The sequence below is a fragment of the Podarcis raffonei genome, chromosome 13 (genome assembly GCF_027172205.1).
Source record: "Podarcis raffonei isolate rPodRaf1 chromosome 13, rPodRaf1.pri, whole genome shotgun sequence".
NCBI classification, from domain to species: Eukaryota; Metazoa; Chordata; class Lepidosauria; order Squamata; family Lacertidae; genus Podarcis; species Podarcis raffonei.
Window position 1 is genome coordinate 16,705,457 of NC_070614.1, and position 119,278 is coordinate 16,824,734.

Sequence of the window (119,278 nt, forward strand, 5' to 3'; positions counted from 1 at the left end):
TTAATACCCCATCCTTGGAAATACACTTGAGCAATGCATTTGTTTGGTTCCCGTCACACGTTTCGGGATTCCTTAATACAGAATTCAGCTTCCTCGATTTGGCAAGAGAACACACAAAAATCCAATGGGGGGGGGCAGGTTGTGCGCCTGGAAGCAGCAGAAGGCCTGAGTCAATGGCACGGCTCCTGCTCACGACAATTTTGTTGCAGATGGGATGCCTGAGGAAATAGAAGGGATTCAGTAAATGGTGTGGTGTGTGGTGGTTGTCTGGAAAGGCAATCGTTGCAAGCGCTAACTCCCTGATTTTGGTATGTCGAAACAGGATCTCAGTTAAATAGTTCTCAAAAAAGGGGAGAGGGAAAAAAAGATCAAAGGTACAAAATGTGGAACAAAATAGGTTTGCATCTGTAGGTTCAGTCTCTTTAACTCAGGAAAGGGAGTTAGTGAGCTTCTGGCCCCACAAAGTAGGGGAAGAGGCACCAAACTGGAGTGCTTTTTTAAAAACAACAACAACGAAGCCCAATCCCAGAGTCCTTTCTCTTTTAAAGTTCCTCATGTTTAACTTGATCCTCGTCTGATTTCAGCTTCAGTTCCTCTGCTGTGATCTTCCCATCCTTATTCCGGTCTTGGTTTTGGAACATGTCGTTGACCACTTTTTCTGGGTCAGGGCCTGGCATGAGACGACCTTTGCCTTCAGCGATCTGAGCTTTGATGAACTCTGAGAACTGCAGGGGGAGAGAAAGCAGGGAAAAGGATAAGCCATTTCCACTGGGAAGGGTGTGTGTGGCATATGCATTCAACAACATGGGAAACAGCATTTCAAGACATCCAGCTCCTATGTCTCGCTTCCTTTATATCAGTCTCTTAACTTTCCTTTGCCTACTGCTTGCCATTTTTCAAGGTTGAGCAAGATGCCGGACTGATGGGGAAAAAAATGAATTGCTAAAGGTGCATTAACTTGAGTGGCTCTAGATGATAACGCAAGAGACGGACAAGACAACTGGAAAAGGGCTGCAGCCTTCACAGGCTGTGCCCTCTGCAGCAAGACGAAGGAAAACCAGGTCCTTAATTGTGTTGGGAGTTTCCATGAGTATAAAAGGCTCTCTACTGCAAAAGTTACATGGGAACACGAAGGAACCACCAGATGATGGGGCTTAAATGCATGACCCTACAACCCTTTTCTACCCAAGTTGCTCCTTCACATCTGTAACACCTTAAAAGGGCCCACATCTCACTGCAAGTTATAACCAAAATATTTATCATCTGCTACACATAGCTGTAGCAACCCAATGCTTCCTCTTCCTCTTGCTTCCTCTAGCAACCCAATAATGTACAGATTGTTTTTGGGTGTGTGATGTAACGTTGCATTTTTTATTTCACCATCACTGCAGAAGGGAAAGGACTTCTATAGATGATTTGTTAATTGTTTTATATGATTTAAGCTGTATTTGTGATGTTCTGTTATGTTTTATTACGTTATTGTTATTTATTGTTTGTAAGCCACTTTGAGGTTCATATGAATGAAAAGCAACATAGAAATACAAAAAATCAAATCAAAACAAACAAATAGTCACTGGGAAGTAGGGCTACAATGTTAAATCAATTGGTCAGTTAGTTTTTTTAAAATAAAATTTAAAAAGCTTTTCAGCTGAATGATACGGTGCTCCTGGTTAACCAGCCAACCAATTTTCTAAAAAGAAAAATATTTTCCATGCAATGCTTATACAAACTGTAAATGGTGAGCACCATCATATAGGCAGGGATGTCTCTTCCAAGACAATGCCTCCAAGACAACACACACGTGCATCTTCTTAAAATAAAAAGTTTGCTCTTTGCTCCAAGCTATTGTTTTTACCCGTATACAAATGGAATAAATTTTTCCCTATTAATTTACTAAAACTCGAACAACTAATTATAGGGTAGATGCTCTTACTCTGGTGGAATGAACAGTTAGTACAAATGGATCCAGCCGTGGATCCTGTCACACCCCCCCCCCCGCCTCCAGTTCAGATTCTTCAGTACCAGCTGCACCCTTTCTAATACAGAATGCAAAATCTCACCTCCTCAGGTGGGACTTCACCATCCTTGTTGAGATCCATGGCTTCAAACAGGTTTTCTGGTAGGTCGCTGTGCCAGACAAACAGGTATCCTTCTGGAACTCCAGGCTCCCGGTGTAGCAGCTCTAACTCAAAGTAGAGAACGGCACTGCCAGGTACACCCCGGGCTGAAAAAGCAAGGTGCACATATCAACAGGGCGAGGTCATCCACAGAGGCACTGGCTAGGCAGCAGTGACCCGGAGTCAAAGCTAGGAGAAACCTATTGACAGGAAGTGACCTCGCTTCTTGAGAGGAAGTGGTATCAGAGGGTTTAGCTACTATTTCTCCTCCTCCTCACTGATTAATGCCATCACAAGGCCATATAAGGAGCCGCATTGCCACTGCCTACTGGCTATAACGTTATTACTCCTAAATTATAATCATGAATTCAATTCATATAGCCTAGTTTCTCACAAGAACGTCTATAAAACCTGGACCTCAAAATATTTTTGTCCTGAAGCACAGCTCCTGTGATAAACTGACAATGCCCATGTCAAGTTTGAACTACTCTTTCTTAGCATTTGGGCTCTGTAAATATTGGCTACTAATCATGCCTAGTGATGAATAGCAAAAAAGTTTCTATGTTCTGTGCTAAAAAATAATTGTAAAACTCTACAAAACGCGATGCAAATTATGCTAAGTTGCGTGCTGCCTTGCGTCATTTATTTTCCTGCTAGTCATAGGGAAGACCACTCCGTCCTACTCTGGCTTCTGAGATTTTACCAGGCAATGCATGCACAGACTTCCAACTGTATTTCCGCAGCCTTAGGAGCTAGAAAGTCACTTTAGGGGAAAAGAAAAAAATAAAAAAAAGAAGGGACTGTCCGGTTGCTGAACCCTGAGTCCAGTATCCATTTCTTCTGCCGGCCCTGTGATGTGGACTCTGAAAACAGATGCCAGAGGCATTGCCCACAACCTTACCTCCACTTTCGCCATGACCCAAATGGGGAGGAACGATGACGGAACGTTTTTCTCCCACGCACATGTTGAGCAGGCCATTGTTCAGGCCTTCAATTATCTTGTTGGTCCCCAGCGTGGCTTCTTGAGGGCTTTCATAGTCATGGCTGTCAAGCAGGAAAACAGGGAGACCATTGGAATCCTTGGAAATATTTTCTGCAGGAATCTCAGAAGTGTGTCTGGGGACCTCTTCCCCAGAATTCTGCTCTTAAGAAAATCACACACACACACACACACACACACACACACACACACACACACAATGGTACCTCGGGTTACATACGCTTCAGGTTACATATGCTTCAGGTTACACACTCCGCTAACCTAGAAATAATGCTTTAGGTTAAGAATTTTGCTTCAGGATAAGAACAGAAATCGTGCTCCAGCAGCAGTGCGACGCCCCATTAGCTAAAGTGGTGCTTCAGGTTAAGAACAGACCTCTGGAACGAATTAAGTACTTAACCCGAGGTACCACTGTGTATATATATATATGCACACTGATTGGCATATATATTTATTTTGCATAATTTACTTTGCTACTCCCAGTGATGGAAAGGGGGAAAAGAGCTGTGGAAGATGCAGGAAATGTGCTTTCAGGTTTCAGTGAATTCTGATCCTCCCTGCTCTCACGGCAGACAGCCAAGGAAGTAGACAAGGAAGCTCTTACAGAGTCTTTATTCAATACTGACAGAGAGAGGCCTCTGTACGCTGCCTCTTAGGTCAATTGCGTTGCTCCAACTGAACTCCTCCCCGCTCCCTTCCCCTTACGCTGGTTGCCAGGGGCTAATTGTCTCTGAGTCTTTTGCCCTTCCACTTTCAATGCACGCCAGGTTCTGGGAGGTCGGAAATGCTCTCCAGTGATAACGTGTCAGCTGGCTGCTCTGGCCCTGTCTTCCCCTTCTCTTCTCCCAACACCTCCCAACTCTTCTGTTCACCTGTCTCTGAGCTGTGACCTTCCTCAAACCACTGCTGGAAGCCACATGACCTGGAAGCTGTACGCCGGCTCCCTCAGCCAATAAGCGAGATGAGCACTGCAACCCCAAAGTCGGCCACGACTGGACCTAATGGTCAGGGGTCCCTTTACCTTTACAACTCTGTGAGGCACTGACTTAGCCCCAAGGTCACCCAGTGAGCTTCATGGCTGAGTGGGGATTTGAACTCTGGTCTCTCAGGTCCTAGTCTGACACTTGTAACCAATATACCACACTGGGAAGCAACAGTGAAATGGCCCAGGTGAGTGCTGCTGCCCCATCAGGCCGTCCACTACTTCCCTTTAGGTTACTTTGTGATAAGGCAATGTAGGTATTTGTTGACATTTAAATTCCTGCATTGCAGGGGGTTGGGAGCAGATGATCCTTGAGGTCCCACCCAACTCTACAATTCTATGAGATAAGAAGAAGAAGAGTTTGGATTTGATATCCCGCCTTTCACTCCCTTTAAGGAGTCTCAAAGCGGCTAACATTCTCCTTTCCCTTCCTCCCCCACAACAAACACTCTGTGAGGTGAGTGGGGCTGAGAGACTTCAGAGAAGTGTGACTGGCCCAAGGTCACCCAGCAGCTGCATGTGGAGGAGCGGAGACATGAACCCGGTTCCCCAGATTACGAGACTACCGCTCTTAACCACTACACCACACTGGCTCTAAACTTTAAGCAAAAGACTCACGAGGAGAAGAGTTTGGTGCCATCCAGGAGGGAGCAGTTGTAATGGTAGCGGACAAAGTCTCTGTCTTGGGTGGTGACGTTGCAGTCCGCAGGCCGGTGGATAGTCTGTATTTCCACAGGGTCTGCGGGATTGTGGAAATCGATGACATGGACGTCGAAGATGAGCACTGCCGAGCCAGGGATTTTGTTCCCTAGAGGACAAGAAGGACAGAGACTGGGGGTTTTTTGCGTGTAAAGAGTGAGGATGCATACACACAAAAGTCCTCCAAGGGTCACAGCTGATTCGAGGCAATTTGCAACCTCTAGTTGCAGAACCCAGAGTATGTCTCTGGGATCTCTTGCCAATGTCCCAGCATACATTCGGGGGCCATTATTTCCATTTCTTTATGTTTCATTGTTTGCCCCAGTGGTTTTCAGCCTTTACACCTTCTGGGAGCCTTCCCCAAATCAACCTTTGTTTTCTTCGCATATGACAGCCAAAGCAACATTGGTGGATTTGTGTGGCCACTCAAACCCAGCAGAGATTTCAAAGCTGGGGGGCTGGTTTGTAGATATAAGCCTTCAAAGGGTTCCGCTGAGGGGCTCCCCACCCATCTCAAGCTGTTCGCTCTACTTACCTGCTCCAGTTTCTCCATAGGCCAAGTGGGGTGGGATAATGACTCTTCTCCTTTCACCAATACAGACTCCCTGAAGCCCTTGGTCCATTCCTGGAATAATGTAGCCTTTCCCAATGTAAGTGTCGTAGGTGTGGTTTCGTGAATAACTGGAATTGGAGAGAGAGAATCCGTGGGGAAGAAGTGTCTTACAAACTGATGTTACAGCAGAGCCTGAAGTTTTCCCCTCCAGATTTCTTAAATTGTGGCTGAGCCCACCCAGAGATAGTCTGAAAGAGCAGGGCGAGACATGAGCTCTGTGGCTCTGATAGGCTGGAAAGTGAGAAGATGTCATCTTCCCACTCTGGCAAAAAATTATTGGGCAAGGTTCAGGCCACTGATGTTTTTTTTTTTTTTATAAAATTTTTTATTGGTTTTTCCACATATAATATAAGACAATACAAAAGACAGACACAAACAAACACACATATAAACATGTAAAATTTCATAGATTTTTTCATATACCCAGTTTCAGCGACTTCCCCATGCCCCCCTTTTCTGCATCTCTATTTTAAACTTTTTTTTCCAGCAACCCCTGGTCCAAATTATTATTAATTCCTATCTTTAACTCTTATCCAATCATTTATCGCTGCAAATCTGTTATGCTTTACCCATGACATTTTAACACTCAATAATTTTGCAAGTATTTTTAAGATAAAGTTTAAATTTCTTCCAATCTTCTTCCGCCGTCTCTTTCCCTTGGTCACGGATTCTGCTCGTCATCTCTGCTAGTCCCATGTAATCGATCACCTTCGTCTGCCACTCTTCCAGTGTGGGTAGTTCTTGTGTCTTCCAATACTTTGCTAGTAAAACTCTCGCTGCTGTTGTAGCATACATAAAAAACATCCTATCTTTCTTTGACACCAATTGGCCTACCATGCCCAGGAGAAAAGCCTCTGGTTTTTTATGAAAGGTACACTTAAGCACCTTCTTAATTTCATTATAGATCATTTCCCAGAAGGCCTTAATCCTTGGGCACGTCCACCAAAGGTGGTAGAAAGTACCTTCAGTTTCCTTGCATTTCCAACATTTATTATTGGGCAAATGGTAAATTTTTGCAAGCTTGACTGGGGTCATGTACCACCTATAAATCATTTTCATAATGTTCTCTCTTAAGGCATTACATGCCGTAAATTTTATACCGGTGGTCCATAACTGTTCCCAGTCAGCAAACATAATGTCATGACCAATGTCCTGTGCCCATTTAATCATAGCTGATTTAACCATTTCATCCTGTGTATTCCATTTCAGCAGCAAGTTGTACATTCTAGACAGATTCTTCGTATTGGGTTCTAACAATTCTGTTTCTAATTTTGACTTCTCCACCTGGAAGCCGATTTTCCTGTCCTGTTTAAAAACTTCATTTATCTGATAATAATGTAGCCAATCTCTTACTTTAAACTTCAATTTCTCATAACTCTGTAATTTCACATTTCCACCTTCTTGTTCTACAATTTCCCAATATTTTGGCCATTTAGATTCCATATTAAGTTTTTTAACTTCCTTGGCCTCCATTGGTGACAGCCACCTAGGGGTTTTATTTTCCAATAAGTCTTTATACCTACTCCAAACATTATATAATGCTTTCCTTACAATATGGTTTTTGAAGCTTTTATGGATTTTTACCTTGTCATACCATATATATGCATGCCAACCAAATCTATTATTGAACCCTTCTAAATCCAAAATGTCTGTGTTCTCAAGAAGTAGCCAATCTTTCAGCCAGCAAAAAGCTGCTGCTTCATAGTAAAGCTTTAAGTCCGGCAGGGCAAACCCCCCTCTTTCTTTTGCATCAGTTAATATTTTAAATTTTATTCTGGGCTTTTTGCCCTGCCAGACAAATTTCGATATATCTTTCTGCCACTACTTGAAACAATCCATTCTGTCCACAATCTGCAATGTTTGAAACAAAAACAGCATTCTTGGCAAAACATTCATCTTAATAACAGCAATTCGGCCTAACAAGGAAAGTCTCAAATTTGACCATATTTCCAAATCTTTCTTAATTTCTGTCCAGCATTTCTCATAATTGTCTTTAAATAGATTCACATTCTTAGTTGTTAAATTAACCCCTAGATATTTCACCTTATTTGCTACCATTAATCCAGTTTCACTCTGAAACTTCTCTCTTTCCTCCACTGTTAGGTTCTTTCCCAATACCTTTGTTTTTTGTTTATTTAACTTAAAACCTGCCACTCGACCAAAGGCTTGTATTGTCTCCAAAACTTTTTTTGTACTAGTGTCTGGCTCTTGCAAAGTTAAAACTAGATCATCTGCGAACGCTTTCAACTTGTATTGTTTGGCTCCGACCTGAATCCCTTTAACCAGCTGGTCACCCCTGATCATATTTAGTAAAACCTCCAGAACAGTTATAAAAAGTAGTGGGGATATTGGGCACCCCTGTCGTGTCCCTTTTTCAATAGCAATTTGTTCAGTAACCACGTTATTTACAATTAGTTTTGCTTTTTGTTCAGAATAAATTGCACCTATACCATTCTCAAAACCTTGACCCACCCCCATTCCTTTGAGATTCTTTTTCATAAAGCTCCAAGAGATATTGTCAAAGGCTTTCTCAGCATCCACAAATATTAATACTGCCTTAGTGTTAATGTTATTCTCAAGTAGTTCCATAATGTCTATTATATTCCTCACATTGTCAGATAAGTGTCTTCCTGGGAGAAAGCCAGCCTGGTCCTTATGAATCTCACCCACCAAAACCCTCTTCAATCTTTTTGCCAAAATGTCTGCAAAAATTTTGTAATCCACGTTAAGCAATGATATAGGGCGGTAGTTCTTAATCTGATTCTTTTCCTTCTCAGATTTTGGTATAAGTGTAATATAAGCTTCTTTCCACGATTCAGGTGCCTTCTTCCCCTCTAAGATTTCATTGCAGACTTCCTTAAACGGTTGAATCAACCAGTCTTTCAAAACTTTGTAATATCTGGAAGTCAGGCCATCTGGTCCTGGAGATTTTCCCAATTTCATGTTTTGAATGGCTCCCTCTATTTCTTGCTCAGTTATTTTCTGGTTCAAAATCATTCTACTTTGATCAGATATTTTTTGTAGTCCATACTTTTTAAGAAATTCTTCCATCTCTTTTTCCTCCACCAGCCCTTGTGCATAAAGTTTCCTGAAATAACTCTGAAAACAATTTCTAATCTCATTTGGCCTAGAAATGTTCTTTCCTTCAACCTCTAGGCTTGTAACCGTGTTTAACTTTTATCTCTTCTTCAGTTGCCATGCCAGAAGTTTCCCACATTTATCTGCCGATTCAAATGTCTTTTGTCTCATTTGCTTTATTTTCCATTCTATCTCCTGGTTCATCAATTCCATATACTGTCTCTGGTAAAACTTTATTTCTCTTAAAATTTCATGAGACTTTGGCTTTGATCTCAATTTCTTTTCACCTTCTTTTATTTTTTCCAAAATTTTGTTTTTCTTTTCATTCTGTCTCTTCTTTTTCAGGGTATTCTGCTGTATCAAAAATCCTCTCATAACCGCTTTACTTGCGTCCCAAATTGTTCTTTTTTCCACCTCTGTTTTCAGATTTATCTCAAAGTAGTCCTTAATAGATTTCTGGGCCTTTCTGCACACCTCTTCATCTCTAAATAGGGAGTCATTCATCCTCCATCTGAAGGAGCCAGCCGTTGTTGTGTTCATTTCCATCTTTACGGCGTTATGGTCGGAGCAAGTTTTTGGGCAGATTTCCACTTTCTTTATCTTAGGTGCCATTCCACTAGTTACCCAGATTTGATCGATTCTGGTCCAGGTCAATTTTGCTTCGGAGAAAAAAGTTCCCTCTCTCTCCAGAGGGTTTCTTATTCTCCAAATGTCAATCAAGTCCATGTTATCTGTCATTTCAAAAAAAGTCTTAGGTAGCCTCCCATCCTTGGAAACCACCTGTCTTAGTGCTTTATCCATATTTGTAGAGACCACTCCATTCATATCTCCCATCATGATTATATTATAATCCAAATAGTCCATTAATGTCTCATGTAGTTTCTTAAAGAACTCTGACTTCCCTTCGTTCGGAGCATAAATCCCAATTATCAATAATTTTTCTCCTTGGACTTGTATTTCTATTGCCAAATATCTTCCTTGTTCATCTTTAAACATCAGCTTCGGGGCCAATTTTTCCTTAGCATAAATCACCACTCCTCTTTTTTTCACCTTATCTGATGAAATGAATTCCTGTCCCAGTCTTTTATTAACAAGTAATTTTCTATGTGTTCTGGTCACGTGGGTTTCTTGCAAACAAATCAAATCCAATTGTTCCTTTTTTAAAATATGGAAAACCTCACGTCTTTTTCTGGGAAGGTTCAAACCGTTACAATTCCAGCTTAAAAATTGTAGAGCCATGTTGTTACTTACTTTGTTGCTCCTCCAACTGCCCCCAACAATTGTTCTTCCTTTGTTGGGGTCTGAAGTCCAAATGTCAAGTTCGATATGTCCGCTAAGTCCTTAGCCTCAGTAGTCAGGTCCACCACTCCCTTCACCAGGTCTTCTTGATTTTTTTCCAGAAACTGTTCTTTATCTTGCACTGTTCTTATTTTGATTTTTTTCCCTTTATAATTAAAAGACAGGCCTTGAGGGTACTCCCATCTGTATATTATGTTGTTCTTCATCAACAAGGTGGTCAAATCCCTGTAGTAGGTTCTTACTTCCAAAATATATTTAGGAATATCCTTATAAATCTGAACAAAGGAGTCTTCAATCTCCAGAGATCTTTGATATTGTAAATTCAATATTTTGTCTCTCTCCTCCTTAGATCTCAAAGTTATCAGGCAATCCCTTGGCTTCTTTTTATTCTGTCTTCTCCCCAGTCTAAAGGCCGTAACTATCTTAAATTCCTCCTCTTTCAAATTAACTTGCCAAAAATCCGAGAATTCTTTGGTGAGGTACTCTGCCAAACTGTCCTGCTCACTTTCTGGCACGGCTCTCAGTCTCAAGTTCCTCTCCTTTCTCTGAAGATCTATTAAGGACAGGGCAGCCTCATGTTCCTCTAGCTTTTTGCAAACAGGTTCTAATTTAACTTGCGTTGATTCGGCTATAGTTTTTGCCTCTTCAGCAGTCTTACGAATTGCAACATTTTCTTCAATTAATTTATTTATAGTCTCTGTATTAGATGCAACACTTTTAGTGTTCAAATCAAGCTTCTCCGATAGCTCTGTTAATTGTTTAGAATTTTCTGTACCTTGTTTGGTCAATGCCTCTAATGATTCATTAATTTTTATTAATGCTTGTGTCACTGTATCCATCCCTCTTTCCTGCCCTTCTACACCTGCAAGGGCAAGGCCTGATATGGAGCCTCTTCTCCTTTGTGCAATTTTTGTTTTTGCTCTTGTTTTTATCTCATCCTCTTGGCCTCTCATGTCCCAAGGTCGTTCCCACAAGAATTGTTTCCAAATGGAAAACTCCACTAACTTTTTCCTTGCGCTGTTAAATTTTCCCTCAGCCCTCTAGAGGGAGCAATTCACATCAAAGTACAGGGAAACAAAGAAAAAGAAAGCGAAAAATGGCCACAACTTTTCAAGTAATTTTCCAGTTAGAAAGCTGTTACTTTGTATCCTCAGCCGCCAACAGTAGCAGATAAGGTCTCAACTTTGTATCCAACTTGCAATACACCAACTTTGTATCCAATCTCAAATGACAGTATCCAATCCCGGTGAATTAGTCCTTTTTAAAGCAGTCCTTTCCCAAGGGTTTAAAACAGCGGATAATTTTCCCTTTCATCTCTTTCCAGCAGGTAATGCTAGTTCAGGTTCATCCCCCCCGCTCCTGCTGCTAGGGGGGAAGGTTCAGATTCAATGTCTAGGTTAAGTATAAATAGAGCAATCTTCCGTCAAATTGCAGCTTGTTTATCGTTGCTTTAACTGTCATGCAGTCCGGGAAAGGCAGACTTCCTTATTTTAACTCTTTCCCGTTTTCAGCCAAATTTTCAAACCGTTTTGCTTTAAATCCCGGAGATTTCCCAATCTTACTCACGGGTAATTGTAAATCCAAATCCGAATGCCAGGAAGGAATCGGCGCTCTCCGTTATGGCGACGCGGCTTCGCTCCGCGAGCTGGGTTGCGACTCTCAGCACCGCGCTCTCACCCGATGCCGCTCCGGAGCCTTTAAAAAGGCTCCTTCGCAGTAAGGGGGGGCGCTTCAGGTGCCCACCGAGTCTCCTTGTTCACAGGCTTCCGCGCCTGTGATTTTAGGGGTCCCCGCTTCGCCGTAGCGGTCAGACCCGAACTCACGGAGCAGCCTCCCTGAGCGGAGCTCAGCAGGAGACCGCCATTAAACGCTGGCGCCGACCGGAAGTCTCGGTTCAGGCCACTGATGGGCAAGGTTCAGGCCTAGGTAATAGAAGGACTTCCAGGTCTCGCTGCTCAGCCTGCACTTTGAGCTGACTCTGTTCACACTCCCCCCCCTCTCTCTCTATTAATAATTTTTATTGGAATTTTATTTACAACATAACATAACCCCGCCCCCCCAAATACACAATCCACCCTCATTAAACGTGAACATAACATACAGTGAGCATAACATACAACAATACAAACAATGAAATAAAAGACTTCCTTTATCCTGTATCTGGCCTCCTTATTTACTTCTTATAAACTGTTTCCTTTATGAATAATTATTAAGATTTTCCTAATTATTAAGATTTTTCTAATTATAACTTAAATATCCACAAAGTCTCCTGCAGACATTAATCGAAACAAGTCCAGGTATGTATTTTAGGGCACTGTTTTGTGAAGTATTCTCTATATTTCCCCCATGCTTTTTGAAACTCTTGTCTAGTGTGATCTCTAATTGCCTCTGTTAATCTAGACTCTGTTAGTCTTGCCATTCCTTTTTTGTTGGCAGTTTCTTTTTTCCAGTTTTTAGCAATTAGGATCGTTCCGCTCCTATGGCATAGAGGAGTATTTCACGATCTTCTCTTGCTATACCTGTGTCCATTATCCCTAGTAGAAAAGCTTCTGTATTTTTAAGAAAGTTATACTTAAACATTTTTTTAAGCTCGTCATATACTGTGTTCCAGAAGCTTTTGATTTTTTCACAGGTCCACCAAACATGTATAAGTGTCCCCTCTGCACACTTCCTCTATATTTTGATCCTCTTCTCACCTTCCCCTGTCCTGTTCTGCCTTGGATAGACTCCTTCTGGGCTAGGGATATAAAGGGCGTTGCTTTCTGTTCTGCCTTGCATCTGTCACACACCCTGCCTGGGATAGCTCAGTTGGTAGAGAATGAGACTCTTAATCTCAGGGTTGTGGGTTCAAGCCCCACATTAGGCAAAAGATTCCTGCAATGTGGGGGGGTTAGACTAGATGACCCTCGTGGTCCCTTCCAACTCTACAATTCTATGATTTCTGTTCCACTGCAGTTAAAGTTCCATGAAAACGACATTATTCAGCTCGCTGTCCACTGTGTCCAAATATAACAATGTAATTAACATTATTATTGCATAATTTCAAGAGGGAGGAGGAGATAATAAATAACATAATAAAAAAATGATTATAGAAAATTGGAGACTGGGGAATGGCAGCTGTGAATACTGATCATAATCACCTGTCTGATTTCTATTTCTGTTTACAGGTGGCTATGCAAATCGACTCAATTTCAGGTAGAGCTTCCCATTTTGACGGAATTTCCCAACAACCCTATTCCAGAAAAAACCAAACTTCTGGTTACGTTAACCTAGCCATACAAAGAATACCGAGGAATGACAGCTTGGTGGAGAAGGGAAGAGGGTAGCGCTTTTTTATCAATGACAGCTGCATTTCAGTCCCCGTTACCTGGAATCAAAGAGGGTCCCATCCATCAAGGTGCCATTATAATGGTACCGCACAAAATCTCCGGTCACAGCCTTGCGCTTGCAAGAGGCTGGCACTTCCAAGTGCTCCAGGGAGATGCCATCTTTTGGGTTGTGCAGGTCCACCAGGAGAACATCAAAAACCAGGGAGGCTTGAGGGGGGATGACAGTGCCTGAGAAAAGGAAAGGAGGACCAACTCAGCTCAGGTGGCCACAGGGACCCAGGTCATGGGGAGGAACACTTTAAACCACCCCATTTTTTTAGCGGGGACGCCAGCTAATCTGCTTTTGAAATACCATCCCTTTCTTCAAGAGCACTGTATGGCAAAGTGTGCTAAGGTTGCGGTTTCTGCCATTTGTGATAAATCCACAATTGAATGTAGCTGACTTCAGCCCACAAAAGTTGTGGCTTTGAGGCTTTTAGTTCTGGGGTCCCCAACACGGTGCCAGTGAACATCATGGCACCCTCAGACACGCCTCTCGGTGCCCACCACAGCCCCCTCCCAGTACATTCTTTTTTATATTTTTTCGGTTTCGTTTGGCTTTGTGAATAAGAGTTTGGATTTGATATCCCGCTTTATCACTACCCGAAGGAGTCTCAAAGCGGCTAACATTCTCCTTTCCCTTCCTCCCCCACAACAAACACTCTGTGAGGTGAGTGGGGCTGAGAGACTTCAGAGAAGTGTGACTAGCCCAAGGTCACCCAGAAGCTGCATGTGGAGGAGCGGAGACGCGAACCCGGTTCCCCAGATTACGAGTCTACCGCTCTTAACCACTACACCACACTGGCTTGTGAGCTGTTGTATGGTTGGGAGGGGTTTGTCTGTGTTTTGGAGGTGTTCACTTGTGTGTGTGTGCTTTGCAAGGAGGGGGGCTGGTGCACGCGCCCACCCTTGCATTTCCAAATGTGCCCCCCAGGCCTTGAAAGATGGAGGACCCCAGTCTTAAACATTAGTGCATAGCCCCTTGGCAGACACCATAGAATCATAGAATCCTAGAGTTGGAAGAGACCACAAGGGCCATTGAGTCCAACCCCCTGCCAAGCAGGGAACACCATCAGAGCACTCCTGACATATGGTTGTCAAGCCTCTGCTTAAAGACCTCCAAAGAAGGAGACTCCACCACACTCCTTGGCAGCAAATTCCACTGTCGAACAGCTCTTACTGTCAGGAAGTTCTTCCTAATGTTTAGGTGGAATCTTCTTTCCTGCAGTTTGGATCCATTGCTCCGTGTCCGCTTCTCTGGAGCAGCAGAAAACAACCTTTCTCCCTCCTCTATGTGACATCCTTTTATATATTTGAACACGGCTATCATATCACCCCTTAACCTCCTTTTCTCCAGGCTAAACATGCCCAGCTTCCTTAGCCGTTCCTCATAAGGCATCGTTTCCAGGCCTTTGACCATTTTGCTTGCCCTCCTCTGGACACGTTCCAGTTTGTCAGTGTCCTTCTTGAACTGTGGTGCCCAGAACTGGACACAGTACTCCAGGTGAGGTCTGACCAGAGCAGAATACAGTGGCACTATTACTTCCCTTGATCTAGATGCTATACTCCTATTGATGCAGCCCAGAATTGCATTGGCTTTTTTAGCTGCCGCGTCACACTGTTGGCTCATGTCAAGTTTGTGGTCAACCAAGACTCCTAGATCCTTTTCACATGTACTGCTCTCAAGCCAGGTGTCACCCATCTTGTATTTGTGCCTCTCATTTTTTTTGCCCAAGTGCAATACTTTACATTTCTCCCTGTTAAAATTCATCTTGTTTGTTTTGGCCCAGTTCTCCAATCTGTCAAGGTCGTTTTGAAGTGTGACCCTGTCCTCTGGGGTGTTAGCCACCCCTAACCCCTAACCATGTTTTTAAAGACATCTCTGTGTGTGGATGTTTTAGCTGAGATCCCTGCATCACAGGGAGTTGGACTAGATGACCCTCAGGGTCCCTTCCTACTCTACAATTCTACAAATTCTTGTCCCTCATCACCAAGTTTTTGTACAAGAGCTCCTTGTATGTATGCAAAAACGTACATACATTCCTATGTAAGCGGGACCCTTGAGATCTGCTAGCAGGTACAATCCTATTCCCCCCCCAAAAAAGATATTTATTTATTTCTAAGTACAATAAAGTCTTATTGTCCTTTTTTTTTTTTGAAAGAAACAAAGAAAGAATTGATTTGTGGATTTCTTTGACACAGAATCTGAGGTGATTTCTTGCATACTTTCAGAATAATGTTTAAATTTAAATAATATAATAAATTTAAATTCTTCTGCAGATATGTAATAATAATATAATAATTTATTATTTATACCCCGCCCATCTGGCTGGGTTTCCCCAGCCACTCTGCGGCTCCCAACAGAATATTAAAAATGCCTTAAAATATAACACATTAAAAACTTCCCTAAACAGGGCTTCCTTCAGATGTCTTCTAAAAGTCAGATAGTTGTTTATTTCCTTGATATCTGGTGGGGGGCATTCCACTGGGCGGGTGCCACTACCGAGAAGGGCCTCTGCCTGGTTCCCTCACTTCTCGCAGTGAGGGAACCGCCAGAAGGCCCTCAAAGGTGGACCTCAGTGTCTGGGCTGAATGATGTGGGTAGAGATGCTCCTTCAGGTATACTGGGTCACGGCCATTTAGGGCTTTTAAGGTCAGCACCAACACTTTGAATTGTGCTCAGAAACGTACTGAATGAATTCTGTTCACCTTATGGTTCAGATTCACAATTTTTTGACCACCTTACCGTAGCCTTTCTCTCCGTAGGCCAGGAACGGGGGGATCACTATTTGCCGTTTCTCTCCAGCACACATGCCTAGCAGGCCCTCGTCCATCCCTTTGATCAGCCAACCTGAACCCACGTAGGTGTCATAAGTACTGTCTTTTCCATAGCTGGGAGACAGGTGAGGATGGAGAAAGGTAAAGAGACATCAGGCAAGGAAGCGGTTTGGCGAAAAGAACGCCACCTTTGCAGCACAGCACTGGTCAAAAACAGCCACCCACTAAAAGGTAAAAAAACAAAAAGGTAAAGGACCCCTGTGAGGTTAAAACCAGTCAAAGGTGGCTATGGGGTTGTGGTGCTCATCTCGCATTCAGGCCGAGGGAGTTGGCATTTGTTCACAGACAGCTTTCCGGGTCATGTGGCCAGCATAACTAAACCGCTTCTGGCACAACGGAACACTGTGATGGAAATCAGAGTGCATGGAAACGTCATTTACCTTCCCGCCACAGTGGTACCTATTTATCTACTTGAACTAGTGTGCTTTCGAATGGCTAGGTTGGCAGGAGCTGGGACAGAGCAACGGGAGCTCACCACCATCACGCAGATTCGAACTGCTAACCTTCTGATCAGCAGCCCAAGAGGCCCAGTGGTTTAGACCACAGCGCCACCCGCTCCTCATCTTATTCTTATTCTACATCAGGCTTCCTCAAACCCGGCCCTCTAGATGTTTTGAGACTACAATTCCCATCATCCCTGACCACCGGTCTTGCTAGCTAGGGATCATGGGAGTTGTAGGCCAAAAACATCTGGAGGGCCGAGTTTGAGGAAGCCTGTTCTACATTGTTCTTAATCACTGCATTTAACTGCAATTAACACCACTACCAGAGATCCAGCATCTTTGACCGGACAGCTGCTCTACCTATTATACAGAACGAGAGTCAACATAAAAACATAATGCTAAATGCATCTTTGAATCCTGTGGCTGGAATCCTCCTTCTGTTTTTTAAACCACCAGCAGCCTTGGAAGGGTAGGGGTCAATCCACTTCGGGACTGTAGCCAAGGGACTGCTATAATTGCAACTGCAATAACATTATTTTGTTGTCTTTCACTCTCTGTACCAAACCTCTGAGCCAAAACACGCCATCTCCCCTTCAGCACATCCTACCTGGAGTCGAAGGGGGTGCCGTCGAGAAGTGTGCCGTTGTAGTGGTAGCGCACGAAGTCGGAGTTCTCCACTGTGCGGTTGCAGCGCTGCGGCTTGGAGACGGTGGTGATCTGCAGCTTGTCTTCTTTGTTCCAAATGTCAAGCAGGATGACATCAAAGTAGAGGGTGGTGTCCGGGGGAATCAGGCCAGCTATGGGGTTGAAAGCGAGGAGCGACCATGGAGACCAAAACGACAATTTTCAGGGGGACTGGGAGGACACCACAACCACTGCCCCTTCGCCAATGGCACCAGGCCATTCAATACAGTGGTACCTCGGGTTACATACGCTTCAGGTTACATATGTTTCAGGTTACAGACTCCTCTAACCCAGAAATATTACCTCGGGTTAAGAACTTTGCTTCAGAATGAGAACAGAAATCGTGCCGCGGCAATGGGAGGCCCCATTAGCTAAAGTGGTACCTCAGGTTAAGAACAGTTTCAGGTTAAGAACGGACCTCCAGAACAAATTAAGTACGTAACCCGAGGTACTACTGTATTACTATTTATCTATTTCTATACTGCCATCCATCTGTGTGGCACTTTACCGAGTACAGGAAATGCATAAAAGGGAGGAGAAAAGAGTGGTGGATGGGGAAAGCCGTGTAAAGCGAAACAGGTGGAACCGGAAATGACAAGAAGCAGGGAAACTCAAGCGTGTTTGGAGGCGGGAAACAACTTCTCAGTATAGAGACCTGCTCTTATTATCTCAGGGCCTTCCAAAACCCCAAAATGTATTTTTTATATAATTGACTTTTTATTTCTATTCTTTGTATATCGCATTGTTGTTTTATTGCGAAGAAGAAGAAGAAGAGTTTGGATATGATATCCCGCTTTATCACTACCTGAAGGAGTCTCAAAGCGGCTAACATTCTCCTTTCCCTTCCTCCCCCACAACAAACACTCTGTGAGGTGAGTGGGGCTGAGAGACTTCAGAGAAGTGTGACTGGCCCAAGGTCACCCAGCAGCTGCATGTGGAGGAGTGGAAACTCGAACCCGGTTCCCCAGATTACGAGTCTACCGCTCTTGACCACTACACCATGCAAGATTCATTCATTCATTCTCAGGGCCTTGCAATGCAGTACAGTCCTATCCTTGCTATGGCTAGCTCAGTGGGTTAGAGCATGGTGCTGACAATGCCAAGGTTGCAGGTTCAATCCCCGTAAGCGACAGCTGCTTATTCCTGCATTGCAGGGGGTTGGACTAGATGACCCTCAGGGTCCCTTTGAACTGTTATGATTCTCTTACCCCCATGCTAGGATCTAGTCCCTGGCATTTTTGTTTTTTAATGCGCCCTTAAAGGCACAGATATGCAGCTAACATATTGTCAGGCTCGGGCCATGCCTGTCAACCCTGGACTCTCTTGCCACTCACCCACGCCGATGCTGCCGTAGCCAAGATGAGGGGGCACAATGAGGTGCCTTCTCTCGTTCACACACATCCCCTGCAGGCCTCTGTCCATGCCGGTGATCAGCCGCCCCACGCCTGCCACGCCGGCCACTGTGGCACCCCGATCATAGCTGGAAGGGGAAGAAGGCATTGATGGAAGGGATGAGCAGAAACAAACAAACAAACAAAAAATGGAGCAAAGAGAACTCTAAAATGGACGGTTAACAGAAAAGATGATGTGTGGTCATGGCCACTGGCTTAGATTGCTTTAAAGGGGACTGGACCGATTCACAGAGGATGAGGTGATCAATGTCTATTAGCTATGGCTACAGGCAAGCTCCAGGTTCTCAGGAGGCATATGTGCGAATGCCATTTGCTGGGGAACAACACCACATAAAGGTATGGTAAAAGGTAAAGGATCCCTGGATGGTTAAGTCCAGTCAAAGGCAACTATGGGGTTGTGGTGCTCATCTCGCTTTCAGGCCGAGGGAGCTGGTGTTTGTCCACAGATAGCTTTCCCGGTCATGTGGCCAGCAGGACTAAACTGCTTCTGGCGCAACGGAACACCATGATGGAAACCAGAGCGCACGGAAACGCTGTTTACCTTCCCGCCACAGAGGTACCTGTTTATCTACTTGCACTGGTGTGCTTTTGAACTGCTAGGTTGGCAGGAGCTGGAACAAAGCAACAGGAGCTCACTCCGTCGCGGGGAATCGAACCACCGACCTTCTGATCGGCAAGCCGATCAGATTTAGACCACAGTGCCACCCACATCCCCTGGAACACCAGGTGAGGGCTGTGGCTCTCATATCCTGGCTACAGGCTTCTCCCATCCGTGTGGTTGGCTGGCAACTGTGAGGAAACAGGATGTTGGACTAGCTAGGCCAGCCTTGGCCAACTACCAGATGTTTGGCACTACAATTCCCATCAGGTCCAGCAACAATTCTGGCCAATTCAGAGGCAAAGGAAGTTTGTGTGGCGTGGTGGAAGCGGAAACACGTCTCCCTGAGTTCACTTTGGGGCCTGGCCTGTCCATTCCCTCCTCAGTGTGGACCTCGTGGAAAACTATTTGAGTACCAGAGCTTAAGGCTGAAAAGCACCATTGTACTATCAAAACCCCCACAAACTCTTCCTGTAACTGTTGTGGGAGCAAAAAGGAAAAGAAATCTTGCTGGCTTCAAGATGCGTTTGGATACATTTACGAAAACTATTTTAGGACCAATTCAATTATTTACCCAAATTGCACCGCAACAGCAGAAACCACCTTTTAAAACAAAACTATGCCCTGAAGCAAGGAATGTGGGTGTATGCCTGTTTTAGTAAGGCAGAGATTCTGTAAAGTTTTGCTGGGAGGAAAAAAACCCCAAAACCTCCCAAACTATTCCTGCTAGCAGGGAGAGGAGCAAATGAAACCTGATCTCCAACTTCCTTTCAGTCAGAAAAGGAGGAGCAGAATAGCCTGATCCTGCACTCTGAATTCGCCAAGAGGATCAGCCTGCATGTCATGATATGGGGGAGGAAAGGCAGTTAGCACTGAGGTTTCAAATCAAGACCAAGTTTTCTTCCAGATCTCTAGAAAACTGGATCCAGGCATTTTATAGGACTGCTGCTTCCAGTGTGTGCATTTTGGACGGGAAAAGGAGTCACCGTCCTAAGTTGCAAAATCCAGCCTTTTAAAATGCATAAGCAGCTGCAGCCTCATGCGGATGACACGTCTACAGCCCAAACGGCAGATCCCATCATGGACGCCATCTCCTCCCACAGCCTATAGCAGCTCACTGCCTGGCCCCTTCCTTCCGACACACCGCTATCTTGCTTCGTAGCTCAACCTGGCTGTGTGGGCAGTGAAGTTTGATGCTCGAGACACGATTTCAAGATGCCTTAATAGTTTTGTTATGGTTCACTCTAATATACCTTAGGATGTGCCAGCTAAATTACACATAAGATTCAGCGATGCTGAACCGAGGGATAATGTAATAGCAAAGGACAGGGGTTGTTGCACTCATTCTCAGTCAAACAATTTGTCTTTTGACGCAAGGGAACTACCAGGAAAGTGAGTGAGTGTTCTTTATTTATTAAGAGAGTTCGGACGCATCACAGGTTTAACTAAAAGTTCCACATCTTTATTTTTTCAGTTTTAAAACGAAGCCTGCAGAAGTTCAGATCTAAAATATCCTTACGTGAAAACGTACTGCTCTAGATGTGTTTCTTCTCCCTCTTAAAATTTATTTTATCAATTCTGTCCTTATTCGAATTTCGCTTTACTATATCTTGAAGGCCCCCCCCCAATGCACCCTCAAATTCTGATGCAGAGGGTTGGGAGAAGATTTTGGGGGCATGGTGGGGGGAGAAGAGAAGAGAAGGGAAGTCCAATTGCTTGAATGCAAATCCATGCATGCAACACTGGCTACAATTCTGTGTTCAGAAATTCCACATAGTGCACCGCGGTAGTATGCTTGCAACCATAGAAAAAGAGCCCGTCCTTTAAAAAACAACCACCAGCCATTCAGCAATGATAATCTTTCCTTTCCTTCTCTTTCCTTCTCTTTCCCTTGATACCCGTTTACCTGGGGGAAAGTCCCACTGAACTTTATGGGACTTATTTCCAAGGACTGCACGGATGGAGAAGGGAGTGTCAAGGAGAGGTGCAAACTGAAGGTTTATTATCCTTTGATGTGATCTGATTTTATCATCTGTGGACTTGAGGAATGTGGGTTGCTCTGAGTTTTCACAGGAGCAGCCTACAGCAAAAACAGGCCAGACCTAATAGAACGACATCCATTTTGTCTTATTTCAAACGCTTCGCCCTCCCCAAAACACTCTTTGCACCTTCTTACCCCCCACAATAATAACTGTTGTTTTTTAACAAGTTCCTGGGACTAAATCTCATTCGGTGTGGTCAGATTCCACAATGATATAACCTAAATTTAGCCGATGGGAAGAAATTATCTAAAGTATGTTTGCTAAGGCAAGGGTTTGTGGCCTGAGTTGCCCTCGCTTTCTCAGAGATTTTTAATGTCCCTTTCCTGAATATCCAGCTTTTCTGAATGGAAATCTCTAACTCAGATAAAAAGAAAAACATGTCAACAGTATTCTATCCAGTTCCCCCCAAAATAAACAAACCTCTTTCCAATGCTCTAGACACAGTCATGACCAATATGTACTTTTAAATATATGCTTTTAATTAAATTATTTTAATTTGAAGCATTACAAGCATTTCGTCCACCCTCACCCTTGCTTTGCTCCTCACCAGCGCCCCCACAAAATTTATTGCACCCCTGCCCACGTTTCTTCCAGGGTGGACCCCTTCTTTTTTCCAGACCTGGCTCTTTGCAAAGTCCACCCTGCACCCTTCTAGCCAGAAGCTGGCTTGGCAGCTGCAAACCGCTGTGCAAAAGCATCTGAAGTTATGCGAGGGATCAGCGGCTCCATATTTCTCTTTCCCCCGAGGCCCCAAAGAGGCAGAAGATAGAAGGCACATACCGCTAGAGGCATGCAATTCCTCTTGCAAGGGAGAGAGAGGGAAGGAAGGTTTCTCGTTGCTGGCGGGCTGTTGTTGTTTTATTTTTAAAAAGGAAGGGCTGTTTTTCTACGGTTGCATGCATGGCTATTTCAAAAGCGCAAAGATGAAACATTAAAACTTGGGTCTCCCATCTCTTAACTTATGGGGTAATCTCCTAAGGGGAAGGGCAGGGGCAGTGTTAGAAACTGAAATATGAAATCTAGGCACAATGGTAGGTTATGGACGCAACAACAGAATGTCTAGGCACACTTTTTGATAACAAGAATACAAAGCTGAAAATGAATGAACTGCAGCTAAAATATTATGTTCTTCCCCTGCCCACCCCCTTAATATTCTTAAGAGGGTCTCTTCTCCAGTCCTCAGAGAATAGCTGGAAGTAGGGGAGGCGGAAAGATGTCCTTTTCCTTCCACTCTGCAGTTTTAATCTGAAATCTTGCACCCCGAACTCAGAAACCGCTTTTGCTCATGAAATGATTCCCTGTCGCAAAATGCGCCTAGAACAATGGGAGTTTCGAACACGGGGCGGGGAAGATATTTTGCCACTCCTTAATTCCAATTTGCCAGGGACTGCAGGTGAGCCACCACCTTAACCCTTTGTCTCTGGATCAAAGGACACAGTCCTGCCCTGGACGGGCGCTGCTGCGCATTTCTCAGCGAGGGAAACGAGAAGGGGGGAAAGTACCTGGAGTCGAACTTGGTGCCGTCCTGAAAAGTGCCATTGTAATGGTACCGGACGAAGTCGCCCATCTGGACTTCTCGCAGGCAGACTTTGGGGATGTAGTATCTGTCGATGACGACGTCCTCCAACGGGCCGGGGTCTCCCAAGCCGCGGACCCCGAGCAGGCTCAGCGCCAAGACGAGACACAGCAAACTCATGGTGATGATCTTCGACGGTGCGCCCTCGGGCAGGAAAAGGAAGGCTCGGCAGCTGCGCCTGGCGCTGGAAGCAGCCGAAGGGGGAGCGGACGGGGGTGGGTGGGAGGGAGAGAAGAGCAGAGGAGGCGCTTTCCTAAAAAAAGAAGAGGAAAAAAAAAACCAGAAACGGAGGCCTGGAGGATTGCAAGCCAGCCGCTCCGATTTCTGTAGACGTGTAAAAAAGCGGCCTGCGGTTGGCTTGCAAAAAAGGGATCGTGGCGGGATCCGATCGCTCTCAGCAGGCAGGGATTGCTTTGCAACCGATTTGGGAATGTGCGCGTGTCCCGCCCCCCTTGCGTTTAGGCTTTTGCAGCAAAAACTATTTCAAAGCGTGTCCGGGCAGCCAGAAAAGCCCTGAGAAGAGAGAGCTTGCGTTAAAAAAGTTTTTTTTGTTTTTTGGTTCGCCAGGTCGTAGTGCTTGTTGGCTACCCGACTGGAGAGTTAGGGAAAAGTCATGCTTACGTGGTCCCCGAGGGGGCGGTGGGGCAGGACCTGAGCTTTACTGTGCAACATCCCATGGAGAACCCTCCCCCGGGACCGGTTTTTTTGCACAAACTTTTGGAATGCGCTGCCTCAGTATGAACTGATGGCTTTGAAAGGGGTTTAAATAACTTTTTAGTGGGCATTGGGTTTGAAAGCTAAATGGACAGTGTTTAGAGAATCAGCATATCAGATGCTGTTAGAAATAGTCTGGAGGCGTGGGTCTTTATAGTTGCTTGGCCTGGTTTTTATTTTTTATTTTTTCCAGACTGCAGAGTTAACTGCATTTTTCAAACCTATAATCTGAAAAGTGCCACGGACTGGATTTGTGCGCATTTTTGCCTAATGATTTGCCCGTGCAAATAAACTTATGTGAGCTAGAACAGACATTTGATTTTAAATCGGCTCCCTTTTTATCCGTTATAAACCGTTTTAACAAAGCTGTATAAGCGGGGGGGGGGGGGAGAGCGACTCCAAGCTGCTTTTCTAAAGCTTTCTAAACTACATTGTGCATTCTTGATTTTTGTTTTGTTGCTTCTCACAGTGCCTTAGAAATACTCTAAACCAAACCCATGTTCAAAAATGCACTGTAGAAAATAAAACCGGCATAAAACCAACACAACGACACTCCTTTTATATATTTTTTATTCAAAATTATAACAAGACATATTATCCAAAAACATATCATCCTTGTCGTCCCCCCCATTTTTCCTCCCTCCCCCCCAACTCCCCCCCCGGACTTCCCTCAGTTCCAGTCTTTGGTTTCTCTAAAAATGCTGTTTTCTGCATGTTACAAAGTTGTATAGATCCTCAAACTATTTAGCTGATTATTATCAATAAAAGGTTTGTGAATGTTTATTCAAAACCTGCCAAGGAGTCCAGTTCGCTTTGTTGCATCTTCAGATACTTTGTATAGGGTTCCCATTCATCCTTAAAGTCACAGTTATCCTTGTCCCGTAGCTTATATGCCAATTTTGCCAATTCTGCATAGTCCATCATTTTTTGTTGCCATGATTCAACACAACAACATTCCAATCCAGCAAGTCATCCTCAGCTATGACCCGCCATTCATGAACATAGACAGGATTTATGTTGGGGGGGCATAACCTCAGTTAGATAAGTATTTTTTATTGATTTTTATTGATTTAGGGGGGCACCTGCTTCTCCCTGCCCCCCCCGGCTATGTCCATGCCACCATTGAAAGCCAGCATAAAGTGGTAAAGTTGTAACGGTCCTTTTAAAAAATCCAAGAGCCATCCTAATTTCTGTGAGAAATCGGGTCCCACCGTATTGCGGTGAGACCTGGAAACTGACACCCTGTGTTGTGGGTGGGTACGATTGGTCAGCCACAACACCCAATTGGTAGGTCCCTCGTAGCTGGGTGCAATCTGGCCAATGGGACGCAGTCCAAATGGCTCGAGGGATCTATTTATGCCCATGCATGTGACCCAGAGTTTCCTCTTTCGGCGCATGCATTTGGAAGACCCGCCCACCTCTCCCTACTTTTAGGGCTTTGCGCTTGACCTTGCTATGCCGTCTTGTGTCGTCTGTCGTTGGGACAGGGGCACAGCAGGAATTTTCCGCACTTGGCTGATTGGCTGTTGCCATTTGGGTTTTGCCTGCCGCTTAGCAAATCGTCATAACTTGTAAGGTTGCGGATAGGCTCTGGTTCAGGTGATAGGGATGGGGGAACGCTCTTGCTCTTGCTCTCGCCATCTGTTATGTACTGAGTTGAATAGGATCCGAAATGCAGCAGTCTGATTGGTCCTAAAACAATAGGATTCAGAATGCAGCAGTCTGATTGGTCCTAGAACAATGCAGCAGTATGATTGGTCCGCAGGAGCCACCCAATCCAGCTCCAGGTGGAAGTGAATCCACAACCTGATTGGCCTACAGGAGAATCCTGGAATTAGCCAATCACGTGCAGCCCATTGTGTAAATAATGTATATAAAGCAGATATTGTGGGAGAACTTCCATTCCTCCTCACCACTATGAGCTGAATAAAGAGCATGAAATCCACTCTCGACTCTGAGTATATTTCACCATCCCTATGTGAAGGGTATTCCGTTAGAGGAATCCAGGGACTTGATGGTTTGGTCAACCCCTGAGAGGGGGTTGTGCCCGTGCCTGAGTCCAGGGGGACATTTGGGTGGCGGAGTTAGCCCGTTCCCGGCTTTCCGCTTATCCAGGTGTTCACCCTTGGCTGACCTGTTCCTGAACCCTGGGTCAGCGCTACCTGCATGGCAGGGAGCTAGTCGAACCAGAGCCTATGCAACCAAACACTTTCTGTAATCAATAAAGTTGTGGTCTAAATACTGCCAAAAACCAAAATTTGCGTCAAGTGTGAATTTATTTAGGGGGGTGGTTTCTGGGTCTGAAGACACGAGAGTTCACTCAGAGTCTTGCTGAGAAGACTTCTTTCAAGCTCTCGCCAACCTGATTTTCTTCATCGGCTGGCACTACCTCAGACCCACTGATACAGATCTAAGGCAGAATGATTTTATTTTACTTTTTGGCCATTTTTAAACTCCTGACCTGAAGGCCATGAAATTGGGGTTTTTCAATGCCATTTTTTGGCTCCTGACCTATGGGTCATATTTGCAGCCATATTTCAAAGTCCTGACCTGTGGGTTTTCAGCCTTTGTTTTTTTCTTGAGCTTCTACCAGCAGGTCACATTTTTGGCCATTTTCCAGCTCCTAACCTATGTGCCAGGTTTTCAGCCATTTTTGGTCTCCTGACCTGTGTGGGTCACTTCTTGGAAAATGAGCGAAAATGTGAGCCACAGGTCAGAACTCCAAAAAAGTAATAATGAGTGGAAACAGGACCTGAGGGTGAGGATGGCATGAAAATAAAATTTTTTGGAGGGGAGACACCACATTTTGTCTTCACTCAGGGTGCCATATTACCAAAGTCTGCCCTCGCCTTTGTACTTTTCTTTCAGCCAATTACAGTCACATGAGTGGACAGCAAGGAAGAGCTTACTGGACATGCCCTATGCATCATATCCTTGTCACCTGTGTCACCAACTTTTGTGAGTTGTAAGGGGAAGAACATGTCTACCTGTGTAAGTTCCAGGCATGAATTGCAACCCCAACTTTCTAGGACTCTGAACAGGGCCGGATTTAGGTTTGAGGAGGCCCTAAGCTACTGAAGGTAAAGGGGCCCGTGGCACTGTGGGTTAAACCACAGAGTTAAACCTTCTGATCGGACTTGCCGATCAGAAGGTCGGTAGTTCGAATCCCCGCAACGGGGTGAACTCCCGTTGCTCGGTCCCTGCTCCTGCCAACCTAGCAGTTCGAAAGCACATCAAAGTGCAAGTAGATAAATAGGTACCGCTCCGGCGGGAAGGTAAACGGTGTTTCCGTGCGCTGCTCTGGTTCGCCAGAAGCGGCTTAGGCGTGCTGGCCACATGACTTGGAAGCTGTACGCTGGTTCCCTCCACCAATAAAGCGAGATGAGCGCCGCAACCCCAGAGTCGTCCGTGACTGGACCTAATGGTCAGGGGTCCCTTTACCTTTATATGTCCAGCTGTCCTTTGCCAACAACAAATTGTCACTGTTTTTTGTTTTTTGAATATATGCTATATGGTCATTTATGGACCTAATAGGTATCTAAAGCCATTTGCACCTAACAAAATATGTATTTTATTAAAGTAATTTATATAGAAATGAGCAGGCTAGCAGGCGGGGCCCATTACTTATATCATAGGAGCCTACACAACACAAAACACTGTTGCTGTATGTAGGTTTTATTTTATTTGTTTTTTATCTTATACTTTGGAAATGTACATCATCCAGTTTCCCCCCGCTTTAATTTTGTTGGGGGCCCGCAAGAGAGTGGGGCCCTAAGCTATAGCTTGTTTAGCTTATACATAAATCCGGCACTGGCTCTGAACCGCACATAAAACCTATATGAACTGAGGAAGAGCATGGGACAAAGTTCATTTCTGAACACATGGTAGGTGATGGAGTTGATGACGGGGATGTGAGGGACACCTGAAGATGGCTACTGTGGTTCTTTCTCCCTGGGACATTGCTGCTTCACAAAGGCGGAGAGGCCACATCTGGTAAGATTTAACAAACATGTTGTCTTTGTTTCTTCCAATGGACCACATGATGCAAAGGGATCATTATTATCTCCCCTGTCATTATCAAGGTCTGCTTCTGATTAGACCTCCAAAGATTTACAGAGAGCAACGTCAAAAGCCTAAAGGCGTTTATGAAAACCCTCTATGCCACTCCAAATGCTAGAACAGAAGACGAGGCAGCGTTCATTAGCTCGGTGCTAATTTTTCTCTTGAGTGTTTAAGGCAGACCACTACTGATGCTGCTCCTAATCCTTTTTTGGTGGAATCAGGGGAAAAGGTTTTTTTCCTCCTGAGTATGGCAGTGTTGGTGATGTTAATATTCTTGCTGCTACAAACGGTGAGCCAGTCACATGTCAATCACTGCACCATCAGGGATCTTCTCTACATCCCACACAAGTACTACCAGCCAGGTGACCTTATCATTGGTGGACTTGCTTCTCATCTTCTGTCCTCTCTTGACTATGAAACCTTCAAAGAATGCCAGGCCATCTATCAGATTCTTAGTCTCTTGTAAGGAATTTATTTTTCTTTCCTTTTTTAAAGAGTTTTTAATGCTTTATTGAGATTAAAAAGAAATAACAAGCATAAAAGTTAATGGCAAAAAATAAGTGAAACAATTTGTTACATCATTTCATTATACATTGTTCTTAGATTTCTAATGACTTTCTGTCACCACATGGTGTATTTACCATTTAATCTAGCACACTGTTAATCTTCATTTACTTTTTATTGATTTTAATCCATATTACTGTTTCTCATGATTATTCATCCTATCACAGAAGTTACTCAAGTCCTGCCACTGATGTCATATTGTCAAAATATTCAATAAGGTATTTTTAATGCATGTCCCATTTCTTAATAAATGCCTGGTCAGTATTACTTCTCAACTTGTCTGTCATTTTTGCCAACTCAGCGTACTCAAATAACTTCGTTTGCCACTCCAGCTTTGTTGAGATTTCCTCTCCTTTCCGATTTGTGGCAATTAGTATTCTTGTGGCAACTGTAGCATACAAGTATTTTGGTTTGTTGCATTTTTAGGTATATCTGGGCCAAGTATCCCCAGGAGAAAAGCCTCCAGGTTTTTTTTAAAGAAGGATACCTTAAACATTCTTTTAAGCTCATTGTAAATAACATTCCAAAATCCCTTAATTTTGTTACACGTCCACCACATGTGCAACATTGAGCCTTCCACCTCCCTATACCTCCAACGTATATTTGAAATATTCTTACACATTTTGGATAACTTCAGTGGTGTCAGGTACCAACGGAATTGCATCTTCATAAAGTTTTCTTTTAGAGTGTAACATGCGGTGAATTTCATATTAACGTTCCATAAATTTTCCCAGGCACTCATTGGAATGTTGTAGCCAAAGTCTTGGGCCCATTTGATCATTACAGATTTAACCTCCTCCTCCTTGACTTCTCAGTCAAGTTGGTACATTTTTTTTCAATCCCCCCCCCCCATTGCCAGGTGATATTAATTCCTAACAATATCTGCTCAAAAGTAAGTCCCATTGATTTCAGCGATAGGGAGGGGTGCGAAATATTTCCTTCCAAAAAGATTCAGATCAGTCTTAAGAGTTTTCTCCTCCAAGTGCCATTCCCCTTTCATCATTTTTTAAATGAGAGAGAGTGAGAGTGAGTGTATATCTATATTAAATTTTCTGTTTTACAATTTAAAATATTCATTTAACCAACCTTAAAACATCAATGACTTCCCTTCTTCTCCTTCTATGGTTCATTTTGCACAACATAAATCCCTGCATATTTTAAATAAACCAAGCCATTCAGTATTTCATTATTACATCCATCAAAACTTATTTACACTGTTGAATTTATCTCAATGCTGCCAACTTTTTCAAGTGTACACAATTCTGCCCCCCCATATATTCAATAAACATTTTCCAATCTTCTTTAAATGTATGTTCTTCTTTCTCTCTAATTCTGTATGTTAGATCCGCAAGCTGATATTCCATCGGTTTAAGTTGTCATTCTTTTTTCAGTTGGGACCTCGCTCGTTTTCCATTTTTGGGCTAACAATTTTTTTAGCTTAAATGAAAGTTTTAACATCTAAAAGGATCAAAGACTGTTGATGAATCTCCAATGTCCGATGAAGTCAGTTCTGTAGGAATGAAGCAGATTTTCTAGGATCCAGCTCGAAAATAGAGATCAGTCTGCCAAGTGAGATTGCTTCCAGCTGTCCTGCTCATTGAATATTCATCCAGATTGGTTTGCACAAATTTTGCAGGAAAGTTAGATGATGCCGACTAGGCATTTTTCACCATTTCAAATATTTTTTTCCCTTGCGGTGTGATAGCAGCTCAATATATCTGAATACATGCTATAATAGTGAGTCTGGAAGCACCCAAAAATGTGAGGTTGTGTTCACAGTGATGTGCTGTCCTCTCCCATCTCTACCCCACTTTTTAAAGCAGTGCTTAAATGAGAGGCAGTGTCGCAGGACACAGCCTACCAAACCTGGAAATCTAAGACTCCCAGTGCAATTGTATACATGTCTACTCTGTAGTAAGTCCTATCGAGTTTAACAATAAATGAGCATAGGTCTACAGTCTAAGGGGCAGAGCTGATACAATGGATTTAATTGTTTTATGGTGCTCTGATTTTGTGAAGTGCCTCGGAAGACTGTGCTCTGAAAGAGGGGCTAAAAATCTAACAATGAATGAGTGAATAATAATACCATTCCAAATACCAAATTATATAATTTAGGTGACCCCCACGTGCTAGAATTGATGGCTTGGTGATATTCTTTGTTTCTGTGTTCCAAAATCTTATTGATTTCAGTGACATTCCCATCATATTAGTAATCCCTTATACAACAGCTGCAATATTTATAACTTCTATTTGTGTTGACACGTTAAGTAATTTATAAGACTACAAGTGAATAGCTCGTACTGTATCGTTGTTCTTCCTGTGTGTGACATTTATTCTGCCCATGATGTTTCTTCCTGTCCTTGTATGTCAATCTTTCCCCGGTTGTTGCTGCAATCCGTCATGCCTTGAGCGGAGCTGATAATCCCATTGTTTTTCCAAAAAATTCTCCCTCACTCAGTCCCATCCTCTTTGTTTTTGCAACTTTAACAATACAATGGTACCTCTGGTTACAAACTTGATTCGTTCCGGAGGTCCGTTCTTAACCTGAAACTGTTCTTAACCTGAGGTAACACTTTAGCTAATAAGGGTCTCGTGCTGCCGCCGCACCTCCACCGTGCAATTTCTGTTCTCATCCTGAGGTAAAGTTCTTAACCCGAGGTACTACTTCTGGGTTAGCGGAGTCTGTAACCTGAAGTGTTTGTAACCCAAGGTACCACTGTAGCTGCAAAAATAACTCTATCACATTCAGGCTGCTGGTGGCGCTGTGGGTTAAACCACAAAGCCTAGGACTTGCCGATCAGAAGGTCGGCGGTGCGAATCCCCGTGACGGGGTGAGCTCCCGTTGCTCAGTCCCTGCTCCTGCCAACCTAGCAGTTCGAAAGCACGTTAAAGTGCAAGTAGATAAATAGGTACTGCTCTGGCGGGAAGGTAAATGGCGTTTCCGTGCGCTGCTCTGGTTTGCCAGAAGTGGCTTAGTCATGCTGGCCACATGACTTGGAAGCTGTACGCCGGCTCCCTTGGCCAATAAAGCGAGATGAGCGCCACAACCCCAGAGTCGGCCATGACTGGACCTAATGGTCAGGGGCCTCTTTACCTTTACCTAGCAGTATAACAGTAGATGTATAATTTTAATTGCAGGCTCGTTCCAAAGAACTACCAGCATGTTCTGGCCTTGGTGTTTGCTGTCAATGAGGTCAATGAGAACCCTCAGATATTGCCCAATGTCACATTAGGATTCCACATCCATGACAGCTACTTCAGTGAAAGGATGACCTACTGGGCCACTCTGGACATACTCTCCACACCCTATAGATTTGTTCCCAACTACCAGTGTGGCATACAGAATAATCTGATGGCAATCATTGGGGGACTTGACTTTGAAACTTCCCTCCACATGGCAGCCATCTTAACAGGCTACAAGATTCCCCAGGTAAGAAACAAACATGGTGGCTTCATAACTCATCCTTACTTACATGTTCTCTTGAGAAAGTTTCATATTGCAGAAGGATATAAGCCCAGCCGACAATTTCAAATTGCATTCAGTGATGAACTTGAGGAGAGGGAGTGCATTATAAATGCCTTATTGATTTGTTAATCATGTAATATAAGTTATGCTGTAATTGTGAAGTTTAGTTATTTTTTAGTTGCTTATTTGTTAATATTGTGATTGTAATAATAATAATAATAATAATAATAATAGTAGTAGTAATAATAATACTTTTATTATTTATACCCTGCTCATCTGGCTGGGTTTCCCCAGCCACTCTGAGCAGCTTACAGCATACAGATGTCTTCTAAAAGTTACATTTACCTCTAAAGTTTTATAGTTCTTTATCTCCTTGACATCTGAAGGGAGGGCATTCCACAAGGAGGGCGCCACTACCAAGAAGGCCTTCTGCCTTGTTCCCGGGAACTTCACTTCTCGCAGTGAGGGAAACACCAGAAGACCCTCAGAGGAGGACCTCAGTGTCTAGGCTGAATGATGGGGGTGGAGATGCTCCTTCAGGTATACAGGGCCAAGGCCATTTAGGGCTTTAAAGGTCAGCACCAACTCCTTGAATTGTGCTCAGAAACATACTGGGAGCCGGTGAAGATCTTTCAGGACCAGGGTTATATGGTCTCGGTGGCCACTCCCAGTCACCAGTCTTGCTGCCACCTTCTGGATTAGTTGTAGTTTCCGAGTCATCTTCAAAGGTAGCCCCATGTAGAGCGCATTGCAGTAGTCCAAGTGGGAGATTACTGATGATTTCTTAATTATTTATGCTGCACTTGTGACGTTCTATTATGTTATTTTTATTTATTGCTTGTAAGCTGCTTTGGGATTCATTTGAATGGAAAACAGCATTGAAATACAATAAATACAAATCAATCTTCCACTCAACCTCTGAGTGTGTATCAGAAGATATGACTGGAGTTTTATGCACATCAAACTGCCTACGCATTGTGTATGCGTGCAAAATAGTTTGCATGCCAATCATATATGGAGTGAAACAAAGTTCAGGGGTGCAGATTGCTTATCAGTTCCTTTAATTTCTTTGACCTGGACAGTGTGGGGCCTGGTAGGAGAGGTGGGTCCCAAACACAAGTAGGTGGTCATTGCTTTCCAAACAGGATCAATTATTCAACTACTTTTATATTAAAAAAAAACTATTTATTTCCTTGTTTTGTCATTGCTATCCGCATATAATCAATGTTTCTACTGCATTACTGTAATGGGAAATAAGCATCCGTTTCCTTCTAGCTCACTTATGGCTCCTTTGCCCCAGAGGATGCTGGTCAAAGCCAATCCACTCCCTTCTACCGGATGGTGCCCAATGAAGCCCATCAGTACACTGGGATTGTTGAGCTACTTCTGCACTTTGGATGGACGTGGGTTGGGTTGCTCGCGGCGGATAGTGAGAGTGGAGAGAAGTTTATGGAAATCCTGCAAACTCTGCTTTTCCAGAGAGGAATTTGCTTGGCCTTTGCAGAGAGAACTCCAAAAGGCTCATATTTTGAAGAGTATTACGACATGATTTCCCAGTGGCTCCAAACCTATTACATGATTGCGGAAAGCAAAGCCAATGCTGTCGTTGTCTATGGAGAAGACAAGTCCTTGTTTTTTTTGCAAATATGGCTAGTGGCAGGGGAAGTGGAAAATGTGACATCTATGGAGAAGGTATGGATTATGACTGCTCAACTGGATTTCTCAGCAGTGGCCTTTCGAATGAGCCAGGATATGCAACCATTTCATGGCTCCATATGCTTCACAGTGCACTCAAATGAGGTGCAAGGATTCAAGACCCTTCTTCGCTCCCTAAATCCTTTCATGGCAGGTGAAGATGGTTTTCTTCAGCAGTTCTGGCAAGATACGTTCCATTGTTTCTTTTCAAAATCCAGTACTGAGTTCAGTGAACCCTGCACTGGACTGGAGAAGCTGGACAGCCTCCCCTCGTCTGGCTTTGAGATGAGCATGACTGGCCACAGCTACAGCATCTACAATGCTGTCTATGTTGTGGCACATGCTCTACATGCCATGTTCCAATCCTGGTTGAAAGACAGAGGAATTGTGAGAAGATGGAGACCGCACCTTCAGAAATTGCAGCCTTGGCAGGTAATGGCTCTTTTTAAAGAAAATTATTATTTAATTTTATATTGTTGATAAATCAAATACAACAATTTTAACAACAGTCAAAAATTGAAAGAAGAATAACCAAACTGTAAAATAGGCAGGTAGGATGTGTAGTAAAGACTTTAAAGACTTTAAAGTCCAAATTAAGTCCAATTGTATCAGGTCACCAAGCATAGTTCCAAATTTGCCAGGTTTGTGGGGGGTTGTTTTGAAAACGTTGGTTCTGCAGTATATGCCAAATCATATAAAACATGTCTAGATTTTTGGGATTATCTTTGTTATAGCTATATTCCAGAGTGAGTGGTACAAAGTGTCCAGCATTAGATTTTTGGGCTGTGTTTTATTGAGTTGCAATTACTATGAATGCTGCCACTTTAATCTTGCCAATTCCTCTGGCAATATATTTAAAATGGTATAATCAGGAATACACAGTGACATTCATTTAGGACAAGAAACCATCTTTTTATAGTAATATTTATCATTTCTGAGAAAACCGGATACAACCCACTCACCTGAGCTTCAGCTCTTCAAAACAGCTAGGTGTGATATTGTCAATGGCAATTTCTATCTCAACTAGAGTCTTAAAAGGAACATCTTTTTTGCCACTTCCTCACTCAGTCTAACCCTCTCCCCATTTTCCTGTTCTTTCATTTATACCCTTTCTGCATGGATGTTTGCATGATGATTTTAAGCTTTGAAATACATATACAGTGTGTCTTAGTCCTATACGGAGGAATCTACAGAGGAAAGAGAGAACAAAATTTACAGTTATTATTGCTATAGTTATTATTTTGTGATTATATGAAATCTTGTCTACTGCCTTGGAAGAGGCAATGGTACTTTAAAAGGCGATGCTGAACATAAGATAAGTTTGAGTTTTAAACAATTGTCCTCTTCCTGCCATCTCAATGCAGCTCCACCCATTTCTTAGGAGTGTCTCATTTAACAACAGTGCGGGAGAAGAAGTGTCTTTTAGTGAGAAGAGGGAATTTGAAGCTGGATTCGATATTACCAACTTGGTCACTTTCCCAAATAACTCCTTCATCAGAATGAAGGTTGGATGGATGAATTTGGATGCTCCCCCAGGAAAAGAGTTTTCCATCAATGAAGACAAAATGGTGTGGCACAGGAGTTTTCACCAGGTGGGGCATGATTTCAGGAAATTGCAACTCCAGTGTGTCCTAAATGTGATGCTTGCATCTTGGAAGCCTAGCGGAGACATGGATCCTGTATTTTTTCCCACTTGTTGTTTATGAAAACCTCTATGAATATCATGAGGCTCTGATGCCCTGAAGCAGGCCAGGACATAGTTCATTATTATATGCTTGTTTGTTTATTGCATTTTTAGTCCACCTTTCCTCCGAGGAGCTCAAGGCCGTGTGCTTACTTCCTGTTTTATCCTAACAAGAACCCTGTAAGGCAGTGTAGACTGAGAGAAGCAGTGCTGGCCCAAGGTCACCCAATGAGTTTCATGTCCAAGTTGGGATTTGAACCCTGGTCTTCCACTTCCCTGTCTAGCACATTCTTTAAAGATTTCTAGGCCAGCAGAGTGTGACCAAGCCTAATCTCCAACCAACTTTTTTGGGAAGAAAGAAAAGGAAGCTGAGCCTGGAGACAGACGAGGCAGACTTCTGTAGAGAATGCCTGGTTTGGAGGCTAGTAATTCTCAAGATATAGTAGCAGCAGTCTGGCAGAGTCCAGCACTATCCTTGTTTTTGAGGCAGCTTAAATTGTGGAATGTACGTGGCGCTGTTGTCTAAACCACAGAGCCTAGGGCTGGCCGATCAGAAGGTTGGCGGTTCGAATCCCAGTGACAGGGTGAGCTCCCATTGTTCGGTCCCTGCTCCTGCCAACCTAGCAGTTCAAAAGCATGGCAAAGTGCAAGTAGATAAATAGGTACCGCTTCAGCGGGAAGGTAAACAGCATTTCCATGTGCTGCTCTGGTTTGCCAGAAGCGGCTTAGTCATGCTGGTCACATGACCCAGAAGCTGTATGCCAGCTACCTCGGCCAATAAAGCGAGATGAGCGCCGCTACCCCAGAGTCATCCGTGACTGGACCTAATGGTCAGGGGTCCCTTTACCTTAACTTGTCTTACAATTGTCTCTTGGCCCAGTGTATTTAGTCTGGGGTTCTGAGTCCCCAACATTTGTGTTTTTTCAGCTGGAAAAACCGAAGGAACCTGAAAGTGTATACAGTAGCTGCTTATTTAAATCACTTAGGATGTCAAAAGATCCTTTCAACTCTACTTTAAAATCTTTTGAATTTTAAAAGAAATGTATTTTTCCAAATAATAGTATTATCTGTTCAGGTGGACTCCCTCCCTCCCTTTGATTTTTTTTTAAAAACACACACATTGAACTGGCCATAACTTCATTTTCAGAGCCACAAAAACATCTTCTGTATCATTAGATGCCATTAATGGCTGTTGACAGCTCATTGTTTTCAAGATTCTCGTAATATTCAGCAAGCCATTTCTCCCATCCACTTGATCCCTTGCAGCCCAGGAAATTCAGGTTCTCCAAACATCCATTATTTCCCCTATGGTTAATTATATTTCCTAATGGTTAATTAAAATTCACAGGTGCCACCCCTCTCTCAATGCAACAAAAAATGCCCTTCTGGTACTAGGAGAAAAAAGAAGGAAGGGGAGAAATTCTGCTGCTATGACTGTGCTCCATGTTCAGAAGGCAAGATTTCATACCAGAAAGGTAGGAGACATTAGGTCGCTTCCAGATAACTCAGATTTCCTGTGAAGGGTCTGTGGCAGTGTGAAAGGTGTCACAGCTGCTGCTATTGATGTAGTTCTGACTTCCATGGACATTGAAGTTCACGGAGCTCTTCATTGAAACCAGCTGATGGCCCAGCAACGAGGCCCAGCATTTTCACAGAGGTGCTTTGCAAGCCCAAATGATCAGATGATGGTTGGGGTTTACAAAGCACACTGTTACCTGCCCTACACCTAACATCAGAGATGACATCAGATAAAGGGCCGGTAGGTGTAACTTGGTAAAATGGCCCCATGGGCCAGAGGTTTTCTATCACTGGATTACCTGGGTGGTGATGGAGATGAGTTGCACCGGTGCGCCTGCAGAGGACAGGCCTCCTGCTGTCCAGACCCACCTCCTTAATGTCCAGGCAAGCGACTGTGAGATCATTGTCTGGGGGGGGGGATCCAAATCCCTTTCTCCCCATGCTAGTCGCTCCTGTGTCTCAAAAAGATCGTCTCTTGCCTATCCAACTGATAAGTCCCATACTGCCAGGAGGATGTATACCTTCTCAGAAGTTGCACCCTTAAAGGGAATCCTTTCTTCTTTTCAGACATGAATGACTGTGTTGGATGCTCAGAAGATCACTATCCAAACAGGAACCAAACACAATGCGTTCCGAAGTCCATCAGCTTCTTGACTTTGGAAGAACCGCTTGGGATGAGCTTAGCGTTTGGCTCCGTATTCTCCTCTTTGCTCACCATATTGTCCCTCGCCATCTTTATGAAGCATCAGGACACACCGATTGTCAGGGCCAATAATCGGGACCTCACCTACGTTCTCCTCCTGTCTCTCCTTCTCTGTTTTCTCTGTCCTCTCATCTTCCTCAGCCGACCAGACAGAGTGACCTGCCTTGTCCGACAAATGGCTTTTGGTATGGTTTTCACAGTGACTGTTTCTTGTGTGTTGGCCAAAACCATCACCGTTGTTCTGGCATTCATGGCCACCAAACCAGGATCCAGAATGAGGAAATGGGTGGGGAAAAGACTGACAAGTGCCATTGTGTTGACTTGTACTATTATCCAAGCTGGTATTTGTACTGTGTGGCTGGGAACCTCTCCCCCATTTCCCCATTTTGACAAGCATTCTGTGAGGGGAGAAATTATTCTGGAATGTAATGAAGGGTCAGCTGCCATGTTTTACTGTGTCTTGGGCTACATGGGCCTCCTGGCCACTGTCAGTTTTGTTGTAGCATTTTTAGCCAGGAAACTGCCTGACAGCTTTAATGAGGCCAAATTCATCACCTTCAGCATGTTGTTGTTTTGTAGTGTTTGGATCTCCTTTGTTCCGGTCTACCTGAGCTCCAAGGGAAAACACATGGTGGCTGTGGAGATCTTCTCCATCTTGGCCTCTAGTGCTGGTTTACTGGGTTCCATCTTTTTCCCCAAATGCTACATTATCATATTGAGGCCTGATCTGAATGACAAACAGCAGTTAATAAAGAAGAAATAGCAAAATATCCTGTCGTCACTATTTTTTGTTACCCTGGAATATGGGTAATGAATTTGCTGCTGACTCCTTGATATAATTTCATTTTATTTGTTTGTTGAACTTCTTATGTGCATAAAAAATATATATCAGATGGTTCCCCCCCCCGAGATGTGGTCCCCACATTTGGGAGCCCAAGGGTACATTTGGAAAACTAAGGAACTCTTGTGGACACAAAAAGCCACCAATTTTACAGAGGAAAGTGTAGAGGTGCCCAGAAACTCCACCTCCATTCATTCTTGTAACTTGAATCCATTGGTTTGGGTATCTCCTCTCAGTCTCCCTTTTCCGGGCTAAACATACCCAGCTCCCTCAACCGTTGCTCACTCCACCTCCATCCTTTCTTGTAACATGAATCCATTGGTTTGGGTCATAGTCTCTGTAGCAGGAGAAAAGCTTGCCACATCTTCCATCTGACAGCCCTTGAGATATTTGAAGATGAGTATCATATTTCCTCTCAGTCTCCTTTTTCCACGGTAACATACCCAGCTCCCTCAACCGTTGCTCATAAGGCTTGCTTTCCCACCCATCATCTTCCTGGCTGCCCTCCTCTGCACATGTTCAGCACACATTTTACCAGCTTCCTCACGAAAATATCATGGGGGGCTTTGCAAAAAGCCTGACTGAACTCAAAATAGACTATGAACACAGCATTCTCCTGATTCACCACATTTGTAATTCCATGAAAAAAGAAAAGAAATGAGATTGGCATTAAGAGATAATATCTCTATGCTATGAGAAGAAAATGAAAAGGAGGGAAATACCCCTCTTCCCAGAGAGAGTGAGAGATGCCACATATACCTATTCTGAACTCAGAATTGTGCTGCATCCTTGGAATCCGAGACTCGTGGCCGAGCTCACAATACCCTTTGTGTCTCAAACTCTGCTCTTGAATGCACTTTCCTCTTCACAAAGCAGCATGTGAGAAAAGAGGATTTAGGTGAAATCACAAGGGTAGTCTTTGCCCTGGGCACAGTTTTTTCCAGGGCATGTTTTGCTCCTCACACCACCCATGCCAGCCCGGTTCTGCTTTGCAAGTCTGATCCCACATCCCAGCCCCTCAAAGCAACGTGGGGCTGGCAGGGCGTCAGGAGGATGCAATGGGCATGTGACCTTCCTGCTTCCTCTTCATGTCACCCACCCAGCCTCTCACGGATGGTTTAGTTGTGATCCCTGCATTCAAGGGGGTCGAGCTTGATGACCTTTTGGGGCCCCTTCCAATTCTACAATTATTTGTTTATTTAGGTGAATATATAAGGGCCCTAAAAAGGCCTGAAGACATGGCCCAACGGACCATATGTCCATCATCACAGCCATGACTTGAAGTCACTCAGAATCTGCTCACAATTGTTCCTTTCCAGTCTAATTCTACCAGTGGTTAGAATTCATCTTGTCCCCTTGGGTTTACCTGCCCCATGCCTGGCATCACATAACATCAGCTGATGGACATGTGAATGTGGTTTGGACCAGGAGCCCAATGGAGAGGCTTGTTTGGCCTAACTGCTGCAGGTCAGAGGTCCTTGTTGATTCCCAGCAAGGAGCTTTCTCTACCTGTTTAGTTTCTCTTGACTGATTGACAACTTTTAGGGTTCTGGATTGTGAAAGTAAGTACAGTAAGTAGAGAAAGCTGCAGATGCTCTCTTCTTGGAACACAGTAGGTGATGAAATTGGCGGCAGGGGTGCAATGGAGGGGAAGAGGCAACAGGCTTGTTTCTGCTCCCCCCTCATTACAATGCCTTGAAAACACTTGAAGGAGGCTGCGGAGGGATTATTCTGTGTGGATCATTGTCTCTGCTACTTCCAATGGACCAGCTGAGGCAAAGGGATCATTATTCTCTCCCCTGTTATTATCAATTACATGGTAATAATCTGCTTCTGATTAGACCTCCATAGACTTCCAGGAATTCAGTCTACAAAGAATTAAAACCCTCTCTGCCATCCCCAGCAAATGCTAAGGTGCTGCTGACTCGTTTAGTGAGTTTTTCCCTGGAGTTGGATCCTAGGTCTTGGGAATTTAGCTGGTGCATCCGGAGAGTGCCATTTAAGGCAAGCTGCTGTACTGAGGCTGTTTCTAATGCCAATGCTGATTAGCTGTAAACCGGGAAATCTCTGTCTAGGAAAGTGTATTGTTCCTAGTATGGCTGTGTTGATCCTGTTAATCTTCTCGCTGCCTCAAATGGTGAATATGTCAAATGTCAATCGGAGCATCACTCACCTCCATATCCCACACAAGTACTATCAGCCAGGTGACCTTATCATTGGTGCCCTTGCTTCTCACATCGTGTCCTCTGTTGACTATGAAAACTTCATACAATGGCCATCCATCCATCAGATTCTTAATCCATTGTAAGTATTGCAAATTTTCAAATCCCATGTCATATTAATTCCGAAGTTACCATGTGGGCTCAGAAATACATCCTATTTATTTTCTCTATGTGGATTTATTACTTATAGGGAAGGGTGCAAAATATCCCATCCTCCCACAGAACATAGGATCAGTCTTAGACTTAACCCTCCCGACCACCTGAATTTTAACATCTAAAATGATCAAGACAGACAATAAATTTCTCGTCAAGCCTGTAGGAACGAGGTGGATTATCTAGGATCCAGCTTGGAAGCAAAGAAAGAGCAGTCTTCCAGTGAGATATGAGATTGTGTTCTTGGTGGTGTGTTTCTCTCCCACCCCCAAGCTCCCCCACCCCATTATCCAGAGCAGTGCTTAAGGGAGAGGAGAAGCCATAACCACAACCAGTCACATGGGTGTCATAATCTAGAGAGCCCAGCATTCTGATGTCAACAGGAAATGGGAGAATGGCCAGTAGGAACCATTAGTCTACCTAGCTCAGGCCTGTCTACACAGAGTAGCAGTGGTTCTCCAGGATTTCAGACAGGGGTCTGCCCCAGCCCCACCTGTATGCTAAGCAAATGCTCTACCATTGGGTTTTACAGAATCTTCACAGAAAAGGTACACAGAGTAATTGTCAAAACATTACAGGCAACAGAAGGTTGCCTGGTACCGGGGGCAATAGCTTCATTGATGCATGGGAAACTGAGGTGGGGTTCCAGAAACCTGCAAAAGGGCAACAAACTACAAGAAGGACGCAGCTGGAGAGAATGACTCCTAGTTTCAGTTGACTCTAAACAAGGGCACAGAGTATGGGAAAAAAGCAAGATGTATTGGAGCTTTTAATACAGGATAGCTAATATGACCTAGAAAGCGAGTAGGCATTGCCTCAGGGTTCAAGATTTCTTTAACAGATTGGAGAACTGGGTTAACAAATGAATTTGAATAGGGATAAATGTAAGGTTCTGCACTTAGGCAGGAAGTACCAACTTCACAAATATAAGTTGAAGGACACCTGGCTTACTAGGGTCTTGCCATCTTAGTGGAACTCAAGCTTCACTTGAGTGAACAGTGTGATGCAGTTTTTGCTGTATGTGTATTTAAAACAAATTCTTTATTGGTTTAATTAAATCTGCCTGTAAGCTGCCTTGTTGCTCCCTAGCACAGAAAGACATGGAACCTAAGTTTCCTTAAACAGTTTGACAAAAAATGGTACACAGCAAAACGCTTTGATGTCCAACTCTCATTGCAGTGTTGTACCAAAATACTATCAGCAAATTCTGGCTTTGGTGTTTGCAGTCAAGGAAATCAACAAGAATTCCAATCTATTACCTAATGTCACATTAGGATTCCACATCTTTGATAGTTACTTCAGTGAAAGGATGACCTACTGGGCTACTTTGGAGCTACTCTCTACACACTATAGATTTGTACCCAACTACCAGTGTGACAAACAGAAATATCTGGTGGCCGTCATTGGGGGACTTGACTTTGAGGTTTCCCTCCACATGGCAGCCATCTTAGGTGTCTACAAGATTCCCCAGGTAAGAGTCAAACATGGTGACTTCCCCTCATTCTCCTTTCCTCTGTCCTATCGAGAAAAGTTTTCCATTCCATAATAGCCCTCTTGACAATTTCAGATTGTATTTAATAAAACCTTTCTTCCGTCTTCATCCATTTCCCAACGTGTGCATGTTCTTCAGAAGGTAGGAATGGAACATTTTGCAGATACAGTTGTACACACCTACTCTATGTATGTGAACAGCTTGGTTTGCTGGCCTCAGGTAGACTCCAACCAGGATGAATTATGGAGGCTGGTCATCAGTCGCTTGCACATTACCTTAATTAATTTGACCTGGACAGTTTAGGGCTGTTTGGGGCTGTCAGGGGTGCCATCAACAGGTCACTGGCTATCTACCTAGTGAAATCAGAGGAGCAGAGAGAGCTTTTCAATGGTTTCATTTTAATCCACAGGAAGACTGGAAAGTATGCTCTCACCCTTGAGCTAATATTGCTCAGATTGCAACTCCACCCTGCACCGAAAATTTCTTCCTAGAAATCAGACCCCTCCTGCTGCCTATGGTGGCTGCTAAGAACAATTCTATTTTGGCTTCTGCAGAGCGTGTCTGGACCTTGTGGAAGGAGGGGGCTCTGACAAACTCTCTTGAGAGAGAATGTCACTTGGCTGCTGTACTGTTTCTAAGAAATCTGACTCCTGTCTTTGTTCATTGCTACCTTGCTCTGGTTCTTCATCACCTATTATTTCCCAGGTCCTTTTTCCTTCTCGGGTGTGACCCGTCTCAAACTACCACACCATACCCCCCAGTTCCTTTTCTCTGGAAGATATTGGGGTGCTGCTCTCCACCACTCCTCCTCATCTGCCCATTCCCTGACGGGCTTACTAAGTCAGTGCGTCCAAAGCACAATGGTTTCATCATTGCTATCCACACATAATCAATGCTTCTACTGCATTAATGGGAATTAAGTATCCGTTTCCTTCCAGCTCACTTATGGCTCCTTTGCCCCAGAGGATGCTGGTCCAAGACAATCCACTTGCTTCTACCGGATGGTGCCCAATGAAGCCCATCAGTACACTGGGATTGTTGAATTACTTCTGCACTTTGGATGGACGTGGGTTGGGTTGCTCGCTGCGGATAGTGAGAGTGGAGAGAAATTTATGGAAATCCTGCAAACTCTGCTTTTCCAGAGAGGTATTTGCTTGGCCTTTTCAGAGCGAACTCCAAAAGGCTCATATTTTGAAGAGTATTATCACATGATTCCCCAGTGGCTCCAAGCCTATCTTGCTATTGCGGAAAGCAAAGCCAATGCTGTCATTGTCTATGGAGAAGCCAAATCCATGGGTTTTTTGCAACTATGGCTAGCGGCAGCGGGTGCAGAAAACATGACATCTATGGAGAAAATATGGATTATGACTGCTCAACTGGATTTCTCAGCAGTGGCCTTTCAAATGAGCCAGAGTATGCAACCATTTCATGGCTCCATCTGCTTCACAGTGCACTCAAAGGAGGTGCAAGGATTCAATACCCTTCTTCGCTCCCTAAATCCTTTCATGGCAGGTGAAGATGGTTTTCTTCAGCAGTTCTGGCTGCAGACATTCTACTGTTTCTTTTCCAAATCCAGTACTGAGTTCAGTGAACCCTGCACTGGACTGGAGAAGCTGGACAGCCTCCCCTCGTCTGGCTTTGAGATGAGCATGACTGGCCACAGCTACAGCATCTACAATGCTGTCTATGTTGTGGCACATGCTCTGCATGACGCCATGTACAGATCTAGGGCAAAACACAGAGGAATTGTGAGAAGATGGAGACTGCAGCTTCAGAAATTGCAGCCTTGGCAGGTAATGGCTCTTTTGTTGTTGTTTTATATCTTTTAGTTATTATTTCATTTTATATTGTTGATAAAGCAAAGGCAACAATTTTAACAACAGACAAAATTGGATAGATGAATAACCAAACTCTAAAATAGGCAGGTAGGATGTGTAGTTGCACGTGAGTTAAATAAAGACTTTAAAGTCCAAATTAAGTCCAATTTTATCAGATCACCAAGCATAGTTCCAGATTTGCCATGTTTGTGGGGGGTTGTTTTGAAAACGTTGGTTCTGCTGTATATACCAAATCATATAGAAAGTGTCTGGAGGTTCTAGTCCTTGTTGAAATCTCAAATTATTTGTGATTATCTCTGTTATAGCTATATTCCAGAGTGAGCAGTACAAAGTGTCCAGCATTAGATTTTTGGGCAGCTATAGATCAAAATTTGTCGTTATTATTGCTATTGTTATTATTTTGTGATTATATGAAATCTTGTCTACTGCCTTGGAAGAGGCAATGTCACTTTAAAAGGTGATGCTGAACCTAAGATAAGTTTGAGTTTTAAACAATTGTCCTTTTTCTGCCGTCTCGATGCAGCTCCACCCATTTCTTAGGAGTGTCTCATTTAACAACAGTGCGGGAGAAGAAGTGTCTTTTAGTGAGAAGAGGGAATTAGAAGCTGGGTTCGATATTACCAACTTGGTCACTTTCCCAAATAACTCCTTCATCAGAATGAAGGTTGGATGGATGAATTTGGATGCTCCCCCAGGAAAAGAGTTTTCCATCAATGAAGAAAAAATGGTGTGGCACAGGAGTTTTCAACAGGTGGGGCATGATTTCAGCAAGTTGCAACTCCAGTGTGTCCTAAATGTGATGTTTGCATCTTGGAAGCTTGGCGGAGACATGGATCCTGTATTTTTTCCCACTTGTTGTTTATGAAAACCTCTATGAATATCAAGAGGCTCTGATGCCCTGAAGGAGGCCAGGACATAGTTCATTATTATATGTTTGTTTATTGCATTTTTATTCCACCTTTCCTCCAAGGAGCTCAAGGCTGTGTGCTTACTTCCCGTTGTATCCTAACAACAATCTGTAAGGTAGTGTAGACTGGGAGAAGCAGCGCTGGTCCAAGGTCACCCAATGAGTTTCATGGCGAAGTGGGAATTTAAACCCTGGTCTTCCACTTCCCTGTCTAGCACATTCTTTAAAGATTTCTAGGCGAGCAGAGTGTGACCTAAGCCTAACCTCCAACCACCTTCTTTGGGGAGAAAGAAAAGGGAGCTGAGCCTGGAGACAGACGAGGCAGACTTCTGCAGAGAATGCTTGTTTGGAGGCTAGTAATTCTCAAGATATAGTAGCCGAAGTCTGGCAGAGTCCAGCACTATCCTTGTTTTTGAGGCTCCTTAACTTGTCTTACAATTGTCTCTTGGCCCAGTGTATTTAGTCTGGGGTTCTCAGTCCCCAACATTTGTGCTTTTTCAGGTGGAAAAACTGAAGGAACCTGACAGTGTATATGGTAGCTGCTTATTTAAATCACTTAGGATGTCAAAACATCCTTTCAACTCTACTTTAAAACATTTTGAATTTTATAAGAAATGTATTTTTCCAAATAATAGTATTATTTGGAAATAATAGTATTAGTTATTCAGGTGAACTCCCTTCCTCCCTTTGATATTTTTAAAAAACACACACATTCAAAAGGCCATAACTTCATTTTCAGAGCCACAAAAACATCTTCTGTCTCATTCGATGCCATTAATGGCTGTTGACAACTCATTGCTTTCAAAATTCTCTTAATATTCAGCAGGCCATTTCTCCCATCCACTTGATCCCTTGCAGCCCAGAAAATGGAGTTCAGCTTCTCCAAACGTCCATTATTTCCCCTGTGCTAAATATTTCCTAATGGTTAATTAAAATTCACAGGTGCCACCCCTCTCTCAATGGAACAAAAATTGCCCTTCTGGTACTAGGAGAAAAAAGAAGGAAGGGGAGAAATTCTGCTGCTATGACTGTGCTCCGTGTTCAGAAGGCAAGATTTCATACCAGAAAGGTAGGAGACATTAGGAAGCTTTCAGATATGTGCCATATTAGAATTCCTGTGAAGGGTCTGTGGCAGAGTGAAAGGTGTCACAGTTGCTGCTAATGATGGAGTTCTGATTTCCATGGTGATTGAAGTTCACAGACTTGGAGCTCTTCATTGCAACCAGCTGATGGCCCAGCAACGAGGCCCAGCATTTTCAAAGAGGTGCTTTGCAAGCCCGAATGATCAGATGATGGTTGGGGTTTACAAAGCACACTGTTACCTGCCCTACACCTAACATTAGAGAAGACATCAGATACAGGGCCGGTAGGTGTAACTTGCTAAAATGGCCCCCTGGGCCAGAGGTTTTCTATCACTGGATTACCTGGGTGGTGATGGAGATGAGTTGCAACTTTGCGCCTGCAGAGGACAGGCCTCCTGCTGTTCAGACCCACCACCTTAATGTCCTGGCAAGCGACTGAGAGATCACTGTCTGTGGGAGGGGCGTCCAAAGCCCTTTCTCCCCTTGCTAGTCACTCCTGTGTCTGAAAAGTATCGTTTCTTGCACATCCAACTGATAAGTCCCATACTGCCACGAAGGATGCATAACTACTCTCAAGTTCCACCCTTGAAGGGAATCCTTTTTTCTTTTCAGACATGAATGACTGTGTCGAATGCTCAGAAGATTACTATCCAAACAGGAACCAAACACAATGCATTCCAAAGTCCATCAGCTTCTTGACTTTGGAAGAACCGCTTGGGATGAGCTTAGCTTTTGGCTCCATATTCTCCTCTTTGCTGACCATATTGTCCCTCGCCATCTTTATGAAGCATCAGGACACACCGATTGTCAGGGCCAATAATCGGGACCTCACCTACGTTCTCCTCCTGTCTCTCCTTCTCTGTTTTCTCTGCCCCCTCATCTTCCTCAGCCGACCAGACAGAGTGACCTGCCTTGTCCGACAAATGGCTTTTGGTGTGGTTTTCACAGTGACTGTTTCTTGTGTGTTGGCCAAAACCATCACCGTTGTTCTGGCATTCATGGCCACCATACCAGGATCCAGAATGAGGAAATGGGTGGGGAAAAGACTGGCAAGCGCCATTGTGTTGACTTGTACTATTATCCAAGCTGCTGTTTGCACTGTGTGGCTGGGAACCTCTCCCCCATTCCCCCATTTTGACAAGCATTCTGTGAGGGGAGAAATTATTCTGGAATGTAATGAAGGGTCAGCTGCCATGTTTTACTGTGTCCTGGGCTACATGGGCCTCCTGGCCATTGTCAGTTTTGTTGTAGCATTTTTAGCCAGGAAACTGCCTGACAGCTTTAATGAGGCCAAATTCATCACCTTCAGCATGTTGTTGTTTTGTAGTGTTTGGATCTCCTTTGTTCCGGTCTACCTGAGCTCCAAGGGAAAACACATGGTGGCTGTGGAGATCTTCTCCATCTTGGCCTCTAGTGCTGGGATACTGGGTTCCATCTTTTTCCCCAAATGCTACATTATCATATTGAGGCCTGACCTGAATGACAAACAGCAGTTAATAAAGAAGAAATAGCAAAGTACCCTGTTGTCACTATTTTCTGTTACCCTAGAATATGGGTAATGATTTTGCTGCGGTCTCCTTGATATAATTTCATTTTATTTGTTTGTTGAACTTCTTATGTGCATAAAAAATAATAATCAGATGGTTCTCCCCCACCCCCCCGAGATGTGGTCCCCACGTTTGGGAGCCCAAGGGCACAATTGGAAAACTAAGGAACTTTTGTGGACACAAAAAAATACCAATTTCATAGAAAAAGTGTGGTGGTACCCAGAAACTCCACCTCCACCCTTTCTTGTAACATGAATCCATTAGTTTGGGTCCTACTCTCTGTAGCAGGAGAAAAGCTTGCTGCATCTTCCATGTGACAGCCCTTGAGGTGTTAGAAGATGGGTATCATATCTCCTCTAAGTCTCCTTTTTCCAGGCTAAACATACCCAGCTCCCTCAACCGTTGCTCATAAGGCTTGGTTTCCCACCCATCGTGTTCCTGGCTGCCCTCCTCTGCACATGTACAGGACACATTTTACCTCATGAAAATATAATGGGGGACGTTGGCAAAAGCCTGACTGAACTCAAAATAGACTATGACCACAGTATTCCCCTGATCCACCACATTTGTAATGCCATAAAAAAGAAAATAAATGAGATTGGTCTGGTATGACAACAACAGGCCTGTGGTCTGAAGTCTAGTGCTGCATCCTTTGAATCCGAGAGTCGCCGCAGAGCTCACAATACCCTTTGTGTCTCAAACTCTGCTCTTGAATGCACTTTCCTCTTCACAAAGCAGCATGTGAGAAAAGAGGGTTTAGGTGAAATCACAAGGGCAGTCTTTGCCCTGGGCACAGTTTTTTCCAGGGCATGTTTTGCTCCTCACACCACCCATGCCAGCCCGGTTCTGCTTTGCAAGTCCGATCCCACATCCCAGCCCCTCAAAGCAGCGTGGGGTTTGTAGGGCGTCAGGAGGATGCAATGGGCATGTGCCCTTCCTACCACGTCCTCCTCATGTCACCCACCCAGCCTGTCACGGATGCTTTAGTTGTAACACCTGCATTCCAGGGGGTTGAGTTTGATGACTTTTGAGGGCTCCTTCCAATTCTACAATTTTTTGTGTATTTAGGGCCCAACGGACTGTATGTCCATCATCACAGCCATGCCTTGAAGTCACTCAGAGTCTGCTCACAATTGTTCCTTTCCAGTCTAATTCTACCAGTGGCTAGAATTCCTCTTGGCCCCATGGGCTTACCTGCCCCATGCCCGGCCTCACATAACATCAGCTGATGGACATGTAAATGTGGTTTGGTCCATGAGCCCAATGGAGAGGCTTGGTTGGCCTAAGTGCTGCAGGTCAGAGGTCCTTGTTGATTCCCTGCACGGTGCCTTCTCTACCTGCGTTGACTCCCTTGAGTGATTGACAACTTTTAGGGTTCTGGATTGTGGAAGAAAGTACAGCAAGTAGAGAAAGCTGCAGAGGCTCTCTTCTGAGAACACAGTAGGTGATGAAACTGGCAGCAGGGATGCAATGAAGGGGAAGGGATAACAGGCTTGTTTCTGCTCCCCCCTCAGTACAATGCCTTGAAAACACTTGAAGGAGGCTGCGGAGGGATTATTCTGTGTGGATCATTGTCTCTGCTACTTCCAATGGACCAGCTGAGGCAAAGGGATCATTATTCTCTCCCCTGTTATTATCAATTACATGGTAATAATCTGCTTCTGATTAGACCTCCATAGGCTTCCAGGAATCCAGTCTAAAAAGAATTAAAACCCTCTCTGCCATCCCCAGCAAATGCTAAGGTGCTGCTTGCTCGTTTAGTGAGCTTTCCCCTGGAGTTGGATCCTAGGTCTTGGGAATTTAGCTGGTGCATTCGGAGAGTGCCATTTAAGGCAAGCTGCTGTACTGAGGCTGTTTCTAATGCCAATGCTGATTAGCTGTAAACAGGGAAATCTCTGTCTAGGAAAAAGTATTGTTCCTAGTATGGCAGTGTTGAAGCTGTTAATTTTCTCGCTGCCTCAAATGGTGAATCTGTCAAATGTCAATCGGAGCATCAGTCACCTCCATATCCCACACAAGTACTATCAGCCAGGTGACCTTATCATTGGTGCACTAACTTCTCACATCCTGTCCTCTGTTGACTATGAAACCTTCATACAATGGCTATCCATCCATCAGATTCTTAATCCATTGTAAGTATTTCAATTTTTCAATTCCCATGTGATATTAATACCTAAGTTAGCATGTGACCTCAGAAATACTTCCTATTTATTTTCGCCATGGGGATTTATTACTTATAGGGAGGGGTGCAAAATATCCCCTCCTCTTACACAACATAGGATCAGTCTTAGACTTAACCCTCCCCTCCACCTGAATTTGAAGAACAGGCGTTTGGATTTGATAGCCTGCTTTACCACTACCCTAAGGAGTTTCAAAGCGGCTCACAATCTCCTTTCCCTTCCTCCCCCATAACAAACACTCTGTGAGGTGAGTGAGGCTGAGAGACTTCAGAGAAGTATGATTAAACTAAAGTCACCAAGCAGCTGCATGTAGAGGAACGGAGAATCGAACCTGGTTCACCAGATTACGAATCCACCGCTCTTAACCACTACACCACACTGGCTTAATGGAGAGGAGGAGCCATGGCCACAACCAGTCACATGGGTGTCATAATCTAGAGAGCCCAGCATTCTGATGTCAACAGGAAATGGGTGAATGGCCAGTAGGAACCATTGGTCTACCTAGCTCAGGCCTGTCTGCACAGAGTAGCAGTTGCTCTCTAGGATTTCAGAAAGGGGTCTGCCCCAGCCCCACCTAAGCAGATGCTCTACCATTGGGTTTTACAGAATCTTTAAAGAAAAAGTACACAGAGTAATTGTCAAAACATTACAGGGAGCAAAAGGTTGCCTGGTACCGGGGGCAATAGCTTCATTGTTGCATGGGAAACTGAGGTGGGGCTCCAGAAACCTGCAAAGGGCAACAAACTACAAGAAGGAAGCAGCTGGAGGGAATGACTCCTAGTTTCATTTGTCTCTAAATAAAGACACAGAATATGGGAAACAAGCAAGATGAATTGGAGCTTTTAATACAGGATGACAAATATGACCTAGAAAGTGAGTAGGCATTGCCTTGGAGTTCAAGATTTCTTTAACAGATTGGAGAACTGGGTAAACAAAATGAATTTCAATAGGGACAAATGTAAGGTTCTGCACTTAGGCAGGAAGTACCAACTTCACAAATATAAGCTGAAGGACACCTGGCTTACTAGGATCTAGCCATCTTAGTGGAACTCAAGCTTCACTTGAGTGAACAGCGTGATACAGTTTTTGGCGTGTGTGTTTAAACCAGATTCTTTTTTGCTTTAATTAAATCTGCCTGTAAGTTGTCTTGTTGCTCCCTAGCACAGAAAGGCCGGGAACCTAAGTTTCCTTAAATAGATTGACAAAAAATGGTACACAGCAAAACACTTTGATGTCCAACTCTCATTGCAGTGTTGTACCAAAATACTATCAGCAAATTCTGGCCTTGGTCTTTGCAGTCAAGGAAATCAACAAGAATTCCAATCTATTACCTAATGTCACATTAGGATTCCACGTCTTTGATAGTTACTTCAGTGAAAGGATGACCTACTGGGCCACTTTGGAGCTGCTCTCTACACACTACAGATTCGTACCCAACTACCAGTGTGACAAACAGAAAAACCTGATGGCCGTCATTGGGGGACTTGACTTTGAGATTTCCCTCCACATGGCAGCCATCTTAGGTGTCTACAAGATTCCCCAGGTAAGAGTCAAACATGGTGACTTCCCCTCATTCTTCTTTCCTCTGACCTGTTGAGAAAAGTTTTGCATTCCATAATAGCCGCCTTGACAATTTCAGATTGTATTTAATAAAAGCTTTCATCCGTCTTCATCCTTTCCCCAACCTTTGCATGTTCTTCAGAGGCTAAGAATGGAGCATTTTGCAGATAGTTAAACACACCTAGTCTATGTATGTGAACAGCTTGGTCTGCTGGCCTCAGGTAGACCCCAACCAGGATGAATTGCGGAGGCTTCTCATCAGTCGCTTGCCCATTACCTTAATTAATTTGACCTGGAGAGTTTGGGGCTGTCACTGGTGCCGTCAACAGCTCACTGGTTATCTTCCAAGCGAAATCCGAGACACAGAGCTAGCTTTTATATTCTTTTACTTTAATCCACAGGAAGACATGAAAGTCCACTCTCACTCTTGAGCTGCCACCCAGCTAGCCATTGCTTCCTAGAAATCAGACCCCTCCTGCTGCCTATGGTGGCTGCTAAGAACAATTCTCTTTTGGGTTCTGCTCTGAGACACACAGAACACATCTGGTCCTTTGGGAAGGAGGGGGCTCTGACAAACTCTTCAGTGACAGCATGTCACTTGGCTGCTGTACTGTTTCTAACGCATCTGACTCCTGTCTCTGTTTACTGCTACCTTGCCCCGGTTCTTTATCACCTATTATTTCCCAGGTCCTTTTTCCTTCTTGCGTGTGACCCATATCAAACTGCCACACCATACTGTCCCCCCTTCCTTCTTTCTGGTAGGTTCTTGGGGTGCTGCTCTCCACCACTACTCCTCGTCTGCCCATTGCCTGACAGGCTTACTAAGACAGTGGGACAAAAGCACAATGGTTTCATCATTGCTATCCATACATAATGTTTCTACTGCATTAATGGGAAATAAGTGTCTGTTTCCTTCTAGCTCACTTATGGCTCCTTTGCCCCAGAGGATGCTGCTCAAAGCCAATCCACTCCCTTCTACCGGATGGTGCCCAATGAAGCCCATCAGTACACTGGGATTGTTGAGTTACTTCTGCACTTTGGATGGACCTGGGTTGGGTTGCTCGCTGCGGATAGTGAGAGTGGAGAGAAATTTATGGAAATCCTGCAAACTCTGCTTTTCCAGAGAGGTATTTGCTTGGCCTTTTCAGAGAGAACTCCAAAAGCCACATATTTTGAAGAGTATTATGACATGTATTCTCAGTGGCTCCAAGCCTATCATGTTATTGCGGAAAGCAAAGCCAATGCTGTCGTTGTCTATGGAGAAGCCAAGTCCATGTTTTATTTGCAAATATTGCTAGCGGCAGGGGAAGCGGAAAATGTTACATCTATGGCCAAGGTATGGATTATGACTGCTCAGCTGGATTTCTCAGCAGTGGCCTTTCGAACAAGCCAGAGTATGCAACCATTTCATGGCTCCATATGCTTCACAGTGCACTCAAAGGAGGTGCAAGGATTCAAGACCCTTCTTTACTCCCTCAATCCTTTCATGGCAGGTGAAGATGGTTTTCTTCAGCAGTTCTGGCTGCAGACATTCTACTGTTTCTTTTCCAAATCCAGTACTGAGTTTAGTGAACCCTGCACTGGACAGGAGAAGCTGGACAGCCTCCCCTCGTCTGGCTTTGAGATGAGCATGACTGGCCACAGCTACAGCATCTACAATGCCGTCTATGTTGTGGCACATGCCCTACATGATGCCATGTACAGATCCAGGGCAAAAGACAGAGGAACTGTGAGAAGATGGAGACCGCAGCTTCAGAAATTGCAGCCTTGGCAGGTAATGGCTCTTTTGTTGTTGTTGTATATCTTTTAACTATTATTTCATTTTATATTGTTGATAAAGCAAAGGCAACAATTTTAACAACAGACGAAAATGGATAGATGAATAACCAAACTGTAAAATAGGCAGGTAGGATGTGTAGTTGCACATGAGTTAAATAAAGACTTTAAAGTCCAAATTAAGTCCAATTTTATCAGATCACCAAGCATAGTTCCAGATTTGCCAGGTTTGTGGGGGGTTGTTTTGAAAATGCTGGTTGTGCTGCATATACCAAATCATATAGAAAAGTTCTAGTCTTTGTCAAAATCTCAAATTATTTGTGATTATCTCTGTTATAGCTATATTCCAGAGTAAGCAGTACAAAGTGTCCAGCATTAGATTTTTGGAGCCACTATAGATCAAAATTTGCCGTTATTATTGCTATTGTTATTATTTTTTTGGGATTATATGAAATCTTGTCTACTGCCTTGGAAGAGGCAATGGCGCTTTAAAAGGTGATGCTGAACATAAGATAAGTTTGAGTTTTAAACAATTGTCCTTTTCCTGCCATCTCAATGCAGCTCCACCCATTTCTTAGGAGTGTCTCATTTAACAACAGTGCGGGAGAAGAAGTGTCTTTTAGTGAGAACAGGGAATTAGAAGCTGGGTTCGATATTACCAACTTGGTCACTTTCCCAAATAACTCCTTCATCAGAATGAAGGTTGGATGGATGAATTTGGATGCTCCCCCAGGAAAAGAGTTTTCCATCAATGAAGACAAAATGGTGTGGCACAGGAGTTTTCACCAGGTGGGGCATGATTTCAGCAAGTTGCAACTCCAGTGTGTCCTAAATGTGATGCTTGCATCTTGGAAGCATAGCGGAGACATGGATCCTGTATTTTTCCTCACTTGTTGTTTATGAAAACCTCTATGAATATCAAGAGGCTCTGATGCCCTGAAGCAGGCCAGGACATAGTTCATTATTATATGCTTGTTTGTTTATTGCATTTTTATTCCACCTTTCCTCCAAGGAGCTCAAGGGTGTGTGTGGCCCAAGGTCACCCAATGAGTTTCATTTGAACCCTGGTCTTCCACTTCCCTGCCTAGCACATTCTTTAAAGATTTCTAGGCCAGCAGAGTGTGACCTAAGCCTAACCTCCAACCAACTTCTTTGGGGAGAAAGAAAAGGGAGCTGAGCCTGGAGACAGAGGAGGCAGACTTCTGCAGAGAATGCCTGGTTTGGAGGCTAGTAATTCTCAAGATATAGTAGCAGAAGTCTGGCAGAGTCCAGCACTATCCTTGTTTTTGAGGCTGCTTAACTTGTGGAATGTGCGTGGTGCTGTGGTCTAAACCACAGAGCCTAGGGCTGGCCGATCAGAAGGTTGGCGGTTCGAATCCCAGTGGCAGGCTGAGCTCCCGTTTTTTGGTCCCTGCTCCTGCCAACCTAGCAGTTCAAAAGCATGCCAAAGTGCAAGTAGATAAATAGGTACCGCTTCAGCGGGAAGGTAAACAGTGTTTCTGTGCGCTGCTCTGGTTTGCCAGAAGCGGCTTAGTCATGATGACCAGATGACCCAGAAGCTGTACGCCGGCTCCCTCGGCCAATAAAGCAGAAGTCTGGCAGAGTCCAGCACTATCCTTCGTTTTGAGGCTGCTTAACTTGTGTCACAATTGTCTCTTGGCCCAGTGTATTTAGTCTGGGGTTCTCAGTCACCAATATTTGTGTTTTTTCAGGTGGAAAAACAGAAGGAACCTGACAGTGTATATGGTAGCTGCTTATTTAAATCACTTAGGATGTCAAAACATCCTCTCATCTCTACTTTAAATCCTTTTGAGTTTTATAAGAAATGTATTTGTCCAAATAATATTACTGGTCAGGTGAACTCCCTCCCTCCCTCCTTTTGATTTTTTAAAAAACACATTCAAATGGCCATTACTCCATTTACAGAGCCACAAAAACATCTTCTGTCTCATTACATGCCATTAATGGCTGTTGGCAGCTCATTGCTTTCAAAATTCTCTTAATATTCAGCAGGCCATTTCTCCCATCCACTTGATCCCTTGCACCCCAGAAAATGGAGTTCAGCTTCTCCAAACATCCGTTATTTCCCCTGTGCTAAACATTTCCTTATGGTTAATTAAAATTCACAGGTGCCACCCCTCTCTCAATGCAACAAAAATTGCCCTTCTGGTACTAGGAGAAAAAAGAAGGAAGGGGAGAAATTCTGCTGCTATGACTGTGCTTCGTGTTCAGAAGGCAAGATTTCATACCAGAAAGGTAGGAGACATTAGGGAGCTTTCAGATATGTGTCATATTAGATTTCCTGCGAGGGATCTGTGGCAGTGTGAAAGGTGTCACAGTTGCTGCTATTGATGTAGTTCTGATTTCCATGGACATTGAAGTTCACAGACTTGGAGCTCTTCATTGTAACCAGCTGATGGCCCAGCAACGAGGCCCAGCATTTTCAAAGAGGTGCTTTGCAAGCCCGAATGATCAGATGATGGTTGGGGTTTACAAAGCACACTGTTACCTGCCCTACACCTAACATCAGAGATGACATCAGATACAGGGCCAGTAGGTGTAACTTGCTAAAATGGCCCCCTGGGCCAGAGGTTTTCTATCACTGGATTTCCTGGGTGGTGATGGAGATGAGTTGCACCGGTGCACCTGCAGGGCACAGGCCTCCTGCTGTCCAGACCCACCACCTTAATGTCCAGGCAAGCGACTGTGAGATCATTGTCTGAAGGAGGGGCGTCCAAAGCCCTTTCTCCCCATGCTAGTCACTCCTGTGTCTGAAAAGGATTGTCTCTTGCACATCCAACTGATAAGTCCCATACTGCCAGGAGGATGCCTACCTACTCTCAAGTTCCACCCTTGAAGGGAATCCATTCTTCTTTTCAGACATGGATGACTGTGTCGGATGCTCAGAAGATCACTATCCAAACAGGAACCGAACACAATGCATTCCAAAGTCCATCAGCTTCTTGACTTTGGAAGAACCGCTTGGGATGAGCTTAGCTTTTGGCTCCGTATTCTCCTCTTTGCTCACCATATTGTCCCTCACCATCTTTATGAAGCATCAGGACACACCGATTGTCAGGGCCAATAATCGGGACCTTACCTACGTTCTCCTCCTGTCTCTCCTTCTCTGTTTTCTCTGTCCCCTCATCTTCCTCAGCCGACCAGACAGAGTGACCTGCCTTGTCCGACAAATGGCTTTTGGTGTGGTTTTCACAGTGACTGTTTCTTGTGTGTTGGCCAAAACCATCACCGTTGTTCTGGCATTCATGGCCACCAAACCAGGATCCAGAATGAGGAAACGGGTGGGGAAAAGACTGGCAAGCGCCATTGTGTTGACTTGTACTATTATCCAAGCTGGTATTTGTACTGTGTGGCTGGGAACCTCTCCCCCATTTCCCCATTTTGACAAGCATTCTTTGAGGGGAGAAATTATTCTGGAATGTAATGAAGGGTCAGCTGCCATGTTTTACTGTGTCTTGGGCTACATGGGCCTCCTGGCCACTGTCAGTTTTGTTGTAGCATTTTTAGCCAGGAAACTGCCTGACAGCTTTAATGAGGCCAAATTCATCACCTTCAGCATGTTGTTGTTTTGTAGTGTTTGGATCTCCTTTGTTCCGGTCTACCTGAGCTCCAAGGGAAAACACATGGTGGCTGTGGAGATCTTCTCCATCTTGGCCTCTAGTGCTGGGATACTGGGTTCCATCTTTTTCCCCAAATGCTACATTATCATATTGAGGCCTGATCTGAATGACAAACAGCAATTAATAAAGAAGAAATAGCAAAATATCCTGTCGTCACTATTTTTTGTTACCCTGGAATATGGGTAATGAATTTGCTGCTGACTCCTTGATATAATTTCATTTTATTTGTTTGTTGAACTTCTTATGTGCATAAAAAATATATATCAGATGGTTCCCCCCCCCCCCCCGAGATGTGGTCCCCACATTTGGGAGCCCAAGGGTACATTTGGAAAACTAAGGAACTCTTGTGGACACAAAAAGCCACCAATTTTACAGAGGTAAGTGTGGAGATGCCCAGAAACTCCACCTCCATCAATTCTTGTAACTTGAATCCATTTGTTTGGGTATCTCCTCTCAGTCTCCTTTTTCCAGGCTAAACATACCCAGCTCCCTCAACCGTTGCTCATTAGGCTTGGTTTCCCACCCATCATCTTAATGGCTGCCCTCGTCTGCACATGTTCAGCACACATTTTACCAGCTTCCTCACAAAAACATAATGGGGGGCTTTGCCAAAAAGCCTGACTGAACTCAAAATAGACTATGACCACAGCATTCTCCTGATCCACCACATTTGTAATGCCATAAAAAAGAAAAGAAATGAGATTGGTCTGGTATGAGAAGAACAGGCCCAGGACAGAACCCTTTGGCACATCTGTGGCATCAAGAGATAATATCCCTATGCTATGAGGAAAAATTGAAAAGGAGGGGGATACCCCTCTTCCCAGAGAGAGTGACAGATGCCACATATACCTATTCTGAGCTCAGAATTGTACATGCAGCTCTCTCTGTGTATGAAGAAGTAGTTGAAGAAGAGCCAGGACAGAAATTTCCTACCTCAAGTGCTGTTTTAAATTTTGCCTCCCTTACAGGCCTGTGGTCTGAAGTCTAGTGCTGCATCCTTGGAATCCGAGAGTCAGGGCCGAGCTCACAATACCCTTTGTGTCTCAAACTCAGCTCTTGAATGCACTTTCCTCTTCACAAAGCAGCATGTGAGAAAAGAGGGTTTAGGTGAAATCACAAGGGTAGTCATTGCCCTGGGCACAGTTTTTTCCAGGGCACGTTTTGCTCCTCACACCACCCATGCCAGCCTGGTTAAGCTTTGCAAGTCTGATCCCACATCCCAGCCCCTCAAAGCAGCGTGGGGCTGGCAGGGCGTCAGGAGGATGTAATGGGCATGTGCCCTTCCTGCTGCGTCCTCCTCATGTCACCCACCCAGCCTGTCATGGATTGCTTTAGGTGTGATCCCTGCATTGCAGGGGGTCGAACTTGATGACCTTTGGGGGCTCCTTTCAATTCTACAATTTTTTGTTTATTAAGTGAATATATATAGGGGCCCTAAAAAGGCCTGCAGGCAGGGCCCAACGGACCATATGTCCATCATCACACTCATGGCTTGAAGCCATTCATAGTCTGCTCACAATTGTTCCTTTCCAGTCAAATTCTACCAGTGGTTAGAATTCATCTTGTCCCCTTGGGTTTACCTGCCCCATGCCTGGCCTCACATAACATCAGCTGATGGACATGTGAATGTGGTTTGGATCATGAGCCCAATGGAGAGGCTTGGTTGGCCTAACTTCTGCAGGTCAGAGGTCCTTGTTGATTCCCAGCAAGGAGCTTTCTCTACCTGTATAGACTCTCTTGAGTGATTGACAACTTTTAGGGTTCTGGATTGTGCAAGAAAGTACAGCAAGTAGAGAAAGCTGCAGAGGCTCTCTTCTGAGAACACAGCAGGTGATGAAACTGGCAGCAGGGATGCAATGAAGGAGAAGGGGCAACAGGCTTGTTTCTGCTCCCCCCTCAGTACAATGCCTTGAAAACACTTGAAGGAGGCTGCGGAGGGATTATTCTGTGTGGATCATTGTCTCTGCTACCTCCAATGGACCAGCTGAGGCAAAGGGATCATTATTCTCTCCCCTGTTATTATCAATTACATGGTAATAATCTACTTCTGATTAGACCTCCATAGACTTCCAGGAATCCAGTCTAAAAAGAATTAAAAACCCTCTCTGCCATCCCCAGCAAATGCTAAGGTGCTGCCCACTCGTTTAGTGAGCTTTCCCCTGGAGTTGGATCCTAGGTCTTGGGAATTTAGCTGGTGCATTCGGAGAGTGCCATTGAAGGCAAGCTGCTGTACTGAGGCTGTTTCTAATGCCAATGCTGATTAGATGTAAACAGGGAAATCTCTGTCTAGGGAAATGTATTGTTGCTAGTATGGCAGTGTTGATGCTGTCAATCCTCTCTCTGCCTCAAATGGTGAATCTGTCAAATGTCAATCGGAGCATCAGTCACCTCCATATCCCTCACAAGTACTATCAGCCAGGTGACCTTATCATTGGTGCACTTGCTTCTCACATCGTGTCCTCTGTTGACTATGAAACCTTCATACAATGGCCATCCATCCATCAGATTCTTAATCCATTGTAAGTATTGCAAATTTTCAGTTTCCATGTTATATTAATTCCTAAGTTACCACGTGGGCTCAGAAATACTTCCTATTTATTTTCGCCATGGGGATTTATTACTTATAGGGAGGGGTGCAAAATATTCTGCTCCCCAGAACATAGGATCAGTCTTAGACTTAACTCTCTCCACCACCTGAATTTTAACATCTAAAATGATCAAGTCAGACAATAAATTTCTCGTCAAGCCTGTAGGAACGAGGTGGATTATCTAGGATCCAGCTTTGAAGCAAAGAAAGAGCAGTCTTCCAGTGAGATACAACATGATGTTCTGGGTGGTGTGTTTCTCTCTCACCCCCAAGTTCCCCCACCCCATTTTCCAGAGCAGTGCTCCATTGCCTCGGGATTCAATATTACTTTTGAATATATCCATGACCTGGAGCATGGAAAACAGATTGAAAGTATATGGTTAAAACTGTAGGAGAGAGAAATAACAGTGACCTCCAAGCCAGACTGAAGACTTGGATGATGCCTTTCTAGAGTAGATTATGAAGCATTCCAAAAGAAGAGATATAGTGATCATAGGGGACCTCAACTTCCCCAATATCTGTTGGAACTCAAACTCTGCCAAGACTGTAAGGTCCGACCAATTGCTCTATTGCATCGGGATTCAAGGTTTCTTTAATAGATTGGAGAATTGGGTTAACAAAATGAATTTCAATAGGGACAAATGTAAGGTTCTGCACTTAGGCAGGAAGTACCAACTTCACAAATATAAGCTGAAGGACACCTGGCTTACTAGGATCTGGCCATCTTAGTGGAACTCAAGCTTCACTTGAGTCAAAGGTGTGATGCAGTTTTTGGTGTGTGTGTTTAAACCAAATTCTTTATTGGTTTAATTAAATCTGCCTGTAAGCTGCCTTGTTGCTCCCTAGCACAGAAAGGCAGGGAACCTAAGTTTCCTTAAACAGATTGACAAAAAATGGTACACAGCAAAACGTTTTGATGTCCAACTCTCATTGCAGTGTTGTACCAAAATACTATCAGCAAATTCTGGCCTTGGTGTTTGCAGTCAAGGAAATCAACAAGAATTCCAATCTATTACCTAATGTCACTTTAGGATTCCACATCTTTGATAGTTACTTCAGTGAAAGGATGACCTACTGGGCCACTTTGGAGCTGCTCTCTACACACTACAGATTCGTACCCAACTACCAGTGTGACAAACAGAAAAACCTGAGGGCCGTCATTGGGGGACTTGACTTTGAGGTTTCCCTCCACATGGCAGCCATCTTAGGTGTCTACAAGATTCCCCAGGTAAGAGTCAAACATGGCGACTTCCCCTCATTCTTCTTTCCTCTGTCCTGTCGAGAAAAGTTTTCCATTCCATAATAGCCCTCTTGACAATTTCAGATTGTATTCAATAAAAGCTTTCATCCGCCTTCATCCATTTCCCAACCTTTACATGTTCTTCAGAAGGTAGGAATGGATCATTTTGCAGATACAATTGTACACATCTACTCTATGTATGTGAACAGCTTGGTCTCCTGGCCTCAGGTAGACTCCAACCAGGATGAATTATGGAGGCTGGTCATCAGTCGTTTGTACATTACCTTAATTAATTTGACCTGGACAATTTGGGGCTGTCAGGGGTGCCATCAACAGGTCACCGGCTATCTACCTAGTGAAATCAGAGGAGCAGAGAGAGCTTTTCAATGGTTTCATATTAATCCACAGGAAGACAGAAAGACGGGATAGCATGCTCTCACCCCTCAGCTAATGTTGCTCAGAGTCCCACTCCACCCTGCACCGACAATTTCTTCCTAGAAATCAGACCCCTCCTGCTGCCTATGGTGGCTGCTAAGAACAATTCTCCTTTGGGTTCTGCAGAGCATGTCTGGTCCTTGTGGAAGGAGGGGGCTCTGACAAACTCTCTTGAGAGAGAATGTCACTTGGCTGCTTTTTCCTTCTTGGGTGTGACCCATCTCAAACCCCCACACTGTACTCTCCCCCCTTCCTTCTTTCTGGAAGGTTCTTGGAGTGCTGCTCTCCACCACTACTCCTCATCTGCCCATTCTCTGACGGGCTTACTAAGACAGTGGGTCCAAAGAGTTACGGTTTCATCATTGCTATCCACACATAATCAATGTTTCTACTGCATTCATGGGAAATAAGTGTCTGTTTCCTTCTAGCTCACTTATGGCTCCTTTGCCCCAGAGGATGCTGGTCAAAGCCAATCCACTCCCTTCTACCGGATGGTGCCCAATGAAGCCCATCAGTACACTGGGATTGTTGAGTTACTTCTGCAGTTTGGATGGACGTGGGTTGGGTTGCTCGCTGCGGATAGTGAGAGTGGAGAGAAATTTATGGAAATCCTGCAAACTCTGCTTTTCCAGAGAGGTATTTGCTTGGCCTTTTCAGAGAGAACTCCAAAAGGCTCATATTTTGAAGAGTATTATGACATGATTTCCCAGTGGCTCCAAGCCTATCTTGCTATTGTGGAAAGCAAAGCCAATGCTGTCATTGTCTACGGAGAAGCCAAGTCCTTGTGTTTTTTGCAACTATGGCTAGCGGCAGGGGGTGCAGAAAATGTGACATCTATGGAGAAGGTATGGATTATGACTGCTCAACTGGATTTCTCAGCACTGGCCTTTCAAATGAGCCAGGATATACAACCATTTCATGGCTCCATATGCTTCACAGTGCACTCAAAGGAGGTGCAAGGATTCAAAACCCTTCTTCGCTCCCTAAATCCTTTCATGGCAGGTGAAGATGGTTTTCTTCAGCAGTTCTGGCTGCAGACATTCTACTGTTTCTTTTCAAAATCCAGTACTGAGTTCAGTGAACCCTGCACTGGACTGGAGAAGCTGGACAGCCTCCCCTTGTCTGGCTTTGAGATGAGCATGACTGGCCACAGCTACAGCATCTACAATGCCGTCTATGCTGTGGCACATGCCCTACATGATGCCATGTACAGATCCAGGGCAAAAGACAGAGGAATTGTGAGAAGATGGAGACCGCAGCTTCAGAAATTGCAGCCTTGGCAGGTAATGGCTCTTTTGTTGTTGTTGCATATCTTTTAACTATTATTTCATTTTATATTGTTGATAAAGCAAAGGCAACAATTTTAACAACAGTCAAAAATCGAAAGAAGAATAACCAAAGTGTAAGATAGGCAGGTAGGGTGTGTAGTTGCACGTGAGTTAAATCAAGACTTTAAAGTCCAAATTAAGTCCAATTTTATCAGATCACCAAGCATAGTTCCAGATTTGCCAGGTTTGTGGGGGGTTGTTTTGAAAATGCTGGTTCTGCTGTATATACCAAACATATAGAAAGTGTCTGGAGGTTCTATTTTCTTTAAATAAAAGATATTTGTTAAAGTTTCCAATTTTTATTCAAACAAAAAGCAAAAAGCAAAAAAGTTTAAAAACACATACAATTCACAATACTTAGTTTTCAATGACATATTTCCCTGACCTCCTCATACCTCCCCTTCTTGTATTCCAATTCAAATTATTTATTCAGCAAATCCTTATCTCAAAGCATTACAGCTAAAAACCCCTTAATTTCTATCCAACATCATTCAACACTCATTAATTTTACAATATTTCTGTAAATAGTCCTTAAATTTCTTCCAATCTTCTTCAGCCGACTCTTCTCCCTGGTCACAGATTCTGCCAGTCATTTCTGCCAATCCCATGCAGTCAATCATCTTCATCTGCCATTCTTCCAGAGTGGGTAAATCTTGCTTCTTCCAATACTTTGCAATAAGTATTCTTGCTGCTGTTGTAGCATACATAAAGAAAGTTCTATCCTTTTTTGACACCAACTGGCCGACCATGCCCAAGAGAAAGGCCTCTGGTTTCTTCAAGAAGGTATATTTAAATACCTTTTTCAGTTCGTTATAGATCATTTCCCAGAAAGCCTTAATCTTAGGGCATGCCCACCAAAGGTGAAAGAATGTACCTTCATTTTCTTTGCATTTCCAACATTTATTGTTGGGCAAATGGTAAATTTTTACAAGCTTGACTGGGGTCATGTACCACCTGTATATCATTTTCATAATATTTTCTCTTAAGGCATTACATGCTGTAAATTTCATCCCAGTGGTCCACAACTGTTCCCAGTCAGCAAACATAATGTTATGTCCAACATCTTGTGCCCATTTGATCATAGCAGATTTGACCGTCTCATCCTGAGTGTTCCATTTCAACAGCAAGTTATACATTTTTGACAAAGTCTTAGTTTTGGGTTCTAACAGTTCTGTTTCCAATTTAGATTTTTCCACCTGGAAGCCAACTTTCTTATCCAAATTGTAAGCCTCCATTATCTGATAATAATGAAGCCAGTCTTGCACTTTATTTTTTAGTTTCTCAAAACTCTGCAATTTCAATTTGTCCCCTTCTTGCTCCAAAATTTCCCAATATTTTGGCCATTTGGCCTCCATATTAAGTTTTTTCTGAGCCTTAGCCTCCATCGGTGACAACCACCTTGGGGTTTTATTTTCAAGTAAGTCTTTGTATCTTATCCAGACATTAAACAATGCTTTCCTGACAATATGGTTTTTAAATGCCTTATGTGCTTTAACCTTGTCGTACCACAAATATGCATGCCACCCAAACACATTATTAAAACCTTCTAAATCCAAAATGTCTGTGTTCTCCAGAAGCAGCCACTCTTTCAACCAGCAGAACGCTGCTGATTCATAGTAAAGTTTAAAGTCTGGCAGGGCAAATCCACCCCTTTCTTTTGCATCAGTTAATATTTTAAATTTTATTCTGGGCTTCTTGCCCTGCCAGACAAATTTAGAAATGTCTTTCTGCCACTTCTTGAAAGAGTCCATCTTGTCCACAATTTGCAATGTTTGAAACAAAAACAACATTCTAGGCAATGCATTCATCTTTATAGCTGCAATTCGACCCAACAAGGAAAGCTTCAAATTTGACCAAATTTCTAAATCTTTTTTCACTTCCATCCAACATTTTTCATAGTTATCTTTAAACAAATTCCCATTTTTAACTGTCATATTAATCCCCAAGTATTTCACTTTCTTAACCACAGTCAAACCTGTTTCATTCTGAAACTTCTCTCTTTCAGTCAATGTTAAATTTTTCTCTAAAACCTTAGTTTTTAACTTGTTCAATTTGAATCCTGCGACCTGACCAAATTCTTGAATTAATTCTAAAACTCTTTTAGTACTAGATTCTGGCTCCTGTAACGTCAAAACTAGGTCATCTGCAAATGCTCTTAATTTATACTGTTTAGCTCCGACCTGTATACCTTTAACCATCCGGTCCCTTCTAATCATGTTCAGCAGGACCTCCAGGACCGATATAAAAAGCAAAGGGGAAATTGGGCATCCCTGTCGTGTCCCTTTTTCTATCTTAAATTGTTCCGTAACCACATTATTTACAATTAATTTAGCCTTTTGTTCAGAGTATATTGCACCTATACCATTCTCAAAGCCATGGCCTACCCCCATACCCTGTAAGTTCTTTTTCATAAAACTCCAAGAAATATTGTCAAAGGCTTTCTCTGCATCCACAAATATCAGAACTGCTTTAGTGTTTATATTCACTTCTAGCTTTTCCAAAATGTCAATTATATTCCTCAGGTAATCAGATAGATGTCTTCCCGGTAGAAAGCCCGCTTGGTCCTTATGAATCTCTTCAATCAATACTTTTTTCAGTCTCTTAGCCAAAATATCAGCAAAAATTTTGTAATCCACATTTAGTAGGGATATGGGACGGTAGTTCCTAAGTTGAGTCTTTTCAGTCTCTGTTTTTGGTATTAGTGTAATATAGGCCTCTTTCCACGATTCTGGCACCCTTTTCCCTTCCAAAATTTCATTGCAGACTTCCTTCAAAGGTTGTAATAACCACTCTTTCAAAGATCTGTAGTATCTGGTGTTACGAAAAAGGAGCAATGCAGAAGCAAGCACCAGGTGGCTGGAATGGTAAACAGGATGTGGGTGTTATTGGATTATACCGTGGGAACCAGGAACAGTTTGTAAAGTGCTCTGAGAGCCGGATGTTACCTCAGAGCAGCACATGACCCTGTACTGGAAGTACATGGGTGGAGTTTATTCTCTCTCTGCAGCTGGGAATCAGAGTGTGCAGACATGTTTCTCTGTACTGGTGAAAGACAGGAATAAAGACATGTAAATATATTTCTGTCTGTCTCATTCCCCCTCCCTGGGGGAGGAGTGGTGTGTTCTTTTCACGTTTGAAAAGGATCGCCGAAGAGACCTCCCTTGATCTTGCCAGGAGTCGCTGGCAGGGGAGGTCACAAGGATTCAAGCCGGGCACCTGGAGGGTGGCCAAATTCCTAAGAGCTGGAGGCTCTGCTGGTTTGAATTCCGATAACTGGTAGCAGACCGATGGTTATCTGATCTATGAGAATCTGCATGAGAGGTGAGAGGTCGATGAATCGTTGCCATCCTCTGCACCTAAGGAGATAAAGAAAAGCGTCTGCCTGCAGCCAGAAGCTGAAACAGACAGCTGGACACCGAGAGGAGTGTATTTCAAGGCAACGGAGCCAGTAAAAGGTATGCTGCATTTTGGGCTAGAGAGAAAAGTGAACGCAGAAAGGTTTAATTCTCTGGTTCACAAGAAAGAGCTGCATTTTAAGAAAAACAGCTCTGAAAGGGCAAGCTGGCATACCAGGAATTCCTGTGGTGAGATAAGGAGTTCCGTCCTGAGCAGGTTGCTAGGCAACGTCTCCCAGTTAAAGAATGGCTAAAAAGAGCCTGGGAAATCGAAAGTATACCTGCGCAGCTGTGCAAGGGTTTTGAAAAAACAGCCCAACAGTTTGCCTGCCTGTAAAAAAGCAGTAAACAGAAGAGAACTTTTGGAGTTTACTGGCTTGAAAAGTGAAAGCTGGCTTGGGATTGAGTGTAAAGCTGACCCTTGGATTCAGCATGGATGCCAGGAAGGGGGGAGTGCCCCTGAGTGCCGTGGTTCTAGATGAACACAGCCGGCATGCTGCACTGGAAGTAAAGGACAGGGGGAGGGAGGAACGGAGTTCTAATTCCCTCACCGATGAGGCTACTGGAAAGGAAGCTGTAGCTTTGAATACTGTCCGTAACAATTGCGGACAGGCTGGGCATCTTCAGCGGAACTGCAAGAAGCCACGTCAGCCAAAAGGAGCGAAGGGCCGCTCAGCAAAGCCTGAGGCGTCAGGCAAAGGTCATACCAAGACTTCGGTGAGACCTGGAAAGGCATTGATGGCGAAAGGAACCACGCCAGATGTTGGGAACGCGTTTGTTATTGACACGGGAGCCACGGTTCATATGTCCCCACACAGAGGACTCTTTTCAACGTTTAAGAAGCAAAGCTTCACTGTGACACAGGCCAACGGTCAGGGGCTGGAAGCGGCCGGCGTGGGGACTGTCTATCTTAAGAGTCTGGACTTGACAATAAACAATGTTTACTTGGTTCCTGAATTGAAGTTCAATCTGCTGAGTGTTTCGCAGATTGCTAAGAAAGGACTGAAACTGTCCTACGATGCTGAGAGCTGCGAGATCTACAAAGATGGAGAGTTATATCTTTCTGCCAAACAGAAGGATGGACTATATTTGTTGACTTTTGCACAAAGTGATTACATGGAATGTAATTCATCTGTGTCTAACCTAGTTTCTCTTGCAGGTGTGAGCAAGAAGGTGACCGGAGTCAACAGAGCATTTCAGCGGGTGTATGCTGATGTGATTGGTCCTCTAGAACCATCTAGAGGCAATGCAAGATATTATCTTGTGTGTGTGGATCATTTCTCTAACTATGTCTGGGTTTATGTGTTGAGAAAGCCACAGGAAGCCTTGGAGAGGTTTCAGGAGTTTTGTGACAAAGTTAAGAGTATGCATGATGCTAACATTGATTGTCTATTCACAGATGAGAAGCAGATTTTTCTTTTACAGGATTTCCAAAGGTTCCTGCAGAAGAAGGGAATAAGACACAAGGTTGCTGTTTCAGCGGAAGCGTGGAACAGGGGTGTCTGTGTACGGGTGAACAGAGAATTGCAAAAGGGGATGGAAGCACAATTGCTAAGTTCACATCTGCCACATGAGTACTGGGCCGAGTCTCTAATGTCGTTCTGTTATACGAAAATGAGAAAGGTTTCAAAAGAGTTGGGAAGTTCTCCTTTTGAGAAACTGTTCCACAGAAAACCTTCTGTTGCCCATTTCAAGGTTTTTGGGTCTCATGTGAGAACAGAAGCTCCAGGTGGAGTAAAGGATGCCAGAGGCATTTTTGTGGGGTATGAAAAGGGTCTCTACAGAGTAATTTTGTCTGAATCTGGTCAGGTGATTCTCACAAAATTTCTAGAGAGTGCTCCTGAACAGGAGAGAGTGATAGTACACACATTTCCCACTGAGGACGATTCAGATGATGATGATTTCACTGATTTCAGCTGTACAGAAAGTGATGACACTGATAGCTCGGAGAGCTCAGTTGTCACAGTCATTGAGAGGAAGTCTCACACAATAGATAGGCCTTCACAACTGAAGGATGAACCACTGTTTACCATTGGAACTGGTTCTCCAAAGAGTCCTGAGACTGGACCAGTGAGCAGAGAGGATCAGCACCTCATACGTAGGTCTGAGAGAGTTAAAAAGGGTCAACCACCCAAGAGGTACTCAAAAGAGTTTGCTAACTTAGCTGTTGCATGTGTTGCTGTTTTAAACAACCGAGGACAGGTTGGAGCTGTGTCTAAGTCAGAGACAAAGACACAACAGAGAGTTGCTAGCCAAGGTAATGCAGATGCACTCCTTCCTTGGAAACCAGACAACCAGAGAGGTACACTGGGGAAACCAGTGGCGGGGAGTTCCAAGAGTGGAACTAAAACAACAGGGGAGTGTTATGTGTATAACAACTGTTTGTTTTCTTCTCTGGATCATGCCTTGCTTGCTGCAACGCGCATTGATTCTTTTGGGGGAGGATGTTACGAAAAAGGAGCAATGCAGAAGCAAGCACCAGGTGGCTGGAATGGTAAACAGGATGTGGGTGTTATTGGATTATACCGTGGGAACCAGGAACAGTTTGTAAAGTGCTCTGAGAGCCGGATGTTACCTCAGAGCAGCACATGACCCTGTACTGGAAGTACATGGGTGGAGTTTATTCTCTCTCTGCAGCTGGGAATCAGAGTGTGCAGACATGTTTCTCTGTACTGGTGAAAGACAGGAATAAAGACATGTAAATATATTTCTGTCTGTCTCATTCCCCCTCCCTGGGGGAGGAGTGGTGTGTTCTTTTCACGTTTGAAAAGGATCGCCGAAGAGACCTCCCTTGATCTTGCCGGGAGTCGCTGGCAGGGGAGGTCACAAGGATTCAAGCCGGGCACCTGGAGGGTGGCCAAATTCCTAAGAGCTGGAGGCTCTGCTGGTTTGAATTCCGATATCTGGAAGTCAACCCATCCGGTCCTGGAGACTTGCCTACTTGCATATTTTGAATGGCACCTTCTATCTCCTGGTCAGATATTTTACAATTCAACATTAGTTTACTTTCTTGTGAAATTTTTTGTAATCCATTTATCTTCAAAAATCGGTCAATGTCCATTTCATTCTGTGGCCCTTGTGCATATAATTGTTTGAAATACTTCTGGAAGCAATTTCTAATCTCAATTGGATTATGTATGTCTTTTCCTTCTACTTCTAAATTTGTGATGGTATTTAATTTTTGTCTTTTTTTCAATTGCCAAGCCAATAGTTTCCCACATTTGTTCGCTGATTCAAATGTCTTTTGTCTCATTTGTTTAATTTTCCATTCTATTTCCTGATTCATCAATTCCATATATTGTACTTGGTATAATTTTATTTCTTTCAAGATCTCCTGCGACTTTGGCTTTACTCTCAGTTTTTTCTCCCCTTCTTTTATTTTCTCCAAAATTTTATCTTTTTTCTCATTTCGACTTCTCTTTTTTATTGCATTCTGTTGGATCAAGAACCCTCTCATCACAGCTTTACTTGCATCCCAGATTACTCTTTTTTCAACATTAGTAGTCATATTTATTTCAAAATAGTCTCTCAAAGTTTTTTGGGCCTTTTTATATACTTCTTCATCTCTAAATAAGGTATCATTCATCCTCCATCTAAAGGAGCCGGGTGTTGTTTGCTTCATCTCCATCTTTACAGCATTATGGTCTGAGCAAGTTTTAGGGCAGATTTCCACTTTCTTTATCTTTGGTGCCATTCCTCTAGTAATCCAAATTTGCTCAATTCTAGTCCATGTCATCTTAGCTTCAGAGAAGAAAGTTCCCTCTCTCCCCAGGGGGTTCTTAGTTCTCCAGATGTCAATCAAGTCCATATTGTCAGTCAGTTCAAAGAAAGTTTTTGGTAGTCTACCATCTTTGGTGACTACCTGTTTTTGTGCCTTGTCCATATTTGTAGATACAACTCCATCCATGTCCCCCATCAAAATTATATTATAGTCCATATAGTCCAAAAGAATCTCATGCAACTTCTTTAAAAATTCAGATTTCCCCTCGTTCGGTGCATACACCCCTACAATCAAAAATTTCTCTCCTTGAAATTGATTTTTGATAGCCAAATATCTTCCTTGTTCATCTTTAAAAATTAGTTTCGGTGAAAATTTCTCCTTTACATATATCACCACTCCTCTCTTTTTGACCTTATCAGACGAAATAAATTCTTGTCCCAATCTCTTATTGATAAGTATTTTCCTGTGTAACCTCATTACATGTGTTTCCTGTAGACAAATCAAGTCCAGTTGTTCTTTTCTTAATATATGAAAAACACCTTTTCTCTTTCGAGGGGAGTTGAGTCCATTACAATTCCAACTTAGAAGTTGCAGAGCCATGGTGAGTTACTTAGTTTTCCCTCCAACTGCACCGAGTTGTTGTTCTTCTTCTGTCGGTGGTGTGTCTTTCCCTGGGCCAAGAAGTCCAAATGATAAGTTTGCTATGTCTAAAATTCCTTTTCCTGATGCGATTGGCTCCTCGCCAGATTCCACTTCCTTCTGTAGATCCTCCTCGTGGTCTTTCAAGAACTTGTCTTTATCATGCACTGTCCTTATTCTTATTTTTCTTCCTTTGTATTTAAAGGATAGACCTTGGGGAAATTCCCACCTGAAGAGTATTCTGTTTTTTCTCAATAAAACAACAAGATCTCTGTAGTAGGCCCTTACATCCAAAATATATTTAGGTATATCCTTAAAGATCTCCACGAATGAGTCTTCAATTTCCAGAGTTCTTTGATAGTGCAAATTCAAAATTTTGTCTCTTTCTTCTTTTGTTCTTAAGGTAATCAAACAGTCTCTTGCTTTGTTCTTTCTTTGTCTTTTACCAAGCCTAAATGCACTCACTATCTTAAATTCTTCCTTCCCCAGGTCCTGTTGCCAAAAATGTGCAAATTCCTTTGTAAGGAAGTCTGCCAGGTTGTCTTTCTCACTTTCAGGTACTGCTCTGATTCTTAAATTTCTCTCCTTTCCTTGTAATTCAATCATAGACAGTGATAGATCGTGATCCTCTAGTTTCTTATATACCGGTGGTATCTTCTCTTGAACGGCGGTTGCAATTTCCTTAGCTTCCTCGGCTATCTTTCGAGTCGAGGCCGATTCCTCCAATAGTTTTTCAATGGACTGTGTGTTAGAATTCACCTTCTTTCCCAGTTCATTAATACTTGTAGTGTTCAAGTCAATTTTTGCTGAGGCCTCAGCTACTTGTTTATTTGTCTCTGCAACCTGTTTAGCTACGTTTTCCAAAGATGCATTAATTTTGCCGAGTGCCTGAGCCAGTAAATCTTCAGATGACATAGCTTTTGGCTTTGCTTGCGAAGCAGCAGCTCCTACTGTGCCTGCTGCTCCGGATGTTGAAGCCCTTCTCTGATGTGTAATATCAGTCTTGTATTGTCTACCGGACCTGGTAGTTTTTTCCTGTGCCAGCTCTATCTTCCCTTTCTCATTTGCCATAACACTCTCATGCAAAACCCAAGGTCAGTCTCATGCCTGGTAGGTTTGTTTTGAAGAGGAATTTTCCAGGCTGGGTTACTTAGTGGCTTAGTTGTTGTTGCAACATAGTCTCCTCTAGGGGGACACACTTCCAACTTCACTTTGCAGCTTTTAAAACAAATATGGTCCTTATAGGTCCCCAGTATCCCTTAAAAGCCACAATTTCAGTATCCTTAAAAGTTACTTTAGAGTCCAAAGCAGTTCAAAAAACAGTGTATCTTTTCACAGAGTATCAGTATTCTTTACCCTTAACGTGCTGGCAGTTCTTCCCACTGATCGGCTTTCCCTGTCATAGGCAGTCCGTTCCCAGATTTTAGAGGCAGCAGATATAACTTTACTTCCCTCTTTCCTTGCAGGTAAATAATACTCAGATTTCTCCCCTCCACTCCTGCAAACAGGAGGGGAATCGCTTTTTTGGTGTTGGATTTTAAACCTTTAGAGAACGTTTTTCAAAGTTACAGCTTTACAGTCTCTTTGCTTTGATCTATTTACAAGCCGGAAAGGCAGACTTCCTGTTTGTACCTTTCCCGTTTCGGTGCCAAAATTACTGAAATTTTTCTCCAATTAATTTGCTTGATCCTACTCACGGGTAGTTGCTTTAAATTCCAATTGTCCAGAAAGAAATCAGCGCTCTCCGACCATGGCTTGCGGCTTCGCTCCGCGAAGAAGGTAGACGACTCTCAGCCCCGCACCACACCCCCCCGTTCCGTTCCGAAGCCTTTAAAAAGGCTCCTTCGCAGCGGGGGGGGGGCACAAATGGAGCCCGCCGAGTCTCCAAGTTCACAGGCTTCACCGCCTGTGATTTCTTTGGGTCTCCGCTTCGCCTCAGTGGCCAGACCCAATCCCCGCGGAGCCGATTCCCTCCGGAGCTCAGATGGAATCCGCCATTAGTCGCTGGGGCTGACCGGAAGTCTGAAAGTGTCTGGAGGTTCTAGTCCTTGTTGAAATCTCAAATTATTTGTGATTAACTCTGTTATAGCTATATTCCAGAGTGTCCAGTATTAGACTTTTGGGCTGCTATAGATCAAAATTTGCTGTTATTACTGCTATTGTTATTATTTTGTGATGATATGAAATCTTGTCTACTGCCTTGGAAGAGGCAATAGCACATTAAAAGGCGATGCTGAACCTAAGATACGTTTGAGTTTTAAACAATTGTCCTTTTCCTGCCATCTCGATGCAGCTCCACCCATTTCTTAGGAGTGTCTCATTTAACAACAGTGCGGGAGAAGTGTCTTTTAGTGAGAAGAGGGAATCAGAAGCTGGATTTGATATTACCAACTTGGTCACTTTCCCAAATAACTCCTTCATCAGAATGAAGGTTGGATGGATGAATTTGGATGCTCCCCCAGGAAAAGAGTTTTCCATCAATGAAGACAAAATGGTGTGGCACAGGAGTTTTCAACAGGTGGGGCATGATTTCAGGAAATTGCAACTCCAGTGTGTCCTAAACGTGATGCTTGCATCTTGGAAGCCTAGCGGAGACATGGATCATGTATTTTTTCTCACTTGTTGTTTATGAAAACCTCTATGAATATCAAGAGGCTCTGATGCCCTGAAGGAGGCCAGGACATAGTTCATTATTTAATGCTTGTTTGTTTATTACATTTATATTCCACCTTTCCTCCAAGGAGCTCAAGGCTGTGTGCTTACTTCCCGTTGTATCCTAACAAGAACCCTGTAAGGCAGTGTAGACTGAGAGAAGCAGTGACTGGTCCAAGGTCACCCAATGAGTTTCATGGCCAAGTGGGAATTTGAACCCTGGTCTTCCACTTCCCTGTCTAGCACATTCTTTAAAGAAATCTAGGCCAGCAGATTGTGACCTAAGCCTAACCTCCAACCAACTTTTTTGGGAAGAAAGAAAAGGGAGCTGAGCCTGGAGACAGATGAGGCAGACTTCTGTAGAGAATGCCTGGTTTGGAGGCTAGTAATTCTCAAGATATAGTAGCAGAAGTCTGGCAGAGTCCAGCACTATCCTTGGTTTTGAGGCTGCTTAGCTTGTGTGACAATTGTCTCTTGGCCCAGTGTATTTAGTCTGGGGTTCTCAGTCCCCAATATTTGTGGTTTTTCAGGTGGAAAAACAGAAGGAACCTGACAGTGTATATGGTAGCTGCTAATTTAAATCCCTTAGGATGTCAAAACGACCTTTCAACCCTACTTTAAAACCTTTTGAGTTTTATAAGTAATGTATTTTTCCTAATAATAATATTACTGTTCAGGTGGACTCCCTCCCCTCCCTCCTTTTAATTTTTATTTTTTTAAAAACACATTGAAATGGCCATAACTTAATTTTCAGAGTCACAAAAACATCTTCTGTGTCATTAGATGCCATTAATGGCTGTTGACAGCTCATTGCTTTCAAATTTCTCTTAATATTCAGCAGGCCATTTCTCCCATCCACTTGATCCCTTGCAGCCCAGAAAATGGAGTTCAGGTTCTCCAAATGTCCATTATTTCCCCTGTGCTAAATATTTCCTAATGGTTAATTAAAATTCACAGGTGCCACCCCTCTCTCAATGCAACAAAAATTGCCCTTCTGGTACTAGGAGAAAAAAGAAGGAAGGGGAGAAATTCTGCTGCTATGACTGTGCTCCGTGTTCAGAAGGCAAGATTTCATACCAGAAAGGTAGGAGACATTAGGTAGCTTTCAGATAACTCAGATTTCCTGTGAAGGGTCTGTGTCAATGTGAAAAGTGTCACAGTTGCTGCTATTGATGTAGTTCTGATTTCCATAGTAATTGAAGTTCACAAACTTGGAGCTCTTCATTGCAACCAGCTGATGGCCCAGCAACGAGGCCCGGCTTTTTCAGAGAGGTGCTTTGCAAGCCCGAATGATCAGATGATGGTTGGGGTTTACAAAGCACACTGTTACCTGCCCTACACCTAACATCAGAGATGACATCAGATACAGGGCCAGTAGGTGTAACTTGCTAAAATGGCCCCATGGGCCAGAGGTTTTCTATCACTGGATTACCTGGGTGGTGATGGAGATGAGTTGCAGCAGTGCACCTGCAGAGGACAGGACTCCTGCTGTCCAGACCCACCTCCTTACTGTCCCGGCAAGCGACTGAGATCATTGTCTGGGGGAGGGGGGTTCAAAGCCCTTTCTCCCCATGCTAGTCACTCCTGTGTCTGAAAAGGATTGTCTCTTCCACATCCAACTGGTAAGTCCCATACTGCCAGGAGGATGCATACCTACTCTCAAGTTGCACCCTTGAAGGGAATCCTTTCTTCTTTTCAGACATGAATGACTGTGTCGGATGCTCAGAAGATTACTATCCAAACAGGAACCGAACACAATGCATTCCAAAGTCCATCAGCTTCTTGACTTTGGAAGAACCGCTTGGGATGAGCTTAGCTTTTGGCTCCGTATTCAACTCTTTCCTCACCATATTGTCCCTCGCCATCTTTATGAAGCATCAGGACACACCGATTGTCAGGGCCAATAATCGGGACCTCACCTACGTTCTCCTCCTGTCTCTCCTTCTCTGTTTTCTCTGTCCCCTCATCTTCCTCAGCCGACCAGACAGAGTGACCTGCCTTGTCCGACAAATGGCTTTTGGTGTGGTTTTCACAGTGACTGTTTCTTGTGTGTTGGCCAAAACCATCACCGTTGTTCTGGCATTCATGGCCACCAAACCAGGATCCAGAATGAGGAAATGGGTGGGGAAAAGACTGGCAAGCGCCATTGTGTTGACTTGTACTATTATCCAAGCTGGTATTTGCACTGTGTGGCTGGGAACCTCTCCCCCATTTCCCCATTTTGACAAGCACTCTGTGACGGGAGAAATTATTCTGGAATGTAATGAAGGGTCAGCTGCCATGTTTTACTGTGTCCTGGGCTACATGGGCCTCCTGGCCATTGTCAGTTTTGTTGTAGCATTTTTAGCCAGGAAACTGCCTGACAGCTTTAATGAGGCCAAATTCATCACCTTCACAGCATGTTGTTGTTTTGTAGTGTTTGGATCTCCTTTGTTCCGGTCTACCTGAGCTCCAAGGGAAAACACATGGTGGCTGTGGAGATCTTCTCCATCTTGGTCTCCAGTGCTGGTTTACTGGGTTCCATCTTTTCCCCCAAATGCTACATTATCATATTGAGGCCTGATCTGAATGACAAACAGCAGTTAATAAAGAAGAAATAGCAAAGTACCCTGTTGTCACTCTTTTCTGTTACCCCAGAACATGGATAATGATTTTGCTGCTGACTCCTTGATATAATTTCATTTTATTTGCTTATTGAACTTGCTATGTGCATTAAAAAAAAACTCAGATGGTTCTACCCCACCCTGAGATGTGGTCACCACCTTTGGGAGCCCAAGGGCACAATTGGAAAACTGAGGAACTCTTGTGGACACAAAAAACCACCAATTTCACAGAAGAAAGTGTGGAGATGCCCAGAAACTCCACCTCCATCCTTTCTTGTAACATGAATCCATTCGTTGGGGTCCTACTCTCTGTAGCAAGAGACAAGCTTGCTGCATCTTCCATGTGACAGCCCTTGAGGTATTTGAAGATTGGTATCATATCTCCTCTCAGTCTCCTTTTTCCAGGCTAAACATACCCAGCTCCCTCAACCGTTGCTCATAAGGCTTGGTTTCCCACCCATCATCTTCCTGGTTGCCCTCCTCTGCACATGTTCAGCACACATTTTACCTCATGAAAATAGAATGGGGTACTTTGCCAAAAGCCTGACTGAACTCAAAATAGACTATGACCGCAGCATTCTCCTGATCCACCACATTTGTAATGCCATAAAAAAGAAAAGAAATGAGATTGGTCTGGTATGAGAAGAGCAGGCCCAGGACAGAACCCTTTGGCATATCTGTGGCATCAGGAGATAATATCCCTATGCTATGAGGAGAAAATGAAAAGGAGGGAAATACCCCTCTTCCCAGAGAGAGTGACAGATGCCACATATACCTATTCTGAACTCAGAATTGTACATGCAGCTCTCTGTGTGTATGAAGCAGTACTTGAAGAAGAGCCAGGAAATAAATTCCCTACCTCATGTTTTGTTGAGCCCAATGGAGAGGCTTGGTTGGCCTAAATGCTGCAGGTCAGAGGTCCTTGTTGATTCCCCACAAGGAGCTTTCTTTACCTGTGCAGTTTCTCTTGAGTGATTGACAACTTTTAGGGTTCTGGATTGTGTAAGAAAGTAAAGTAAGTAGAGCAAGCTGCAGATGCTCTCTTTTGAGAACACAGTAGGTGATGAAACTCGTGGCAGGGGTGCAAATAGAGGGGAAGAGGCAACAGGCTTATTCCTGCTCCCCCTCATTACAATGCCTTGGAAACACTTGAAGGAGGCTGCTGAGGGATTATTCTGTGTGGATCATTGTCTCTGCTTCTTCCAATGGACCAGCTGAGGCAAAGGGATCATTACTCTCTCCCCTGTTATTATCACTTACATGGTAATAATCTGCTTCTGATTAGACCTCCATAGACTTCCAGGAATCCAGTCTAAAAAGAATTAAATCCTCTCTGCCATCCCCAGCAAATACTAAGTTTAGTGAGCTTTCCGCTGGAGTTGGATCCTAGGTCTTGGGAATTTAGCTGGTGCATTCGGAGAATGCCATTGAAGGCAAGCTGGTGTACTGAGGCTGTTTCTAATGCCAATGCTGATTAGATGAGGAATTTGGATTCGATATCCCGCCTTTCACTCCCTTTATGAAGTCTCAAAGCGGCTAACATTCTCCTTTCCCTTCCTCCCGCACAACAAACACTCTGTGAGGTGAGTGGGGCTGAGAGACTTCAGAGAAGTGTGACTAGCCCAAGGTCACCCAGCAGCTGCATGTGGAGGAGCGGAGACGCGAACCCGGTTCCCCAGATTAGGAGACTCCCACTCTTAACCACTCCACCACACTGGCTCTTAGTAGATGTAAACCGGGAAATCTCTGTCTAGGAAAATGTATTGTTCCTAGTATGGCAGTGTTGATCCTGTTAATCTTCTCGCTGCCTCAAATGACGAATCTGTCAAATGTCAGTCGGAGCATCAGTCACCTCCATATCCCACACAAGTACTATCAGCCAGGTGACCTTATCATTGGTGCACTTGCTTCTCACATTGTGTCCTCTGTTGACTATGAAACCTTCATATAATGGCCATCCATCCATCAGATTCTTAATTCATTGTAAGTATTGCAAATTTTCAGTTTCCATGTCATATTAATTCCTAAGTTACCATGTGAGCTCATAAATACTTTCTATTTATTTTCGCTATGGGGATTTATTACTTACAGGGAGGGGTGCAAATTATCCCCCCCCAACATAGGATCAGTCTTAGACTTAACCCTCCCCACCACCTGAATTTTAACATCTAAAATGATCAAGACAGACAATAAATTTTTCGTCAAGCCTGTAGGAACGAGGTGGATTATCTAGGATCCAGCGTGGAAGTAAAGAAAGAGCAGTCTTCCAGTGAGATATGACATTATGTTCTGGGTGGTGTGTTTTTCTCTCACCCCCAAGCTCCCCCACCCCACTTTCCAGAGCAGTGCTTAAGGGAGAGGAGGAGCCATGGCCACAACCAGTCACAAGGGTGTCATAATCTAGAGAGCCCAGCATTATGATGTCAAGAGGAAATGGGTGAATGTCCAGTAGCAACCATTGGTCTACCTAGTACATGCCTGTCTGCACAGAGTAGCAGTGGCTCTCCAGGATTTCAGACAGGAGTCTGCCCCAGCCCCACCTGTGTGCTAAGCAGATGCTCTACCCTTGGGTTTTACAGAATCTTCAAAGAAAAGGTACACAGAGTAATTGTCAAAACATTACAGGCAGCAGAAGGTTGCCTGGTATAGGGGGCAATAGCTTCATTGATGTATGAGAAACTGAGGTGGGGCTCCAGAAACCTGCAAAAGGGCAACAACCTACAAGAAGGAAGCAGCTGGAGGGAATGACTCCTAGTTTCAGTTGTCTCTACTGAAAGGCACAGGGTATGGGAAACAAGCAAGATGAATTGGAGCTTTTAATACAGGATGGCAAATATGACCTAGAAGGCGAGTAGGCATTGCATTGGAGTTCAAGATTTCTTTAACAGATTGGAGAACTGGGTTAACAAATGAATTTCAATAGGGACAAATGTAAGCTACTGCACTTAGGCAGGAAGTACCAACTTCACAAATATAAGTTGAAGGACACCTGGCTTACTTGGATATAGCCATCTTAGTGGAATTCAAGCTTCACTTGAGTGAATAGCGCGATGCAGTTTTTGCTGTGTGTGTATTTAAAACAAATTCTTTATTGGTTTAATTCAATCTGCCTGTAAGCTGCCTTGTTGCTCCCTAGCACAGAAAGACATGGAACATAAGTTTCCTTAAACAGATTGACAAAAAATGGTACACAGCAAAACACTTCGATGTCCAACTCTCATTGCAGTGTTGTACCAAAATACTATCAGCAAATTCTGGCCTTGGTTTTTGCAGTCAAGGAAATCAACAAGAATTCCAATCTATTACCTAATGTCACATTAGGATTCCACATCTTTGATAGTTACTTCAGTGAAAGGATGACCTACTGGGCCACTTTGGAGCTGCTCTCTACACACTACAGATTTGTACCCAACTACCAGTGTGACAAACAGAAATATCTGATGGCCGTCATTGGGGGACTTGACTTTGAGATATCCCTCCACATGGCAGCCATCTTAGGTGTCTACAAGATTCCCCAGGTAAGAGTCAAACATGGTGACTTCCCCTTTCTTCTTTCCTCTGTCCTGTTGAGAAAAGTTTTGCCCTCTTGCCATCATAGCCCTCTTGACAATTTCAGATTGTATTCAATAAAAACTTTCATCCATTTCCCAACGTGTGCATGTTCTTCAGAAGGTAGGAATGGAGCATTTTGCAGATACAGTTGTACACACCTACTCTATGTATGTGAACAGCTTGGTCTGCTGGCCTCAGGTAGACTCCAACCAGGATGAATTATGGAGGCTGCTCATCAGTCGCTTGTACATTACCTTAATTAATTTGACCTGGATAATATGGGGCTGTCAGGGGTGCCGTCAACAGTCACTGGCTATCTACCTAGTGCTGATTTCACTAGGTAGATAGTACTGTTTCTAAGAAATCTGACTGCTGTCTTTGTTCATTGCTACCTTGCTCTGGTTCTTCATCACTTATTATTTCCCAGGTCCTTTTACCTTCTCGGGTGTGACTCATCTCAAACCACCACACCATACTCTCCCCCCTTCCTTCTCTCTGGAAGATATTGGGGTGCTGCTCTCCACCACTCCTCCTATCTGCCCCTTCCATGAAGGGCTTACTAAGAGAGCAGGTCCACAACACAATGGTTTAGTCATTGCTATCCACACATAATCAATGTTTCTACTTTATTAATGGGAAATAAGTATCCATTTCCTTCCAGCTCACTTATGGCTCCTTTGCCCCAGAGGATGCTGGTCAAAGCCAATCCACTCCCTTCTACCGGATGGTACCCAATGAAGGCCATCAGTACACTGGGATTGTTGAGTTACTTCTGCACTTTGGATGGACGTGGGTTGGGTTGCTCGCTGCGGATAGTGAGAGTGGAGAGAAATTTATGGAAATCCTGCAAACTCTGCTTTTCCAGAGAGGTATTTGCTTGGCCTTTTCAGAGAGAACTCCAAAAGCCACATATTTTGAAGAGTATTATGACATGTATTCCCAGTGGCTCCAAGCCTATCATGTTATTGCGGAAAGCAAAGCCAATGCTGTCGTTGTCTATGGAGAAGCCAAGTCCATGTTTTATTTGCAAATATTGCTAGCGGCAGGGGAAGCGGAAAATGTTACATCTATGGCCAAGGTATGGATTATGACTGCTCGACTGGATTTCTCAGCAGTGGCCTTTCGAACAAGCCAGAGTATGCAACCATTTCATGGCTCCATATGCTTCACAGTGCACTCAAAGGAGGTGCAAGGATTCAAGACCCTTCTTTACTCCCTCAATCCTTTCATGGCAGGTGAAGATGGTTTTCTTCAGCAGTTCTGGCTCCAGACATTCTATTGTTTCTTTTCCAAATCCAGTACTGAGTTCAGTGAACCCTGCACTGGACTGGAGAAGCTGGACAGCCTCCCCTCGTCTGGCTTTGAGATGAGCATGACTGGCCACAGCTACAGCATCTACAATGCTGTCTATGTTGTGGCACATGCTCTACATGATGCCATGTACAGATCCAGTGAAAAAGACGGAGGAATTGTGAGAAGATGGAGACCGCAGCTTCAGAAATTGCAGCCTTGGCAGGTAATGGTTCTTTTGTTGTTGTATATCTTTTAATTATTATTTCATTTTATATTGTTGATAAAGCAAAGGCAACAATTTTAACAACAGACAAAAATGGATAGATGAATAATCAAACTCTAAAATAGGCAGGTAGGATGTGTAGTTGCACGTGAGTTAAATAAAGACTTTAAAGTCCAAATTAAGTCCAGTTTTATCAGATCACCAAGCATAGTTCCAGATTTGCCAGGTTTGTGGGGGGTTGTTTTGAAAATGCTGGTTGTGCTGCATATACCAAATCATATAGAAAGTGTCTGAATGTTCTAGTCCTTGTTGAAATCTCAAATTATTTGTGATTATCTCTGTTATAGCTATATTCCAGAGTGAGCAGTACAAAGTGCTCAGCATTAGATTTTTGGGCTGCTATAGTTCAAAATTTGCCATTATTATTGCTATTGTTATTATTTTGTGATTATATGAAATCTTGTCTACTGCCTTGAAAGAGGCAATGGTACTTTAAAAGGTGATGCTGAACATAAGATAAGTTTGAGTTTTAAACAATTGTCCTCTTCCTGCCATCTCAATGCAGCTCCACCCATTTCTTAGAAGTGTCTCATTTAACAACAGTGCGGGAGAAGATGTGTCTTTTAGTGGGAACAGGGAATCAGAAGCTGGATTCGATATTACCAACTTGGTCACTTTCCCAAATAACTCCTTCATCAGAATGAAGGTTGGATGGATGAATTTGGATGCTCCCCCAGGAAAAGAGTTTTCCATCAATGAAGACAAAATGGTGTGGCACAGGAGTTTTGACCAGGTGGGGCATGATTTCAGGAAATTGCAACTCCAGTGTGTCCTAAATGTGATGCTTGCATCTTGGAAGCATAGCGGAGACATGGATCCTGTATTTTTTCTCACTTGTTGTTTATGAAAACCTCATGAATGTTGCAGGGCTCTGATGCCTTGAAGCAGGCCAGGACATAGTTCATTATTATATGCTTGTTTGTTTATTGCATTTTTAGTCCACCTTTCCTCCGAGGAGCTCAAGGCCGTGTGCTTACTTCCTGTTGTATCCTAACAAGAACCCTGTAAGGCAGTGCAGACTGAGAGAAGCAGTGACTGGCCCAAGGTCACCCAATGAGTTTCATTTGAACCCTGGTCTTCCACTTCCCTGTCTAGCACATTCTTTAAAGAAATCTAGGCCAGCAGATTGTGACCTAAGCCTAACCTCCAACAAACCTCTTTGGGGAGAAAGAAAAGGGAGCTGAGCCTGGAGACAGACGAGGCAGACTTCTGTAGAGAATGCCTGGTTTGGAGGCTAGTAATTCTCAAGATATAGTAGCAGAAGTCTGGCAGAGTCCAGCACTATCCTTGGTTTTGAGGCTGCTTAACTTGTCTTACAATTGTCTCTTGGCCCAGTGTATTTAGTCTGGGGTTCTCAGTCCCCAATATTTGTGTTTTTTCAGGTGGAAAAACAGAAGGAACCTGACAGTGTATATGGTAGATGCTTATTTAAATCACTTAGGATGTCAAACATCCTTTCAACTCTACTTTAAATCCTCTTGAGTTTTATAAGAAATTAATTTTCGAAATAATAATAATATTAGTCTTCAGGTGAACTCCCTCCCTCCTTTTGATTTATATTTTTTAAAGAACACATTGAAATGGCCATTACTCCATTTTCAGAGTCACAAAAACATCTTCTGTGTCATTAGATGCCATTAATGGCTGTTGGCAGCTCGTTTCTTTCAAAATTCTCTTAATATTCAGCAGGCCATTTCTCCCATCCACTTGATCCCTTGCAGCCCAGAAAATTCAGGTTCTCCAAACGTCCATTATTCCCCCTGTGCTAAACATTTCCTAATGTCTAATTAAAATTCACAGGTGCCACCCCTCTTTCAATGCAACAAAAATTGCCCTTCTGGTACTAGGAGAAAAAAGAAGGAAGGGGAGAAATTCTGCTGCTATGACTGTGCTCAGAAGGCAAGATTTCATACCAGAAAGGTAGGAGACATTAGGTAGTTTTCAGATATGTGCCATATTAGAATTCCTGTGAAGGGTCTGTGGCAGAGTGAAAGGTGTCACAGTTGCTGCTATTGATGTAGTTCTGATTTCCATAGAGATTGAAGTTCACAGACTTGGAGCTCTTCATTGCAACCAGCTGATGGCCCAGCAACGAGGCCCAGCATTTTCAAAGAGGTGCTTTGCAAGCCCGAATGATCAGATGATGGTTGGGGTTTACAAAGCACACTGTTACTTGCTTGACACCTAACATCAGAGATGACATCAGATACAGGGCCGGTAGGTGTAACTTGCTAAAATGGCCCCATGGGCCAGAGGTTTTCTATCACTGGATTACCTGGGTGGTGATGGAGATGAGTTGCACCGGTGCACCTGCAGAGGACAGGCCTCCTGCTGTCCAGACCCACCTCCTTAATGTCCAGGCAAGTGACTGTGAGATCATTGTCTGGGGGGGGGGATCCAAATCCCTTTCTCCCCATGCTAGTCGCTCCTGTGTCTCAAAAAGATCATCTCTTGCCCATCCAACTGGTAAGTCCCATACTGCCAGGAGGATGTATACCTACTCAGAAGTTGCACCCTTAAAGGGAATCCTTTCTTCTTTTCAGACATGAATGACTGTGTCGGATGCTCTGAAGATCACTATCCAAACAGGAACCAAACACAATGCATTCCAAAGTTCTTGACTTCTTGACTTTGGAAGAACCACTTGGGATGAGCTTAGCGTTTGGCTCCGTATTCTCCTCTTTGCTCACCATATTGTCCCTCGCCATCTTTATGAAGCATCAGGACACACCGATTGTCAGGGCCAATAATCGGGACCTCACCTACGTTCTCCTCATCTCTCTCCTTCTCTGTTTTCTCTGTCCTCTCATCTTCCTCAGCCGACCAGACAGAGTGACCTGCCTTGTCCGACAAATGGCTTTTGGTGTAGTTTTCACTGTGACTGTTTCTTGTGTGTTGGCCAAAACCATCACCGTTGTTCTGGCATTCATGGCCACCAAACCAGGATCCAGAATGAGGAAATGGGTGGGGAAAAGACTGGCAAGCGCCATTGTGTTGACTTGCTGGTATTTGCACTGTGTGGCTGGGAACCTCTCCCCCATTTCCCCATTTTGACAAGCACTCTGTGACGGGAGAAATTATTCTGGAATGTAATGAAGGGTCAGCTGCCATGTTTTACTGTGTCCTGGGCTACATGGGCCTCCTGGCCATTGTCAGTTTTGTTGTAGCATTTTTAGCTAGGAAACTGCCTGACAGCTTTAATGAGGCCAAATTCATCACCTTCAGCATGTTGTTGTTTTGTAGTGTTTGGATCTCCTTTGTTCCAGTCTACCTGAGCTCCAAGGGAAAACACATGGTGGCTGTGGAGATCTTCTCCATCTTGGTCTCCAGTGCTGGTTTACTGGGTTCCATCTTTTCCCCCAAATGCTACATTATCATATTAAGGCCTGATCTGAATGACAAACAGCAGTTAATAAAGAAGAAATAGCAAAGTACCCTGTTGTCACTCTTTTCTGTTACCCCAGAACATGGGTAATGATTTTGCTGCCGACTCCTTGATATAATTTCATTTTATTTGTTTATTGAACTTGCTATGTGCATAAAAAAAATCAGATGGTTCTCCCCCACCCCGAGATGTGGTCCCCACCTTTGGGAGCCCAAGGGCACAATTGGAACCTGAGGAACTCTTGTGGACACAAAAAACTACCAATTTCACAGAAGAAAGTGTGGAGATGCCCAGAAACTCCACCTCCATCCTTTCTTGTAACTTGAATCCATTGGTTTGGGTCCTACTCTCTGTAGCAAGATACAAGCTTGCTGCATCTTCCATGTGACAGCCCTTGAGATATTTGAAGATGAGTATCATATCTCCTCTCAGTCCCCTTTTTCCAGGCTAAACATACCCAGCTCCCTCAACCATTGCTCATAAGGCTTGGTTTCCCATCCATCATCTTCCTGGTTGCCCTCTTCTGCACATGTTCAGCACACTTTTTACCAGCTTCCTCATGGAAATATCTTGGGGGACTTTGAGTAAAGCCTGACTGAACTCAAAATAGACTATGACCACAGCATTCTCCTGATCCACCACATTTGTAATGCCATAAAAAAAGAAAAGAAAAGAGATTGGTCTGGTATGAGAAGAACAGGCCCAGGACAGAACCCTTTGGCACATCTGTGGCATCAAGAGATAATATCCCTATGCTATGAGGAAAAATTGAAAAGGAGGGGGATACCCCTCTTCCCAGAGAGAGTGAGAGATGCCACATATACCTATTCTGAGCTCAGAATTGTACATGCAGCTCTCTCTGTGTATGAAGAAGTACTTGAAGAAGAACCAGGACAGAAATTTCCTACCTCAAGTTTTGTTTTAAATTTTGCCTCCCTTACAGGCCTGTGGTCTGAAGTCTAAGTGCTGCATCCTTGGAATCCGAGAGTCATGGCCACGTTCACAATACCCTTTGTGTCTCAAACTCTGCTCTTGAATGCACTTTCCTCTTCACAAAGCAGCATGTGAGAAAAGAGGGTTTAGGTGAAATCACAAGGGTAGTCATTGCCCTGGGCACAGTTTTTTCCAGGCCACGTTTTGCTCCTCACACCACCCATGCCAGCCCTCTTCTCCTTTCAAGTGCGATCCCACATCCCAGCCCCTCAAAGCAGCGTGGGGCTGGCAGGGCGTCAGGAGGATGTAGTGGGCATGTGCCCTTCCTGCTGCGTCCTCCTCATGTCACCCACCCAGCCTGTCATGGATGCTTTAGGTGTGATCCCTGCATTGCAGGGGGTCGAACTTTGGGGGCTCCTTTCAATTCTACAATTCTCTGTTTATTTAGGTGAATATATATAGGGGCCCTAAAAAGGCCTGAAGACATGGCCCAACGGACCATATGTCCATCATCACACTCATGCCTTGAAGTCACTCAGAATCTGCTCACAATTATTCCTTTCCAGCCAAATTCTACCAGTGGCTAGAATTCATCTTGGCCCCATGGATTTACCTGCCCCATGCTTGGCCTCACATAACATCAGCTGATGGACATGTGAATGTGGTTTGGACCATCAGCCCAATGGGGAGACTTGGTTGGCCTAAGTGCTGCAGGTCAGAGGTCCTTGTTGATTCCCCGCAAGGAGCTTTCTCTACCTGCGCAGACTCTCTTGAGTGATTGACAACTTTTAGGGCTCTGGATTGTGTAAGAAAGTACAGTAAGTAGAGAAAGCTGCAGAGGCTCTCTTCTGAGAACACAGTAGGTGATGAAACTGGCAGCAGTGATGCAATGGTGGAGAAGGGGCAACAGGCTTGTTTCTGCTCCCCCCTCATTACAATGCCTTGAAAACACTTGAAGGAGGCTGCGGAGGGATTATTCTGTGTGGATCATTGTCTCTGCTTCTTCCAATGGACCAGCTGAGGCAAAGGGATCATTATTCTCTCCCCTGTTATTATCAATTACATGGTAATAATCTGCTTCTGATTAGACCTCCATAGACTTCCAGGAATCCAGTCTACAAAGAATTAAAACCCTCTCTGCCATCCCCAGCAAATGCTAAGGTGCTGCTGACTCGTTTAGTGAGCTTTCCCCTGGAGTTGGATCCTAGGTCTTGGGAATTTAGCTGGTGCATCCGGAGAGTGCCATTTAAGGCAAGCTGCTGTGCTGAGGCTGTTTCTAATGCCAATGCTGATTAGATGTAAACAGGGAAATCTCTGTCTAGGGAAATGTATTGTTCCTAGTATGGCAGTGTTGATGCTGTCAATCTTCTCTCTGCCTCAAATGGTGAATCTGTCAAATGTCAATCGGAGCATCAGTCACCTCCATATCCCTCACAAGTACTATCAGCCAGGTGACCTTATCATTGGTGCACTTGCTTCTCACATCGTGTCCACTGTTGACTATGAAACCTTCATACAATGGCCATCCATCCATCAGATTCTTACTCCATTGTAAGTATTGCAAATTTTCAGTTTCCATGTTATATTAATTCCTAAGTTACCACGTGGGCTCAGAAATACTTCCTATTTATTTTCTCGATGGGGATTTATTACTTATAGGGAGGGGTGCAAAATATTCTGCTCCCCAGAACATAGGATCAGTCTTAGACTTAACTCTCTCCACCACCTGAATTTTAACATCTAAAATGATCAAGTCAGACAATAAATTTCTCGTCAAGCCTGTAGGAACGAGGTGGATTATCTAGGATCCAGCTTTGAAGCAAAGAAAGAGCAGTCTTCCAGTGAGATACAACATGATGTTCTGGGTGGTGTGTTTCTCTCTCACCCCCAAGTTCCCCCACCCCATTTTCCAGAGCAGTGCTCCATTGCCTCGGGATTCAATATTACTTTTGAATATATCCATGACCTGGAGCATGGAAAACAGATTGAAAGTATATGGTTAAAACTGTAGGAGAGAGAAATAACAGTGACCTCCAAGCCAGACTGAAGACTTGGATGATGCCTTTCTAGAGTAGATTATGAAGCATTCCAAAAGAAGAGATATACTGATCATAGGGGACCTCAACTTCCCCAATTGCTCTATTGCATCGGGATTCAAGGTTTCTTTAATAGATTGGAGAATTGGGTTAACAAAATGAATTTCAATAGGGACAAATGTAAGGTTCTGCACTTAGGCAGGAAGTACCAACTTCACAAATATGAGCTGAAGGACACCTGGCTTAGTAGGATCTAGCCATCTTAGTGGAACTCAAGCTTCACCTGAGTCAAAGGTGTGATGCAGTTTTTGGTGTGTGTGTTTAAACCAAATTCTTTATTGGTTTAATTAAATCTGCCTGTAAGCTGCCTTGTTGCTCCCTAGCACAGAAAGGCAGGGAACCTAAGTTTCCTTAAACAGATTGACAAAAAATGGTACACAGCAAAACGCTTTGATCTCCAACTCTCATTGCAGTGTTGTACCAAAATACTATCAGCAAATTCTGGCCTTGGTGTTTGCAGTCAAGGAAATCAACAAGAATTCCAATCTATTACCTAATGTCACTTTAGGATTCCACATCTTTGATAGTTACTTCAGTGAAAGGATGACCTACTGGGCCACTTTGGAGCTGCTCTCTACACACTACAGATTTGTACCCAACTACCAGTGTGACAAACAGAAAAACCTGAGGGCCGTCATTGGGGGACTTGACTTTGAGGTTTCCCTCCACATGGCAGCCATCTTAGGTGTCTACAAGATTCCCCAGGTAAGAGTCAAACATGGCGACTTCCCCTCATTCTTCTTTCCTCTGTCCTGTCGAGAAAAGTTTTCCATTCCATAATAGCCCTCTTGACAATTTCAGATTGTATTCAATAAAAACTTTCATCCATTTCCCAACGTGTGCATGTTCTTCAGAAGGTAGGAATGGATCATTTTGCAGATACAGTTGTACACACCTACTCTATGTATGTGAACAGCTTGGTCTGCTGGCCTCAGGTAGACTCCAACCAGGATGAATTATGGAGGCTGGTCATCAGTCGCTTGTACGTTACCTTAATTAATTTGACCTGGACAGTTTGGGGCTGTCAGGGGTGCCATCAACAGGTCACCGGCTATCTACCTAGTGAAATCAGAGGAGCAGAGAGAGCTTTTCAATGGTTTCATACTAATCCACAGGAAGACAGAAAGACGGGATAGTATGCTCTCACCCTTGAGCTAATATTGCTCAGATTTCCACTCCACCCTGCACCGAAAATTTCTTCCTAGAAATCAGACCCCTCCTGCTGCCTATGGTGGCTGCTAAGAACAATTCTCTTTTGGGTTCTGCAGAGCGTGTCTGGTCCTTGTGGAAGGAGGGGGCTCTGACAAACTCTCTTGAGAGAGAATGTCACTTGGCTGCTGTACTGTTTCTAAGAAATCTGACTGCTGTCTTTGTTCATTGCTACCTTGCTCTGGATCTTCATCACCTATTATTTCCCAGGTCCTTTTTCCTTCTTGGGTGTGACCCGTCTCAAACCACCACACCATACCCCCCAGTTCCTTCTCTCTGGAAGATATTGGGGTGCTGCTCTCCACCACTCCTCCTCATCTGCCCATTCCATGAAGGGCTTAGTAAGACAGTGGGTCCAAAGCACAATGGTTTCGTCATTGCTATCCACACATAACCAATGTTTCTACTGCATTAATGGGAATTAAGTATCCGTTTCCTTCCAGTTCACTTATGGCTCCTTTGCCCCAGAGGATGCTGGTCAAAGCCAATCCACTTCCTTCTACCGGATGGTGCCCAATGAAGCCCATCAGTACACTGGGATTGTTGAGTTACTTCTGCACTTTGGATGGACGTGGGTTGGGTTGCTCACTGCGGATAGTGAGAGTGGAGAGAAATTTATGGAAATCCTGCAAACTCGGCTTTTCCAGAGAGGTATTTGCTTGGCCTTTTCAGAGAGAACTCAAAAATGTTCATATTTTGAAGAGTATTATGACATGATTCCCCAGTGGCTCCAAGCCTATCATGCTATTGCGGAAAGCAAAGCCAATGCTGTCGTTGTCTATGGAGAAGCCAAGTCCATGGGTTTTTTGCAACTATGGCTAGCGGCAGGGGGTGCAGAAAATGTGACATCTATGGAGAAGGTATGGATTATGACTGCTCAACTGGATTTCTCAGCAGTGGCCTTTCAAATGAGCCAGAGTATGCAACCATTTCATGGCTCCATCTGCTTCACAGTGCACTCAAAGGAGGTGCAAGGATTCAAGACCCTTCTTCGCTCCCTCAATCCTTTCATGGCAGGTGAAGATGGTTTTCTTCAGCAGTTCTGGCTGCAGACGTTCTATTGTTTCTTTTCCAAATCCAGTACTGAGTTCAGTGAACCCTGCACTGGACTGGAGAAGCTGGACAGCCTCCCCTCGTCTGGCTTTGAGATGAGCATGACTGGCCACAGCTACAGCATCTACAATGCTGTCTATGTTGTGGCACATGCTCTACATGATGCCATGTACAGATCCAGGGCAAAAGACAGAGGAATTGTGAGAAGATGGAGACCACAGCTTCAGAAATTGCAGCCTTGGCAGGTAATGGCTCTTTTTTGGGGGTATATCTTTTAATTATTATTTCATTTTATATTGTTGATAAAGGAAAGATAATGAAATTTTAACAACAGACAAAAATTAAAAGAAGAATACCCAAACTGAAAAATAGGCAGGTAGGATGTGTAGTTGCACGTGAGTTAAATAAAGACTTTAAAGTCCAAATTAAGTCCAATTGTATCAGATCACCAAGCATAGTTCCAGATTTGCCAGGTTTTGGGCGAGGGGGTTGTTTTGAAAACGTTGGTTCTGCTGTATATGCCAAATCATATAAAACGTGTCTAGTCCTTGTCAAAATCTCAAATTATTTGTGATTATCTTTGTTATAGCTATATTCCAGAGTGAGTGGTACAAAGTGCCCAGCATCAGATTTTTGGGCTGTGTTCTATTGAGTTGCAATTACTATGAATGCTGCCACTTTAATCTTGCCAATTTTTTTGGCAACATATTTACAATGGTATCATCAGAAATACACAGTGACATTCATTTTGGACAACAAACCATCTTTTTATAGTAATATTTATCATTTCTGATCATTTCTGAGAAAACCGGATACAACCCACTCACCTGAGCTTCAGCTCTTCAAAACAGCTAGGTGTGATATTGTCAATGGCAATTTGTATCTCAACTAGAGTCTTAACAGGAACATCTTTTTTGCTCCCTCAGTCTTACCCTCTCCCCATTTTCCTGTTCTTTCATTTATACCCTTTCTGCATTGAACTTCATGGATGTTTGCATGGTGATTTTGCAAGTCCTGTTTAAGTTTTGAAATACATATACAGTGTGGCTTAGTCCTATACGGAGGAATCTACAGAGGAAAGAGAGATCAACATTTACTGTTATTATTGCTATTGTTATTATTTTGTGATTATATGAAATCTTGTCTACTGCCTTGGAAGAGGCAATGGCGCTTTAAAAGGTGATGCTGAACATAAGATAAGTTTGAGTTTTAAACAATTGTCCTTTTCCTGCCATCTCGATGCAGCTCCACCCATTTCTTAGGAGTGTCTCATTTAACAACAGTGCGGGAGAAGAAGTGTCTTTTAGTGAGAACAGGGAATCAGAAGCTGGGTTCGATATTACCAACTTGGTCACTTTCCCAAATAACTCCTTCATCAGAATGAAGGTTGGATGGATGAATTTGGATGCTCCCCCAGGAAAAGAGTTTTCCATCAATGAAGACAAAATGGTGTGGCACAGGAGTTTTCACCAGGTGGGGCATGATTTCAGGAAATTGCAACTCCAGTGTGTCCTAAATGTGATGCTTGCATCTTGGAAGCCTACCTGAGACATAGATCCTGTATTTTTTCTCACTTGTTGTTTATGAAAACCTCTATGAATGTTTTCAGGCTCTGATGCCTTGAAGCAGGCCAGGACATAGTTCATTATTATATGCTTGTTTGTTTATTGCATTTTTATTCCACCTTTCCTTTGCTTACTTCCCATCTTATCCTAACAACCAACAACCCTGTAAGGTAGTGTAGACTGAGAGCAGCAGTGACTGGTCCAAGGTCACCCAATGAGTTTCATTTGAACCCTGGTCTTCCACTTCCCTGTCTAGCACATTCTTTAAAGATTTCTAGGCCAGCAGAGTGTGACCTAAGCCTAACCTCCAACCAACTTCTTTGGGGAGAAAGAAAAGGGAGCTGACCCTGGAGACAGACGAGGCAGAATTCTGCAGAGAATGCTTGTTTGGAGGCTAGTAATTCTCAAGATATAGTAGCAGAAGTCTGGCAGAGTCCAGCACTATCCTTGTTTTTGAGGCTGCTTAAGTTGTGGAATGTGCGTGGCGCTGTGGTCTAAACCACAGAGCCTAGGGCTGGCCGATCAGAAGGTTGGCGGTTCGAATCCCAGTGACAGGGTGAGCTCCCGTTGCTCGGTCTCTGCTCCTGCCAACCTAGCAGTTCAAAAGAATGTTAAAGTGCAAGTAGAAAAATAGGTACCACTCTAGCGGGAAGGTAAACAGCGTTTCCATGCGCTGCTCTGGTTTGCCAGAAGCGGCTTAGTCATGCTGGCCACATGACCCAGAAGTTGTACGCTGGCTCCCTCTGCCAATAAAGCGAGATGAGCGCCGCTACCCCAGAGTCATCCGTGACTGGACCTAACCGTCAGGGGTCCCTTTACCTTAACTTGTGTGACAATTGTCTCTTGGCCCAGTGTATTTAGTCTGGGGTTTTCAGTCCCCAACATCTGTGTTTTTTCAGGTGGAAAAACTGAAGGAACGTGACAGTGTATGTGGTAGCTGCTTATTTAAATCACTTAGAATGTCAAAACACCTTTTCAACTCTACTTTAAATCCTTTTGAGTTTTATAAGAAATGTATTTTTCCAAATAATAATATTACTGTACAGTTGGACTCCCTCCCTCCCTCCCTCCCTCCCTCCTTTTGATTTTTATTTTTTTTAAAACACATCGAAATGGCCATTACTTCACTTTCAGAGCCACAAAAACATCTTCTGTCTCATTCGATGCCATTAATGGCTGTTGACAGCTCATTGCTTTCAAAATTCTCTTACTATTCAGCAGGCCATTTCTCCCATCCACTTGATCCCTTGCAGCCCAGAAAATGGAGTTCAGGTTCTCCAAATGTCCATTATTCCCCCTGTGCTAAACATTTCCTAATGGTTAATTAAAATTCACAGGTGCCACCCCTCTCTCAATGCAACAAAAATTGCCCTTCTGGTACTAGGAGAAAAAAGAAGGAAGGGGAGAAATTCTGCTGCTATGACTGTGCTCCGTGTTCAGAAGGCAAGATTTCATACCAGAAAGGTAGGAGACATTAGGTAGCTTTCAGATATGTGCCATATTAGAATTCCTGTGAAGGGTCTGTGGCAGAGTGAAAGGTGTCACAGTTGCTGCTAATGATGGAGTTCTGATTTCCATAGAGATTGAAGTTCACAGACTTGGAGCTCTTCATTGCAACCAGCTGATGGCCCAGCAACGAGGCCCAGCATTTTCAAAGAGGTGCTTTGCAAACCTAACATTAGAGATGACATCAGATACAGGGCCGGTAGGTGTAACTTGCTAAAATGGCCCCCTGGGCCAGAGGTTTTCTATCACTGGATTACCTGGGTGGTGATGGAGATGAGTTGCACCGGTGCGCCTGCAGGGCACAGGCCTCCTGCTGTTCAGAAACACCCCCTTGCTGTCCAGGCAAGTGACTGTGAGATCATTGTCTGGGAGAGGGGGGTCCACAGCCCTTTCTCCCCATGCTAGTCACTCCTGTGTCTGAAAAGGATTGTCTCTTCCACATCCAACTGGTAAGTCCCATACTGCCAGGAGGATGCATACCTACTCTCAAGTTGCACCCTTAAAGGGAATCCTTTTTCTTTTCAGACATGAATGACTGTGTCGGATGCTCAGAAGATTACTATCCAAACAGGAACCGAACACAATGCATTCCAAAGTCCATCAGCTTCTTGACTTTGGAAGAACCGCTTGGGATGAGCTTAGCTTTTGGCTCCGTATTCGGCTCTTTCCTCACCATATTGTCCCTTGCCATCTTTATGAAGCATCAGGACACACCGATTGTCAGGGCCAATAATCGGGACCTCACCTACGTTCTCCTCCTGTCTCTCCTCCTCTGTTTTCTCTGTCCCCTCATCTTCCTCAGCCGACCAGACAGAGTGACCTGCCTTGTCCGACAAATGGCTTTTGGTGTGGTTTTCACAGTGACTGTTTCTTGTGTGTTGGCCAAAACCATCACCGTTGTTCTGGCATTCATGGCCACCAAACCAGGATCCAGAATGAGGAAATGGGTGGGGAAAAGACTGGCAAGTGCCATTGTGTTGACTTGTACTATTATCCAAGCTGGTATTTGCACTGTGTGGCTGGGAACCTCTCCCCCATTTCCCCATTTTGACAAGCACTCTGTGACGGGAGAAATTATTCTGGAATGTAATGAAGGGTCAGCTGCCATGTTTTACTGTGTCCTGGGCTACATGGGCCTCCTGGCCATTGTCAGTTTTGTTGTAGCATTTTTAGCCAGGAAACTGCCTGACAGCTTTAATGAGGCCAAATTCATCACCTTCAGCATGTTGTTGTTTTGTAGTGTTTGGATCTCCTTTGTTCCGGTCTACCTGAGCTCCAAGGGAAAACACATGGTGGCTGTGGAGATCTTCTCGATCTTGGTCTCCAGTGCTGGTTTACTGGGTTCCATCTTTTTCCCCAAATGCTACATTATCATATTGAGGCCTGACCTGAATGACAAACAGCAGTTAATAAAGAAGAAATAGCAAAGTACCCTGTTGTCACTCTTTTCTGTTACCCCAGAACATGGATAATGATTTTGCTGCTGACTCCTTTATATAATATCATTTTATTTGCTTATTGAACTTGCTATGTGCATTAAAAAAAAAAAATCAGATGGTTCTACCCTACCCTGAGATGTGGTCACCACCTTTGGGAGCCCAAGGGCACAATTGGAAAACTGAGGAACTCTTGTGGACACAAAAAACCAATTGCACAGAAGAAAGTGTGGAGATGCCCAGAAACTCCACCTCCATCCTTTCTTGTAACATGAATCCATTCGTTGGGGTCCTACTCTCTGTAGCAAGAGACAAGCTTGCTGCATCTTCCATGTGACAGCCCTTGAGGTATTTGAAGATTGGTATCATATCTCCTCTCAGTCTCCTTTTTCCAGGCTAAACATACCCAGCTCCCTCAACCGTTGCTCATAAGGCTTGGTTTCCCACCCATCATCTTCCTGGTTGCCCTCCTCTGCACATGTTCAGCACACATTTTACCTCATGAAAATAGAATGGGGTACTTTGCCAAAAGCCTGACTGAACTCAAAATAGACTATGACCGCAGCATTCTCCTGATCCACCACATTTGTAATGCCATAAAAAAGAAAAGAAATGAGATTGGTCTGGTATGAGAAGAGCAGGCCCAGGACAGAACCCTTTGGCATATCTGTGGCATCAGGAGATAATATCCCTATGCTATGAGGAGAAAATGAAAAGGAGGGAAATACCCCTCTTCCCAGAGAGAGTGACAGATGCCGCATATACCTATTCTGAACTCAGAATTGTACATGCAGCTCTCTGTGTGTATGAAGCAGTACTTGAAGAAGAGCCAGGAAATAAATTCCCTACCTCATGTTTTGTTGAGCCCAATGGAGAGGCTTGGTTGGCCTAAATGCTGCAGGTCAGAGGTCCTTGTTGATTCCCCACAAGGAGCTTTCTTTACCTGTGCAGTTTCTCTTGAGTGATTGACAACTTTTAGGGTTCTGGATTGTGTAAGAAAGTAAAGTAAGTAGAGCAAGCTGCAGATGCTCTCTTTTGAGAACACAGTAGGTGATGAAACTCGTGGCAGGGGTGCAAATAGAGGGGAAGAGGCAACAGGCTTATTCCTGCTCCCCCTCATTACAATGCCTTGGAAACACTTGAAGGAGGCTACTGAGGGATTATTCTGTGTGGATCATTGTCTCTGCTTCTTCCAATGGACCAGCTGAGGCAAAGGGATCATTACTCTCTCCCCTGTTATTATCACTTACATGGTAATAATCTGCTTCTGATTAGACCTCCATAGACTTCCAGGAATCCAGTCTAAAAAGAATTAAATCCTCTCTGCCATCCCCAGCAAATACTAAGTTTAGTGAGCTTTCCGCTGGAGTTGGATCCTAGGTCTTGGGAATTTAGCTGGTGCATTCGGAGAATGCCATTGAAGGCAAGCTGGTGTACTGAGGCTGTTTCTAATGCCAATGCTGATTAGATGAGGAATTTGGATTCGATATCCCACCTTTCACTCCCTTTATGAAGTCTCAAAGCGGCTAACATTCTCCTTTCCCTTCCTCCCGCACAACAAACACTCTGTGAGGTGAGTGGGGCTGAGAGACTTCAGAGAAGTGTGACTAGCCCAAGGTCACCCAGCAGCTGCATGTGGAGGAGCGGAGACGCGAACCCAGTTCCCCAGATTACGAGACTACCACTCTTAACCACTCCACCACACTGGCTCTTAGTAGATGTAAACCGGGAAATCTCTGTCTAGGAAAATGTATTGTTCCTAGTATGGCAGTGTTGATCCTGTTAATCTTCTCGCTGCCTCAAATGACGAATCTGTCAAATGTCAGTCGGAGCATCAGTCACCTCCATATCCCACACAAGTACTATCAGCCAGGTGACCTTATCATTGGTGCACTTGCTTCTCACATTGTGTCCTCTGTTGACTATGAAACCTTCATATAATGGCCATCCATCCATCAGATTCTTAATTCATTGTAAGTATTGCAAATTTTCAGTTTCCATGTCATATTAATTCCTAAGTTACCATGTGAGCTCATAAATACTTTCTATTTATTTTCGCTATGGGGATTTATTACTTACAGGGAGGGGTGCAAATTATCCCCCCCAATATAGGATCAGTCTTAGACTTAACCCTCCCCACCACCTGAATTTTAACATCTAAAATGATCAAGACAGACAATAAATTTTTCGTCAAGCCTGTAGGAACGAGGTGGATTATCTAGGATCCAGCGTGGAAGCAAAGAAAGAGCAGTCTTCCAGTGGGATATGACATTATGTTCTGGGTGGTGTGTTTTTCTCTCACCCCCAAGCTCCCCCACCCCACTTTCCAGAGCAGTGCTTAAGGGAGAGGAGGAGCCATGGCCACAACCAGTCACAGGGGTGTCATAATCTAGAGAGCCCAGCATTATGATGTCAAGAGGAAATGGGTGAATGTCCAGTAGCAACCATTGGTCTACCTAGTACATGCCTGTCTGCACAGAGTAGCAGTGGCTCTCCAGGATTTCAGACAGGAGTCTGCCCCAGCCCCACCTGTGTGCTAAGCAGATGCTCTACCCTTGGGTTTTACAGAATCTTCAAAGAAAAGGTACACAGAGTAATTGTCAAAACATTACAGGCAGCAGAAGGTTGCCTGGTATAGGGGGCAATAGCTTCATTGATGTATGAGAAACTGAGGTGGGGCTCCAGAAACCTGCAAAAGGGCAACAAACTACAAGAAGGACGCAGCTGGAGAGAATGACTCCTAGTTTCAGTTGTGTCTAAACAAGGGCACAGAGTATGGGAAACAAGCAAGATGAATTGGAGCTTTTAATACAGGATGGCAAATATGACCTAGAAGGCGAGTAGGCATTGCATTGGAGTTCAAGATTTCTTTAACAGATTGGAGAACTGGGTTAACAAATGAATTTCAATAGGGACAAATGTAAGCTACTGCACTTAGGCAGGAAGTACCAACTTCACAAATATAAGTTGAAGGACACCTGGCTTACTTGGATATAGCCATCTTAGTGGAATTCAAGCTTCACTTGAGTGAATAGCGCGATGCAGTTTTTGCTGTGTGTGTATTTAAAACAAATTCTTTATTGGTTTAATTCAATCTGCCTGTAAGCTGCCTTGTTGCTCCCTAGCACAGAAAGACATGGAACATAAGTTTCCTTAAACAGATTGACAAAAAATGGTACACAGCAAAACACTTCGATGTCCAACTATCATTGCAGTGTTGTACCAAAATAGTATCAGCAAATTCTGGCCTTGGTTTTTGCAGTCAAGGAAATCAACAAGAATTCCAATCTATTACCTAATGTCACATTAGGATTCCACATCTTTGAAAGTTACTTCAGTGAAAGGATGACCTACTGGGCCACTTTGGAGCTGCTCTCTACACACTACAGATTTGTACCCAACTACCAGTGTGACAAACAGAAATATCTGATGGCCGTCATTGGGGGACTTGACTTTGAGATATCCCTCCACATGGCAGCCATCTTAGGTGTCTACAAGATTCCCCAGGTAAGAGTCAAACATGGTGACTTCCCCTTTCTTCTTTCCTCTGTCCTGTTGAGAAAAGTTTTGCCCTCTTGCCATCATAGCCCTCTTGACAATTTCAGATTGTATTCAATAAAAACTTTCATCCATTTCCCAACGTGTGCATGTTCTTCAGAAGGTAGGAATGGAGCATTTTGCAGATACAGTTGTACACACCTACTCTATGTATGTGAACAGCTTGGTCTGCTGGCCTCAGGTAGACTCCAACCAGGATGAATTATGGAGGCTGCTCATCAGTCGCTTGTACATTACCTTAATTAATTTGACCTGGATAATATGGGGCTGTCAGGGGTGCCGTCAACAGTCACCGGCTATCTACCTAGCGAAATCAGAGAGGAGCATAGAGAGCTTTTCAATGGTTTCATTTTAATGCACAGGAAGGCAGAAAGACGGGAAAGTATGCTCTCACCCTTGAGCTAATATTGCTCAGATTGCAACTCCACCATGCACTGAAAATTTCTTCCTAGAAATCAGACGTCTCCTGCTGCCTATTGTGGCTGCTAAGAACAATTCTCTTTTGGGTTCTGCAGAGCGTGTCTTGACCTTGTGGAAGGAGGGGGCTCTGACAAACTCTCTTGAGAGAGAATGTCACTTGGCTGCTGTACTGTTTCTAAGAAATCTGACTCCTGTCTTTGTTCATTGCTACCTTGCTCTGGTTCTTCATCACTTATTATTTCCCAGGTCCTTTTTCCTTCTCGGGTGTGACTCATCTCAAACCACCACACCATACTCTCCCCCCTTCCTTCTCTCTGGAAGATATTGGGGTGCTGCTCTCCACCACTCCTCCTATCTGCCCCTTCCATGAAGGGCTTACTAAGAGAGCAGGTCCACAACACAATGGTTTAGTCATTGCTATCCACACATAATCAATGTTTCTACTTTATTAATGGGAAATAAGTATCCATTTCCTTCCAGCTCACTTATGGCTCCTTTGCCCCAGAGGATGCTGCTCAAAGCCAATCCACTCCCTTCTACCGGATGGTACCCAATGAAGGCCATCAGTACACTGGGATTGTTGAGTTACTTCTGCACTTTGGATGGATGTGGGTTGGGTTGCTCGCTGCGGATAGTGAGAGTGGAGAGAAATTTATGGAAATCCTGCAAACTCTGCTTTTCCAGAGAGGTATTTGCTTGGCCTTTTCAGAGCGAACTCCAAAAGCCACATATTTTGAAGAGTATTATGACATGTATTCCCAGTGGCTCCAAGCCTATCATGTTATTGCGGAAAGCAAAGCCAATGCTGTCGTTGTCTATGGAGAAGCCAAGTCCATGTTTTATTTGCAAATATTGCTAGCGGCAGGGGAAGCGGAAAATGTTACATCTATGGCCAAGGTATGGATTATGACTGCTCGACTGGATTTCTCAGCAGTGGCCTTTCGAACAAGCCAGAGTATGCAACCATTTCATGGCTCCATATGCTTCACAGTGCACTCAAAGGAGGTGCAAGGATTCAAGACCCTTCTTTACTCCCTCAATCCTTTCATGGCAGGTGAAGATGGTTTTCTTCAGCAGTTCTGGCTCCAGACATTCTATTGTTTCTTTTCCAAATCCAGTACTGAGTTCAGTGAACCCTGCACTGGACTGGAGAAGCTGGACAGCCTCCCCTCGTCTGGCTTTGAGATGAGCATGACTGGCCACAGCTACAGCATCTACAATGCTGTCTATGTTGTGGCACATGCTCTACATGATGCCATGTACAGATCCAGTGAAAAAGACGGAGGAATTGTGAGAAGATGGAGACCGCAGCTTCAGAAATTGCAGCCTTGGCAGGTAATGGTTCTTTTGTTGTTGTATATCTTTTAATTATTATTTCATTTTATATTGTTGATAAAGGAAAGATAATGCAATTTTAACAACAGACAAAAATGGATAGATGAATAATCAAACTCTAAAATAGGCAGGTAGGATGTGTAGTTGCACGTGAGTTAAATAAAGACTTTAAAGTCCAAATTAAGTCCAATTTTATCAGATCACCAAGCATAGTTCCAGATTTGCCAGGTTTGTGGGGGGTTGTTTTGAAAATGCTGGTTGTGCTGCATATACCAAATCATATAGAAAGTGTCTGAATGTTCTAGTCCTTGTTGAAATCTCAAATTATTTGTGATTATCTCTGTTATAGCTATATTCCAGAGTGAGCAGTACAAAGTGCTCAGCATTAGATTTTTGGGCTGCTATAGTTCAAAATTTGCCATTATTATTGCTATTGTTATTATTTTGTGATTATATGAAATCTTGTCTACTGCCTTGAAAGAGGCAATGGTACTTTAAAAGGTGATGCTGAACATAAGATAAGTTTGAGTTTTAAACAATTGTCCTCTTCCTGCCGTCTCGATGCAGCTCCACCCATTTCTTAGGAGTGTCTCATTTAACAACAGTGCGGAAGAAGAAGTGTCTTTTAGTGAGAACAGGGAATCAGAAGCTGGGTTCGATATTACCAACTTGGTCACTTTCCCAAATAACTCCTTCATCAGAATGAAGGTTGGATGGATGAATTTGGATGCTCCCCCAGGAAAAGAGTTTTCCATCAATGAAGACAAAATGGTGTGGCACAGGAGTTTTGACCAGGTGGGGCATGATTTCAGTAAATTGCAACTCCAGTTTGTCCTAAATGAGATGCTTGCATCTTGGAAGCTTGGCGGAGACATGGATCCTGTATTTTTCCTCACTTGTTGTTTATGAAAACCTCTATGAATGTTGTGGGGCAATGATGCCTTGAAGCAGTCCAGGACATAGTTCATTATTATATGCTTGTTTGTTTATTGCATTTTTATTCCACCTTTCCTCCAAGGAGCTCAAGGCTGTGTGCTTACTTCCTGTTGTATCCTAACAAGAACCCTGTAAGGCAGTGTAGACTGAGAGCAGCAGTGACTGGCCCAAGGTCACCCAATGAGTTTCATTTGAACCCTGGTCTTCCACTTCCCTGTCTAGCACATTCTTTAAAGATTTCTAGGCCAGCAGAGTGTGACCTAAGCCTAACCTCCAACAAACCTCTTTGGGGAGAAAGAAAAGGGAGCTGAGCCTGGAGACAGACGAGGCAGAATTCTGCAGAAAATGCCTGGTTTGGAGGCTAGTAATTCTCAAGATATAGTAGCCGAAGTCTGGCAGAGTCCAGCACTATCCTTGGTTTTGAGGCTGCTTAACTTGTCTTACAATTGTCTCTTGGCCCAGTGTATTTAGTCTGGGGTTCTCAGTCCCCAATATTTGTGTTTTTTCAGGTGGAAAAACAGAAGGAACCTGACAGTATATATGGTAGCTGCTTATTTAAATCACTTAGGATGTCAAACATCCTTTCAACTCTACTTTAAATCCTCTTGAGTTTTATAAGAAATTAATTTTCGAAATAATAATAATATTAGTGTTCAGGTGAACTCCCTCCCTCCCTCCTTTTGATTTATATTTTTTAAAGAACACATTGAAATGGCCATTACTCCAGTTTCAGAGCCACAAAAACATCTTCTGTCTCATTAGATGCCATTAATGGCTGTTGACAGCTCGTTGCTTTCAAAATTCTCTTAATATTCAGCAGGCGATTTCTCCCATCCACTTGATCCCTTGCAGCCCAGAAAATTCAGGTTCTCCAAACGTCCATTATTCCCCCTGTGCTAAACATTTCCTAATGTCTAATTAAAATTCACAGGTGCTACCCCTCTCTCAATGCAACAAAAATTGCCCTTCTGGTACTAGGAGAAAAAAGAAGGAAGGGGAGAAATTCTGCTGCTATGACTGTGCTCCGTGTTCAGAAGGCAAGATTTCATACCAGAAAGGTAGGCGATATTAGGTAGCTTTAGATATGTGCCATATTAGATTTCCTGCGAGGGATCTGTGGCAGAGTGAAAGGTGCCACAGTTGCTGCTATTGATGTAGTTCTGATTTCCATGGTGATTGAAGTTCACAGACTTGGAGCTCTTCATTGCAACTAGCTGATGGCCCAGCAACGAGGCCCAGCATTTTCAGAGAGGTGCTTTGCAAGCCCGAATGATCAGATGATGGTTGGGGTTTACAAAGCACACTGTTACCTGCCCTACTCCTAACATTAGAGATGACATCAGATACAGGGCCAGTAGGTGTAACTTGCTAAAATGGCCTCCTGGGCCAGAGGTTTTCTATCACTGGATTACCTGGGTGGTGATGGAGATGAGTTGCACCGGTGCACCTGCAGAGGACAGGCCTCCTGCTGTCCAGACCCACCATCTTACTGTCCAGGCAAGCGACTGTGAGATCATTGTCTGGGGGAGGGGGGTCCACAGCCCTTTCTCCCCATGCTAGTCACTCCTGTGTCTGAAAAGGATTGTCTCTTCCACATCCAACTGGTAAGTCCCATACTGCCAGGAGGATGCAAACCTACTCTCAAGTTGCACCCTTAAAGGGAATCCTTTCTTCTTTTCAGACATGAATGACTGTGTTGGATGCTCAGAAGATCACTATCCAAACAGGAACCGGACACAATGCATTCCAAAGTCCATCAGCTTCTTGACTTTGGAAGAACCGCTTGGGATGAGCTTAGCTTTTGGCTCCGTATTCTGCTCTTTGCTCACCATATTGTCCCTCGCCATCTTTATGAAGCATCAGGACACACCGATTGTCAGGGCCAATAATCGGGACCTCACCTACGTTCTCCTCATCTCTCTCCTCCTCTGTTTTCTCTGTCCCCTCATCTTCCTCAGCCGACCAGACAGAGTGACCTGCCTTGTCCGACAAATGGCTTTTGGTGTGGTTTTCACAGTGACTGTTTCTTGTGTGTTGGCCAAAACCATCACCGTTGTTCTGGCATTCATGGCCACCAAACCAGGATCCAGAATGAGGAAATGGGTGGGGAAAAGACTGGCAAGCGCCATTGTGTTGACTTGTACTATTATCCAAGCTGGTATTTGCACTGTGTGGCTGGGAACCTCTCCCCCATTTCCCCATTTTGACAAGCACTCTGTGACGGGAGAAATTATTCTGGAATGTAATGAAGGGTCAGCTGCCATGTTTTACTGTGTCTTGGGCTACATGGGCCTCCTGGCCATTGTCAGTTTTGTTGTAGCATTTTTAGCCAGGAAACTGCCTGACAGCTTTAATGAGGCCAAATTCATCACCTTCAGCATGTTGTTATTTTGTAGTGTTTGGATCTCCTTTGTTCCGGTCTACCTGAGCTCCAAGGGAAAACACATGGTGGCTGTGGAGATCTTCTCGATCTTGGTCTCCAGTGCTGGTTTACTGGGTTCCATCTTTTTCCCCAAATGCTACATTATCATATTGAGGCCTGATCTGAATGACAAACAGCAGTTAATAAAGAAGAAATAGCAAAGTACCCTGTTGTCACTCTTTTCTGTTTCCCCAGAACATGGATAATGATTTTGCTGCTGACTCCTTGATATAATTTCATTTTATTTGTTTATTGAACTTGCTATGTGCATTAAAAAAAAATCAGATGGTTCTACCCCACCCTGAGATGTGGTCCCCACCTTTGGGAGCCCAAGGGCACAATTGGAAAACTGAGGAACTCTTGTGGACACAAAAAACCACCAATTTCACAGAAGAAAGTGTGGAGATGCCCAGAAACTCCACCTCCATCCTTTCTTGTAACTTGAATCCATTGGTTTGGGTCCTACTCTCTGTAGCAGGAGAAAAGCTTGCTGCATCTTCCATGTGACAGCCCTTGAGATATTTGAAGATGGGTATCATATCTCCTCTCAGTCTCCTTTTTCCAGGCTAAACATACCCAGCTCCCTCAACCGTTGCTCATAAGGCTTGGTTTCCCACCCATCATTTTCCTGGTCGCCCTCTTCTGCACATGTTCAGCACACATTTTACCTCATGAAAATATCATGGTGGACTTTGAGAAAAGTCTGACCAAACTCTAAATAGACTATGACCACAGCATTCTCCTGATCCACCACACTTGTAATGCCATAAAAAAGAAAAAGAATGAGATTGGTCTGGTATGACAACAACAGGCTCAGGACAGAACCCTTTGGCACATCTATGGCATCAAGAGATAGTATCCCTATGCTATGAGGAGAAAATGAAAAGGAGGAAAATACCCATCTTCCCAGAAAGAGTGAGAGATTTCACATATACATATTCTGAGCTCAGAATTGTACATGCAGCTCTCTGTGTGTATGAAGGAGTACCTGCAGAAGAGCCAGGACAGAAATTCCCTATCACAAGTTTTTTTTAAAATTTTGCCTCCCTTACAGGCCTGTGTTCTGAAGTCTAGTGCTGCATCCTTGGAATCCGAGAGTCAGGGCTGAGCTCACAATCCCTTTTGTGTCTCAAACTCTGCTCTTGAATGCACTTTCCTCTTCACAAAGCAGCATGTGAGAAAAGAGGGTTTAGGTGAAATCACAAGGGTAGTCATTGCCCTGGGCACAGTTTTTTCCAGGGCACGTTTTGCTCCTCACACCACCCATGCCAGCCCTCTTCTCCTTTCAAGTGCGATCCCACATCCCAGCCCCTCAAAGCAGCGTGGGGCTGGCAGGGCGTCAGGAGGATGGAATGGGCATGTGCCCTTCCTGCTGCGTCCTCCCCATGTCACCCACCCAGCCTGTCACGGATGCTTTAGTTGTGATCCCTGCATTGCAGGAGGTCAAGCTTGATTACCTTTGGGGGCTCCTTTCAATTCTATAATTCTCTGTTTATTTAGGTGAATATATAGGGGCCCTAAAAAGGCCTGACGACAAGGCCCAACGGACCGTATGTCTATCATCACAGCCATGCCTTGAAGTCACTCAGTGTCTGCTCACAATTGTTCCTTTCCAGTCTAATTCTACCAGTGGCTAGAATTCATCTTGTCCCCTTGGGTTTACCTGCCCCATGCCTGGCCTCACGTAACATCAGCTGATGGACATATGAATGTGGTTTGGACCATCAGCCCAATGGAGAGACTTGGTTGGCCTAAGTGCTGCAGGTCAGAGGTCCTTGTTGATTCCCCGCAAGGAGCTTTCTCTACCTGCGCAGACTCTCTTGAGTGATTTACAACTATTAGGGTTCTGGATTGTGTAAGAAAGTAAAGTAAGTAGAGAAAACTGCAGAGGCTCTCTTCTGAGAACACAGTAGGTGATGAAACTGGCAGCAGGGATGCAATGGTGGAGAAGGGGCAACAGGCTTATTCCTGCTCCCCCCTCATTACAATGCCTTGAAAACACTTGAAGGAGGCTGCTGAGGGATTATTCTGTGTGGATCATTGTCTCTGCTTCTTCCAATGGACCAGCTGAGGCAAAGGGATCATTATTCTCTCCCCTGTTATTATCAATTACATGGTAATAATCTGCTTCTGATTAGACCTCCATAGACTTTCAGGAATTCAGTCTAAAAAGAATTAAATCCTCTCTGCCATCCCCAGCAAATGCTAAGGTGCTGCTGACTCGTTTAGTGAGCTTTCCCCTGGAGTTGGATCCTAGGTCTTGGGAATTTAGCTGGTGCATTCGGAGAGTGCCATTTAAGGCAAGCTGCTGTACTGAGGCTGTTTCTAATGCCAATGCTGATTAGCTGTAAACAGGGAAATCTCTGTCTATGAAAATGTATTGTTCCTAGTATGGCAGGGTTGATGCTGTTAATCTTCTCGCTGCCTCAAATGGTGAATCTGTCAAATGTCAATCGGAGCATCAGTCACCTCCATATCCCACACAAGTACTATCAGCCAGGTGACCTTATGATTGGTGCACTTGCTTCTCACATCGTGTCCTCTGTTGACTATGAAACCTTCATACAATGGCCATCCATCCATCAGATTCTTAATCTATTGTAAGTATTTAAATTTTTCAATTCCCATGTGATATTAATTCCTAAGTTACCATGTGGGCTTAGAAATGCTTCATATTTATTTTCGCTATGGGGATTTATTACTTATAGGGAGGGGTGCAAAATATCCCCTCCTCCCACAGAACATAGCATCAGTCTTAGACTTAACCCTCTCCACCACCTGAATTTTAACATCTAACATGATCAAGACAGACAATAAATTTCTAGTCAGGTTTGTAGGAAGAAGGTGTATTATCTAGGATCCAGCTTTGAAGCATAGAAAGAGCAGTCTTCCAGTCAGATATGACAGGATGTTCTTGGTGGTGTGTTTCTCTCTCACCCCCAAGCTCCCCCACCCCATTTTCCTGAGCAGTGCTTAACGGAGAGGAGGAGCCATGGCCACGACCAGTCACAGGGGTGTCATAATCTAGAGAGCCCAGCATTCTGATGTCAACAGGAAATGGATGAATGGCCAGTATTGGGCTACCTAGCTCAGGCCTGTCTACACAGAGTAGCAGTGACTCTCCAGGATTTCAGACAGGCGTCTGCCCCAGCCCCACCTGTATCGTAACCAGATGCTCTACCATTGGTTTTTTCAGAATCTTTACCGCCTATCATCTGATTGGCAAGTCCTAGGCTCTGTGATTTAACCCACAGCGCCACCTGCGTCCCACCCAAAAGTACACAGAGTAATTGTCAAGACATAACAGGCAACAGAAGGTTGCTTGGTATCGGGGACAATAGCTTCATTGATGCATGGGATACTGAGGTGAGGCTCCAGAAACCTGCAAGAGAGCAACAAACTACAAGGAGGAAGCAGCTGGAGGGAATGACTTCTAGTTTCATTTTTCTCTACACAAAGGCACAGAGTATGGGAAACAAGCAAGATGAATGGGAGCTTTTAATACAGGATGGCAAATATGACCTAGTAGGTTAGTAGGCATTACTGAAAACTGGTGGGATGAGACTCATGACTGAAATGTAGGACTTGAGGGGCAATCTGTTTTGAAGGTGTAGACCAAACAGGATGGGAGGAGGAGCATTATATGTAAAGGATGTGTACACTTGTGAATAAATCCATGACCTGGAGCATGGAAAACAGATTGAAAGTATATGGTTAACATTGTAGGAGAGAGAAATAACAGTGACCTCCAAGCCAGACTGAAGACTTGGATGATGCCTTCCTAGAGTAGATTATGAAGCATTCCAAAAGAAGAGATATAGTGGTCATAGGAGACCTCAACTTCCCCAATATCTGTTGGAACTTAGACTCTGCCAAGACTGTAAGGTCCGACCAATTGCACTATTGCATCGGGATTCAAGATTACTTTAACATTTTGGAGAATTGAGTTAACAAAATAAATTTCAATAGGGACAAATGTAAGATTCTGCACTTAGGTAGGAAGTACCTACCTCACAAATATAAGCTGAAGGATACATGGCTTACTAGGATCTAGCAATCTTAGTGGAACTCAAGCTTCACTTGAGTCAAAGGTGTGATGCAGTTTTTGCTGTGTGTGTATTTAAACCAAATTCTTTATTGCTTTAATTAAATCTGCCTGTAAGCTGCCTTGTTGCTCCCTAGCACAGAAAGGCAGGGAACCTAAGTTTCCTTAAACAGATTGACAAAAAATGGTACACAGCAAAACGTTTTGATGTCCAACTCTCATTGCAGCGTTGTACCAAAATACTATCAGCAAATTCTGGCCTTGGTGTTGTCCATTATTTCCCCTGTGCTAAATATTTCCTAATGGTTAATTAAAATTCACAGGTGCCACCCCTCTCTCAATGCAACAAAAATTGCCCTTCTGGTACTAGGAGAAAAAAGAAGGAAGGGGAGAAATTCTGCTGCTATGACTGTGCTCTGTGTTCAGAAGGCAAGATTTCATACCAGAAAGGTAGGAGACATTAGGGTCTGTGTCAATGTGAAAAGTGTCACAGTTGCTGCTATTGATGTAGTTCTGATTTCCATAGTAATTGAAGTTCACAAACTTGGAGCTCTTCATTGCAACCAGCTGATGGCCCAGCAACGAGGCCTGGCTTTTTCAGAGAGGTGCTTTGCAAGCCCGAATGATCAGATGATGGTTGGGGTTTACAAAGCACACTGTTACCTGCCCTACACCTAACATCAGAGATGACATCAGATACAGGGCCGGTAGGTGTAACTTGCAAAAATGGCCCCATGGGCCAGAGGTTTTCTATCACTGGATTACCTGGGTGGTGATGGAGATGAGTTACAGCAGTGCACCTGCAGAGGACAGGCCTCCTGCTGTCCAGACCCACCTCCTTACTGTCCCGGCAAGCGACTGAGATCATTGTCTGGGGGAGGGGGGTTCAAAGCCCTTTCTCTCCATGCTAGTCACTCCTGTGTCTGAAAAGGATCGTCTCTTCCACATCCAACTAATAAGTCCCATACTGCCAGGATGCATACCTACTCTCAAGTTGCACCCTTAAAGGGAATCCTTTCTTCTTTTCAGACATGAATGACTGTGTCGGATGCTCAGAAGATTACTATCCAAACAGGAACCGAACACAATGCATTCCAAAGTCCATCAGCTTCTTGACTTTGGAAGAACCGCTTGGGATGAGCTTAGCTTTTGGCTCCGTATTCTCCTCTTTGCTCACCATATTGTCCCTCACCATCTTTATGAAGCATCAGGACACACCGATTGTCAGGGCCAATAATCGGGACCTTACCTACGTTCTCCTCCTGTCTCTCCTTCTCTGTTTTCTCTGTCCTCTCATCTTCCTCAGCCGATCAGACAGAGTGACCTGCCTTGTCCGACAAATGGCCTTTGGTGTGGTTTTCACAGTGACTGTTTCTTGTGTGTTGGCCAAAACCATCACCGTTGTTCTGGCATTCATGGCCACCAAACCAGGATCCAGAATGAGGAAATGGGTGGGGAAAAGACTGGCAAGCGCCATTGTGTTGACATGTACTATTATCCAAGCTGGTATTTGCAGTGTGTGGCTGGGAACCTCTCCCCCATTTCCCCATTTTGACAAGCACTCTGTGACGGGAGAAATTATTCTGGAATGTAATGAAGGGTCAGCTGCCATGTTTTACTGTGTCCTGGGCTACATGGGCTTCCTGGCCATTGTCAGTTTTGTTGTAGCATTTTTAGCCAGGAAACTGCCTGACAGCTTTAATGAGGCCAAATTCATCACCTTCAGCATGTTGTTGTTTTGTAGTGTTTGGATCTCCTTTGTTCCAGTCTACCTGAGTTCCAAGGGAAAACACATGGTGGCTGTGGAGATCTTCTCCATCTTGGTCTCCAGTGCTGGTTTACTGGGTTCCATCTTTTCCCCCAAATGCTACATTATCATATTGAGGCCTGATCTGAATGACAAACAGCAGTTAATAAAGAAGAAATAGCAAAGTACCCTGTTGTCACTCTTTTCTGTTACCGCAGAACATGGGTAATGAATTTGCTGCCGACTCCTTCATATAATTTCATTTTATTTGTTTATTGAACTTGCTATGTGCATAAAAAAAAATCAGATGGTTCTCCCCCACCCCGAGATGTGGTCCCCACCTTTGGGAGCCCAAGGGCACAACTGGAAAACCAAAGAACTCTTGTGGACACAAAAAACCACCAATTTCACAGAAGAAAGTGTGGAGATGCCCAGAAACTCCACCTCCATCCTTTCTTGTAACATGAATCCATTCGTTGGGGTCCTACTCTCTGTAGCAAGAGACAAGCTTGCTGCATCTTCCATGTGACAGCCCTTGAGGTATTTGAAGATTGGTATCATATCTCCTCTCAGTCTCCTTTTTCCAGGCTAAACATACCCAGCTCCCTCAACCGTTGCTCATAAGGCTTGGTTTCCCACCCATCATCTTTCTGGTTGCCCTCCTCTGCACATGTTCAGCACACATTTTACCTCATGAAAATAGAATGGGGTACTTTGCCAAAAGCCTGACTGAACTCAAAATAGACTATGACCGCAGCATTCTCCTGATCCACCAAATTTGTAATGCCATAAAAAAGAAAAGAAATGAGATTGGTCTGGTATGAGAAGAGCAGGCCCAGGACAGAACCCTTTGGCATATCTGTGGCATCAGGAGATAATATCCCTATGCTATGAGGAGAAAATGAAAAGGAGGGAAATACCCCTCTTCCCAGAGAGAGTGACAGATGCCACATATACCTATTCTGAACTCAGAATTGTACATGCAGCTCTCTGTGTGTATGAAGCAGTACTTGAAGAAGAGCCAGGAAACAAATTCCCTACCTCATGTTTTGTTGAGCCCAATGGAGAGGCTTGGTTGGCCTAAATGCTGCAGGTCAGAGGTCCTTGTTGATTCCCCACAAGGAGCTTTCTTTACCTGTGTAGTTTCTCTTGAGTGATTGACAACTTTTAGGGTTCTGGATTGTGTAAGAAAGTAAAGTAAGTAGAGCAAGCTGCAGATGCTCTCTTCTGAGAACACAGTAGGTGATGAAACTCGCGGCAGGGGTGCAATAGAGGGGAAGAGGCAACAGGCTTATTCCTGCTCCCCCTCATTACAATGCCTTGAAAACACTTGAAGGAGGCTGCTGAGGGATTATTCTATGTGGATCATTGTCTCTGCTTCTTCCAATGGACCAGCTGAGGCAAAGGGATCATTACTCTCTCCCCTGTTATTATCACTTACATGGTAATAATCTGCTTCTGATTAGACCTCCATAGACTTCCAGGAATCCAGTCTAAAAAGAATTAAATCCTCTCTGCCATCCCCAGCAAATACTAAGTTTAGTGAGCTTTCCGCTGGAGTTGGATCCTAGGTCTTGGGAATTTAGCTGGTGCATTCGGAGAGTGCCATTGAAGGCAAGCTGCTGTACTGAGGCTGTTTCTAATGGCAATGCTGATTAGGTGTAAGCAGGGCCATCTCTGTCTAGGGAAAAGTATTGTTCCTAGTATGGCAGTGTTGATGCTGTTAATCTTCTCGCTGCCTCAAATGGCGAATCTGTCAAATGTCAATCGGAGCATCAGTCACCTCCATATCCCACACAAGTACTATCGGCCAGGTGACCTTATCATTGGTGCCCTTGCTTCTCACATCCTGTCCTCTGTTGACCATGAAACCTTCAAACAATGGCCATCCATCCATCAGATTCTTAATCCATTGTAAGTATTTCAAATTTTCAGTTTCCATGTCATATTAATTCCTAAGTCACCATGTGGGCTCATAAATACATCCTATTTATTTTCTCTATGGGGATTTATTACTAATAGGGATGGATGCAAAATATCCCCCTCCCCGTATATAGGATCAGTCTTAGACTTAACCCTCCCCACCACCTGAATTTTCTAGTCAAGCTTATAGGAACGAGGTGGATTATCTAGGATCCAGCTTTGAAGCAAAGAAAGAGCAGTCTGCCAGTGAGATAGGAGACTGTATTCTGGGTGGTGTGTTTCTCTCTCACCCCCAAGATCCCCCACCTCATTTTCCAGAGCAGTGCTTAACGGAGTGGAGGAGCCATGCCCACGACCAGTCACATGGGTGTCATAGTCTAGGGAGCCCAGCATTCTGATGTCAACAGGAAATGGGTGAATGGCCAGTAGGAACCATTGGTCTACTTAGCTCAGACCTGTCTACACAGAGTAGCAGTGGTTCTCCAGGATTTCAGAAAGGGGTCTGCCCCAGCCCCACCTGTGTGCTAAGCAGATGCTCTACCATTGGGTTTTACAGAATCTTCAAAGAAAAAGTACACAGAGCAATTGTCAAAACGTTACAGGCAACAGAAGGTTGCCTGGTATTGGGGGCAATAGCTTCATTGATGTATGAGAAACTGAGGTGGGGCTCCAGAAACCTGCAAAAGGGCAACAACCTACAAGAAGGAAGCAGCTGGAGGGAATGACTCCTAGTTTCAGTTGTCTCTACTGAAAGGCACAGGGTATGGGAAACAAGCAAGATGAATTGGAGCTTTTAATACAGGATGACAAATATGACCTAGAAGGCGAGTAGGCATTGCCTCAGGGTTCAAGATTTCTTTAACAGATTGGAGAACTGGGTTAACAAATGAATTTGAATAGGGACAAATGTAAGGTGCTGCACTTAGGCAGGAAGTACCAACTTCACAAATATAAGTTGAAGGACACCTGGCTTACTAGGATCTCGTCATCTTAGTGGAATTCAAGCTTCACTTGAGTGAACAGTGTGATGCAGTTTTCGTGTCTGTGTTTAAACCAAATTCTTTATTGGTTTAATTAAATCTGCCTGTAAGCTGCCTTGTTGCTCCCTAGCACAGAAAGGCAGGGAACCTAAGTTTCCTTAAACAGATTCACAAAAAATGGTACACAACAAAACGCTTTGATGTCCAACTCTCATTGCAGTGTTGTACCAAAATACTATCAGCAAATTCTGGCCTTGGTGTTTGCTGTCAAGGAAATCAACAAGAATTCCAATCTATTACCTAATGTCACATTAGGATTCCACATCTTTGATAGTTACTTCAGTGAAAGGATGACCTACTGGGCCACTTTGGAGCTACTCTCTACACACTATAGATTTGTACCCAACTACCAGTGCGACAAACAGAAATATCTGATGGCCGTCATTGGGGGACTTGACTTTGAGGTTTCCCTCCACATGGCAGCCATCTTAGGTGTCTACAAGATTCCCCAGGTAAGAGTCAAACATGGTGATTTCCCCTCATTCTTCTTTCCTCTGTCCTGTTGAGAAAAGTTTTCCATTCCATAATAGCCCTCTTGAAAATTTCAGATTGTTTTCAATAAAAGCTTTCATCCGTCTTCATCCATTTCCCAACGTGTGCATGTTCTTCAGAGGGTATGAATGGAACATTTTGCAGATACACTTATACACACCTAGTCTATGTATGCGAACAGCTTGGTCTGCCGGCCTCAGGTAGACTCCAACCAGGATGAATTACGGAGGCTGCTCATCAGTCCCTTGTACATTACCTTAATTAATTTGACCTGGACAATTTGGGGCTGTCAGGGGTGCCGTCAACAGCTCACTGGTTATCTACCTAGTGAAATCAGAGAGAGCTTTTCAATGGATTCATTTTAATTCACAGGAAGACACGAAAGTATGCTCTCACCCTTGAGCTAATGTTGCTCAGAGTATCACTCCAACCCCTGACAATTTCTGCCTAGAAACCAGACGCCTCCTGCTGCCTATGGTGGCTGCTCAGGACAATTCTCTTTTGGGTTCTGCAGAGCATGTCTGATCCTTGTGGAAGGAGGGGGCTCTGACAAACTCTCTTGAGAGAGAATGTCACTTTGCTACTGTATTGTTTCTAATGCATCTGACTGCTACCTTGCTCCTGTTTTTCATCACCTATTGTTTCCCAGGTCATTTTTCCTTCTCGGGTGTGACCCATCTCAAACCACCATATCATACTCTCCCCCCTTCCTTCTCTCTGGAATGTTATTGGGGTACCACTCCTCCTCATCTGCCCATTCCCTGACGGGCTTACTAAGACAGTGCGTCCAAAGCACAATGGTTTCATCATTGCTATCCACACATAATCAATGTTTCTACTGCATTAATGGGAATTAAGTATCCGTTTCCTTCTAGCTCACTTATGGCTCCTTTGCGCCAGAGGATGCTGCTCAAAGCCAATCCACTCCCTTCTACCGGATGGTGCCCAATGAAGCCCATCAGTACACAGGGATTGTTGAATTACTTCTGCAGTTTGGATGGACGTGGGTTGGGTTGCTCGCTGCGGATAGTGAGAGTGGAGAGAAATTTATGGAAATCCTGCAAACTCTGCTTTTCCAGAGAGGCATTTGCTTGGCCTTTTCAGAGAGAATTTCAAAAGGCACATATTTTGAAGAGTATTATGACAGGATCTCCCAGTGGCTCCAAGCCTATCTTGCTATTGCGGAAAGCAAAGCCAATGCTGTCATTGTCTATGGAGAAGCCAAGTCCATGGGTTTTTTGCAACTATGGCTAGCGGCAGGGGGTGCAGAAAACGTGACATCTATGGAGAAGGTATGGATTATGACTGCTCAACTGGATTTCTCAGCACTGGCCTTTCAAATGAGCCAGAGTATGCAACCATTTCATGGCTCCATCTGCTTCACAGTACACTCAAATGAGGTGCAAGGATTCAAGACCCTTCTTGACTCCCTCAATCCTTTCATGGCAGGTGAAGATGGTTTTCTTCAGCAGTTCTGGCTCCAGACATTCTATTGTTTCTTTTCAAAATCCAGTACTGAGTTCAGTGAACCCTGCACTGGACTGGAGAAGCTGGACAGCCTTCCCTCGTCTGGCTTTGAGGATGAGCATGACTGGCCACAGCTACAGCATCTACAATGCTGTCTATGTTGTGGCACATGCCCTACATGATGCCATGTACAGATCCAGGGCAAAAGACAGAGGAATTGTGAGAAGATGGAGACCGCAGCTTCAGAAATTGCAGCCTTGGCAGGTAATGGCTCTTTTTGGGGGGTATATCTTTTAATAATTATTTCATTTTATATTGTTGATAAAGCAAAGATAATGCAATTTTAATAACAGACAAAAATTGAAAGAAGAATACCCAAACTGAAAAATAGGCAGGTAGGATGTGTAGTTGCACGTGAGTTAAATAAAGACTTTAAAGTCCAAATTAAGTCCAATTGTATCAGGTCACCAAGCATAGTTCCAGATTTGCCAGGTTTTGGGCGAGGGGGTTGTTTTGAAAACGTTGGTTCTGCTGTATATGCCAAATCATATGAAACGTGTCTAGTCCTTGTCAAAATCTCAAATTATTTGTGATTATCTTTGTTATAGCTATATTCCAGAGTGAGTGGTACAAAGTGTCCAGCATCAGATTTTTGGGCTGTGTTCTATTGAGTTGCAATTACTATGAATGCTGCCACTTTAATCTTGCCAATTTTTTTGGCAACATATTTACAATGGTATCATCAGAAATACACAGTGACATTCATTTTGGACAACAAACCATCTTTTTATAGTAATATTTATCATTTCTGATCATTTCTGAGAAAACCGGATACAACCCACTCACCTGAGCTTCAGCTCTTCAAAACAGCTAGGTGTGATATTGTCAATGGCAATTTGTATCTCAACTAGAGTCTTAACAGGAACATCTTTTTTGCTCCCTTAGTCTTACCCTCTCCCCATTTTCCTGTTCTTTCATTTATACCCTTTCTGCATTGAACTTCATGGATGTTTGCATGATGATTTTGCAAGTCCTGTTTAAGTTTTGAAATACATATACAGTGTGCCTTAGTCCTATACGGAGGAATCTACAGAGGAAAGAGAGATCAAAATTTACTGTTATTATTGCTATTGTTATTATTTTGTGATTATATGAAATCTTGTCTACTGCCTTGGAAGAGGCAATGGCACATTAAAAGGTGATGCTGAACATAAGATACGTTTGAGTTTTAAACAATTGTCCTCTTCCTGCCATCTCGATGCAGCTCCACCCATTTCTTAGGAGTGTCTCATTTAACAACAGTGCGGGAGAAGAAGTGTCTTTTAGTGAGAAGAGGGAATTAGAAGCTGGGTTCGATATTACCAACTTGGTCACTTTCCCAAATAACTCCTTCATCAGAATGAAGGTTGGATGGATGAATTTGGATGCTCCCCCAGGAAAAGAGTTTTCCATCAATGAAGACAAAATGGTGTGGCACAGGAGTTTTGACCAGGTGGGGCATGATTTCAGGAAATTGCAACTCCAGTGTGTCCTAAATGTGATGCTTGCATCTTGGAAGCCTACCTGAGACATGGATCCTGTATTTTTTCTCACTTGTTGTTTATGAAAACCTCTATGAATGTTTTCAGGCTCTGATGCCTTGAAGCAGGCCAGGACATAGTTCATTATTATACACTTGTTTGTTTATTGCATTTTTATTCCACCTTTCCTTTGCTTACTTCCCATCTTATCCTAACAACCAACAGCCCTGTAAGGTAGTGTAGACTGAGAGCAGCAGTGACTGGCCCAAGGTCACCCAATGAGTTTCATTTGAACCCTGGTCTTCCACTCCCCTGTCTAGCACATTCTTTAAAGATTTCTAGGCCAGCAGAGTGTGACCTAAGCCTAACCTCCAACCAACTTCTTTGGGGAGAAAGAAAAGGGAGCTGACCCTGGAGACAGACGAGGCAGAATTCTGCAGAGAATGCTTGTTTGGAGGCTAGTAATTCTCAAGATATAGTAGCAGAAGTCTGGCAGAGTCCAGCACTATCCTTGTTTTTGAGGCTGCTTAAGTTGTGGAATGTGCGTGGCGCTGTGGTCTAAACCACAGAGCCTAGGGCTGGCCGATCAGAAGGTTGGCGGTTCGAATCCCAGTGACAGGGTGAGCTCCCATTGCTCGGTCTCTGCTCCTGCCAACCTAGCAGTTCAAAAGAATGTCAAAGTGCAAGTAGAAAAATAGGTACCACTCCAGCGGGAAGGTAAACAGCGTTTCCATGCGCTGCTCTGGTTTGCCAGAAGCGGCTTAGTCATGCTGGCCACATGACCCAGAAGTTGTACGCCGGCTCCCTCTGCCAATAAAGCGAGATGAGCGCCGCTACCCCAGAGTCATCCGTGACTGGACCTAACGGTCAGGGGTCCCTTTACCTTAACTTGTGTGACAATTGTCTCTTGGCCCAGTGTATTTAGTCTGGGGTTTTCAGTCCCCAACATCTGTGTTTTTTCAGGTGGAAAAACTGAAGGAACCTGACAGTGTATGTGGTAGCTGCTTATTTAAATCACTTAGAATGTCAAAACACCTTTTCAACTCTACTTTAAATCCTTTTGAGTTTTATAAGAAATGTATTTTTCCAAATAATAATATTACTCTACAGTTGGACTCCCTGCCTCCCTCCCTCCCTCCATCCCTCCCTCCCTCCTTTTGATTTTTATTTTTTAAAAAACACATCAAAATGGCCATTACTTCACTTTCAGAGCCACAAAAACATCTTCTGTCTCATTCGATGCCATTAATGGCTGTTGACAGCTCATTGCTTTCAAAATTCTCTTAATATTCAGCAGGCCATTTCTCCCATCCACTTGATCCCTTGCAGCCCAGAAAATGGAGTTCAGATTCTCCAAATGTCCATTATTCCCCCTGTGCTAAATATTTTCTTATGGTTAATTAAAATTCACAGGTGCCACCCCTCTCTCAATGCAACAAAAATTGCCCTTCTGGTACTAGGAGAAAAAAGAAGGAAGGGGAGAAATTCTGCTGCTATGACTGTGCTCCGTGTTCAGAAGGCAAGATTTCATACCAGAAAGGTAGGAGACATTAGGTAGCTTTCAGATATGTGCCATATTAGAATTCCTGTGAAGGGTCTGTGGCAGAGTGAAAGGTGTCACAGTTGCTGCTAATGATGGAGTTCTGACTTCCATGGTGATTGAAGTTCACAGACTTGGAGCTCTTCATTGCAACCAGCTGATGGCCCAGCAACGAGGCCCAGCATTTTCAAAGAGGTGCTTTGCAAGCCCGAATGATCAGATGATGGTTGGGGTTTAGAAAGCACACTGTTACCTGCCCTACACCTAACATTAGAGATGACATCAGATACAGGGCCGGTAGGTGTAACTTGCTAAAATGGCCCCCTGGCCAGAGGTTTTCTATCACTGGATTACCTGGGTGGTGATGGAGATGAGTTACAGCAGTGCACCTGCAGAGGACAGGACTCCTGCTGTCCAGACCCACCTCCTTACTGTCCCGGCAAGCGACTGTGAGATCATTGTCTGTGGGAGGGGCGTCCAAAGCCCTTTCTCCCCATGCTAGTCACTCCTGTGTCTGAAAAGGATTGTCTCTTCCACATCCAACTGGTAAGTCCCATACTGCCAGGAGGATGCATACCTACTCTCAAGTTGCACCCTTGAAGGGAATCCTTTCTTCTTTTCAGACATGAATGACTGTGTCGGATGCTCAGAAGATTACTATCCAAACAGGAACCGAACACAATGCATTCCAAAGTCCATCAGCTTCTTGACTTTGGAAGAACCGCTTGGGATGAGCTTAGCTTTTGGCTCCGTATTCTCCTCTTTCCTCACCATATTGTCCCTCGCCATCTTTATGAAGCATCAGGACACACCAATTGTCAGGGCCAATAATCGGGACCTCACCTACGTTCTCCTCCTGTCTCTCCTTCTCTGTTTTCTCTGTCCCCTCATCTTCCTCAGCCGACCAGACAGAGTGACCTGCCTTGTCCGACAAATGGCTTTTGGACTTGTTTTCACAGTGACTGTTTCTTGTGTGTTGGCCAAAACCATTACCGTTGTTCTGGCATTCATGGCCACCAAACCAGGATCCAGAATGAGGAAATGGGTGGGGAAAAGACTGGCAAGCGCCATTGTGTTGACTTGTACTATTATCCAAGCTGGTATTTGCACTGTGTGGCTGGAAACCTCTCCCCCATTTCCCCATTTTGACAAGCACTCTGTGACGGGAGAAATTATTCTGGAATGTAATGAAGGGTCAGCTGCCATGTTTTACTGTGTCCTGGGCTACATGGGCCTCCTGGCCATTGTCAGTTTTGTTGTAGCATTTTTAGCCAGGAAACTGCCTGACAGCTTTAATGAGGCCAAATTCATCACCTTCAGCATGTTGTTGTTTTGTAGTGTTTGGATCTCCTTTGTTCCAGTCTACCTGAGCTCCAAGGGAAAACACATGGTGGCTGTGGAGATCTTCTCCATCTTGGTCTCCAGTGCTGGTTTACTGGGTTCCATCTTTTTCCCCAAATGCTACATTATCATATTGAGGCCTGATCTGAATGACAAACAGCAGTTAATAAAGAAGAAATAGCAAAGTACCCTGTTGTCACTCTTTTCTGTTACCCCAGAACATGGATAATGATTTTGCTGCTGACTCCTTGATATAATTTCATTTTATTTGTTTATTGAACTTGCTATGTGCATTAAAAAAAAAATCAGATGGTTCTACCCCACCCTGAGATGTGGTCCCCACCTTTGGGAGCCCAAGGGCACAATTGGAAAACTGAGGAACTCTTGTGGACACAAAAAACCACCAATTGCACAGAAGAAAGTGTGGAGATGCCCAGAAACTCCACCTCCATCCTTTCTTGTAACTTGAATCCATTGGTTTGGGTCCTACTCTCTGTAGCAGGAGAAAAGCTTGCTGCATCTTCCATGTGACAGCCCTTGAGATATTTGAAGATGGGTATCATATCTCCTCTCAGTCTCCTTTTTCCAGGCTAAACATACCCAGCTCCCTCAACCGTTGCTCATAAGGCTTGGTTTCCCACCCATCATTTTCCTGGTCGCCCTCTTCTGCAAATGTTCAGCACACATTTTACCTCATGAAAATATCATGGTGGACTTTGAGAAAAGTCTGACCAAACTCTAAATAGACTATGACCACAGCATTCTCCTGATCCACCACACTTGTAATGCCATAAAAAAGAAAAAGAATGAGATTGGTCTGGTATGACAACAACAGGCTCAGGACAGAACCCTTTGGCACATCTGTGGCATCAAGAGATAGTATCCCTATGCTATGAGGAGAAAATGAAAAGGAGGAAAATACCCATCTTCCCAGAAAGAGTGAGAGATTTCACATATACATATTCTGAGCTCAGAATTGTACATGCAGCTCTCTGTGTGTATGAAGGAGTACCTGCAGAAGAGCCAGGACAGAAATTCCCTACCTCAAGTTTTTTTTTTAATTTTGCCTCCCTTACAGGCCTGTGTTCTGAAGTCTAGTGCTGCATCCTTGGAATCCGAGAGTCAGGGCCGAGCTCACAATACCCTTTGTGTCTCAAACTCTGCTCTTGAATGCACTTTCCTCTTCACAAAGCAGCATGTGAGAAAAGAGGGTTTAGGTGAAATCACAAGGGTAGTCTTTGCCCTGGGCACAGTTTTTTCCAGGGCATGTTTTGCTCCTCACACCACCCATGCCAGCCCTCTTCTCCTTTCAAGTGCGATCCCACATTCCAGCCCCTCAAAGCAGCATGGGGCTGGCAGGGCGTCAGGAGAATGTAATGGGCATGTGCCCTTCCTGCTGCGTCCTCCTCATGTCACCCACCCAGCCTGTCATGGATGCTTTAGTTGTGACCCCTGCATTCAAGGGGGTCAAGCTTGATGACCTTTGGGGGCTCCTTTCAATCCTACAATTCTCTGTTTATTTAGGTGAATATATAGGGGCCCTAAAAAGGCCTGAAGACAAGGCCCAACGGACCGTATGTCTATCATCACAGCCATGCCTTGAAGTCACTCAGAGTCTGCTCACAATTGTTCCTTTCCAGTCAAATTCTACCAGTGGTTAGAATTCATCTTGGCCCCATGGGTTTACCTGCCCCATGCCTGGCCTCACGTAACATCAGCTGATGGACATGTGAATGTGGTTTGGACCATCAGCCCAATGGAGAGACTTGGTTGGCCTAAGTGCTGCAGGTCAGAGGTCCTTGTTGATTCCCCGCAAGGAGCTTTCTCTACCTGCGCAGACTATCTTGAGTGATTTACAACTTTTAGGGTTCTGGATTGTGTAAGAAAGTACAGTAAGTAGAGAAAACTGCAGAGGCTCTCTTCTGAGAACACAGTAGGTGATGAAACTGGCAGCAGGGATGCAATGGTTGAGAAGGGGCAACAGGCTTATTCCTGCTCCCCCCTCATTACAATGCCTTGAAAAGACTTGAAGGAGGCTGCTGAGGGATTATTCTGTGTGGATCATTGTCTCTGCTTCTTCCAATGGACCAGCTGAGGCAAAGGGATCATTATTCTCTCCCCTGTTATTATCAATTACATGGTAATAATCTGCTTCTGATTAGACCTCCATAGACTTTCAGGAATTCA

General features: G+C 43.9%; 5 protein-coding genes, 1 non-coding gene and 4 pseudogenes across 6 annotated transcripts; 9 read left to right on the forward strand and 1 right to left on the reverse strand.

The window, feature by feature from the left end:
• Positions 1-13: 13 nt before the first annotated feature.
• Positions 14-23,192, reverse strand: FKBP10 (FKBP prolyl isomerase 10). The gene is made up of 10 exons (XM_053359851.1): positions 22,676-23,192; positions 18,456-18,601; positions 17,045-17,234; positions 15,903-16,048; positions 13,156-13,345; positions 5,334-5,479; positions 4,718-4,907; positions 3,019-3,161; positions 2,061-2,224; positions 14-725 (listed from the first exon to the last, which is right to left on the reverse strand). Exons 1-10 carry the CDS (start codon positions 22,867-22,869, stop codon positions 543-545), a joined length of 1,692 nt encoding a protein of 563 aa, XP_053215826.1. The 5' UTR covers positions 22,870-23,192; the 3' UTR covers positions 14-542.
• TRNAK-CUU (transfer RNA lysine (anticodon CUU)) lies at positions 12,581-12,654 on the forward strand. Its single transcript has one exon. It is a non-coding gene; the product is annotated as a tRNA-Lys (tRNA).
• Positions 23,193-30,690: 7,498 nt separating the features above from the next.
• LOC128400311 (vomeronasal type-2 receptor 26-like) lies at positions 30,691-37,918 on the forward strand. The gene is made up of 5 exons (XM_053362464.1): positions 30,691-31,519; positions 32,831-33,682; positions 34,615-34,842; positions 36,283-36,409; positions 37,020-37,918. The coding sequence occupies exons 1-5, from the start codon at positions 31,208-31,210 to the stop codon at positions 37,916-37,918; spliced, it is 2,418 nt and encodes an 805-aa protein (XP_053218439.1). The 5' UTR covers positions 30,691-31,207.
• A 3,612-nt stretch (positions 37,919-41,530) lies between these two features.
• On the forward strand, positions 41,531-47,201 carry LOC128399273 (vomeronasal type-2 receptor 26-like). Its single transcript, XM_053360540.1, has 5 exons — positions 41,531-41,842; positions 42,802-43,656; positions 44,225-44,452; positions 45,551-45,677; positions 46,303-47,201. Exons 1-5 carry the CDS (start codon positions 41,531-41,533, stop codon positions 47,199-47,201), a joined length of 2,421 nt encoding a protein of 806 aa, XP_053216515.1.
• Positions 47,202-50,648: 3,447 nt separating this feature from the next.
• On the forward strand, positions 50,649-56,539 carry LOC128399686 (vomeronasal type-2 receptor 26-like). Its single transcript, XM_053361350.1, has 5 exons — positions 50,649-50,960; positions 51,897-52,751; positions 53,315-53,542; positions 54,883-55,009; positions 55,634-56,539. The coding sequence occupies exons 1-5, from the start codon at positions 50,649-50,651 to the stop codon at positions 56,530-56,532; spliced, it is 2,421 nt and encodes an 806-aa protein (XP_053217325.1). The 3' UTR covers positions 56,533-56,539.
• Positions 56,540-59,897: 3,358 nt separating this feature from the next.
• On the forward strand, positions 59,898-74,991 carry LOC128400145 (vomeronasal type-2 receptor 26-like; annotated as a pseudogene).
• A 3,209-nt stretch (positions 74,992-78,200) lies between these two features.
• LOC128400296 (vomeronasal type-2 receptor 26-like) lies at positions 78,201-83,549 on the forward strand (annotated as a pseudogene).
• A 2,409-nt stretch (positions 83,550-85,958) lies between these two features.
• Positions 85,959-93,293, forward strand: LOC128400297 (vomeronasal type-2 receptor 26-like). The gene is made up of 6 exons (XM_053362450.1): positions 85,959-85,991; positions 86,918-87,241; positions 88,189-89,043; positions 90,044-90,271; positions 91,701-91,827; positions 92,395-93,293. Exons 1-6 carry the CDS (start codon positions 85,959-85,961, stop codon positions 93,291-93,293), a joined length of 2,466 nt encoding a protein of 821 aa, XP_053218425.1.
• A 3,207-nt stretch (positions 93,294-96,500) lies between these two features.
• LOC128400298 (vomeronasal type-2 receptor 26-like) lies at positions 96,501-102,134 on the forward strand (annotated as a pseudogene).
• An 8,737-nt stretch (positions 102,135-110,871) lies between these two features.
• Positions 110,872-117,272, forward strand: LOC128400750 (vomeronasal type-2 receptor 26-like; annotated as a pseudogene).
• Positions 117,273-119,278: the final 2,006 nt, after the last annotated feature.

Excerpts from the sequence above, each read along its gene's own strand:
- LOC128400311 (XM_053362464.1), top strand. The coding sequence starts at position 31,208 with ATGTATAATTTTAATTGCAGGCTCGTTCCAAAGAACTACCAGCATGTT. Across the intron at positions 31,520-32,830 it reads CAGGCTACAAGATTCCCCAG|CTCACTTATGGCTCCTTTGC; the intron begins GTAAGAAACAAA and ends GTTTCCTTCTAG. Across the intron at positions 33,683-34,614 it reads AGAAATTGCAGCCTTGGCAG|CTCCACCCATTTCTTAGGAG; the intron begins GTAATGGCTCTT and ends ATCTCAATGCAG.
- FKBP10 (XM_053359851.1), bottom strand. The coding sequence starts at position 22,869 with ATGAGTTTGCTGTGTCTCGTCTTGGCGCTGAGCCTGCTCGGGGTCCGC. Across the intron at positions 17,235-18,455 it reads CTACGGCAGCATCGGCGTGG|CTGGCCTGATTCCCCCGGAC; the intron begins GTGAGTGGCAAG and ends TCAACCCCATAG. Across the intron at positions 13,346-15,902 it reads CTACGGAGAGAAAGGCTACG|GCACTGTCATCCCCCCTCAA; the intron begins GTAAGGTGGTCA and ends TCCTTTTCTCAG.
- LOC128399686 (XM_053361350.1), top strand. The coding sequence starts at position 50,649 with ATGTCCAACTCTCATTGCAGTGTTGTACCAAAATACTATCAGCAAATT. Across the intron at positions 50,961-51,896 it reads GTGTCTACAAGATTCCCCAG|CTCACTTATGGCTCCTTTGC; the intron begins GTAAGAGTCAAA and ends GTTTCCTTCTAG. Across the intron at positions 52,752-53,314 it reads AGAAATTGCAGCCTTGGCAG|CTCCACCCATTTCTTAGGAG; the intron begins GTAATGGCTCTT and ends ATCTCAATGCAG.
- LOC128400297 (XM_053362450.1), top strand. The coding sequence starts at position 85,959 with ATGGCCATCCATCCATCAGATTCTTACTCCATT. Across the intron at positions 85,992-86,917 it reads CATCAGATTCTTACTCCATT|CAAAACGCTTTGATCTCCAA; the intron begins GTAAGTATTGCA and ends AATGGTACACAG. Across the intron at positions 89,044-90,043 it reads AGAAATTGCAGCCTTGGCAG|CTCCACCCATTTCTTAGGAG; the intron begins GTAATGGCTCTT and ends ATCTCGATGCAG.
- LOC128399273 (XM_053360540.1), top strand. The coding sequence starts at position 41,531 with ATGTCCAACTCTCATTGCAGTGTTGTACCAAAATACTATCAGCAAATT. Across the intron at positions 43,657-44,224 it reads AGAAATTGCAGCCTTGGCAG|CTCCACCCATTTCTTAGGAG; the intron begins GTAATGGCTCTT and ends GTCTCGATGCAG. Across the intron at positions 44,453-45,550 it reads GGCACAGGAGTTTTCAACAG|GTGCCACCCCTCTCTCAATG; the intron begins GTGGGGCATGAT and ends TAAAATTCACAG.